The sequence below is a fragment of the Agelaius tricolor genome, unplaced genomic scaffold (genome assembly GCF_023055355.1).
Source record: "Agelaius tricolor isolate 1412-34295 unplaced genomic scaffold, bAgeTri1.0.p SCAF_1, whole genome shotgun sequence".
Classification (NCBI taxonomy): Eukaryota; Metazoa; Chordata; class Aves; order Passeriformes; family Icteridae; genus Agelaius; species Agelaius tricolor.
In genome coordinates, this window is record NW_027269261.1 from 110,399,319 (window position 1) to 110,524,889 (window position 125,571).

General features: G+C 42.2%; 7 protein-coding genes across 9 annotated transcripts; 2 read left to right on the forward strand and 5 right to left on the reverse strand.

Moving 5' to 3' along the window:
• Positions 1-561: 561 nt before the first annotated feature.
• On the reverse strand, positions 562-32,440 carry CDC5L (cell division cycle 5 like). The gene is made up of 16 exons (XM_071447289.1): positions 32,145-32,440; positions 29,098-29,201; positions 28,118-28,279; positions 27,164-27,291; positions 26,238-26,337; positions 25,936-26,154; positions 24,661-24,805; positions 24,349-24,537; positions 22,833-22,981; positions 21,030-21,192; positions 19,802-19,966; positions 18,118-18,198; positions 17,549-17,794; positions 14,590-14,787; positions 2,949-3,161; positions 562-1,203 (listed from the first exon to the last, which is right to left on the reverse strand). Exons 1-16 carry the CDS (start codon positions 32,187-32,189, stop codon positions 1,099-1,101), a joined length of 2,412 nt encoding a protein of 803 aa, XP_071303390.1. The 5' UTR covers positions 32,190-32,440; the 3' UTR covers positions 562-1,098.
• A 1,471-nt stretch (positions 32,441-33,911) lies between these two features.
• LOC139599716 (zinc finger protein 607-like) lies at positions 33,912-40,188 on the reverse strand. Its single transcript, XM_071447277.1, has 3 exons — positions 40,073-40,188; positions 39,232-39,834; positions 33,912-38,602 (listed from the first exon to the last, which is right to left on the reverse strand). The coding sequence occupies exons 1-3, from the start codon at positions 40,137-40,139 to the stop codon at positions 35,964-35,966; spliced, it is 3,309 nt and encodes a 1,102-aa protein (XP_071303378.1). The 5' UTR covers positions 40,140-40,188; the 3' UTR covers positions 33,912-35,963.
• Positions 40,189-59,178: 18,990 nt separating this feature from the next.
• Positions 59,179-65,567, forward strand: LOC139599754 (opsin-5-like). The gene is made up of 4 exons (XM_071447335.1): positions 59,179-59,251; positions 62,411-62,704; positions 63,302-63,633; positions 65,087-65,567. Exons 1-4 carry the CDS (start codon positions 59,179-59,181, stop codon positions 65,432-65,434), a joined length of 1,047 nt encoding a protein of 348 aa, XP_071303436.1. The 3' UTR covers positions 65,435-65,567.
• A 2,259-nt stretch (positions 65,568-67,826) lies between these two features.
• Positions 67,827-82,786, reverse strand: MMUT (methylmalonyl-CoA mutase). 2 transcript variants are annotated; one of them, XM_071447302.1, is made up of 13 exons: positions 82,687-82,786; positions 80,131-80,510; positions 78,852-79,219; positions 78,029-78,186; positions 77,643-77,814; positions 76,119-76,367; positions 75,714-75,825; positions 74,333-74,448; positions 73,686-73,801; positions 71,822-71,953; positions 70,121-70,268; positions 69,828-69,995; positions 67,827-68,239 (listed from the first exon to the last, which is right to left on the reverse strand). In XM_071447302.1, the coding sequence occupies exons 2-13, from the start codon at positions 80,483-80,485 to the stop codon at positions 68,111-68,113; spliced, it is 2,223 nt and encodes a 740-aa protein (XP_071303403.1). In that variant the 5' UTR covers positions 80,486-80,510; positions 82,687-82,786; the 3' UTR covers positions 67,827-68,110. The 2 variants fall into 2 exon arrangements, with proteins under 2 accessions (XP_071303403.1, XP_071303410.1); XM_071447309.1 differs by lacking the exon at positions 82,687-82,786 and adding an exon at positions 82,447-82,578.
• A 210-nt stretch (positions 82,787-82,996) lies between these two features.
• CENPQ (centromere protein Q) lies at positions 82,997-89,676 on the forward strand. Of its 2 annotated transcripts, XM_071447348.1 has the most exons (10): positions 82,997-83,096; positions 83,203-83,303; positions 83,826-83,981; positions 84,262-84,319; positions 84,452-84,566; positions 84,722-84,790; positions 85,355-85,484; positions 85,704-85,823; positions 86,113-86,190; positions 86,770-89,676. In XM_071447348.1, the coding sequence occupies exons 3-10, from the start codon at positions 83,829-83,831 to the stop codon at positions 86,896-86,898; spliced, it is 852 nt and encodes a 283-aa protein (XP_071303449.1). In that variant the 5' UTR covers positions 82,997-83,096; positions 83,203-83,303; positions 83,826-83,828; the 3' UTR covers positions 86,899-89,676. The 2 variants fall into 2 exon arrangements, with proteins under 2 accessions (XP_071303449.1, XP_071303453.1); XM_071447352.1 differs by lacking the exon at positions 82,997-83,096 and having other exon boundaries at positions 83,109-83,303; positions 84,265-84,319.
• Positions 89,134-98,078, reverse strand: LOC139599772 (cytochrome P450 2K6-like). Its single transcript, XM_071447365.1, has 9 exons — positions 97,515-98,078; positions 95,792-95,954; positions 94,492-94,641; positions 93,240-93,400; positions 92,417-92,590; positions 91,684-91,825; positions 90,838-91,022; positions 90,610-90,751; positions 89,134-89,321 (listed from the first exon to the last, which is right to left on the reverse strand). Exons 1-9 carry the CDS (start codon positions 97,770-97,772, stop codon positions 89,134-89,136), a joined length of 1,563 nt encoding a protein of 520 aa, XP_071303466.1. The 5' UTR covers positions 97,773-98,078.
• A 3,934-nt stretch (positions 98,079-102,012) lies between these two features.
• RHAG (Rh associated glycoprotein) lies at positions 102,013-115,785 on the reverse strand. Its single transcript, XM_071447322.1, has 10 exons — positions 115,583-115,785; positions 110,835-111,018; positions 108,940-109,090; positions 108,598-108,745; positions 107,664-107,821; positions 106,284-106,421; positions 105,938-106,059; positions 105,165-105,250; positions 104,240-104,313; positions 102,013-103,556 (listed from the first exon to the last, which is right to left on the reverse strand). Exons 1-10 carry the CDS (start codon positions 115,713-115,715, stop codon positions 103,479-103,481), a joined length of 1,272 nt encoding a protein of 423 aa, XP_071303423.1. The 5' UTR covers positions 115,716-115,785; the 3' UTR covers positions 102,013-103,478.
• Between the last annotated feature and the right edge of the window lie 9,786 nt (positions 115,786-125,571).

Genomic DNA, 125,571 nt, shown 5'->3' on the forward strand with positions numbered 1-125,571 from the left:
CCAGTAACATTTCCAAGGCCTAAGCAAAATGACACTGCAATCTGGTGAAATTCCAGACAGCAAAATCCCCATCTAAATTTCAAATCTATCCAAGCAAAATTGCACGATGCATGCACGATGCATGTTACTGGATGCATTTAATTGCTGAATTTTATGCTGTTAACAACAGTTTTGCCTTTTTCCCTGTGCCTTTCCACAAACTATAGCTCAAAAAACCCAAAGTGTAGGCACATTCCCACCTTTCCATAATTCTATCCTTACCCTTCAAGACAAAGCAATGAGACACTTAAATCCTGTTGGGATGTGGTGAAAGGAGGAGAAAACACAGACCTTCTTTCCTACCCCACACCATGGGCCACAAAGCAGTAGATGATTTATAAAAATTAATACTTAGAAAATTTAACAGTACATTTTCTACTGAAATCTATGTTTCCATTAGGTATTAGGCCATCTTTATAAAATTTATCCCTGCATGGGTCCAGGATGGGGAGATTATGCCAGTATGACCATTAGAGCACCTAGATAAAGCTGGGAGTGTTTATTCACAGGCACAGAGAAGAGTTGGGAACATGGTATTTATTATCTGGACATCAACTATCCTGAACAGGTAATTCCTATTACAAATCATTCATGGAAAATAAAGGCAGCAGCAGGGGGAAGGGAAGACCAGAAAAACAAAGGAGGGCTGGGGTAGGTGAAGATTCAATTTTAGTCAAAAGACAGACATTATTACTTCATTGTTTTTTAACATTCCAGATTTATTCAAAAGACATTATTCTGCATGTATCTTACAGGTCTTAAGACTGGTAAAACACTAGGAATAACGTGATAACCCTAGCAAATGAAGACATGGCTAAAATCATACCAGAGTGATTTTTCTTTTCTTTCAATAAAATTTTGGACATTTCAATCCCATTTTTAACACTGGCCAGAGCTATTCATACCTAGAGCATTTGGAATAGTCCATTGAAGGAACAAAACTTGACAAGATGGAAACAGCAGACTACACTTGATTTCTGCAACTGCTGGCAAAAGCTGCTGGAGAAGTATCTGCACACTTTAGAAATGTTGCATCAGTGACAGATGGAATTTTGCGCTTTAATACTTTGCTTGAAAAGTCTCTTTATCCAACATGAAGTCAGCAAATCTCTGCTGGAGTTCCTTTTCTCTCTCCTGCTGTCGCTGCACATCTTCCTTCAGACACTGTAAGGAAAACATCATCAAACAACCAGTCAGTCAGTCAGTTTTCCACCAGTCACACCCATGAAGATCTTTACCAAAGGCTGTATTTTAGTTCCTCCAGAGGAAGAGCTCAGAATTAAGACACAACATTGCTGAAATTACTTACTTTAAATATAAATGTAAAACAGAGCAGTGGATGTAAAGTATCAAGAATCACAGTTATCTTATTTCAAATGTCAGGTAGCTCACCCTGTTTTTGACAGCAGCTAAGATCAAATGCTTCAAAAGGAGCGACTTCAAATTGGAACCTTGCCATTTACTAAAAACAGGTGCTATTAGCAGCTATCAAGTGATTTAGTATGTTTTAACTGTTATCTTTCAGTAAATCAATTAATCACTTCTGAGTCTGTAGACACGTCTATCAGCATTATCTAAATCATCTTCACAAAATCAGTTTTAAGAACTGATGCATTTTATCTTTTTTTAGCAAGTAGTTGAGAATATCTAAGCCTCAATGGAAGCCTCTGTTCTGGAGGAAAACCACATTACAATAAAAATTGTGCTCAGGTGAACACTTATTCCTTGGAAAGAAAGGGTGCTGCTGGTTCAAACCTAGGACTGAGTCTTGATTAAAGGTTGTCTCATTAGCTGAATAAAAGGAGAATATCCTGGAGATCCTTAAACTAAGAAAAGTGGCTCCAAGGTAGTGATTTCAGGTATATACCAGCATTTAGTCTGCTGGCTTTTAAGGAAGAAGGAGATTCTAGATAAGTTTTACATTTACCTAAAGCTCTAAGAGTAATTAAAACTGAAACAAACCAAATCAAGAGAGAGATGAAACTTGTGCTGATACGCATTGCAAAAGACTAATAAAATAAACCACACAAGGAAATAAAAAAACCCTAAAGTTAAAGAACACACTACCAGATTAGTCCCAGCCTCTAATATGTGTATCACAGAATCTTTGATACTGAAGTAAAAGACAGATGAATCTGGTAACAGCCAAAAGTATGATTTTAAGAGAGCATTTAAAACTTGATACCAACTCAGGCTGTTAAGGTCACTGTTGGGGAAGATGAAACAGGAAAGCCTTATAAATATGATTGCCTGGCAAAAGATTTTGAGAATATGGAAACTATAAGCAAGATTCAAATGAAAGCAAGCTTTGAGATACCTTAGTTACTGAACAAGTGGAAAACAATGGTGTGGCTGGCTGAAGGTAATCCCCTTTTGCTGAAACAATACCCTCTGCTTGCAGACAGGTCCAGGAGTCAGAGCAGACCCTACTAGCTTGGCAGAAGGGGTCCAAAGAGTAGTTTTTAGGGTTTAAAATGTAACACAGTGTGGCAATGTAATGATTCTTATAGGCTGTATGTAAATACAAATAGGATTTGTATCTTGTACTAGATTGGTTAGTGAGAATTAGAATATTCAACACAGAAGAAGACTTATTGTATTGTAATGGGAACCTCACTCTCTTATACTTTATCCTCTCATCCTCTCTCTCTCTCATCCTCTTTACCACTCTCTTTACTTCTCTCAGGCCTGCTCTGAGCTGTGGCTGGCAGCTCCCAGCAGGGCCCTGCACCCAGGCCCTCTGCAATAACCCCAAGTCCCACCACCTGGCTTCAGGGATCTCTCGTCTCCGTCCGTCCCGACTCTCCTACCCCCCAACGCTCCTACAGGTCAAAGCTCATGCCTTGTAAAAACATCTTTACCACAAGGTGCCTGTGTGTGACCTCAGGTACTGGATTTTGGAATCTCACCTCCAGTCTCCGAGGGATGGCAGCATCCTCGTGTTTCTTCAGCTCCTCAAAGGTGCGCAGCTCCAGGTGGGCCTGCTCGATCTGGTCCCACAGATCGTTCAGCTGCTTGATGAGCCCCATTGCTCGAGACTGGTAACCACCAAGAAGGATCTTCAGCTTCTTCTCCATCTTGGCAGCCCTCTTGGCTTCAGTGGTCATGTGGCCTCTGTTGATCTGCCAGAAGGAACCCAAGAGTTGCTTTAGTTACCCAGAATTCAGAAGTCAAGAGGGGAAAAAATAAGTAAAAATGTATCTGTGGAATGGTGTTGAGTTGATAAAGTTCTTTGATTTCTATTAAAATACTCATATTGCACATTTTACAACTATCTAGACTTCTGGATTAAAATCTTTGTAATAGACATAATCCTGTAATAATAGACATAAAAAAAACTGTAATCCAGACAAAATCCATAAACAGACAAGTGGCACAAATTACAAAATTCTGTCACCTGGGACACAACACCAATAACTGAACAGCTCTGTGTTAATATGTTATAAATGTTGTATAAAACATTTAAAAATACCAAAGGTAACAGAAGTCTTTGTGTATTTTTCCACCTGGGATAAAATTATAAGGGCACTAAAAGAATGAAATAGCTATCAGAATTTTTAAAGGCATCAAAGAAATCTTTAACACTGAATCCCAATCACAAATGGCCTAAAGATGAAGATTAAATTATATTAAATATTTGGAAGAAATTGTTGCCTGTGAGGGTGGGGAGGCTCTGGCACAGGTTGCCCAGAGAAGCTGTGGCTGCCCCATCCCTGAAAGTGTTCAAGTTTATGGTGGACAGGGCTTGGAGCAACCTGGGATATGGAAGGTGTCCCTGCCATGGCAGGCACTGGAATGAGATGATCTTCACAGTGTCTTCCAGCCCAGGCCATTCTGTGATCCTCTGAAACCAAGGAAGAACAAAGGCCTCCACCACTGAGCACAGCTGTGGAGAGGTGTGACAGCTCACATCTCTCAAGAGGGGCATAAAGTTCCTTGTTGAGGCTTTTTTAATGATACCTCCTTAAAAAAAAATAACCCAACAAAACAAAATTTTTTTTAGAAAGGACTGCGTGAAGAATGCCAAGCTCAAGAAAAAACTGAACTTCTCATATTTTGATTTTTGCCACACTTAATGATATATTAGTGCACAACATGAAATATGATATGAAAGTTTCTCAAGTATTAAAATATAAAGGCTAATTCAGAACCACAGTGTCTGAGTCACCAATCCTTGCCTCATTTCTTTAAAAATCAAAGCTTTGCTGGTGAATGTTCTCATATACAAAGAAATTACCAATCATCAACCAAAATGCAGCACCTTTTCACTGCTACAATTACTCAATATCTCATTTATTACCAATGAAACAGAACTCCTTTGGGAAGGAACTACTGAAGAGGGATCTGCCCTTCACAGTGATAACTACAGTCAGCCATCACAGTCTCACACACCAAGCTACTGCAAAGTGCATTTCATCAGCCCTCCAACTGCACTGAAGTACCCTCTGTTACACAGCTGCAGGTTTCTGTAACGTGCCCTCCTGCTCCTTAACAATTTATTCACTCATTTAGAACAGTTTTAGCTGGTGGTGCAGAGATAAACAGAGTGAATGGTCAAGGGAGCAAACTGTTAATGGGTGAGTGAAAGAGAAATTTGACTTTCTGAGCTGTCTAGTTTGCTCCTGGGGAGAGCCATGCAGACTGCTACGCTTTTCAAACTCTGCTGGCAATGTAGACTTAAGCTATGCCCAAGGTGCTTTAAGCATACAGAAAGGCGCCTCTTTTTCAATATTTATATAAATCTAGAGAAAATTAAATAAATAGATTAGGGATTTGTGAGGATACTCTCTGATGGAAAAGTATGAAAGCTTTAAATGTCTTCATTGGTAAATAATATGCTATTACTGCAACAACAAATACAGCTGTGCGGTCAATGAACTATTTTCCAATTACTGTTTCTTGGATGAAAAATGTGTGCTGAGCAGCACTGACATTTAGAGATCATGGAATAGATGGATGCACAGGCAAACAGAATTTTGTTTGCAACAGAGGCCTAATGTAAGAAAGATCAACTGTCCATGTTGCTCCCAGCATTACAGACAATGTAGAGTATGGCTGGTATGAAATGAAACTCCCATCGCAATGTCGCTCTTCAGAGAAGACTAAAAAAGACCATTTAGAGAAGTTCCACCCTTCTGTCATCCTGAGTGAAGATCTCATTCTTTACTGTGAGGGTGGTGAGGCCCTGGCACAGGTTGCCCAGAGATGTGTCTGTCCCATCCCTGAAGGCCAGGCTGGATGGAGCTCTGGGCAACCTGGGCTGGTGGAAGATGTCCCTGCCCATGGCAGGGGGTTGGAAGGAGCTGAGCTTGAAGATCCCTTCAAGCCAAACTATTCTGGGATACCTTGATCTCTCAACAATCTGATTTTCTAACAAAATTTTAAACACTGAGTACCTGAGGGCATAAATAGAGTTATCAGCACTATCCCCACCATACAGAAAAGAGACTGGATCAGGGCACTGTGGTCACAAGCCCTGAATTATCCCCATGCTCCAAGTACCACCAGCAGTGGCAGTACTGGCCTGGTCTCACAATTTTACACTCTTCAGTTGGGATTCACTTTGCTTGGCTTTAGACATGAACATCTGGGTTTGTCACAGGAGATCTTTCTGTCATCAGGAGAGAAACTGGCAACTCCAGAGCATGGCTCATCTGATCCAGGGCCTTGGGACAAGATTAAACAGCTCAGTGAAGGGCTCTTCACTGATGGTGATGGGAGCACAAACTGTCTGTTCAGACCCTGTTATCCAAGACCAGGTAGATCAACCCCACCCCAAGTGTGTACTATCTGAAAGTGTTAGATATAACAAAGCATTTTAAAATTTAAAGCTTCTAACAAAGCCAGTTCAAGTCTAATACTTATTACAGTATCAGACCCCGATTATTTAAGCACTCTTGAAATTTTCAGAGAATTTGACTTAATATTTCTGAGTTGGTCTGGATATTGGACTCTTAACTACTAGAGCTCCTTAGGTTATATGTTCCTATATTGCTTTCCTACTCAGTTCTTTGTCCCATCTTGGATTATCATAGGCCTCACTGCTGTGAAAAGACAAAAACAAGAAAAAGAAAAGAAAAAAGCCTCCCAGGTTTCTAAAACCAGAAATAACAGCCCTTTCTTCCTTCTCTGCTTAGGGAGAAATGTGAACACTCACCACCTTTTCCCCTCCCTCCCAACTACAAAATTTTAGGACCTACTATGAGAAGGTCAAAAGGAGGTCTCAGCTTTTGTAACAAATATTATTTATTAAAAATTGCTGACTGCTGCATTAGTGCCAACAACTGCATATAATTTGAGTTCAAGCTTCATAAAATTTTAAGGCTCAGATACCAAGCTAAAAATTCCAAGCAGTTATGAAGAGGTGTGTTTAAACAGTAGTCTACATTATTTGCTTAAAGCAAAGAAATAGATTTGAGTAAAATCTGACAACCATTTCCCCCTGAACCTAACAGAAAGAGTAAAGATATTTGAAAGATTTCTCCACTTATTTATTTTGTACTGTTCCTTGGCCAGCTTTGGTTCTGCTGACTTTTATACCAGCAACAGCAAAATGAGAACAGCATGTACAGACACGGGGTAAGATGATATATGGTGTTAAGGCAAGTGTGAGAGCCTCATCCCATCCCAAATCTCCAATGTAAAAGCTTCCCTCATGACTCGTAAAGTGGTGTTCAGTTTTCAGTACTGCACTAGAGAACCAAGGAAGAGAAACCAAAACAAGCAGCAGACAAAAGAGCCAAAAGAGCAACAGACATAACCAGAGGCTTATAAAACATGATCTAGAAAAGAGAGACTGACTGGAAAACCAGGGTTTGTTTGATTTGTTTTTCCTCTGCTGAACAAAAAAAGAGAAAAAGAAGACACAACACCCTGCTTTAAATATCCCAAAGTTAATTGTGAAAAATTCATCTGTTCTTACTGCTACTGAGAAAGGAAGAGGGACTTAAATTTGGGAAGGAAATTTTAGATGTTAGTTGTAAGGTTTAACTAAGGACAAGAAAGGACAGAGGAGGACTCCTTATGAGAACAAACATCCACTGGGAAAGATTTAAGAAAAACTGACCCTGAGGAAGGAAGAGCTCAATTGCTTTAAAAACTTCATTTTCAGAATTCTCATCTCACCAGGTCTACTGAGGACACCCCTCCTCAGTTCCAAGGGTTTTTTGCTGTACTGACTGGTTTGTTTTCCTTCCCTTTAATGTGGAGCTTCTGGTAATCCCTGAACAGCATTAAGCTCTCTTGTCTTTTAATTGATCTTCCTAATCACGCTGGATGGATTAAACAAACATGGAAGAAAAACTGCTACATGTTCAGAGCAGAGGCACAGTCAAAGTAAACCAACCTGTTCCGTGACCTTGGAGAATCAACATCATCACAAAGCTGCCTCGCTTGTGCACAGAAATCCCCTGCCAGCTTCAGCCACGCCGGCTGAGCAGAGCACTCCTGGAACATACATAGGACTACTCTAAATGTTACTGCAACTTCCTTCCTCACCTCAGACCCACACATGGCCCTCCCAAACTCAGTTCTGCTGGCAGGAGATGGAGTGACTTAATTGGAATGGCAGGTTTGTGAGCTTGGCTCATGCTGGCTCAGCTGCAGTGTCTGCAGTGAGAGTGCTCAGCTCGACAGCAGCTTGTGCTCCAGGCCAGGCATTTCCAACCACTTCAGGGATAAGAACCCCACACTACAGAATCCTCTGGCCATGCTGGGGTCATCTGCCTTTACAAGCTTATGCTGCACCCAACAATAGTATACTTTAAAAATAAGTCATTAATTTCTCTACTTCAAAATGCTTTTTCAGTTCCAAGCTCTTGGACAAAATTCTCCATTTTTGGCTTGAAACACTGGTTTATCTGTCTAGAGTTTGACCAGGCAAAACTCTCTGTAGACCCCTGCCTGAGTTACCCCCAAGTTAGTAAAATATAAGTCAACTCTTGGAAACTGAGGCTTGGAGTTAGTATCAAACCAAAATTGCATGTCCAGTGTAGAACAATAAGGCCTCAATCTATTAACCATTAGCTAAGCTCATTGACCAAAACCACTTAATGGGCTTGACACAATTTCACATTTCTGCTGTGGCACTAAAGATCACAGAATCAGAGAATGGGTTGGGTTGGAAGGGACCTGAAAGATCAATTCATTCCAACCCTCCAGCCACGGGCAGGAACACCTTCCACTAGACCAGGCTGCTCCAAGCCCAAATCCAAGCCCAAGCTGGCCATGAACACCTCACCTCCAGTAAGGTGCTCTACTTAATGTACGAGGGAGAATGAGGATCATGAAGTAAAGGTGCTGATCAGGGTCAGAGCAGTCAAAGAGGGACTGAGCTTGTAGCTGGTAAGAAAAAAAAGAAATTCATTCTAATTGACTGGGATCACACTAAATTTTTTATGGATTCACTTAAAAAAATCTTCAATTTAAGGCACTGCTGGTAAGCAACTACAACTTCCCAACTGAAACTAGACCAGATGTTCAAAGCTTGCATAGCAATATAAAGCTGCCTTTTCCCAGTTTACTAGGGGAGCCCCAGATAAACTCCTATATTGTACTTTGTCACGTAGATCATGTACCATTATGACTTAGTGATATCTGCAGAACACTGTTCTCTCTACTCACAGCCAAATTTAATGACCCAAGAGCATGCTCCCCCTGAAGTATTGTTCCAGAAATTATAATGACTTGTCTTCAAACACCATGAGTCAGTGTGACTGTTGAGTAAAAACAATACAGGGTATATGAAAAGCAAGTGCTCCTACAGGGGCTCACAGCATCCAGCTAGAACTAGAATAATCTAGGAAAGTTACTGTGTAAGTCAGTAGTCTTTGCTGGTCTACAGCCATGACATGAAGGTTCACTTTGAAGATTTTTATTTGAAAACTGCTTGTAAGACCAGCAGTTTTATGAGTGATACCCACGTATGCTCCCTACAAAGAAAGGAGGTGGTACTGAGGTGGGTGTCAGTCTCTTCTCCCAGGTGACAAATGACAGGATGAGAGGAAATAGCTTCAAATTGCATCAGGGGTGGTTTACACTGGATATTGGGAAAAAATTTTATTATGGAAAGGGTTGCCAAGCATTGGAACAGGCTGAACAGGGGAGTGGTGAAGTCACCATCCCTGTAACTGATCAAAAAATGTGTGGATATGGCACTTGAGGACATGCTTTAGAGGTGAACAAGATGGTGGTATAAGGTTGATGACTGGACTTGGTGATCTTAGAGGTCTTCCAAATTTAATGATTCAAGGATCCTATCTCAATCACAGCAGAAACATGTCTAGAAGAGCATAGTTTATGACGAAAAATGAATTAATTTAGTTTTACTGAACTTTTTTGGAAACTCTCTACCACTCATTGGAAAGAAAAGCCTTGCATTAAGATCACAGACAGCAACACCCACCAGAGGCCAAGAGCTTTGATTAAACACAAGCAAACATGGGTCGCTGCAGTGTCTGGTGAGGTCACTGGGTAATTACCTTCAAACACCACTCCTGCACAACCAGAGTGCCTGCACTGGCCTCTTCTAGGGGCTGACAAGGTTGTGGAAGCTCAGGCAATAGAGGAGCTGCCAAAGAGCCTGGCTCCCTCTCAGTACAGCAGAAGCTCCATGGTGATCCTGCAGCACTCAGTTCTGGACAGTGAGGGTGTGCAAAGGCCTTTGCAATGAGAGCTTTGTCAATGCTGACCTTTACTCCTAAGCACACTAAGTTTGCAGATTCTGAGCAATCTGACAGTGAAGACCCCTGATGCCTCTCTGCTGTCATCCTCTGGTGCCAACTACATTCCCAACAGACCTTATTAAAAGAAGTGTATTCCACAAATGCAAGACATTAGCACAAAATAAAACATGTGACCATAAAAGCAATGCTACTCAGGATTTTCACCGTATTTTAGTTTTGTGAGTAATTTCTCTTGTTCCTAGTCCTATAAAATCTCTTATTTTCTATGAGTGCTTTTTGAGTACCAGCACACCTGAAAATGCAAAAGAAACTGCAAAGTTTAGCACATAAACTAGAGAGAAATTAAAAGACAATCTCCAATAAACTGAAGTGATACACCCTGCAGCAGAGTGTACCATGCATCCTATAAAACTCCACCTAAGCAAGCTGTTTTTAATCTGAATTAATTCAGGGGACTTGGGCTGCAATTAAAAGCAAACATCAGCACTTTGATAAATGATCACCTTGATGTATCTTGGATACTGCAAAGAATAGTTAATTTACTAGATTTTGCATATACAGTGTATCTTGAACTTTTCCCCTGTAGGCTTTCAATAGCATTTATAATTTAGTAGTCAACTGAAATGATAATGATAACTACAACGATTTTAATTAAAGTATTTGTATTCTGCAAGCCAACTTCATTAACTGTCTTCAAAGGAAAAGTAAAGATGGCAGGAGGTTTCTATGTTGTGAACTACAAAGGGAAGCAACTAGCTTGTTAAATAGATGCCTTTACTATCTCATTTCATCTTATAATTTTTCCCAGTTTAACATATGTTAGTAGGAACGCTTTTCTTTATAAATGTATTGTTTGGAAGAGGAGGGAGCAAAAGGTATTGAAGAGAACTGAAGCCATTACTCAACACAACTGCAAGCATCAGAAAACTTCAATTTCTGAAATCACTTGCTCTGCAGCATAGCCTAACCTTGGAAAAATACTCTGGATTTCTAAAGCTACTGGAAAGATCAGAAAAATCCACAAATCTAAGGTGTACCAGAGCCACATACACTGAGGTCACAGGGATTCACCTGCATAGACCTGAAACTCCCCATCTGTAATGCAAGAAAGTTCACATACTAATCTTCTAACACTCTTAACCTACATTAAGTAACACATTCAAGGAGTCCAAAACCCTCAAAACAGAGCAATGAAAAGTTTTACTAATATACAGCAGTACACTCCAACATCAGAACTACTGATGAGCTGTGCATTACTGATGATGCTTGGACAGGATACCCAGCCAAACAGAAGCTCTCCACAACGGCTCCACTTTGCTTCCTCAAGTCCATCAATAATGGCACAAATCTGTTTGTGATATCAGCATCCATTTGAGAAAGATAAATGTCATGTCAACATAGAATGCCACGACTAAACCACTCAGGCAGTGAGAACAGGACAATTAGAGGAAGATGAGTGTGTGTCCACACCATCAATCCAGCCAGGAATCTCTGAGTGACAAAGACAGACCCAGAAACAGCTTGGTTTTTCTGCACAGGATCTGCAGGGTGTCAGCAGCCCCATATGGAAGTATTAGACAGTGACTTCCCCATGTGCAGCTGTGCCAAATATCACTACACTCTCGTGGCTTTTTCCCTCTAAAAATCTTAGTGCACTAGAAATGGGAAGAAGCAGCCCCCAAAACTGACCAACATCAGTTGCTGCTGCTGGTGTACTCTGTTTCACAATTTCTACTCTTCTCACAAAGACAGCTAAGAGTATGAGCAAGTGTCTTGGGGTACCGAAAGCTGATCTAATATCCCTGTGTTTCATTAAGCTTGCCTGATACTTCCCATTAAAATATCTATTTCAACTGATACTGCTTTCAGACAATTTTAATTGGAAAAACATTAAAATGAAGGTGGGTTTTGTCATTGCTGAGAATGGGGTAGGAAAAAAAAAATCTGTGCTTTTTTATTGCATATTCATTTGTTCATTAAACTGCTACGCTTTTTATTTATTGTTTAAGAAATGATTCAGCAGGTGAGCTATGCTTAAAAAATCTTCCTTTTAGGAAGGGCCTTTTAGGGTCAAGTCACAGAGCTGCACTAAACTGCATTTTGCACACACTTGGGAGAGATTTTCAGGTCAAATTTAACTTTGCACAGAGTCCACCTGCACTCAACAACAGTGAGTTGTGAGAGGCAGCACAGTGCTCACTACACCTGCAGGCATGGGGCTCTGCTGGCCCCACTGGGGTGGAATTTTGGAACACAGGAAAATGAGAGAGCAGGATTGTGTGTGGAATTGCACTATGAGTCTCATCCAGCAGCACTCTGAGCTCCCAGGGGATGTAGCTACATTAGCCAGAGTCTCATGACTGCAGTGACTGATAACAGACACAGGATAGGTCAGGTTGGAAGGGACCACAGAGTGGCTCCCCTGGTCCCTCCTCCCTGCTCAAGCAGGGCCATCCCAGAGCACAGGGCACAGGATTGTGAACAGAACAGACAGTTCTGGAATATCCCCAGTGAGGGAGACTCCACAGCCTCTCTGGTCTCTGTTCAATGCTTGGTCACTGCACAGGAAAGAAGTTCTGCCTCCTGTCCAGGTGGAACTTGCTGGGATCAGTCCCTGCCCGCTCCTCTGGTGCCATTGCTGGGCCCTGGAGCAGAGCCTGGGCCCTGCTCTGAGCCTCCCTGCACACAGGGACACCCAGGGCTGAGGGCCCCTCTCAGCTGTGCCTCCTCTCCAGGCTGAACAGCCCCAGCCCCCTCAGCCTTTCCTCATCAGGGAGATGCTCCAGTCCCTCCATCATCTTTGCCACCCAGCACTGGAGCCACTCCAGGAGCTCCATGTCTCTCTTGTTCTCAGGAGCCCAGAACTGGACACAGCACCCCAGATGTGCCTCAGCAGGCAGGGCAGAGAGGCAGGATCACTTTTCTAAGCTTGATGGGACACAGCTAACAGGACTTTGTTATGTGTCTTTCACAGAGTCCCATGCAATGTTGGCAGAAAATAAAACCTTTCTTTTTTTTTCTTTTGGCAAGACCTCAGATTTGTATTTTGCTTCCTGGGTGACTGTCTTATGACTGCAGAGCAAAGACCATTTAGAACAAACATACATGAGCTTGATAAATGATAAACTTGACCTTACTTTGCTTCAGTATCCTTAATATGCATTCCCTCACCAACTACTCATTCAAATATTGGGAAGAGAAGGACAGAAATCAACAGCACAAGAAAGCCCACACAGAAGTAACCAATTTAGACTGCAGAAACAGTGCACAGGATAAAGGCACAGGGCCACACACCAAACAATTAAGAGAAAACAAAATATTCAAGAGCTACTCATTAAGCAAGTACCATCCACCCTGTGCAGTAAATGAGTCTGTGGAAAAACTAGGCTGCAATCATGAAATTAAAGACTGTCTCAAAAAGCATATGCACAGGCAAATTAAGGCTGTTCGTGCATTCCCTAACTTGGATTGTTTGACTTTGCAACTTTAATAATGCCCTTCTAACGTCGTTTTGGACCTAAGATATTTAAATTTCAAAAGGATTTGTACACAAATTAGGTGCAGCCCTCTGACTTCTGGCACGCTGCCTGCCAGGCCAGGCTGCTGCTGAGCTCCCTCACGGGTTTGGGAAAGCAGAGCAAGTGAGAGTCTGGCAGGCAGCGCTGGGCAGGGCAATGGTGCTCTCTGCTGGGTGAGCAGCAGCACGACAGGGGCTCTGGAGCTCATACTAAAGCCCTACTACCGGGATACACGCAGGTGAGCTGCTCCTGGCCCGGAGCTGGGCTAACAACTGCGGGAGCTGCACCTGGACAACGCCCTTGACTGACAGACTTCACAAAACACACAGTCACGTTGTATTTCATGTGTATCAATCAAGTGACAATTCAGCCTTTCTGGACTCTAGTTATTTCTGGGGTAGCAGCTGTTTGGGGAGGTTTACTTCTAGCAACAGTAGCTATGTTGATGTTAAATACAGAAAAATTTTGAAAAGTTTCCTTTCACCATGGGGAAAAAATAATCTGATTCCTGCATAATTTAGAGAGACTTTTAGGCTAAAGCAGTATTTTAGAAAACATTTATGACTTACTGCAAGTCAGAACAAACATGTTCTGTGGGAAGAAACTGTTTCAGACCAGCTTACTTGTTATTATGAACATTGTCTATTTTTGGTTTTTTGTATGGAGCGTTTGGGTGAAAATCTAGAGAGAGGAATGGGCAAAGGAAATCAGTGTCAAAGGCTCTGACAAAGAAAGTCAAACGGGATCACAAACATCCATTGTTCCCTTTTTTGGAAGGAATCTCTGGAACTGGAAAAAGATGCCAGCCTGGAAAGAATTCAAGACTATCTAACCTTCATGTATGTAATAGTCTGTCAAAACCCAAAATTAAGTTGGAAAGAGAACTTGAGAGGAACTTTGGCACAGAGATATTTTTTTAAGCATCATTCTCTGAGGTTTCTCCTCATCCTGGCCACAATCAAGTGCAAACTGAGGAAGATCTGATCCACTCACAGCAGAGATTAAGAAAACATCAAAAAATCCACATGTAATTAACAGACAGCAGAACCTGACCTTCTCTCCAGTAGAGAATGGAGTAGATGAGCTGTGCTACAGCCAACAATGCAGAGAGAAACTTTGTGTGGGAATACTCTGTGTGGGGATATTGTAAGGAGGAAGATGAGAGAAGGCGATTTAAGCACCTCAAGAACATCTACAAACTCCCTAGGAAAACTCCTCAACAACCAACCTTCTCAAATGAATCCTTTCAAAAGACCTGACTGAACTCCTACAAAGGAAAAAAAGAACAAAAAAACCACAAGGAAACTCAAAAAAAGGAGGTGCAAAAGGCAGAAAGAAGTGACACTGACCTCGAGTCTCTTCTCAAGTGACTCTATCCTGTCCTTTTTGCTGGCCAAGTTAGCCCTTGTGTAGCGGCTCTGTCCAGGCAGGTACAGCACTTGGCTGTAACATTCTTCCCACACCTGGTTATAAGCTTCACTTGACAGCTCTCCATGCCCCATTCCTTGCTTTACCACCTCCATCTCTTGTGCCAGTAGATCCTGTGCCTGTTGGAAAGGATGAGAGAAGTTGCAGTTACAATACACAGGATACAAGGAAATTTCTCTTCTTTTCAAACCTTCAGTGTGCAATTCACGGGGGCAGCTTTTCTTTTCATACTCAAAGCTCACCATCAGGTTAAGCTAACTATGAAATCGAACACAGATGCTGTGGATTACAAATGAAACCCAGGCTAGAAGGCTCCTCACAGCACAACTATCCCTCATTTTATATAATTTGGCCAAACCTGACATCACTCTGGCGTGGCTAATGAAAGCTGTGGCACAGTGAGATACTTCATCTTGCTGCACAAGAACAGAGATAAAAGCAGGGACCTTGAGGGGAGGGAGAACTGTACAGACAGAAGCAGCTGTCCTATGAAACAAAAATCACTTTTCATTTCCTTTTTCTTGCCCTTCTCCACACAACCTGGAAAGTCAAGTCTAAACATTCCCAGGGTGAGCTGTGTAAGTTCTGCTGCAGGAAACACAACTCTGACTGCAACTAACACTGTTCTGTGGCTGAAGAACTGGTGATATATGAGTACTCTGTTGCTTCCAGTTTAGTTTTCAAAGTTTACAATGAACTGAAAAGATTCTTGTTGGTCTCACAACTCTTAATATTTCTGACAAAGAGCCTGGCCCGCAAAACGAAACAGGCACACAAGTCCTTCTGATTTTATTAATAACTAAAAAATTAAAGCATCTTTGCCAGTCTAGACTTCATTGTTTATAAGAACATGTCCATCTCCTCTCTTTCAACAGCATTTACAGGTGCAGCACAAATTTCCCTATCAGCAGTAGCTATCTTACTGCAAGCAGATATGTTTTGCAACTGCACACTGACCAGGTAGAAATTCAGGTATCACCAGATTAGATGATTCCACAGATACTGGGGAAGAGAAAATTAATTATTTGTTCTTGATGGTCAAGACAGATAAAATAGGAGTAACACAACCACACCTGACAAAGCTCAATGTTATAAATTTCAATTAGCCAAGATTAGTACACTGTGAGGAACTACTTGAGGGTATTTACTTGTGGCACCAGAAGTGTTTCCCAGCTCCAAGAGCTCAGCACACCCTACCCAGCACCACTGCTAATCCTTGCTAATCCTTCCCAGAAGAGAACTGCACATCAGGAAAAGAAAGAGTATATTATGAAAGGGTTTTAGGATGAAGATGTTCTAAAAACAAATGAAGTAAAGCAAAATAAACAAGCCTCAGATGAGATCACAGAGATAGAAAAATTTTCTGGTTTGAACTGGATTTTAGACAAGAGGGAATATTGTGCTGAATGTTAGAGAGCAAGCAGGAGCAGGGATGCAAAAAAACTTCTGCCCATCAGTTAGGAGACAGAACTTCCAGGGACTTTGAAGAAAAGTTTCCAGACAAAAACTACTGGAGCGTGTAATAGTCTCTAAGGGAAGTGATAGCAAACCTGATTCCTGCTGCACTTCAAAACAACCAGAGAAAGCACTCAGAGAACATTCCTAAGGGAACAATCTGACACTGGCAGGGCAGTGAAATTCATGATCTAACTGTATTTTCCATCTTTAACGTCTCCTGGTAAGAGATTTTGAAGTATAATTTTTCATTTCACAGCAAATTGGAAGTACATACTGTTCAGTGTTTCTCCTTTCAGGCTCTACATTCATTGGTCAGATATGGTCAAGGACATGGATTTAAAATCTGCTTGTGTATCTTTAGAGTCATCTTAAAGGTATAAAAGGGATTTAGGTGCAGAGATGCAACAGGTATTGTCAGAGGACAAGTCTAAAGAGACAGACAACTTGGTGGCACGTGATTTTGCTCTTTTCATTCATTTTTATTCTTTTAGGCATTTGGTCAAAGGTTATTGGCACAGCTTCATAGGTGAAGCTCTTTGAAAGAGCTAAACCACAGAATTGCCTATCTGTCACTTGGCAGCAAAAAGCAACATCTGTAGCTGCTTAAATAAATGAACACCCTGAACTGGAACCCTGGTCCAGAGAGGCTGTTTAACTTGGGATTACAATGCAAAACAGGACACAGTGCCCAGGCCGCCCACTCACTGCAGCCAGCCAGGGCCCAGTCTGCCTGCTCAGCACTTCTGGACCAGGTATGGCTGCAAGATCAGCTGCCACAGCCCAGCAGGCTCTGCACCAGCACAGCTTGCCTGGATTGAGCTTGACAAGCATAATTAAGCAACTTGATTTGCTGCTCCAAGGTACAAGTTGAATACCATTGTCCTGTTCAGTCTGCACTGTTTTGAATAAAATGCTTTGTGATTCTGGATTAATAAAATTCAGAGGCAGCAGAAGATGGGTATTACACCTGGTTAATACCTCAATGATTTAACAGCAATTTACAGAAATGGCAAAGTAGAATATGGTACCTGTTGGGGTATTATTCCTCTTACCCTTATTTAAAATGATAAGCAACCACAACACATTCAAATTTGTATCTCATTGACAATGTCTATGGGCAAATACAGCATCCTCATCATTCTGCTGAAAGCCCAGATTAACATCAGCTCACAGAAAGCAGAATGTGCACTTAAATCATCCTTAATTATTAACTTATCCTTACTTAATGCTTGGTAGTGCTGGGTTAATGATCAAATCTGATTATCTGAGAGGTCTTTCCAACCCCAACAACTCCATGACTACAGCCCTTCATACAACCCTCTGGAGACCTCCCAACTCAATTCTGTGCAGGCTTTTTCCTCCAATATTACAGAACTATGCCCTAAAGAGACTTTAGGTCTCCTCAGGCCACACAATTCTCACCTTCTTGAGATCCTCTTTGGAGAACTTCTCATAAGGATTTTGTTCCAAGTAAGCCATGTGCTCAGCGTTGTTGCTTCCAAATCCTGGGCCTTTGCCTTTCTTACCAGTAAACTGTTCTCCAAATGGATGATGTAAAAGATCAAAATGAAGCATGGTAATCATCTCTTTCTTTATGAGTTCTTCACTTTTCTGCAAGTCTGTTAGGGGTGGTTCCACATTTAAGGGTCTCAGTATTGTTTCGTTGACCTGTCCAGGAATAAAAAAAGTTTGTAAATATAATATACACCAAAGATAATATTAAATTCATGTATCTCCACTCAAGTATAAATTTTATGTATCAGCTAAACCCCACAGCAGAGGTGCCAATACCCTTGTGACACATGCAGCAATCTCAACATCTGTGCAGATGAAATACCACATAGCAACTCTGTGGGGGAAGCCTCATGAAAATCAGCATAGTCAAAGATTTCACTCTCTCATGATTTCCTTTTACTGTATTTCCTCCTATAATGGTTAAAGCCTTTATTTTTAATTTTTGTCCCTTAACAGTGAATTTTGTTTCCACTTACTTCTGAGGGCCGTGGTAGATTCTTCTGCACAGCTTTGTGCATTCTCTTCAGCTCCTTGGCACGCTCTGCTTCTCGGAGAGCCTAAACAAACAAGCCAAGTGTTACTGCAGCCACTGTAACTCAATCAGATGCTGCCTAGGAATGTATGGGATATAAAAACTAATTGATTATTGAAGCAAAGATTCCTTCCAGTATATAGACCTCATGTTAGAAAGCCAGAGCTAAATAATGTGATGACAATGTAATTCACTGCCTCTAAAGTGAATGGGAAGAGCACAGCAGATTAACAGAAAAGAGATCTTCCAAAGTAATTTCCAGGCATCAAATTCTCCTTCAATCTCAACTGCAGCAAGATTTCGTTCTTTACACATTTCTCTATGTGTGACAGCTGCTCTAATTCTTCAGACATTAAATCCACCAGGAAAAGAAAGACTCTTAAATTAGCAGCCATGACTCTGTTTCTCATCTTCAATGACTTAAAGTACATATTTCACTAAACCAATACTTGTTAAAGTGGAAAAACATGAGATTTCTCTCTACAATACACTTTCAAGCAATAAATAACATGAAAAGCCAGTGTTGTCAGGAGCTTCAGGAACAAGGACCAACATCCTCCATGTTCTAATCCCAGCATGCAACAGCACATCTTCTCTTGAAGGCAGGATGCTCTTCTCTTGTATGATGGTACAACTCAGATTCTTTCCTCTATTCTACACACATACACTACTTGTATTTATTCAGACTTTTTATTAGGGTATGTGTGCACAAGACATACAAATACACGTATAAAACATGTTCCTCCCCAAATAGGACACATGAGGAATCAAATTCTGGGAAATGCTTATCCCAGTTAAAGATGAAAACATAGGATTTTTTAAAATATTTTGTTCACTTGTCAAGGCACAGCCATTTTCACAAAGTTCTCTGGACTCAAAAATCTCATTTATTTTTATGAAAAATGTGTATTTATATAAGGTATATAATAGAAAGAGATTTGCAAAACAAAATTTAGGCTTAGCAATAAATAGAAAAGGAACTGTTTTTAGAAAGATTTAAAGTGTCTCTGGTTACTAGCCAGTACAGCCAATTAACTGGCAGAATTTAGGCTTGTACTTTGTCCAGTCTTCCTTGATTCTAAACCAAAACACAACAACAAGGACCCATTCACAAATTGGCTGTCTGGGTAATCCTCTGGTAGTGGCCAAGGGTGCCAATTCCCTGCATGGCAGATTTTTATCTGTGTGCTACCAGCCTGCCCGAGTTTGTATACACCTGTCTAATCTTTCACAAACAGCAACTTTTAACCTTGAGAGAATAACCTGAAACTGAAAAAAAAGCACAGTTCTTATGTGCTTAAAATCAATCAAGTGCCATTGTAGAAAAAAGGTTTTAATGAAATATTTGTCTTCTGGGGGACAAACACAGCAGGCAGGACACAGGCACTCTGAGGGACTCCATGGTAGAAAACAATGTGATACATAACATTAAGAAATTAAGAAAATTATTTAGAGAGAAAACTGATTTGGCTTCTGAGTGTGTATACTCTGATAGCAGCAGAGAAAACAGGTAAATTTTACTTTGCTATCCTGTACCTCTCCATTGAACAGGTGTGAAATGATAGGAACCATACAAGGAACACATTTTATTTTACACAAAAAGCAGCATCCACATCTCACACACTGACCTGCTTGCGGGCTTCTATATCAGCAGCATCTTCTACAAAGGTTTCATCTACTTCATGTTCTTCAAGCTCCTTTTCTGCATTTTCAGGCAGAACAATCTCAAAGTCGTTCTTTGGAGCAGGGAGGGCCATGAGCCCCAGGCGCAGGTGCTCCCGAGACTCCCTCTCCTGTGGGAAGAGCAGGGAGATGTGATGTGATGCTTCTGGATTTATACCCTGAGTGCAGTGCAATTCCCTGAGTACAGCACAATCAGACTCCACTCATCTGCATTAACAGACAGAACAACACACTAATTATTCCATGACCACCTTAGTCTGCTGCAAAGCCAGAAAGCACCAGATCTGGAAACCAGGGAAGTCCACCAGGGATTTGAAGCCTCAGTTTCCCTTCTAGCAGTAAAAAGTCCTTTTACTATAAAAAGGCTAAGAGAGAACCAAAGCATAACTACATTAAATAAACCTTCTCCTTCAAGCTAAGAGGAATTCTGGAATTTTGAAGTTGAAGAGTTATTTTTGTGAGAACATGGCAAACACTTAGAGTGGATATCTTAGCTAGGCCAAAAAGAAAACTGCCAATAGCTCAGGTGGGAGACATTCAAAGCTACAGTCAAGGCTGCAGAATCAGCCACATAAAAGGAGTTCCCAAGGTGCTACCTATTAGGTATATGCCCTTTTATACCATGTCTGATTGGCAGGGCCCATCTGGCTGAATCTCCAAGAATGGAAACATCTGTTGCCAAAGGTAATGAAAGAGTCTGGATGGGACTCAGATTTCTGAACATCTCAAACCCCAGTGCTCCTAACAGCAAAAATTAAACTCCTTTAGCTCAGTGTTGTCAACACAGCAGACTGATGAAAAGGTCCTGTAGGTAAATCAGGAAGTCAAGATGATGAGGACTTTGAGGATTGTGTAGGATTGCAAGAAAAATTAATCTTTGCTCAAGATGCATTTCCTGCTCAGCTTCAAAGATAGAAATAGGATGGAAACTTAACTATGTCTTCTCCAAAAAACAGTTTTAGTGTGTTTACTGAGCACATTGAAAGCCATTCTAAGTGGCAAAACTTCTGTTCTTTTGAATAAAGACTGTATTTTATTATGTGATAAGGACAGACCCCTAGACAGGTGGAAGCAATAACATTTTATTATAAAATAAAATTATTTTCAGCAGATGAGAACTAAAACCCTGAAAATTGATAGAGCACAGATTTCCATTTCTTAAGTACTACTCACCATTTGTTTTGCATAGGATGGGTCACTGTAATCTGCCATTCCCTCTTCGGGGTTGATGTTCAGTTTATCCCGCAGGGGAGTTCTCCCAGGAGTTGTGCCAAGGGCAGGTTTGGGAGTCAGTCCTCCTCGAGGAGTTAAGCCCTCTGACCCCTGAGAGGGTGTTCTAGTGAAGTGCAATTAGTCATTAGTTTTTTACTAAAGAACTTACTTACAAAAGTCTGAATGTTGGAAGAAGTTACATAAACAGTCTATCCATTCAATTTAGAGTTTTTTCTTGGGAGGCAGTGAAAATGTAAAGTGTAATTACAAGAATACTAAGAAAAAATTATTTAAGCCTGTCAAGGTGCAACCAAGGTCCTATCAAGCTGAAATCTAGGCACATCATCATTTCAAGAGAAGCTTTAGGAACTCCACCAACACAAACTCCCACTGCTGCTTTTGAGAGAGGAGCTTGTCCAGTCACCAGGCATAATTCTGGGATGCAGTAACCAGGGTTGAATTGCAACCTCTGATTTCCCCACCACTTGGGCAAGTCATTTGCTCTGAAATCATCTGGCCCAACAGCTGTCCCATGCTGCAATTGAATGGATCATCCTAAAATACCTCTTTGCTTTCACTGACTGTTGAAGAATTACATTATAATAATTACTTCTAAGCATCTATGCTTAGACAACATGGATTAAGTCTTAGATTTTGTTGGTCCCAGTTGCTTCTCCTCTAGACTAGGAAGGAATATTGTTCTCTATCCCAATGATCTACTACATGAATGAGGGGCTACCTCATGGATTGATTAATTTTTCCCTCTGCTCAAGGATTGGATTTTCCCACTGACAGCATTTCTGCAAGCAAGCCAAGTTGACCCGCAGGTAACATATTTACACGTGCAAATCTGAACTTCAGAAGTTAAAAAACACCACAAAAAACCCCATACAACAAAATTAGAGCATCTCTACTTTTTAAAATATAAAATAACACAAATCAACAGGCAGATCACTCCAGGTCAAATTCTACGTTCATTTTGCACCACACTGACACCAACAGATCTTCAAAAAAAGCACTCACTGCTGGAACCGCTCTTTTTAATTAAAAGATCGGGGCTTTAGCACACAGCTTCTGAACAAAATAAAGCTGCTTTGGAAAAGCAGCTATAAAGGTCCTTTTTATTTCATTCTCCACTTTTCCTACTAACATGATACAAGTAAAATTAGAACCTAAGTGGAAAAATCTGACACACAAAATGTACCAATTGTAAAATGTTTTAGCTGTATGTTATTTGACATTTGTGGGATATATATTTGTTCACTGTAAGAGTTAAACCAGCAATTCTGTACTATTTAGATTGGCAATATAAGAAATATTTTATTTTGGATATATATGGCTTATAAAATATTTACTCCAGCTTTTCAAAAATTCAGTGTGGGTTTGGCTGAGGGACCTCCCACATCTTTGATTCCAAGGTAATACTTTGAAAAGGCCAGGATCCACATACAGAATTGACACTCCAGCTTACTATTTATACTCTGCATTAGCCCAGAATAATTTATACTGCTCCAGACCACAGAAGGCCACATTTTGGATCAAAACTCCAGTGAGCTGTATGAACACAGATGAAGAGGACATGGCTGAGTTTTCTAAAGACACAGAGAAGGAGCAACTTGTACAACAAGGGCTTGAAATGAAAAGTGAGTTTCTTTTGAAAGTCTAATCATGACAGTATTTTACACATCAAAATCTGCTCTGTTCACCCATTTCGAAACAGACACATGCCCACCCAGGCACCCATCACAAAAGGAGTCTGTTTACCTGAAAGGTGTGGAAAGCACAGTATTTGGAGTCTGAACAACCTGTTTCTGTGGTGTTACCCCTGAAAAGTCACTTTCATGCAAGGGAGTATTAAGACCTCCTTTCAGGGGAGTATCCACATTTGTGAGAGCCATCAGATTCTGGGCCTCCTGTGTAACAGACAACACAAGCAGTGCTTCACCAAGACATTGACAGTAACATTTGACAGATTCAATTGCACAACAGCTACTGCAGCAGAACAGCAGAAGAGTTATTTGAATATCAGTTTGTGGAAAATGTTTAAAATTTCTTAGCTTTAACACCCATACACTGGTATTTATAAACCCTACAGTTCCACTGAGAGGCATTTGAACATCATTTCCAGTAAAATATGTTATAAACTGGAGTTGCAAAACTGAGCGTGTTACTCATTGTTTCAGCTTCCTTCAGTTTGCCAGACTCCGTAAATCTCCGAGATCTGTTAGTGACTGAACACTCAAGTAATCCTAAGAATCCTGATTTTAAAAGGGAAGAGCACACTTGAACTCTGAAACCTGAATTCAATCAACTTTATCCAAACTGCACTTCAAAGACAATGTTCCAGAAGAGATGGTCACTATTTAGATTGTTGGTCCATGACTCAGCTGAGGCTTTTATGAACAGCTCCCTTCTTTATTTCATTTTTCCTTATTACAGTGAAAAATTAAGTCTTCCTAAAAATGAGCTAATTATACGACTGCAAATAGCAAATATATTCCCAGAAGACCACTAATCCACCTATGCATATGCATAATACTGTGGCATTTATAATAAACTCCATTTGAAGGTGGGCCTGACCATTCCTGCAAACATTGCACAGACTTAGGTTATGATCTGCAGAGCCAGGAACTTTCTTTTTTGTCCTATCATGGAACTGCTGAAATACAACTCATTGTCAACTCAGAGGGTTTTTGCTTTGGAGTGGGATTTTTGGGGTCTTGTTTTGTACTACACACTAGCTGCACTGATTTAATTTATCCATTTCCACATACTCAACAATATGTTATTCAACATAACCAGTTTTTTGAAAAATCCAGGCAATCAGAGGTTGCAAAGGCAGGTTTTGGTTCACCTAAGTTTTAAGCCAATAAAGTGCTATGAAAATATTCTTGCATTGTTGCAGTTAATTACTACTTGCTATTTCAAATAAAAGTTGGACAACATACAATACACTGTTTTAAGGAGATGAACTCATACATTTTCAGCACTGAGAGACATACAAGAAAGGGAAAATTATGCAAGACTCCAGGAGAATGGTTAAAAGCTTCACACAATATATGACTAAAAGAAAAAGAATCAGAATGTTTTGAAGCACAGTGACACTTGATTAAATACAAGCAGGTCTGCTTTATGCTGTTTAGTGTGTCCTGAAGATTGGGATTGCTTCAAATCCCAACATTGCACATAATCTAAGGAGTGTTTCTCTGGCACTTACACCTTCTACTCAGTTGACTCCTGCTCCAAAACTTAAAACCCATCCTGTACACTTATACTCTACCTGCAGGATCCTGTCCTGGGCTGCTGGAGTTTTGGGAGTCCTCAGAGCTATGCTGTTGTTGGTTACATTATACTCAGAGAGAAGAGTGCTGGAAGCTGAGTTTGTGATTCCAGATTCCTCAGCAGTCTGCCGTGCAATCTCACTTGCTTGGCCAACTTTTACAACTTCTTCAAGTTCTGTATCAGATATCTTTGAAGGAGAAAATCCCAAGGCACAGTAAGATACAACGTAACTATGCGATCCATTCGACAAAGCAGAAAGAACTGTTTGGTATTGGCCTTATAAGTTGTTTATCATCAGTAAAAACCTCACCTGAGGAGCTGGAAGCACCAGTTTACTCCTTTTCTTGGTGAACTCTGACACTCCACTGGTCTGCAGAATAGCTGAGGGCAAGTCTGACTCTTTTTTCCGTTTCATGTGCTGCTTGTCCTTTTTGCGCTCTCTTCCCTCCCTCTCACTGTTATTATGGAAAACAGGATCATTTCAGAACACACAGAGCAGCTACAGAGCAAAGCAAACAAGCCAAGAGCAAAAAGGCTGTACCCTTTTCAAACACTGGATATGCTGAAATAAAACACTGCAGAAAAAGTGGAGCACCTTGTAGGTGATTGGATGTGATCTGCAGATCTTGAAGCAGAACATACTACAGGGCAGTGTAATGCTTTTAAATCATGGAATTAGCCAACATATTTAGCTTTAGGCCGAAAAACTACAATAAACAGGGTCACTGGATCAGTAAAAAAAATGTCAGGTCAAGAATTTAGATAGTAAAAATAAGAGCCTCTTTTTCTCCAGCAGCTGCTAAGGTAAGGTGAATATTTTCTGTTGTGGATAGTGGGAACCAATTTCTCTTCAGTCTTTAATACAAATGGCATTTCCTTCAAACAGCAATGGAGGCAGTCAGTGAAATCATAACCTTCAGTCTGAAGCTCCTGCCTGACCCTCTGAACAAAGAGCCATGAAGAAAAATCAGTTAGTAACACCACGTGAGTTAATAAACCAAATTGTACTTGGCACTGAACTCAGTAAAATGCAGTTTTGGCAGTAATGGGAAATGCAACTGTACAATTAAACTATGTACCCAAGAGTGGCATTTAACTTGTCAACTACACTTTTGGGGATTTTTGGGGGGGGATGGGGAGAAATTAAGCATTTAAAGATACCAACTTAAGAACAACTCCATTAGAAGTGATACTACAAATCTACTCCTATAAGCAATCATTATAAAGTTATTATTTAAAGGACACTAAATACACAAGCAAATAAACTGCTAAAAAATACAATCTCAAAAAAAAAAACATTTCAACTTAAAGAGCAAGTATATGTGTGAGAAACATTATTCTGATAAAAGGTGAACTAGAGGAAAGAAAAGAGGTGATCACAGACAACAGGTGAACTAGACCTTCTGCAAAGACAAACCACAAAAAGCTGAAAAGGCAGAGGCCAGCTGCACTTTTATCTGTCCCATGGAAAATACATTTCCCACCCACATTATGTTTCCAGGACTTAACACACAGACATATGGGTTGCTTTTTTTTCAGATACGCTGTTCCCTCCTGTTCACTTCTTATTCCAACACACACTTACGATCTTAATTCTCCATCCAGGTCTTGCTGACGCAGTCTCCTGAAATCTGCATCCAGGGACTGATAATTTTCTTCTGATGTATCATAAAAACCAGGGGCAGGCTTCTTTTCAAATGGAATTTCTGCATTGTAATCCACACCTCTCTTCTTTTTTCTTTTCTTCTGGATCTCAATTCCAGCAGCGCGAAGTTCTCGTCTTTTCTGGAGAGCAGCAAGACGTCTAAAGAAACAGTAACACCACATGATTTCAAGTGTAGAGTAAAGAAAAGAAGTCCCAGGATATGAAACCAAATGCAAGTTTACCGAGCTTCTTCCAGCTGCTTCTCCCTGGCTTTCCTCTTGGCCTTCTTTCCCTGTGTATTTGCCAGACGTGCTCGAGCCTCAGACAGCATTTCAAGCTCATCTACAATAGCACAAATAAATACAGCAGTGAATCTGCACTTAAAAGATGAGAGTCAGGAAAAAGGTGACATTAAAATCAGAAAACCGTCTTTAAAAGCTCAATCAATCAATCAATCAATCAATCACAGGCATTCTGTGTCATCACTAATCTCCAAGTTATTCCAATGTATTTACTGAATCACTGGCCAGGTGAAAAGAAGATTTTTAGAAAAAAAGCTTCATGTTGAAAATCGTATCAATAAGTATCAACACCAAATCAAAATATTTAAATAAAGAGGCCCACTGACCACATTAATGAAAGTAAAACTTCATTTACATCTTTATCTGAGAGTATTTTCTTGAGAACTTGTTAATTGCATTTACTTCCAGAGCCAAGAGTGCTGTTTTTGTGAACCTGTGACTGTTCGAAAACACCAACAGTCCATTCATGGAATTTTAACCATGAGCACTTTTCAGTTTATAACATTGCTTTGTGCAAGGGAAAAAAAAAGGAAGTCAGGCAGTCCTGTGCTTCAGCATGGGTTCATCTGAGAGGTGTGAGCTGATGGAAAATGATGAAGATACAGAATGCAAATGAGCAGAGCAGTTGTCAAAGTAAAGAACAGCCAATCATGGTAACAGATAAGGAGGCAAAAAACGCATCAAGAAAAGAAAAACTGGAAAAGTATAACTGACTGGCCAGATACAGAAATAAGACAAAATTCACAAGTAAATTAATGACCAGGTGGTGGTGGAAAAAAAAGAAACCAAGGTACAATGGCTGCGTAAACAGAAAAATCAAACAGATCAGATTTCTGTCAAAAATGGTAAACACACTCCTAACTCACCTTCATCCATGTCAATGGGATCTGGCCTGGCAGGTTTGGTTTCTGGATTTGGATCGATTTCTCCAGGTTTCAGTTTCCGAGGATCATCAGCAGTTTCTTCCTCATTGTCTCTCTGAGCAGCTTTGTCCCTTAAAAACATATTGTAGGTGTTTGTTTTCCAGCTCTTTGTTTTCCCCCAGACTCATAATAACCACCCCTTAAATGTCTCCAAAGACTGATGATAAAGCAGTACCCTTGTGCTCTGTACTATACAGTAAATCTGTTCTACAATTCACAAATGTGGTACAGTTCCATAATCTTAAACAAGACAAGAGAAAGAAACCAACACAGTATTACATTACAACAATAAAATATTATATAAAATACAACACTAATACAACTAGTAAAGAAATCACCTCAGGTAATCTTTAATAATAAAAACAAGAATTCCAGCAGTGTGACAAAATTAAAAAATCAAGTTTTATATGATGTTTTTTCTACTCAACCAATTACACTAGAATTAAGAATGCTCACAAGGGAAAACATCACATTGTTTCTCTTCTCGTGGCTAAAAGAAACCCCTTGTAGGAGAGATGGTATCTGCACATTCAGCCATTTCAACATGTTTTATGTCTCTTTTCTTTCTCACATACCCACTCCTGCTGATCAGCCAGTCAAAAAATGCCCAAACAGCCTAATAAAAGCATAAATCTAGGCAATCCCTTAGCCAGAATGACCAGGAACAAGAAGAGATACACCTATCTCTATCCAAGCTGCTCTCCAGGTTCCAGGAGCTTCTTTCAAGCTAGACACAAGTGACTGAAAACAATGTTTAAAGATTTGCTTACAGAAGGACTCAGTCAACTTGAAACCACCCTAATTTACCAAAGGAGAAAGGAATGACACACTGCTACAACTCCACAGATTTTTTGGGTATTCTTGGCTAGACTTTCCTCTAGGCAAGCAGAAACTCACAGCAGAAATTCATAGTGTTCCAAGCACTGGGCAGCAGTTCTCCCAATGATGGGGGCAATGGTTCTCCACTGGGTTGGCATCAGCTTGGCCAGGTGCAACAGCTTCTCCTCCTCCTCCCGAGACCACTCTGTCTTTTTGATGCTCGGGTCCAGCCATTCGTACCTGTAGTAAGGGAAAAATTAAGGATGACAGATCCAAGTTATTCCTTGATTTGTCTTCAAGAGGGTTTTCATGACATATGTATTTGAGCTTCAAAATGTATTATTTATCCAGTACTTTTCATACAGATACTGCCTCTTCTTCCTTTTCCCATCTCTATTCTGGCAAAGTAAAGAGTCACAGAATTAATCCTGAAAATAAAAGTTGCTACTATCAAAGATAGAGAAATGGTAGAATTGTTTGGTCTGGAGCCTTCAACAATTATCTTACTAATCCCCAACTGTGCTAGTATTGTTATCTCTATGATAAGTATTCTATTAAATATGTGTAGTTCAGTACTTGAAAAAAGCAAGTCTGATTCTCAAATACATTTATGCTGCATCAGTATTTGCATCAGTACAAAGCTCCTATTTTTCAAAAAATACTAAATTTCACAGTGCAATTTCTTAATGTTTATTCTCAAGCCAAACTCCCATTACATGAAATCAGAAAATTATATGTAAGAGAGATTAGTATCTTACAATTTTACTTCCTTGGCAATATCCACTGATTAAAACATGTTTAAATAAAGGGAAAAACTAAGGTTCATAATTTAAACTGATCCTGCATTTGCTAACACTGCAGTCATTGGCAAACAGAAAATCTGGCTATTTTTTTTCAACTACTTTCAAGCAACAAAAATTTGAAGTTTCCATGATAAAATCAAACAGTGTTAAAACTGCTGTTGGTCTGTGGACACAAGTTAGTCTGTGGTAACATTTTTTCCTACATTTCCACTAATTATGAAGGTCATATTCCCAGGCACAGCACCTCTCACTCACCATCTGGCTTTGCACTGCTTTGCTGATTTCCTGTGCAATAATGAGGCAATTCGAGACCACTGGTTCTTGCCATATTTCATAACAGCTGCTTTCAGAATTTCATCCTTGAAAAAACCATAAATAAATACTCTTATGGACTGCAAAACAGAAAGTCTGAGCTCAGACAAAGGAGAACACGGTAAATTTCATGGGCTGTCCCAGAGGAAACAGCATAACACACCATAACACTGTTACTTCTGTTCCATTTTATTCTCAAGAAAAATGAGGATTTGTATTTCAAAGGTCAATGAAATCCATAAAGATTAAATGAAATAGACACATGATTATTGTTCCAAACTTCATATAGCCAACAGAATTTCCCAAATGATTATTTTCAATGCTCTCTAATGCATTAGTGTTTAAAGGCTCTGTACATCTTCCCTCAAGGACAGCAACTGAGGTAAGGAAGTGTTTGTCTGGTAATGACATCACAACTGGGAAAAAAGTAGAACTGGCAGATATTCCTGGCTGCCTTGTTTTAAATAATACCATGAAATTATCTATTTTTCACATTTTAATACAACTGGAATAAAAATGTAATACATTCAGCTTGGGAGCCAGGTTGTTCACCTACAATGAAGTGTGCACTGAGTTTGATCAAAAGCCAGAATTGCAATCAATTGTCTGTCAATCCATCCATCAATCCCTCTATCCCTTTCTTCTCTCCCTTTCTTAATAGATGGGTTCATTATTTCTGGTTTATTCAGAAAAAGTGGTATTTTAAATGCATTAAAACTATTCTTACAGCCCTGCCAACCACAGATGTCCCGTCTCCTGTACCCAGTGAGAGTTCAGTGAGTCTGACACTGACACCTCCCAGGGAACAATAGCTTTAACTGTGAGTTTATTGATCTGGCTTGAGCTGCTACAGGCAGCAATTCATGTGATTACTGTTCTGAAAATAAACAATAAATCCTCCCCTGTGTGGTTTTTTTTTTAACTTACTTGGTGCTCTATGGCACACAGGAGCTGTACCAGTGACATGAACAGGTTTTTTTGCCTGTAATGGGTCATTTTATGAATGACTTGGTATCACCTGATTCCTCTTTCTCTGTCTTGAATGCTGTATGTGTAATCAAAATGTTAAAAACAAAAAGAAAATCCAACACCTCTTTTATCTCTGGTACACAAAGCCTGGTGAACTAGGGATCTACTTGCCCACTGGAACAGGCTCCTCAGGCCAGTGGCCACAGCCCTGAGCCTGCCAGAGTTCAAGCAGCATTTGGACAACGCTCTCAGTCACAGCGTGAGGTTTTTGGGGTGTTCTGTGCAGGAGCTGGACTTGATGGACCTCGTGGGTCCCTTCCCACCCAGGATATTCTGTGATTCCATTTAATGCACTGCTCTTTCTCTTCAGCTGTCACCAAAATTTTTCAAGTATGGAAGACCCTAAGAATGGGGTGAAGACAATGTGAGTTTTCCTGTCCTCTGCTGACCCCAAATTTAGCTGCCTCCTGGCACACCACTGATACAGCACAAGTGCTTAAAAACACACACAGCACATTTTATCTTCTATTACTTTTTCCTCACTGTTTCCTGGAACCATGTACGTGCCTGGTGTTCACAGTATGCAGTGACAGAGTTCTGTATTGTACAGTGCCAGGTACGTCCTCTTGCTTTAAACATGCAGCTAATAAAACTGACATCCTTGATTTCTCATGTTATTTACTTCTTTTTCATGACCACCTGTGGTTCTAAAAGCTTGTGATAGAATTGGAGGGGGGTTATTCTTTTTTGGAACAGTAATTTCTGTGTACAGGATTCTTGAGGCTGCAGATGAAGAGCCCACACACATTGACAAGAAACACACTGAAGTTGCACCACGGGTTTAGATTAGTTATTAGGATTTTTTCTTTCCATGGAAAGGGTGCTAAAGCATTGGAACAGGCTGCTCAGGGTGGTACTAGAGTCACCATTCCTGGAAGTGATAAAAAACCAATGGATGTGGCACTTAAGGACAGGTTAAATGGTGAACATGGTGGTGCTGCTGGGTTGATGGCTGGACACTTGGTGATCCTTAGGTCTTTGCCAATCCTAAAAATTGTATGACTTTGCCTTTGTCATTTCCACATTTGGAAATATCTTTAAGGGCAAGAGACTCCTGCTGCCTCATTCCCCTAGAGCATAAGAAACCTGCCTATGCAGTACAGGTCACACTCTAGCCTGTGAGAGGGACATCTCCAAGCACAGCACAGCCCATGCTTCCACTCCAGGGGCAGTGGGAACAATTCCTCTGGGGTAGAAGGACACAACACACACATGGCTGAGCTTCCCAACCTGCAGCCCAAGGGATAAAACACCAATGTGACCTTGTGACCTTTGCCTACTGGAAGGAGGAAGACACAGGTTATTGGGGAATGTACCCAACACAGAGCCAAGGAGTTAGAGAATCAGTTAGGTTGGAAAAGACCTCTCAGATCACTGAGTTTAATCTACATCTGATCACCACCATGTCAATGAGGCCATGGCACTCAGTGCCACATCCAGGCTTTCCTTAAACACCTTCAGGGACAGCGACATCATCACCTCCCTGGGCAGCCCATTCCAACATCCTTAATCATCCTTCCCTGCGAACAAATTCTTCCTAACGTCCGACCTAAACCTCTCCTGGTACACTCTGAGGCCATGTCCTCTTGTCCTGTCACTTGTTGCCTGGGTACAGAGCCCGACCCTCACCTGGCTCCACCCTCCTGTCAGGGAATTGTGGAGAGCCAGAGAATCCCCCCAGGCTGAGCCCCTCCATCTCCCTCAGCTGTTCCTCATCGGACCTGTGCTCCAGACCCTTCCCTGCCCTCGCTCCTGTGGTTCCCAACCCCTCCGATGTCCCGGCACAGCGGCTCCGGCAGCCCCGACCCTGCCCCGGGATACCCCAACCCCGGAGCCCCCGCGCAGGCGCACACGGCACCCGCCCCCTTCCCGCGCCTGCGCACCAGTGAGGGCTCCCCCACCCCCCCCACACCTGCCCGGCCCTGAGGGGGGGACGAGGGCTCGAACCCGCCGAGTCTTACCTCGGTGTTCCGCCATACGCCGCCTTTAATCATAATCCGCGGCATCTTGGCGGCGAAGGGAGGGGGGGACGAACCCCTGGAGCGAGAGAATGGAGAGGGGGCGGGAGCGCCACTGGTGTCAGCGGGGCCGGCCGAGACGGCGCACGGTCGCCCTCAGCTGCGGCGGATGCCGGGGGCGAGGGAAGCGGGGCCGGCTGCTCTGCCAGAAAAGCGGGAAGCGGGTCCGGCGGCTTTTCCAAGGGAAGTGAGGCCGCTGCTCCTCCAGGGAAGCGGGTCCGGCCGCTTCGCGCATGCGCAGCCGCCCCGCGTGTCCTGAGGCGGCGCTCCGCGCTAGCGCCCCCTGCCGGCCGGAGGAGCGCACGGCGGAGGGGCCCGGGCGGCGCCGAAAGGAGGAACTGTGGGCGTTCATTAAACTCTTCAAATTCCCCCAGGGGACGCTAAAGGGACGGCGGAAAGAAATCACATCTCCCCAGTTTTTTGTTAATTTCAGGAAAAAGCGTCATGCGTTTATGTGTGGAATAAATTCCTGGCTGTGAGGGTGGCGAGGCCCTAACACAGGCTGCCCAGAGAAGCTGTGGCTGCCCCATCGCTGGTGGTGTCCAAGGCCAGGCTGGATGGGGCTTGGAGCAGCCTGGGATGGTGGAAGGTTTCCCTGCCCATGGCACGGGGTGGAACGAGATAATCTTTAAGGTGCAAATGTAAAACTATTCTATGGTTCTACAAGAGAGCAACATTGATAGTGTTGCTCTCTTGTAGAACCACAGAAAAGTGCATTTGCATATTAACACACACACACCAAAGGGGTGTATATAAGCTACATACTTGAATTTGGGGAATTTTCATAGGCAGGTACTCATGTCACTCTCAAGAGGTGAAAGACTGAGTCTCAAGGAGTGGGGATCTCAGCTCAGGACCTGTCACTGTCCCTCAGCTGTGGTCCCCCAGGGATATCCAACCTGGGAGCTCTGTGGCTCAGAGAGGCTCCACTCAGAGGGAGGTGCTGGCCTCAGCTCGCTGCAGTCTGGAGAGCTCACACGCAGGTCTAAAATACCCCTGCTTAGAGAGTCACAACAGACTTGGCTTTGCTCATAGCAATTTTCCACCCTGGCTGTAATTCAGGTTGATAACTTTCTCTGCAAGTTCAAAACCAAAAATGTTGTTCCTCCTGGGTGGTTATTTGGGTAAGAAAAATAAGTTCCCAAAGGCTCTTAAAACCCAGGGAGCTCCTTAGCCAGCCAAGTTCCTGGGCACAGACAGTGTTTCAGATCAGCTCAAGAGGAGCTCAGCTCAACTTGTCAAGGCTAATGAGCATTTCTGAGACCACAGTGTGGCCCAAACAGGAGGATGCAGCACCACATCATACAGGTCTCACTCACTATTGTTCATTTACAAGTTTAACTTGTATTCATTTAATTAGCAGATGCACAGCATGTGAAATGACAGCCTTTTGCTCAATTTGTCTTGTTACATTTCCTTGTTTTGTCCAAATTCAGGATATGTTCATGGAGAAAATTATGAAACCTTTTTGGTTTAAATAGGAAACTTCATAGTATGATTTAGGAAAGGCTTTGATTTTTGTTTAAACTGCAGGAATTAAAAAAATTACACTTCTAGCTACCAAAAAAAATAATTCCAACAGCAGCCCATGTCTTATTTGAAACTGAATATGCCTCAACCATTAAATTTCACTGACTTAGCAGACTGGATTACCTTTGAAACCCCAAAAATCCAGTGCAGTGCATAAGGAACAGAAAGCAACATCAGGAGTCATCGAACTGCTTATTTTTATTAGAGGCAGTGGCTAGGAATAATTATTTTTATAAAATCAAGCTCTAACTGAAAGTACCTTCTTGTTCTTACTTAAAACTTGAAAAAACTCACATTTACAAACTCTTTCAGAAATTTACTGCAGTTAATTTATCCCCCTAAACCAGGTTGTTTTCATCATTGGTGTACACCATGCTTTTAAACAACAGTGCTCTATCAGATTTAGCCTTTCTAGTCTCACCTAATAGAGAGGCTTACAATTCCTTCAGTATTTTTGTTTTCTCTTTGTACCTGTTCTTTTCAAATCAATGATCAGAGTTGTAACATAACACAGGTAAAAACGTCTCCAAGCTTAAGTAACCATTAATATTTCCCAGAAATGCTTTTCTTTCTTCATACAGGATAACATTCTTCTTTCTCACAACTGGATTAGGTGGCTCCAAGGTCTAAATCACCATGGTTCAGGCCCAGATATTGTCTGACTTTACTGAAGCTGCAAAGAACTGGATCACTTGAATGTCTTTGCTGATCTGGCCTTAAATGCTCATCTGTCCTTGAGTTTCAACCCATTATTGGAGAATTGTCCTCCAAATCACAAATGGCTGCAGGGGTCTGGAAGACAAGCCCCTGCTCAGGAAGGGCCACCCAGAGCTGGTTTTCCAGGATTATATCCAGATGGCTTTTAAATATCTGAAAAGAAGGGAACTCCACTACCTTTCTGGGCAGCCCTTCCCAACCTGTCTCCTATGTTACTCTACAAGACATCCGTATTTCTACAGAAAGACACATCCAGAAGCAGAAAAAAAAGCACTGAGTTCCGAATTTACATTCTCTAAATTAAACCACAGGTTTGTTGTGCTGCTCCGTGGACTGAGCTGTAGCATTGGGACAGTTTGCACCAGGCCTTTGCTGTTGTCTTTCCTCACACAAGGGGATAACACACTGTTATTCAAACCACTTACCACACTCAAAGAGTTCCTAGCACTGCATAACTCCAAAACAAACAAAGATTTGTCTAGATTTGAATATAAATTGGAAGCAGCATCCATCTGGGTTCACCATACCCTGCACCAACTGCTGCATAGTACAATGGTTCTTACACACGATATTTTAGACTAAGAGTAAAGTTCTTAAACTAATTTTAATTTCAGATACTGTGAAGGTCTTCAATGTAACTAAACAGCATTCACAATTATTAGCAACTGCTCGTATTAACAGAAGTCATTTGGAAAGTGTTTCATCTATTTTAACAAACAACACAGTAACTACCAACCTGAGAAAAGGTAAGGCATTTTGTACTAGATTAACATTAGACATTCACATAAAATTGAAGAGTTAAAGATTCCCAGTATCATAAAATAGATGTTTCTGGACATTACCATTTCTGTTGGACTACTCAAAAAATTATCAAAACTACAGACAAGGTAACAGCTTAATAAACATCTTATATATACAGACACATGTCAAACATTTCAGTATCACAATTACCCAGTGATGACATGCATATTTTGTTTCTGTAATTTGGTGAGATATTATTTTCTTCCCTCTTACAAGTATTGCAAAAGCACCTGGGAGTAAAGGAGGCAACTTTCAGCAGATGGGAGGTAGCATTTAGCCTCCTGATGCACTGATAATTTTATATGAAAAGTTATTACTACAAAATATAACATGCCCTTCCTTCCCTCCTGTTTCACATTATTTCAGTTAGAAAAGAGATTTTTTTTTCTTACTAAATTTTTACAAGAAAGTAAGTGGTGCAGAATAACTGCTTAAACACAGATGAACACTGGCCAAAATAACTGACCTCTACTGAAGCAGTTACTCAGGGATGAAAAAGTGTCTCCGAGATCTTCAGCACAGCCTGTGCTAGAATTGATGTTCCCAGAAACACCTGCAGCAAACCAGTACCCCAAGTGTCACTCTCTTGACCAAAATGCTACATGCATCCATTACCAACCATTGTTCTGGGCACAGCAAAGGAACATAAAGCCATGAAAAACTCGGGACATGCAAACCTCTCCAAAACCAAGCAGCAGCTTCCAATTCTCAACCTCACATTCCAACGTCGTGCCGCTGCTTATGCTTCTCCAGCAGTTTTTTGGTGGGCAGCACCACATTACACTTTGCACACCTGTACTTCTTTTTGTGTGTTTTAATGTGCTTTTGGAAAGCTTGCTTATCCACCGTGGAGTACCTGCACCTCCTGCAGTGCAGCTTGAGGTGAGTCAGCCAGTGGCGCTTGAGGTGGCTGGAGGTGCGGAAAGCCAGGGAGCACTGCCCGCACTGGAACGGCTTCTCCCCCGTGTGGATCCTCAGGTGCAGCTTCAGGTTCCCGTTGTGGGCTGTGCAATAGCCACACTCCTCACACCTGTATGTCTTGACAGGCAGCTCCTTGTGCTCGTAGAAGCAGCCAGGAGAGGAGGTTCCCTCCCCGGTGTGCGAAGCCAGGTGCTGCTTCAAGGACAGCCATTTGTTGGTCGAGTAGTCACAGCTCGTGCACTTGAAATGCCCCACGTTCAAATGTGTGAGTCTGTGCCTCTTCAGGTGACTGGAAGTACGGAACTTCTTCTGACAAACGGGGCAGCTGTAGGGCTTCTCACCTGTGTGAGTTCTGATGTGCAGCTCCAGGTTGCTTAAAATGCCAGTAGCATAGCTGCACTCTGAACACTGATATAATAGTGGCTGACTTTGTGCTTGCACATCATTTGCTGTGCCCCTCTGAACACCTTCCTGAACTCCCCAAACTTCTGAAACAAGCAAGGAGCTGTTTGAGCCTTTGCAGGAATCCAAATCCCTTTCTGGGTATGTGCCTCTCTGGACTTCACGATGCAATTCAAGTTTCTCTAAACACCTCTCTGCAAAGAGGCAACTTCCAAACTCCTCTCCATTTTTCACATGAAGAAGGCTGTGTTTCTGCAAATGGTTTGATGTTTTAAATGTCTCATTGCACTCTTTACACACGAATGGTCTTTCATCCGTATGTATCTTTAGGTGCAGCCTGAAGTTGTTAGGAACAGCAGTAGCATAACTGCAGTGCTGGCATCTGTATGTTTGGAATGTATTTAAATTAGAAGGATGTCTATCCTCCAAGTTTTCCACAAAGTTATGAAATGAAGCATTATCTTGCACTTGTGAATGAGAGGTCTCTGACTTGAAGAAAGGCTCCTCTTTGTAAGTGATGGTGTCCATTTGGTAAGAGGTCCGAGGAACTTCTGATCTGTTTCCAGCAACAGCCAAGCTGTTGCTTCCTTGGCTGTTTTCAAGGAATTTCTTTCTAGGGCATATTTTCTTATTGTCCCACACATCACCTTCTTGCTCAAACTCCACTTCTGAAGCCAGGATTCCCCTACCCAAACAATCATTTTCTCTACCAAAAAGAGAGTGAGAAACATGTCCCGGAGAATCACCATCAGCTTTGCCTTTTGTGCTTGCACAGTATTTATTGCTCTGACTCCTGTAACCATCAGCCTTTAACTGTTCATGAAATTTCTTGTGAAAGCTGAGATGTCCCTTGGTGTAGAACACCAGGTTACATTCATCACATGTGTAATTCTTTGGAAGATTTTCAGTTCTCTTTCTCCCACTCAGGCAGTTGGGTGGCTGTGCTTGGCACGTTTCTGTCTCTGCATGTGTCCTCCTGTGTCTCTCCAACCCTGAGGTGCTGGTGAATGCTACCTGGCAGAGCTCACAGCAATATGGTTTATCCCCTGTGTGGACATGGCTGTGCCTCACCATGCTTGCAAAATACAATGAAAAGAAGGTGCAGAACCTGCACTGGTAGAGCTTATAGCCAGCATGCCAGTACATGTGATTTAACAGGTAGGACAAGCTGCTGCAGGAGTAGTCACACTGAGGGCACTGGTAAGGTGGTCTCTCCTTGTGTCCCTTCATGTGATGTATAAAACTCCTAGGACTGGATGAAACAAAGAAACAAATTCTGCAGGAAAAGCTAACTGGCACATCCAGAGGTGTAAAGTCCCTTTCAATCTTAATGAAAAATTTCTTGTATTTACTTTCTTTTTTCTTGGTCTCAGATTTTCCTTCAGATCCTTTCTGCCTCCCTTTCCTCGCACTTATTCTATTTTTTCTTGCCTTTTGCAATCTAGCAATCTTCTTATGAAATTTAAGGTGATTCTTAAGATTGAAGGAAAAGAAAAAAGTTTTTTTACAAAAGCAGCATTTATGTATTTTCTTATCTTTATGAGCTGAATAAATATGTTTCTTCAGGTGTGCACTGCATTTAAACACAGAACTACAAAACCTGCACTTGGAACTCGATCTTTCATTCTCCTTTGCAAAACAAGATGTTTTAGGAAGAGGTGTGATGGTCACACCATCATTCAGCCATGTTAAACCTTCTTGCTGGCTCTGGAACTCTTCTGGGCTTGCATGAGAAGAAACAACTTTTTGTTGCTGCTGGTATCTTTTCTTAGGGAATGGTGTTAACATCTTGTAAATATGCTCTCCAGTAGTATTTGATTCAGCAGAAGTATTCATGTCAGGTTTCCCTACATCTTCTACATGTTCCTTAAAAGTAGAACATTCATTAAGAAATGGATCAGGACAATTGTAGGTAAATTTCTCTTCTTCTTTCAAGCCATGTTCCAAAGGAGAACTCAGAGTTTCATCTTCAAATTTGCTTATTTCCCTGTAATCAATTTCATCATCTCCATTCTTTGAGGAATCAGAATCTGCAAGGAGATATAAAAAGTTACATTTCATACAATCACAAATATTCATTATTAATTCATAGTAATAATTCCAAATTGCCTAATGATTTGCTTGCTCTTCATTACTTCGCTTCCTTAGTTCCTCTCTCCAATTTTTTCCCTAATGCCTCTCTTCAAGCTCCCCTCTGCCCCCAACATTGAAATGTTGCTCCTAGTTAGAAGCCACTTTCTCTCCTCCTATTTTCACTCAAGACTCTGAATTTCACAAGACAACACCGCATCCAGAACACCTTCATGGCAGAATTCCTATCCAAGTACTAACACCAAACTTTTCTAATGCTCCATTCTCACAAATACCAGGCTTTTTCTGCATTTTTATTTTGAGAACATTTCCCTGATGAAAGGACACCCTTGTTCTCATTGGAGAAGAATGACAAAATTTTGTAGTTTCACTGCCTTTCACAGGAGTCTGTGAAAGAACTGAGCATACTCCAGGCAATATTCTCCTTCTGTTGCTTTTATGAATCTAATTCAAAATACTTACTCTAAAAGAAATTGATTTCATAGCTTTTCTATACATTTATTTATTTCAAAAACTTGAGGTTTCCCATATTTCTTAAACTCTTGCAATAATCTCATTAATATATTACCTTCCATTTTAACAATTATCTCAAATTCCTTGTGGAGTTCTGCTTGTGTCTGTGGACTGCCGTCAAAAAGAACACTTGCAATACTGACAGGTTCTTCTTCATGTTTGAGTGCCACTTCCAATGTCTGCAAAGTGTCAGCTCTGTCACTGTCAGCAGAGGAGAGGAGAGGAGGAATCCCCCGAAAGCCATCATTATCAGCACAATCTTCTCCATCACTGCATTTCACTATCTCTGGAAGCTCTGTTTTACAAGATGATGTAGGTAACATGAAATCTGGACCATATCTATCCGTGTCTGCATCATGGACATCACTTAAAGATAATTTCGATGTGTTACACACACTCTCAGCAAGCCATTTCTCTTCGGAGTACTTAATACAATTTTCTTCATTTGAAACAGTCTTGTTTGCATCCCAATTGCCTACACTGCTGCTGTCATTTGAAGGCTCCACTTCATTTCTTAGGCAAATATTGTTGTTTAATTTAAACTCCTGCTTCACTTCGGGAATGGACGTTTCCTGGTCATTATCATCATCCTGGAGAAAATCCTCATCGCTCAGCACCAAGACAGTGATTGGGAGCACAATCTCAAACACCTCGGGCTCTGCGAGGAGAAGTGGACATAAATATCGCAATTCTCCCCCAAAAAACACAAAAACCCCGAAACACCTGACGGCACCGCGTCCACCATCATCCCCACGCATGCCCAGTGCGCATGCGCACGGCCCGGCGGGCCCGCCAATTCCCCCCAGCTCCCACCGTCCCCACTCTCCGCGGTCCCTCGGGCACCGCCGCTCCCCCGGGAGCCGCGCTGGGTCCCTGCCCAGGCCAGCAGCACCTACCGCTGTCGGCGGCCGGCGGCGGGATCCGCTCCGCGCCCGCCTGCGCCACTCCCAGCTCCGTCGGCATCTCCGGGCCGCTGCGCCGCGGGACTCGAACCAGCGGCCGGGCGCGCCTGCGCAGGGGGCGGGGGCGGCGCCGCCGCCGCCTCCCGGCTTTGGGGGAAGGAGGGGGCGCGGCCTCAGGAATGTGTGGCCTGGGACTCGAGACTTTGAAATGCGCCTTAAAATTCAGTTTTCAGCGTGCTCATAAGTGGTTTTAAAACTCCATTTAATCACCCACCTGGGCTAGGGAGACCCCCAGCCCTGGGCAGAATTATTCGGATGCTCTGCGAAACCTATTCCCGGTTTAAGCAATTTTGATCGGTTGTTACTTCTTTTCCTGTAAAATTAGATCTCAGCTAGTACCAATCATACTCTTAAGATTGGAATTGTACCAACAATAAGGCACTCTCTTGCTGAGTACAGAAAGAATCACAAAATAATTGCAGGCAGGAGTCACAAAATTCATGCAAATATAAAAGAGCACCTTTGGTTTCATCCAGTTCTCCTTGGCTGTTCGGGCTGAAAGTGGAAAATATATGAACTTGTGTGCAGACATATTTACATTATAGAGATGTAGGTCTTTATATACATCTATAAATTTATATACATGCAGGGTGTCCCTGCCCATGACAGGGTGGTTGGAATGGTCTATGAGATCCTGTCCAACAAAAACCATTCTGTAATTTTGTGGCTTGGGGCTGGAAGGGAGATCTGGAGATCATCCAGTCCAAACCCCCTGGCAAGGCAGGGTCACCTGGAGCAGCTGACACAGGAATGTGTCCAGATGGGTTTGGAATGTCCCCAGAGAAGAACAATGCACAAAATCCCCGGGCAGCCCTCTCCATGCTCTGTCACCCTCAACGTAAATAAGTTCTTCCTTGTGTCTAGGTGGAATTTGTGTTCAATTTTACAGTCACTTCTCCTTGTCCTATTGCTGGGCACCACTGTAAAGGGCCTGGCACCATCCTCCTGGCACCTGTTTTGGAGATACTTGCACAAATTGTTGAGATCCCCTCTCCATCTTCTCTTCACCAGACTAACCAGGCCCAGTTCCTGCAGTCTGTCCTCATGAGAGATGCTCCAGAGGCTTCATCATCTCTGTGGCCTCTCCAGTAGTTCCTTGTCCTGCCATCCCAGGGTTCCCCCCAGCTCCCTGTTCCTGACATTATTTTATCCCCTCCCCCAGCTGTGATCCCACATTCTGCACTGCTAGAGGATTCCCAGTTTCCATTTTCCAGGCTCAGCACTCAGTAGTGTCTCCAGAAGAGGGTGGAATGTTTAGCCACTCCCAATGAGAGGAATTTTCCCTATTCCCTGTCTTCTTCCCCCAGTAAAAATCATGGAACCAATTATCTGCCTTAATTTCAGAGCCTTGCACTTCTTGTATACGGAGCTGCACCATTTGTAGGAACATTTGTTCAGTTTGTGAAATTTAGGTGGCATCTTTTTAATTTCAAGTAGAACTGATGAAGGCTCAAGGGAGGAGCATTTCCAAAATCCTCCTACCTGGGAGTATTGAATTAGGAACAGGTGAGAGGAATATTGGATTCTGTGTTTCAGCTCTGAGGGAGTTTGGGAATCTCTACAGAGTGAGAAGACTTGTTGGTGCTCCAAGGTGAGTGAAACAGATGCTGGGGTGAGCAGCATGTCTTGTGTAGATTTTGCTGCCTGAGCAAGCAACATGTAAAAAAACCAAAATAAAAGTCTCCTTCTGGCAGAACTTTCTGAGTCTCCCCCACAAGATGGCTCTGCAGCCACGGCTCTGCAAGGAAAGAACCTGGAAATACTGGCTATTTCTCTTTTTTTTCTCTCTCTAACATTAAAATAATCTCCTTTGAAAGATATCTGCCTCACTAGAAAACCTGCAAAATTCTGTGAAAACTTTACAAATATGTCAATCCAAGCCTTTTTCTTCAAAAGTGGCTCTTTCTACTCTTTTTCTTAAAGCAACAGACTATTTGTTTTGCAAATTCAGCTTGCAATGGAGTGATCTGAACCTACTGGCAACTGTGCTTATGCCCACATTCCTGCATGAAAAAGTTGTGGAAAGTATCTTGTAAGGAATAGGAGGGGGGGAAATGGCTTTAAGATGAAAGAGGGTGCATTTAGAATGGGTATTAGGAAAAAAAAAACCTCTTCCCTCTAATAGTGGTGAGGCCCTGGCAGAGGTTTCCCAGAGAAGCTGTGGCTGCCCCATCCCTGGAAGTGTTTCAGACCAGGCTGGACAGGACTTGGAGTAACCTGGTCTAGTGGAAAGTGTCCCTGCCCATGGCAGGGGCTTGGAATGAGATGATACTTAAGGTTTCTTCCAACCCAAACCATTCTGTGATTATGTGGAATATTAGATACTATGAGAAATTGAAGGAATCCCAATAAATTGTGATTATTTGAAGTGTGGATTTTTGACATTTTTATGGCCAGAATGGAGGCACAGAGTTACCTCAACTAACATAAGATATTGACCTAAAAAGTGTAACTTGAGAGTGTAGTCACTGCAAGTGGTTTTTATCCTCTTGCATTTAATCCTGTAGGTTGGAAGGGCCTGTGCCAGTAATTTTGTAAGGTCTTACATCAGTGTCCTTCACTTTACAAGCCTGGGCACATAAGAAAAAGTCAAGCTGGAAATATTGAACATAAAGCCTGAAAGTTGAGGGATAAAAGATAATGTCACTTTTAGACCAGAGAGAGTCAGAGAATTGTTCCTGGGAAACTTATGTTGTGTAGGTGCATAATGTAAGTGCATTTGGTCTGGCAATAAGAGAAGTGGTAGCTGAATACAAATCCAGCTGGAAAAGCATAGAGAAGGCTCTGGATAAGTTGCAAATGAAGTTATTGATCAATATCAGCTCCTATACAGAGGGAAATATCTCCAGAAGGATTGCTCAGCCCAGTTTCAGCTGGGAGCTTTTTAACAGCCCGGATGCTGCAGTAACAAATCAAGGCTTAGTAACTAAATGGATTCTTTTACTGTAAAACCTGCTGGTTTGTTTTTCTCTTTCTCACACTGCCATTGACTCTTTTATTTTTTTTGTCCCTTTTTGAAAACAGCTCCACTGAAGTCTGCTCCAGAGGGAAGAGAAGAAAACACATCAGTGAGGACAAAGAGCTGAGCAGCACTTAGGCACAGAGCCTTCTCACACCAAATGCCCACAGAGAGAGGCAGCTGAGGATTGAGAGTCACACAAAATCCCAGCACGCTCTTCTTTCCAATCCCTTCTGCCCCAAGCAGATCTCCTTATCACTAAGTTTACCTTGAACTTGTGGAAACTGCAAGACTAGGAACAAAATTCAGTCTTATGGTTAGGGCACAGGAGCCAGGAAGTTTGATTTCCATTCCTGTTTTTTCTTCAGATTTGTGAAAATCCCTACTGTTTGCAGAGTGTTTCAAGCTCTTCACTTTGCTATAAGAGAACAGAGCAGAGCTCTTATATGTTTTCAGCTCTCAGTGTTAGAAACAGGGTTTGGTTTATTGCCATACACAGCATTTCCCTTAATCTGGAGACAAATATATCTAAGGTAAAACTCAGGAAAACCTGGGAATACAGAGCCTTTTCTCTGGCAAATTGAGCAGGGTCCATTCTACTGATTTTGCTCTTTTTCTCTTCATAGAATGGTGGAATTGTTTAAGATGGAAGTACCTTTTAAATGACTACAACTCCACTGCCATGGACAGGGACACTTTCCACTAGACCAGGTTCCAAGTCCCTTCCATCCTGACTTTGAACACTTCCAGGGATGGGGAAGTTCTCTTGTGCCTTTCTGATGTGAAAGGCAGAGAACTTCTGAATCAAAAATTACTGTTTTTTATGAGGCCACACTGGTCTGAACAAAGTTAGCCCAAAACTGAGTTATGGAGTTTGTTGCCATTTAAGAGAGAAACAAATGTGGCAAAGGAAATTTTGGCTTGAAAGTTCCAGCATAGCAAAATCTTAACAGAGGGTGTTAGTGCCTCTGCCTTCTATAATAATTTGAAAACTGAACATTAAAATACTGACAGTAACAGAGAGTAATGATCCATTGCTTGTCAAAAATAACATGTAGGAAAAGGTCAGCTCTTTGGGAAAGCAAGTGCCTCTGTATTGACAAGGTTAATCATAAAAATAAGTTATTGCTGCCAAATTGCCAGTTGCTGGGTAACCCACAGGTGAAGGGAAGGGTGTTTGCTTAGTGGCAGGAATTTAATGATTCACCATCTGGGTGAAGTTTTCTTCAGTGGAGTGTGTAAGGTTTTTATTCAGACAATGCAGTTTCAGTTTGCCTGCTCCATTTGACTGTCTCTAGACTCCATTGATAATATTGGCTGCAAGTTTAATTCAGTTGTCTGAATGTGAATAACAATAAAAGGTCTCTTTTTGGTTTTTCTGTATCCCTAATGGACTTAACTTAAAATAACACATCCACACCAGATAAGATAAAATAGCACCATTAGTTTGTGGAAAAGGTGCTTCCTAGGCACAAGGTTTAAGACCAATCTGAAAACATAATAATTTTTTTTTAATTTTTTTTTTTTAGAGCAAGGCAAAGGTGCCTCAGTCAAAACAGAGAATGTTCTATTTACTTTTAACTGGATGTTAATTGATTGTTTAGCTGTTTTTTCACATGGTTTTTGCATTAAATTCTTCCCTCTGATGATGGTGAGGCCCTGGCACAGGCTGCCCAGAGAAGCTGTGGCTGCCCCATCCCTGGAAGTGTTCAAGGCCAGGTCGGACAGGGCTTGGAGCAACCTGGGATAGTGGAAGGTTTCCCTGTCCATGGCAGGGGCTGAAACAAGATGAGCTTTCACGTCCCTTCAACCCAAACCATTTATGACTCTATGATTTTGTGTGGCTTTTCTGCAGGTTGGAGGCCTTTTGGTGTGATCTGGTCATGCCCTATTGCGAATTCTTTTTACCCTCCCAAACTGGGTGATTAGGGGCACTTTCCCCTAGCCAGGTGACTCTGACTTGGATCCAGGCAAACAAAATTTCCAGGTACAGATTAGGAGTTAGCATGGGCCAGGGCTAATTTCCCAGAACAGAAATAAACAGAAGGAATGAGCAGAGAAGATTAGTGCCTGTACAAAATCAGATGAGGAACTCTGGCACTCATGATGCCATCTAAAAAGATGTTTGCTATAACATGCAAGTAACTTTTTGTGTGTTTCAAAAGATTTCTTAAAAAATCCCCCAAAACCTGAACTATATGGTGATCAGATGTAGTTTATGGAATTATAGTCAGTGTGGTTACTTGTCTGCAGCTGGGAGGAGTCTTTCAGCTAAAAGCAAAATAGATTAATGATCTTTCAACTGATTTTCAATTTTGTTTTGTATTCTGCAGCTGCTTCTAAATCCCAGCAAAAATCAACAATATTATTCATGCTGACAAGATTGAAAATAATGAAAAATTATGGAAAAGGAGAAGCCAAAGCTTTTTGTGTTTGCAACCTTTTCCTCAGCTAAACATGTCACGTCCCTCCTAGCTTATTTTTGTATTTTCCTTCCAGCTTAGATTATTCCATCCTAAAATATTTTAGGTACTTTTGCACTTTTAGCAAGAGCAAAACAATGTTTTTTGTCCCTGTAGTTTTGCCTTGCATAAGTGGCAGTTACACAGCACATTGGAAGTGATTGAGACATTCACCAAGTGGTATGGATTTCTCATTAAAGTAGGATCATTACCAGGGTGACTGAGCAGTCTAAAGGCATTATATTTATATTTTTCCTGGTGAGGATGGTGAGGCCGTGGCACAGGTTGCCCAGAGAAGTTGTGGCTGCCCCATCCCTGGAAGTGTTCCAGGCCAGATTGGACAGTGCTTGGAGCAGCCTGGGATGGTGGCAGGTGTTCCTACCTTCAGGAATCTCATTCCTTGTCTGAATTCATTCCTTATCTGTATTTCTTTATGGAATATTTAAAAAACAGAAATCCAGATCTTGCCCAAACAGGTCTGCATTCCTTGATAGAGGCTATGAATCCATACATCTCATATATGTCTGTTAAGTTCACAAAGTGCTCTGAGATTTCAAAATACAGCTATTATGGAAATAACCATTGTTATTCTTGTTTTTAATAGCTGCTGACAGTCAGAAATATTTTGAGGTAAGTAGTGCCAAGTTAGAAGCTGTGATTCTGAATAGAGTTTTTCAAATACTCAAGGGGTCTGTTATGTTTGAGGTAATTTGTCTGGACTGTCATCCCAGAAACATCTGGTGGAAGGGGATCAGACTGGCACAACAAAGACTGGCAGTGGTACTCACATGTCCTCTTGTGGAGCCACTTTATGGGTTTGGTTGTGCTAAAGATTTTGAACACTTTGCAGGGCATTACTGAATTTTCTTGTGCTGTCTGAAACTCAGCATTTCCATTTCATGGCAAATGTCAAAGTTTCAAAGTATGTTTTTATTCTCAGTGTGAACGTACCCACAAGTATAAAACCTTTCCTGCCCATTTAGAAAAATGTTGTTTTAAATACTAAATATATAGAGAGAAACTTCACTTTAAAATTAAATTACTAGTTCAAAGCTTATTTTGTTTTGTTTCTAATCTTAGGAGGAGGTGTTGGTGCATGTCTGAAGAAGAACAACAGAGCTGGGGCAGGGTCTGGAGCACAGGTCTGAGGAGGAGCAGCTGAGGGAGCTGGGAAAGGAGCTCAGCCTGGGGAAGAGGAGGCTCTGGGGGGACCTTCCCACTTTCTCCAACTCCCTGACAGGAGCAGCCAGGTGGAAGTTGGGCTCTGCTCCCAAGGAACAAGTGATAGGATAAGAGGAAACAGCCTCAAGTTGCACTAGGGGAAGTTTAGATTGGATATTAGGGAAACATCTTCATTAAATGAGTTATCAGTTATTGGAATGGACTGCCCAGGCCAGTGGTAGAGTCACCATCCCTGGAGGAATTTAAAAAAACATGTAGCTGTGGCACATGGGGACATGGTTTAGTGACAGGCTGGGCAGTGCTGGGTTAATGATTGCATTCAATGATCTTAGAGGTTTTTTCTACCCTAAACAATTCTGTAATTCAATGATTCTCTCCTGACACAACAGTTCTAGAGGCTTAGGACATGGCCTAGCTCATCACACTGTATCCTGTCAGGATAAGAACCAGGTAAGGATGCTATTGCTGGGCAACCACGTGGGCAGTTTCTAGTAGATGAGAATCATCAGCAATTACCTTATTTTAGGTGGCTTTTCTTGTGTCATGACTACATTGGAGCTTGAAGGCCAAATTCCTGATTTGGAGAGGATTTTCTACAGCCAAAAATGTGTTGTTCAAGTCAGTCTTAAATTAAATACCTCTACTTAGACAACTGATTTCTTGTCTCCATTGCCTATATTGAGTCATTCTCCACTAAGCATAATGGGAGTCTGGACTGTTGTAGCCATGTCCATAACCACAGCCATGGCCATTTAGGTTTGAAGTTGGTGCTGAATTTCCCCCTGTTCTGTTCACCAGTGGGATGAGAGCTTTCTGAGAACTCCTTAGTAGCAATAACTTGAAGCCTCTTGTCCACTTATTGTTATTATATTTATAATATGCATAATACCATTTTGGGCCTGTGATCCAGAACATGTAACCAGAGCAGGGTACATCAAAGTCTGTCTTGTCACTGGAATATTTTTTAGTTGGTAATATAAAATCCTACTGAGGCAAAGCTCTGTAGTTCATGAAAGGCAACTCAAAACCTACTGGGTTCATCTGAACCTGTCTCCATTAGGATCTTGTGTTGACTTTGCTGTTGGATTTAGCAATCAGCTATAAAAGACAACATTTTCAAAGCCAGTCTAATGAAGATACTTGGAGTGATATTCTTCCAACCACATGTTTGAATCTGAGAAAATTACTTCAGGCTTTATTCCCTTTATTGTTGATGGGAAGAAGCAGGAATTTAGATGTGAGTCATCTGACCTATTTTAGATGTCCATTTTGGAGTGATGAATTGCAGATGAAATGCTGATTTCTCCTTATTGAGTACTAGAGGGCCAGAGGGGGATTATCTGAGATGCAGGTGACTGATGGGATTGGAGAACTCATCCCCTCCTGACTACAGGGTACAACGTTTGGCCTTATCAGCAATGGCTTTATCACCCAGCAAAGGCCATGGCTGATATGGGATCTCTCCCAGGACAAGTCTGCATGGAGATGAGACCAGCCACTGGAACTGGAGCTCCATTTGCACTTGAGAATGATTCACTGAGGTCAAAGGGAATCTTTCCACTGGCTTCAATGGGCTTTGCAAACCCCAGAGTTTCAGCATACAATTATTTAGCAGCTGGGTGCCACAATTTAGGATAACATCATTCTCCTGGGTTTTATTGTCAATGTTTTGTCAAAGGTCAGCACTCACAGCAGAGCTGGCAGACCAAAGTTAGCTACAGACCAATACAGCAGTTCACCTGGTCATAAAAGCCGTGCATGTGCTACTCCTAACAGAATTTTCCTTCCCTTGGTACCTGAGTCTCCTCTGCTTTGGTTTATCTAGTCCATAGTCTTCATCATCATAGAAATCCATACTTAATCCCTTTGTCCATCTCCTCCAAGGCTGCCAGTGGTCTGTGGTTTACAAAGAGCAGCCTCCCCATCCAATCCCCACTCCCTGACATGTAATCTCTGTCCTTTCAGCCTTTGACCACCTTGAGGCTGCATCTCAGTAGCAAATCTGGTAGATTAAACAAATCATTTCTGATAAAGAGGGAGCTGAAAGTACCTTTGTAAGAATTCAAGATAGACAAAAAAAAAAATTGGGGTAAAAGCTGGATGTTCTTCCTTTCTGTCAGGCAGGCAGAGATGTTGCTCATTTGAAGGAAAACTATTAAGAGAAAATTCAGTATTGAGTTGTATAACTGAAGCTTGAAACTTCATTAATTAAATAACTTGATTAATTAAATAACTTGAAAATCTATTATAGTTTTTGGGGTAAGTGAAGACTTCGGAGAGAAAACAGAAGAGTTTAAGTATTTGTCTTATTTTTGTGGCATTGTGGGTGCTTTTGCAATACTTATACTTTTACTCACCCCACTGCCCCAACATCCTTTTCAGCATCTGGGAAAAATTATTCTTTTAGAGTCCACAGAGTGCTTCAGAGGACACATTATTGCCTTACCAGAAAAGCCTTACAGGTACCTACAATTTTCTGCACCAAATGAGGGGAAAACTCATGTTCACTGTGTTGGCCAGGTCAGTGTGATGTGACTTTCACAGTCAAACCCAGATCATCCAAATGCTAATAACATCATTGTCCTGGTTATGTTTCTACAGGAAGGAACTGGTAATTAAAAAACCTTTGGGAAAATAATGTTAAAGTTGGACAGCTAAAATACTTTGTTTTGTTTTAAATAGCAAGTAGGCTTTATGACCACTGCATGCTCTGAGGAATTTCAGTTTTGGCATTAATGGGAACAAGGGGAATGTAACACAGTTGAAAGCCTTAACTCAAGATTTGAGACCATATGTTTCAGTTCATCCTTTGTTACAGGTTTCTTGTGTTTCTTAGAATGTCTGTCAGGGCAGGATTAAAATCAAGCAAATTTAGCCACCTCAAATTGGGTGCTTTATTTAAGACACCTCTCTTGGCTCTCAGTAATCCCAGAATGGTTTGGGTTGGATGGGACCATAAATATCATCTTGTGGCACCCCCTACCCTGGGCAGGGACACCTTCCAATATCCCAGGCTGCTCCAACCTGGCCTTGGACACTTCCAGGGATCCAGGGGCAGCCACAGCTTTTCTGGGAAACTGTTCCAGGGCCTCACCACCTTCACAGTGAAAAATATGGTATTATTATTATTATTATTATTATTATTATTATTATTATTATTATTATTATTGTTACTGTTATTGCTGTTATTGCTGTTATTGCTATTATTAAATTTAATGTCATTAGACACTTCCAAATAACAACTGATCTCGTCCAGAGAAGGTATTGGTATTTCTCCACCAAGAGTGTCTTTCACTTCAGTGATCTTTCACTATTGACTCCAGGGGAAATCTGGATGACCAGTTTCAACCAGATCTGAAACTTTTACATGGTTTTATTTAGCTGAAATACATTCTCTGGTGAAGTTAGGGCTATAAAATCTATTTAAGTACATGTGACAGATTTTAATATAATTAGTTACAAGCCAATAAATGTTTGCTTCAAATGTTCAGGTTATAAAAACCATTTCAACATCTGTGACAGGAAAATATTTTAAAATATTCAGTTACAGGCAAAAGTAGATTGGTATTACTCTGTGAACTCCATGCATTAACATGGTCACAAGTCAATATGACACCAATGATGAGTGAAAAAAGGGTCATAATTATGGTTCTTTATTTACCTCATGGTTATTGTGCCTGTTGTATTTATGCTCTCAGAGTGTTTCTAAATAACCATAATGAATAGAGATAGCCTAGAATTTCCCCTTCTGAATGAATACAGAGTTTCTCTCCTGATGAGGATACAGAGTCTACAAACAAACAAGCAAACAAACAAACAATGTTTGCAATGCAGACTGAATAGAAAATTCAGTTTCACTTCCAGAGAAGCCCAAGTGAGCCATGGGGACCTTTTTTCCCCACATCCTGATCCAGGTTCAGAAAGGCCCCAGCACCAAACCTCGTGAAATTCAATGAGGCCAAATGCAAGGTGCTGCACCTGGGTCAGGAAACCCCTGGTATCAACCCAGAGAATGGATTGAGAGCAGCCCTGCCAAGGAGGACCTGGGGGTGGTGCTCCATGAAAAGTTAGGCAGGACACAGCAATGGCTGGTCACTTCTTGCACTTGCAGCCCAAAAAGCCAACTGTGACCTGGGCTGCATCAAAACCAGCCTGGGCAGTGGGTCAGGGGAGGGGATTCTCTCTCTCTCTCTGCTTTGCTCTTGTGATATTTCACCTGGAGTGCTGCATCCAGCTCTGGGGGCACCAACACACAAAAGACAGGCACATGTTGGAGCTGGTCCATAGGAGAACACAAAGATGCTCCAAGGGCTGGAGCCCCTCTGCTCTGGAGCCAGGCTGGAGAGCTGGGGGTGTTCACCTGGGGAAGAGAAGGCTCTGGAAGATCTCTGAGCCCCTTCCAGTGCCTAAAGGGGGCTTCCAAGAAAGCCAGAAAGGGATTTTTTTACAAGGGTATTTAGTGACAGGTCAGGGGACAATGGCTTCAAACTGACAGAGTTTATATTTGGGTTAAATATGAGGAAGAAATTCTTCCCTGTGAGGCCCTGGCACAGGCTGCCCAGAGAAGCTGTGGCTGCTCCATCCCTGGAAGTGTCCAATGCCAGGCTGGACAGGGCTTGGAGCAACCTGGGATAGTGGAAGGTGTTCCTGTCCATAGCAGAGGCTGAAATGAGATGAGCTTCAAGGTTCCATCCAACTCAAACCATTCTGTTCCCATGAATGTGTGACAGTGATTTAGAGGATATCAAAAAGAAAGCTTTTATTTGCATCCATAGTTCATTTCTGGGGCATTAAATCACAGAAAGATTTAATCCCTGGCCAAAAAGCAGTGACAGGAAGACTGTGGCAAGGCAAAGATCTGAACCCAGAATGCCCCAGGGCCCTCACCACAAGCCTTTTTTTTCTGAGGGTACGTTCATCTCCATTTTTTCAGTGTAATTGAGTGCAGGAAGTATTCACAGTCGCTGTTGCTGTTTTTAAGCACGTTCTGTTAGAGAATAATCTGAACCAGCCTCTTAGAAACAAGAAAATACTTTTCTGATGTACAGAAGATAACATGAGCAGCAAAGGAATTGATGTCTTCCCTACCTGAGATGAAGGAGGCTGCAGTGATGCTTTTCTGAGGCTCTTTCTTGTCTTAGGAGTTTTTCACTGTAGAATGGCCCTGGGAAGGCAAGCAGAGGGATAACTCAATAGTAGCAAAACAAACTGAGCACTGTGTAAACATGGGGGAAAGAGCTGGAAGTTTTTCTCTGTGAATGCAGGGAATATCTACTAAATATGTAACTTACTCCCAGTTCTGTTTCCTGTCAAGTATCAAGAGCAATGAGAAGAGGACCTGGCTGCAAGTCAATAACACTTGTGGGATTAATTTTTTGCAAGTTTAATGATCTCTTATATCCTTGCAAAGGGCATTTCACACAACTGCAAAGGAGTGAAGTGCAAAGAAGTAAAACATAAAGCACTTTACAAGGTGTGGAAAATGCTCTCTGAAAGCAGTGTGTTGCTGCAGTTCAGTTAACCATGAAAACTCAAGCAATTAAAATGCTAGTGACTAAGAAATAATAATTTTGAGAAAGTAGTTTTTCTTCTTTCCCTCACAGTCCTACTCTGTGCCATATTTGCAGCCATCTTGAGCTGACAGTTTTGTACAGGGGGAATTAATCTCTACTTGGCCCAAAGTGTCAAAAGACCTCAGAAAGAAAGTCAGGACAGAACAGCTGTGACTTCTCTCACTCATATGATTATAATCTGAAGGCTGGAAAAGGAACCTGAACATGATTTGATGAAGAAAATGGCAGAGGGTCTTGACATGAGACTTCTGGTACTCTCCCTGCTGCTGGGGATCCTTAAATTCCAAGCAATGTCTTTCACTGAAAATTAAAATCCAGGGAAGTTGCCTCAGCAGTAGATTGCTGTGATAGTTGTCAGTCAGGCAGCTCTGCTCAATGCTGTCCTCAGCAGGGTCATTGTCAAAGAGCTGGTGATGCCACCACTGTTTATTGCAGAGCAGAAGCTTTGTCTTCCCCATTCTACCTAATAAGAGATTTGATATCATCAAGCCTCTGTTGTGCCCTTGTTTCCCAATCTTTTTTCTTTCTCCATTAAATTCTGTATTCCAGATTGAACAAGGAAACCTGCTCTTTCCCATCCAAGAGAAGCATCTTCATGAATTTCTACTCTTATCTGCCTCTATTTTTTTTTACAGGATTTGGTCTCAGCTATTTTTCTTTTCTCTAAATAATAAGTTGTAATCCTGGCATTTTTGAATTCCCAGCATGGGTCTATTTAGAAATTAGTAAGAGTAATTCTAATATGAAAGAAAATTGGCCTTTTTAAACTATTGTTGTGTCACAATGGTGCTGAGAGGCACAAACCAACAACGGCACTGCTTTGTTACCAGGCACTGGGCAGAAATAGCTGGAGATCAATCAGACCTTGGGAAATGTACAATTGCAGAGGGTCAGTCAGAGGCAGCAAGAGGAAGGAAGTGACTTGAGGAGTGTCACACAGAAGGCAGCAGCAGAGCCAGGGCAGTGACACTGAGTTCATCTGTAGTGCCATAGGATTGCACCCTTGAACATCCCCACTGTCTGTGTGGGATACACAGCCATGCCTGCTCTGGGATCACATCCCTGGGCTGCTCTATGCCTGCCTTGGCAGAGAAACTGGAACAGGGAATAGAGCTGGGTGCACCCAAACAGTGTTCAGAGAGCCCATGGTATCAACACAACTGGGTTACACTATTTGGGTAAAGATTATCAGTATATAATCAGCTCTGTCCCCAAAGGTTGTATAAATACCCTGATCTCATCTTCCACTCTGGTAACCTCTGACTACCTTTAAATAAATGTAAAACTTTTCCTTCAAAACAAATCCCCTTTCTCCTCTTCAGTGAAGCAAGGTACAGCAACACCAGCTGCAATCAGGGAACTCTTTTAGAGGCAGCACTGGGAGGATTTCAGTGTCCTCATGTCAGTGTCCAGGAGAGCCCTGCAGTGTTTGCTGTCCCATGTGACCCTGCATCCCAAACATCCCACCACAGCCTGCTTTGTCCTGTCTCCATTCTGCCAGATCCTAGTCCTGCTATCCAGGTTAAGGAACAAAGAGAAGCACCAGTTTCACCTGTGCTGCTGGAGTGGTTCTAAGCATGGTTCTGGATTTCCTAGCAAAAAGGAGAGGGTTGAGTTTTGTTATTCAAAAGAGGAAGGGGTGAGCCCAAATCAGTGCTAGGTTAAATGAAAAAAATGTGAAGGAGCAGAGCTGGGATTAGTCCTGAAGCTGGGCAGACTCTGCAGAGCTGGCCTTGCTGCTCCTAGTGCTGCTGGAAGAATCTGGGCAGGTTTGGTCCCAACCCCACACACTGTGGTCCCTTGTCTCCCAGCTGTGTTTGCTGTTTTGCTGCTTCCAGAACACTTCTGATCTTAGGATCACAGACAATCACATCCTTGTTGCTATCATGCTACAGTAACACAAAACTGGAGAATCTTAAATGATCCAATCTGTTGAATCTGGCTTTTTAGAGGGTAGAGTGTGCTCCATTCTACAAATTGTGGGGGTTTTCCCCATTGTTTGAATGACACAAAGGAATCATGAATAAATGGAGTGCAGGACCAAAATGCAAAGGAAAAGTCAGTGGAGCTTGCTACCAAAACCTACATGTCAATAAATGGTTGGAAAAAAACTGTAAGAAAGTGTCCCTGTGTGATTACTTGTCCAATATCCAGCATAACAGAGCATGGTTTTGTCTTTGAGCCCTTTAAAATGGAGAGTTATTGCTGTTCATACCAGTGTTAAACTGAGGTCTGGGAACATGGTCATCATATTAAATATGAGCAGCTTGGCAATGTCAAATTCCATACCATCACCATTTTATTCTTCTCTTTTCTTGACACAATAGTAGCTTTCATTTTATTTTAGCACCTATGGTGCCATTTCCTTTCCACTCTTAATGTATTAGTGTCTGTCTTCTCACACCCCTGAAACAGCTGTAGTATTCTTCATACTTTAATGTTGAATTAACCTCCAATCTCTCCTTTCTCACCTCCTGCTGTGTTTCTGCTTTGCCTTGTTTACTCAGATTAGAACCTTTCATTGCAAATTTGAGATGCTGGGGAGGAAAAAAAATTGTCCCTGAGAGGGAAGCCTATTGCCTGGTTTGTCACGTCAGGGACATCTTTACTCCATGTGTGAATTTCCTCACTGCATACCTGGTATTTTTTTCACCAGTGCAGTGTGAATATCATGGTTCAACAAATAATGACTTTGTTTAATAAATGTGAGCTTCTGGCTTCAGTTCCACAACCTTTTCCCAGCTCCATTGCTCTTCCCTGGACACACTCCAGCCCCTCAATGCCTTTTTTGTCCCAAAGGGGCCCAAAATTGAGCACAGCAATTGAGGTGTGGCCTCAGCAGTGCCCGGCACAGGGGACAGTCCCTGCCCTGGCCCTGCTGCCACACCATGGCTGGTACAACCCAGGTGCCTTTTGCCTTCTTGCCCACCTGGGCACACCTGGCTCATGCTCAGCTGCTGTCCCCAGTGCCCCCAGGTCCTTTTCCAGCTTTCCAGACACTCTTTCCCCAGCCTGCAGCACTGCAGGTGTTGCTGTGACCCAAGTTACTCACTTGGACTGGGTTTACCAACACCCAAGTTTTATGTATTAAACTGGTTGTAGTGAAAGAGCAAAATGTATCGATCAAAGGGGATTCTTCAGTTCCTGCCAAGGGAAGTTAGGGAGTTTAGTGTCCCTACACTTAATTTAGACTTTGTAAATAACCCCTCAGGCAATAACATGCAAGTCACTGCAGGCAACCAGAAGAAAACAATTTAAAAATTACTATGCTTGAGGTTGCAAATACCAGCTTAAACAAGATTTAGTTGTTGAAAACATACAACTTCATCAGGAGACTGACAATTCCACTTAAATGCTGGTTCTGATTTTCATAAATAGAGGTGAAAGCTAGAGAAGCTCAGCTGAAGGTCTCAGCTCAAAGATGAGCTTCAGAATTAAAACTGCAAAAATAAATGAATGTTATAAAGGAAGAAAGTTGTAGGAATTCCTGGAGAATGCAATGAAGTTGTCTCCTCCAAGGAGTTTGGAAAAGGTGGCATTTTTTAATCAAAAAGCCTGAGCTGTGCATCATGGCAGATGTGTTTTGCAGCAAGGAGAGGGCACTCAGAAGGGCCTGTCCCCACAAACTGTTTGCACACTCTCTGCTCACTCGAGATCTCAGAGTCTTTACAAAGAGAAGATCTGGACCCAGCAGCCAGAGATAAACAGGAATAACAAAGTCATGTCCTCCTCTAAATGATACATGACTATTTTTGATAGACATTTCTGATAAGGACCCAGATTCATAGCCCTCCCCAAATATCAGGAAATATCAGTGATTTTGGTATATGGTACCAAACACAACCCAGTATTCATGTCCCAAACAGCTCCACACATTGAGACATTTTATCTCTCAAAATGAACCCTACATAGTGGCAAACTGATAATTCAGAGCAATTCCCTTGTTCCTACAGATTCAGAATACTTTTTATGTTTTTCCCTGTGGAAAGTAAAAATAAACACATAGGGAATTCTCACTTGGAAGCATCAAGTAATTCCTCAACTCATACCCTGTTTTATACCAGCAATGGGAACTATTTTAATATGTATGTCCATATTTATATCAAGGATATATAATAGTTTCATGATGAGTTCATTTTTTGCTTGAAGTTTCACATAACCTTTCAGAAATGAGTAGGTATCAACTTCATCCTTCATCTGCCTCATTTCATGACTGCTTTATTAAATCGAAAGTAAGCTTCACAAAACAATTCTAAAATATGATCCCCCCCAAATCTGGGCTGTCAAGATGTATAACCTTAGGCTGTTGTGAACAGATCATATGGCTCGATCTGATGTGCAGGAAGATGGTGATGAGCACAACTTGCTATTGTTAAAGTACACATGAATAATGCACTGGGTTTGGGACCCGTCAGCTCTTCTGGTTTTAATCATTCATTTTCTTTTCTTCCATTTCGTAACTGGGCTGTTGATGTAATCCCACCCCATGTGAATGCTAAGCTGAGGGTTTCACAATAAATGAAATGCCATCTAAACCAGCGTGAAAGAGCCACACAGTGTAATCTAAGGTGCCCACAAGAGCTGGCAGAGGACTGGGCTCCTGATGTAGCCAGTGGAGCCTCCAGTAATTAAATAATAATTAGCAATTAAATTATCAGCAGAATGTTTTAATCTTGCCCTTGGTCTCCTTGCTTGCCTGAAGAAAGGCAGTGTTTTATTTCAGTAGAGAGAAGATGGACCATGCAACAAGTGGGGAAGCAGGAGATCTGGCTGGGACTGGCTGACATCAGGCTCCTTGAACTGAGCCCTCTGCCATGGCTTCACCAAGAAAAACCAAAAAGAAACATTAGGTGAGATGACTGCATAGTACAGGCCAGGAATTTTATCAAGAAAGGGTTTTATCAGGATTAAAAGCTCTATTTGAGAACTTTAAAACAGTCAATCCTCATCCAGTGGCTTCACCTTGACAATCTAAATGTTGACACTCAAGATAAGAGCAAAACCCATGGGCAACATCTGTGCCAGGGAACAAAACATTTTGTTTTCAAAGCTGATGATGTTACTGCTTGTGGGGAACAATCCTGGGCTCGTTTTATCCAATTTGAGCCTGGGAAGGACAGGACAGTGCCTGGACAGTGCCAGCTGGCCCAGCCCAAATCAGTGCCAGGAGCTGTTCTGTGAATTTAGCAAGGTGAGCAGTCAGATTCCAGCCTCTTTGTGGTGATCTGGCATTGTTTAATTTACCAATACAATGGGTTTGTGTGCTGGATGAAGTGACAGAATGTGGCAATTTTCTGCTTTCTGCCACAGGATTTGTGTCTTTTGCTACACTAGCAGACATTTCTGCTTGTTGTGGTTCTGCCCAGGTGCTATGGAATCACCTCCAGGTCCTGGCCATGCCCCTCCTGGCCACTGTAAAATTAACCCTGTCCTGGTCAGAACCAGGACACTCCCTCAAAATGCTATCAAATGGTAACCTCTCTTCCTTGCACAGACTGCACTGAATTGACCAAGCTGCTTGAAACTCTCCATACTGGGCATGTTTTTGAGACATCACCTCTTCCTTTTCTTATTCTGTTCTGATAGAAGAAGAACTTCCTCCTATGATTAACACTATATATCCTGCTTTCCTGTGTTAAATGGAGTCTTGCTTGTACACCCATGGTTCGAGAGCATTGCAACAACCACCCACATTCTTACAGCTGAATCTCCTCTGCTGAGGATGTTCAGTGAAGGACACCTGCCCTGAGCAGCTCATGATTTCATGAGCAGCTGCTGGATTTCATGAGTTGGATGCTGTCTTTGTTCCTGAACTGTGTGAGACTTAGAGCAAAAAGGCACTGGAACAACTCTTGTGGAGTCTCCATGCTTGGAGATCTACAAAACCCTGCTGAAATGAAAGGCTTTTAAAGTTTCCCAGATTCCTAAGTTTAGGCTGTTACTGCTATACTTGAGCACCTAAATTCCACCTAAATCACACCTGAGATGCCTCCATGCTCTTGTGAATTTTAAAATCCCTTATCACAAAATCACAGAATGGTTTGGGCTGGAAGGGACCTTAAAGACCATCTTGTTCCAGCCCCCTGCCATGGGCAGAGATGCCACCCACTAAACCAGGCTGCTCATTATGGTGATCTTAGGCTCAGATATTATAAGGAGAAGGAAAACACAAAGGTGAGGTGTGGCTGCTGGCCAAGTCAGAACTCTGGAGTGTCACAGAGTGGCCTCAGAGGTTGCTTCTCTTCTGGTACACTACACTGGACAGAGCATCCTCTAGTTCTGCACTGGAGCAGCTCACACAGTCCTGTCTCCAGCAGACTTTGAGTCTGCTGAGCCCCTGCAGCAAACACCTTTCCTCTAACACTTCCACTCAGAGACTCCTGCCCCAACCTCCTGTCTCCCACACTCAGCCATAAAGCTGGAAAACAAAACTCCCAACCTTCCTTCCCTTGCCTGCCCCCTCAGCCTGGCTTTATTTCCCAGGGCTGCTGGTGGTTGAAGAACAATTGGTTTTTGCTCATCTGAGGGGATTTGCATTGTGAATCTTCTCGACAAGCCAAGGAGCAAAAGGGTGGGAGAGGAGGGGTGGGAGGAGAGAAGCTCTGCCAGCCAGGCAGGCGGGATCGCGCTGGCAGCAGCTCTGCCTGGCTCTCACTCTGCCTCCCGGGGGAAAACCCTTCCTCTCACTCCAGGCTTCTGCCCTCCACTCCACAGGCAGCACAAGGAGGCAGCAGAAGGGTCCCTGCACTGCCAGCACCCAGCACCAGCCCTGACCTGCAGCAGGCAAACCATGAGGACGAGCACTTTGCTCCTGCAGCGCCTTCACCTTTGATTGAGAACCTTCAGGCATCTCCCCAAGGGACCATGGAGGAGCAGTACATTTCCAAACTCCACCCAGTAGTGGATTATGGAGCTGGGGTCTTTCTTCTCATCATAGGTGAGTTCACAGCCTGCTGGTTTGCTTGGAGCCAGGGAACAGGATACAGGGATTCCCTGTCTGTGCTGTGGTCAGGCAGCAGAACCTGGAGGGAAATGGCAGCAAGTATTCCCCACAGCTTCCCCTGCTTAGTGCCCTGGAGTTGGTTGGCAGCCAGGATTATTCTCCACTCTTGGATTTGGAATCTTGTTTTGGTGCTGAAGAATGGCCAGCACAAATTTGCCTCTGTGGCATCACCAGGATTTGAAATAAGTTTTCTGTCACTTTCTGTGGCATCTGAGCCCTGAGAACTGAGCCAGGGCAGCTCCATCCGTGGGACTGGTCAGGGGGAAGCAGCTGTGGGCTGGCCCTGGGTGGGAGAGGTGTCATTCTGCTCTGTCTGGGCAGGATGCACTGCTACAGAACAGCAAAGGGTTTCCAAACAGCAGTTCTGGGGTTTGCAGCAGCCTGTTTGCCCTGCTGCAGGCAGATTGAAAATTAAATAAAAGTGGGGATAGCTACCAGCCCATTGCTTAAGTGTGTTCTTCCTTGTCTGCTTCTTGCATGTTCACAGGCATTTGTTTTCTACCCTCGTGGATTTGGAGAGGAGTGGAACTTGTTTAGGCATACTTTCCACCTGATTTTTTCCTAAGAGTCCTTCCTTCAACTCTCTTACAAACTCAGTTTGACATAAGAAAGACAAACCTATATTTTCATGTGCTTTAATACTGAGGCTCTGGGCAGAAGAGCTGGACTTTAGCACTTCTTATTTCCTCTTGTTCTGCCCAGCAGAGCACAACTCAGGGTGAGAAAATCCCTGTTTACAAAAAATGAAGGGCTTTTTCAAGTCAGGATGCCAGCTCCCATCTCTCAGAAATGCAGATACATAGATGCACTTAAGGCACAATGGGAAGGGGCAGCAAAAAAGGGCTGGGGGCTGGAGCTCCCCATGTTTGTGTCCCACCATGCTGCAGTCTCACACCTCTCCTAAAGGACTCTGAGGCACTGAAACTCCAGGTATAGCTTCCAGCAGGGATCCAGAGCCCTGTGTGGCAGCCAGGTTCACTGCATCCTGCGGGGACTCTCAGAAATAAAGCAGTGAGCTGAACTGAATCAGGTGCTGTATTTATCCATAGCTTTGCCACTCACTGGGGCTGCAGGTTTGTGCCCTGAAATGATGTTTTTTATTAGGAACAAGGCCTGGGCATGGGTGGCAGCCTTCACCACCAGCTGTTTGGTCACTGTCCCACAGTTATGGTTCTGTCCTGTGCCAGCCAGGCTGTGGGATGGAGGGGAAGAGCTTCTGTCAAGGGGAAGGAGGGACTGGGAGTCACCTCTGATGACAAAGCTGCTTCCTGCATCTTGTGTAAGGGCTGGGCTCTTACCAAAGAAAGTGAATTGGGTTCATTTTTCCTCCTGAAGCCTGAGGATGTTCTGTTTTGGGACCTTCACTGTGAGAAACAGAATGAGGGGCTGGAGCATGTCCAGGGAAGGGAATGGAGCTGGGGAAGGGTCTGGAGCACCAGGAGGGGCTGAGAGAGCTGGGGAAGGGGCTCAGCCTGGAGAAAAGGAGCTCAGGGGGGTCCTTGTGGCTCTGCAAAACTCCTGACAGGAGGGGACAGCCAGGGGGGTCGGGCTCTGCTCCCAGATAAGAAGTAACAGGACAAGAAGAAATTGCCTCAAGTTGCACCAGGGCAAGTTTAGATTGGATTTTAGGAAACATTTCTTCATGGAAAGGACTGTGAAGCATTGGAACAGGTTGCCCAGGGCAGTGGTGGAATCACCATCCCTGGGAGGATTTAAAAGCTGAGTGGATGTGGCATTTGGGGACGTGCTTTAGAGGTGGCCTGGTCAGTGCTGGGGAGTGGTTGGACCCAATGATTTTAGAGGTGTTTTCCAGTCCAAAGGATTCAATGATTCCATGGTTCCATGTCCCAGCCTGTGGAGAGAGCTCTGCCCACTGAGCCCCAGGCTGCTCTGCCAGCCAAGGGCATCATCCCATGTGTGCAGACACAGAGACCTGAGAGCTCAGGGAGCCCTTCAAGGGCATCCAGAGGTGGCAAATGAAGATGTGGGGTCAGAAAGGGAATGAAGGAGTGACAGAGGGTCTCAGATTGGTGTCCCCATTTCAGTTTAGCCTTCCTCTTGACACCTCCGAGGATTTTGTACTTATGCCAATAGATTTATTCCACTTTATTGCATGGGCCTCTATTAACTCTTCTGTGGGCACTTTAAGTGGTACCTGTGGGCAAATGCAGCCTTCCTGCATTCACAACCACAAGGGAACAGGACAGAACCTTTTCCTGTCTCCCTCTTCCACATCTGACTTTAGAGGACTCCTTCTCAGGAAAACCTTTCATCAAAATATTGCTCCAGCACCATGTTCACTAGAAAGAAGAGAGAAAATGAGTTGTTTGGTGCGTGTACTTCTGGAACTGCTGTCACCAGCACTTTGAAGCCCTGTGGCACAGCTGAATAATGTATGTCTGACAGCTCCTTTTGCAAAGCAAGCTCTGGGTCTGTTGCAGCCTCTGGCTAAACAACTCCCATGGTCCCACTGCTCTCAGAGCCACCAGAACAGTCATGCTAATTCTCAGGGACCAGCAAGGGCTCTGAGCTGCCCAGGCAGCACATGGCCACCACCCAGGCAGCTCAGAGCCCAGTGTTGGGGCTCCAGTTGGAGGTGGCTGGAGCACCTTCACTCTGGAGACAGACTGGGAGAGCTGGGGGTTCTCTCTGGAAAAGGCTACAGGGAGACCTCATTTTGGCCTTCCAGCACTTAAAGGGAACTTATAAAAAAGACAGAAAGTGACTTTTCACATGGGCAGGCAGTGACAGGACATTCCAAACCATGCCATGGGCAGGGACACCTCCCACTATCCCAGATTGCTCCAAGCCCTGTCCTACCCCGCCTTGGACACTTCCAGAGATGGAGAAGTCACAGCTTCTCTGTGTACCCTGTGCCAGGGCCTCCCCATCCTCACAGGGAAGAACATCTAATATCTTATTTAAACCTGCTCTCTTTCAGTTTAAATCCATTCCTTATCACTACATAATCTTATAAGAAGTCCCTCCTCAGCTCTGTTGTAGCCCCTCTCAGGCACTTCACATACTTCCAGTGGATTTCCCGGGTGTGTTAACTGTGTGATATTCCTGTCTGTGTTGGTCCTTCCCTTTCAGCCATCCTGACCATCCTTGGGAATTCAGCCGTCCTTGCCACGGCTGTGAGACGCTCGTCCCTGCTGAAGCCACCAGAGCTGCTCACAGTGAACCTGGCGGTGGCAGACACTGGCATGGCCCTCAGCATGTACCCCCTGGCCATTGCATCTGCCTGGAACCATGCCTGGCTGGGGGGAGACACCTCCTGTGTCTACTATGCCCTGATGGGTTTCCTCTTTGGGGTCTGCAGCATGATGACCCTGTGTGCCATGGCCGTGATTCGATTCCTCGTCACCAACTCATCCAAATCCAACAGTGAGTAAATCACCGATATTGTCACCTGGTGCTGCTGTGTTTGGGCTGGGCTGCTCTGGGAGGTGCTTTGTGGAATGCGGCGTGGGTTATCAGGTCAGTAACAGCAGAATAAACCTCAGCTTTTAGTGCAGTGTCAAATCCTGGTGTTCCCAGCAGGACCTGATTAAATTCTGTATGAAACAGTGAGGTTTTTCACTTCTCAGTTTTTCCAAGTGAAGCTACCTGAAAATGGAGAGCACAAATGTTTTCCTTGACAAAACCGCCTTCCCTTCCTATTTGTATCCAAGCAGATACACTGGAACTTAAAGGAAGGAATATTCTTCTGGCTTTCCTGGGCTGGGACCACTGCACATTCAAGGTGAAATTGATCTGGTAAAGCTCCCTGCCTTTTTAAGCTCCAGATGAGCACTGAGGGCTGTGTTCAGGTCTCATCCAATCCTCTGACAATGCTTCTCTAGAAGCCCCAAGGTTAGGGACCTGCAGCAGCAGCCCAGGTGTGTCTGGCGCCACCATCCTTCTGTCTAAGGAGAAGTTATGGCAAACCCCCTTGTGGCTGGCATGGGATCCATTCATGCTTGCTCTTCCTCTTTCTTGCAGGTAGCAAAATCACCAAGAGCACTGTCTGCATCCTGATTGCTTTTATCTGGCTCTACTCCTTGCTCTGGGCCATCCTGCCCTTGGTGGGCTGGGGCTACTACGGCCCTGAGCCCTTTGGCATCTCCTGTACCATAGCCTGGAGCAAATTCCACAACTCCTCCAATGGTTTCTCCTTCATCCTGAGCATGTTCCTCCTGTGCACGGTGCTGCCTGCACTGACCATCGTTGCCTGTTACCTGGGGATTGCCTGGAAGGTTCATAAAGCATACCAAGAGATCCAGAATATTGACAGGATCCCCAACGCAGCCAAACTGGAGAAAAAGCTGACCCTGGTGAGTTATCCCTGTGATGGGAAGAGTGTGCAGTAATCAGGAGCTGGCAGAGAGCTGGCTCTGCTCATGCACAGCTCACAGAATCATGGGATTACAGACACCTATACAGAAATTCTGTGTGGAAACAGGATTTTAATAGATTAATATAAAGTATTAACATGTATTTTTTTTTCCAAATATGGACTTCAGTTGTGCATTTCTTGTGGAAAAGAAGAATTGATCCAAGCTTTCTAGAGGCCAGTCATAGAATCACTGAATTATTAAGGTTGGAAAAGGTCTCTAAGATCATCAGGTCCAACCATTAATTCAGCACTGACAAGTCCACCACTAAACCATGCCCCTAAGTACCATAGCAACACATTTTTTTTTAATATTGCTAATTACAGTCACTCCACCACTGCACTGGGCAGTCTGTCCCAATGACTGACAACCCCTCCCATGAAGAAATGCTTCCTAATATCCAATCTAAACACCCCCTGGTGCAACCTGAGGGCATTTCCTCTTGTCCTTTCAATTTTTACCTGGGAGCACAGCCTGATCCCCACCTGGCTCTAGCATCCAGGGAGTTGTAGGGAGTGATAAGGTCCTCCTGAGTCTCCTTTCCTCCAGGCTGAGCTCCCCCAGTGTAGGAGCATCGGGGGTAGGACAGTCGGGATGGATGGAGATGAGAGATCTCTGAAGCCAGGTGGTGGAACTGGGGTTTATTGCAAAGGGCCTGGGTGCAGGGCCCGGCTGGGAGCTGCCAGCCACAGCTCAGAGCAGGCCTGAGAGAAGAGAGGGGTAAAGAGGATGAGAGGGTAAGAGCAAAAAAGGGTAAGAGAGCCAAAGGGTAAGAGAGCGAGGTTCTCGTTACAATACGTCTTCTTCTGTGCTGAATATTCTAATTCTCACTAAGCAATCTAGTAAAATATACAAATCCTATAGCATTTACATACAGCCTATAAGAATCATTACATTACCATACTGTGTTACATTTTAAACCCTAAAAACTCCTCTTTGGACCCTTCTGCCAAGCTAATAGGGTCTGCTCTGACCCTTGGGCCTGTCTGCAAGCAGAGGGAATTTTTTCATCAAAAGGGGATTACCTTCAGCCAGCCACACCATTGTTTTCCAGTTGTTCAGTAACTAAGGTATCTCAAAGCTTGCTTTCATTTCAATCTCACTTATAGTTTCTATATTCTCAAAATCCTTTGCCAGGAATCATATTTATAAGGCTTTCCTGTTACATCTTCCCCAACATCCCAGCTGGTCCTCATCAGACCTGTGCTCCAGGCCCTTTCCCAGCTCAGTTCCCTTCTCTGGACACGCTCCAGCCCCTCCAGGTGTCTCTTGTCACGAGGGCCCAGCAAGCACAGCTGTCGGTGTTGCAGTTCAGGTGTGTCCCACACACACCTCGTGTGCCAGGGCATCCAGCCCTGTCTGTCCAGCTGCAAACAGCTCTGTTCCCTTGCAGATGGCTGTGCTCATCTCAGTGGGATTCCTGAGCTCCTGGACTCCCTATGCAGCCACCAGTTTCTGGTCCATCTTTAACTCCAGCGACTCCCTGCAGCCCGTGGTGACGCTGCTGCCCTGCCTGTTTGCCAAGTCCTCCACGGCCTACAACCCTTTCATCTACTACATCTTCAGCAAGACCTTCCGCTGCGAGGTGAGGAAGCTGCAGTGCTGCTGTGCCTGGAAGGTTCCCTACTTCAGCTCTGACAACTCCATGGAGAACCCCGTGTCCACCATGTGGAGCGGGAGGGACAACGTCCGTCTGTCTGCGGCGCCGAGGGTGCAGAACCTGGGAGCTGCAGCTCCCTGAAGAGCGGCCGTGGGGTCAGCCTGGCCTCACTCCCAGGGATGCAGCAAATGAGGTTGTCACTGCCTATCTCATGTCAATACAGAGGTTTAAGTATATATTTTTAATCTCAAATATTGTCTGTAAGCCTCACGGAAAAAAAAAAAAAAATTAAAAATCTATTTTTTCCCCAAGAAATTCCATTTTAGGGGAAATAGATTTATGTACCAAACATAAAATCATGTAAATTAAACTTATTTTCAGGTAAAAAGAGAATTATTATTTTTGTTGATTTTTTTTTCCTATACTTTTGATTTTATTTAATGCAGTCTATCTGCCAACTGTTGGCCTACCAGTAAAACAGCCATCAGAGAAAACCATAGGTTGCACACAGTGTTACCAAATAAACACAGCTGAGTGTGTAGTTTTCCAGCTATTCTGACTGAAAACCATATGGGGAGCAAGAAATGTTCACTTCCAGGAAAAGGTGAGAATGTGGCTGCTCCCAAAATGATACAGAGATCTGGGGTTCCTTGCTCTCCCAGAGGTGCAGCTCCAACTCCTCCAAGCACAAGTCCAAGGAGCTGAGCAGCCTTGGCTGGATGAGATTTGGTGGGAAAGTGGCAGTCAGTGAAGGATGCCCTGTGTGTCCCAAATGGCACAGGGGAAGGGAAGGGAAGGGAAGGGAAGGGAAGGGAAGGGAAGGGAAGGGAAGGGAAGGGAAGGGAAGGGAAGGGAAGGGAAGGGAAGGGAAGGGAAGGGAAGGGAAGGGAAGGGAAGGGAAGCTCTCAGCAGTTGGAACTGTGTTCTTCAGCTGTTGCTGGCTGAGGTACAACAGCTCTTCTGCCACAGAAGCTGTTGGAGCACTTAAGGATCGGAATTGTTAAGGTTGGAAAAGACCTCCTAAATCATGTGCAACCACCAACCCATCACCACCGTGTTCACCACTAAGCCATGTCCTCCAGTGCCACATCCATGTATTTTGGGAACTCTTTCAGGGATGGTGGGTCCATCACTTCCCTGGGCAGCCTGTTGCAGTGCTTCACCACCCTTTCTCTGCAGCTGTTCTCTGTAGAGGATGACACAAGGCATTCCCCAGGTGACCTCCCTAGCAGGGACACCCTGCAGATGCAGTCCTGGCTCTCATGGCTTCCATGGGAGCTCCTGAGATCCCAAATTCCCCCCTTGCTAGAGCACTGACATGACTGCAACTGAGAATATTTGCTGATTCAGTACAACCATAACACCTGGTCTGGTTGGTGGTTGTTTTAACTTTTGAGGAGGTAATTTATGATCACATTACAATTCCATGGTTATTTCCTACCCAGGCCTGGACTGTGCTGTCTTTTCAGGATGCAAGCACTGAGTTCAGGAGCGAGTCTGGGCACCTCATGTTTGCAATCACCAGTGCAACCACCTCAATACAAACCAAAATTTAATCTAAAAACTCCCAACAGATCAGACCTCTCACATATTAGGAGTTTTCTCACCACTCTTAGGAGGTTTATAATGCAGACACTCAACCTGAGCCAGCCACCTTTGCCTTCTTTCTTTCCATTGAGGACAAATGGAGCTCCCTACGGAGCTAACTATAAAGTCAGATAATACCACTAGAACTCTGATTTGTATTAAAATAAGTTCAATTTCAGTGCCTTACACTGAAAAACTTCTAGGCAGTGTTTGGATATTGAGGCATAGGAATAACTTACAGATTTTTTATAGAAAATTTCTGTTAATGGTCAATTTTCCATCTATAAAATTAAATGTGACTCACTTCAGAACAAAGATCAATTATTTGAGAGAGGTCATTATTCCACAAGTTAGAGCACAAGGATAACACTGCAAAGGCTTGGATTCCACCCCATTATTTTGCCAGTAATATTGTGCAACCTAAACTTTGTCTTGGGTTCTTCTCTCATCCACATAACAGATACAGTTTTGCTGCTCATGAATGTAAAACACAAGTTGTTTGATGAACAACTTCATAAAATCACAGAAACACAGAATCAGAGAGTGGTTTGGGTTGGAAGGGACCTGAAAGATCATCTTGTTCCAACTGCCTTCCACAATCCCAGGTTGCTGCAAGCCCCATCCAACCTGGCCTTGAACACTTCCAGGGATGGGGCAGCTATAATGTAACACTCTTAACAAAACTATAGGTAGATAAACCATCATTTTTGAATTTCATGGCTGAGTAAGATACAAATGGTGTAGATGGCAGTAGCCTGTATAGGAGCAGCTGTGCACTGTGCTCTGTTCCCATCACTGCCCTCCCCTGAGAAGCCACCATTTCTCAAACCAAAGTGCTGCTGGGTTCAATCCCATCTCTGCTGAATCAGTGATCCTGCCTGAAGACTTCTAGATCCACTATAACTGCCAAAAAAACTCAAAACATGTTTTCTGCATGCAAAAGAGATCAGGCAAAAGCTGTTATTTTATTTATCAGTATATCTGGAAAAAAAACCCCAAACACACTTATTTGAATTCCCTTCACTTCCTGAAATCATAGTTCTAGAGATAAATTTTCTTGTGGGTACCTATATAAATAATCCTCAAATAGAACAAGCAGAGAGTTTAGAACTTTCTTAGAAAGCACAAAACACGAGGCCAGGGGGCAGTGGGAGCAGAGGTTTGTGGTTGGCCATCCCTTGCTGACAATCAGGTGGTCAGTGTAAGGCTGCTGAGTTGTGACTTTCAGAGTCACATGGATTGCTGCCTCTTCTCCAGGCACTTCTCAATGTCATCCAACACCTGCACTGCTGCTTTTGGAATACGAGTGCCCGGACCAAACACATTGGAAACACCAGCTTCGTACAGGAAGTCATAATCCTGTTGGAAAAGAGATTTAAGATTATAGTTAATAGTGAACAGAAAATGGGTAATTAATTTATAACTGGTGCATGCTCTGTCCTCTATGCTGGGCCTGAGAAAGCAACAAGTCCCAGAGAGAGGCAGCACAGCTTCAAGGAAATGGGTGGAAGTTAGAAGGTAGAAAAAAAATACTAAAAAATATCAATAGGAAAGGGTTTGTATATTCATTTAGAATCAGACTAATGGCAATCCTTGGAAAGTATTCAAAAGTCAACTCTATATGAGTCTGAACAACACAACCTAAATTTGATCTAACTTTGAAAATATTACTTTAAACAAGGGCTTGGAGCAGATGACTGCCAGTGGTCTCTTGCAATCTAGAGTTAATCGAATTTTATGACTGTCCTGAAATTTCAAAAGGACTTGGGAAGCAGTTCTGTATTCTCTCTTTCTTCTACATAGGATATATTACACCTTTACCAACCATAGAATAGTAGCATCCCATTGAGAGATACTGGACAGACAGTATCTCACATTTTTCTCCTAGAAAAATACTGTGAGTTTTGTTTGTTCAGTTTATAATTCAGTCATTCCCAAATAGTTACTTGATTGCCTAGAAAAGGGAGAGGTGTGGAAAAAGGGAATAACAGGAGTTTTATGTGCAAAATCAGCTTGGATCACTATAGACAGAGAATGGCTGTAAGGTGATGGAGACAGGCAAATTGTGCATGAGCTAAGGAAAACTTAAAGATGAAAGCAAAGATCTGACTGCCAGGGAATTCAACAAACTGCTCAACAGTTTAGGAGAAAGCAGAAGGAATGAAAGGCAACACCTGCCTGATGATGGGGAAGGTGAGGAGAGGCTGAAAAGTGAGTGAGATGTGCAGTCTAGGGGTGATGGGACCTGCCAGGGGCTTTAGTCACTGGCTGTGGCTATTCCCAACCATTGCTGGAAGTGAAAAAGTCTCTTAAGACAGAATCCAGACTGGTGGCCAGCAAGGACTGCTGATGTGAAACAACAGAGCTTAAAGAACATCTCCCTGAAGCTCATCTTTTCACAACACAGCTCCATATTCCATCCCACAAACACTCTAAGTTACACCAGGGCATGGTGTACAGAAAATCAGATCAGGGGATCCCACCTTACAGAGCTGTGCTGGTCCTGCTGACTGTCCAGAGGAGCCTTCAGTGCTCTGACATTAGAGAACACAGGAAACAGCACACCAGCTCAGACAGAGATAAATCAATCTCTTAGCTTGATGGAAATGTGTGGAGACCCTGGGGGGGCATTCCCTGGTCTAGGGAGCCACAAGAAGCTTCCCTCAAAAAGCTGTTAGACCCCATTGGCTCCTTCCCCTGTTCCTATGTCTGTTCCCATGTCCCTGAGCCACTCCCCCCCATTCCCTGATTGGCCCTCAGCTTTGCACTGCCCCGAGACCAGGGCCAGCCCCTAGGGCCCGGTAGAGAGAAAGTGCGGGTGCAGAGAGGGTGCTGGGACCGGATCGTCTCGCCTCGGCTGAATAAAACATCTGTGGACATTGTGCAAAGGTCCTTTTTGCTTCCTCACCCTGGGCTATGCCAGCAGCAATTCGGATGCTGCCCATACCTGGGGGGGGATGACTCCTCCACACATGACCAGGATGTCGGGCCGGCCCAGGGCATTGAGCTCCTTGATGAGTTCAGGCACCAGGGTTTTGTGCCCCGCGGCGAGCGTGCTCACCCCGACGCAGTGCACGTCTGCATCCACGGCCTGCTGCGCCACCTCCCGCGGGGTCTGTGTGCGACAGCGGTGGGGCAGGGCATGGGACACAGCCACGGGGGCTGAGCACGCCCCCGGGGAGAAGGGATGCAAAGGCAATGAATGAATGAATGAATGCTCTGGGTGCTGCTCAGCCCTACCTGGAAGAGGGGCCCTATGTCCACGTCGAAGCCGATGTCAGCGAACCCGGTAGCGATGACTTTGGCCCCTCTGTCGTGGCCATCCTGGCCCATCTTGGCAACGAGGATACGAGGCCTGCGGCCCTCACGGTCCATGAACTTGTCCACTCTGGTGGGAAACACACAATCTGTCAGGGCAAATCACTGAGAATCCTTGGAAGTATTTCCACACATAAAAAAAACCCATTTGCTGCAAGCGTAGCATAATTTAATAAAATAAAAAGATCTTTTAAGTCATGGTTTGGCTGTGCAGTCTGCACACTATGGTAATATTCATGTTCTGTTATTATTAACTCACTTCTTGTACTTAGCAGCCTCAAAAATAAAATATTCTTTATTTAAAAAAATCTTCCCCTATTCTTTTGCTTTCTAACAGGTAAAATACTCAATTCTCTGAGGGTTTAACAAGATGAATTACAACTCACCAAAACACATTTTTTAGTTTTTAAGAATAATTATGACCTATTATTTCAAAAGTACTTGCACAGAGATGGGTCCTGTATATCACATTGTGCATTATAATTCTACTGGGTAAAAATCTGTCCATGGAAGGATTATTTTATTTCCTATTCTGTGCATTCATTCCAATGCCTCTCTTTTTTGGATACTGGCAGTTCATATTTCTGTTGTATTGATGCTGCTCTGTAATCAGAGCCTCACCTGTCATTGTACTGCTCATTATTCAAGTACCATCAGCATCTGTCTGTGGTTACAGGCTGATCTTGAAAGTCTTTTCCAACCTAAATGATTCCATGATTCTATGTAAGAAAGGGAGCTACATCTTGATTTTCAAGGGGTTAGTTCAGTTCTCTTTCACATAAAAGCATAATTAAAAATAGTTAAATTTAAATAGTTAAAATAAAAGAACAATGGTGACATTTCCTAGCACAACTAATTTCAAGTCAGTCTAATCATCACCACTGCAAAGCCATCAGTAATTCCCTTTCAGGAGAGCCAGAGCTCTAAAATGGGTAAACCCCAACACAGCAGGGACTGATTTGTGCTGCATCATCTCCCACAGCAGCAATTCAGGCTCTGTACCCCTGAGGGCAGCAGTAAAGGCAGAAGCTGAGAAAAGACCCAAAAGGCAACTGTTTTCACACATACCAACATCTAGGGATGCCTTCTCCATCGGGGTATGAGTAATACCCAAAGACTGGAGGCTGTATGTGGATATCCAGACAGATTTTAGCAACAATTTTAGCAACAGTAAGAGTGAAATTGCAGGAACAATTTATGGGTAGATCAAAACAAGGTTTTGTAGTATGAACTGCTGGAATTATTTTAAAGATGACTATTACACAGCCTTTAAAAGAAGCAACACAATGTACAGGGATTTCAGGCAATGTTTCTCAGCTCCTTAATCCTGTGGCTGCATAGACTATTTGAACAAAACTCTCAAATCATAACTTCACCTCAGTGAATGTTGTTTGCAAGCAAATACAATTTCAAAATTAATTAAATTTTGACTTTGTCTTATTGTACTTAGTCCTTGTCATTCTACTTTCCTGCTTATGAGAGTGCTTTTGCAGGTCCAGGGATTCCCCAGGGATGTCACCCAGGTCTGGGAAATGTTTTTTTATGGCACAGTCAGTAGCACATGAAGCTCCTGGGTTAAATGTGAGGCTATTACGTGTTTGGCTACCTGGGAAGAGTTCTCACCTCTTGATGGCATGAAGGATTTCATCACTCTCCCCAAACTCCTGGCGATAAGCCCCGCTCACCATGCGGTCGCTGGCTTTGTGCTCCCCGAACACCTTCTTCATGGCATCTGTTATCTCCCCCACAGTGCACCTGAGACAGACAAAAACCATTCCTCTTATCAGCAGGTGGAAATGAAAACAGGACACAGACACTGCTGCACTGGCCCAGCCATTTGCCTTGCTGCTGGACAAATTTACTTACATTGGTTTCCCTTTCAGTGCTGCCACTCTGAAAATCCAGCTCACCCTACTGCCACCCACTGACAGAACATGCACAGGCATTTTTAAGAAAATACTTTATTGCTCATGTGAGAATTGATTTACAATTGGCAAGGCAATGGGGAATGGCAAGATGATTCAGAAAATTAAATCAGATTTTCTGGATGGAGATTTTTTTGGGGGGGCGGGGCTCAGCCTGAAAGATCCTGCTTTGGGATTCATGCCAAAATACAAAATATAAATCAAGAGGGGACAAAAAAGGGAAGAACACACAGAAGAGATGAAACTTAACATTTTAACATCTATTTACCTTTCCCTTGATGCTTTTATTTTAGTGTTTATTCTTCTCTACTCCTGACACAGCTCCTTTACTGACTAGATGCAGAAGAATCTGGGAAATTTATTTATGTGTAAGTTACAAGTTTTGTTTGCTGCTTGTGAAGGGGGAATGTATTAAGTTTGAAACCTTTTCCCATGTTGCCCCCAACAGGAAGGCTCCCTGTACATGTTCCCAGAGCTCACAATCCTCCTTCAAACTCTGTATCAGATGCCACAACAGTTTCTTTCTGGGGTCACATCCCATATATAATTTTGGGGCAGAATTAGGTTCTCTTTGGAACTTACAAAGTGAATCTCCAGTCTATTAATGTTTTTACAATTAACAAAAATGAGGTCACCAAGGAGAGAAACTAGGAGTTAACTGGTTAATTTTGCTACAGAAGATATGAATCCCTTGTAAATCCCACACTGCCCTCCTGTGACCTCCCCAGTTCAAAGACAGATGTAGACATACTGTTGGAGATTCCTGACAGGCTGTGGTTAAATAAATTTAAAATAAAGTTATTAGGTATTCCAGGAATGGGAATGAAGGAATTGGAGACATGACAGTAAAACAGAGCAGCACCCCAATAAGGAGGGAATTTGGTTTGCTCATATTTGGGCCATTTAGTTAATTAAGGAACAGATGCATAGGATCTATTCTAGAGACTGATGCTGACCTTGAAGCAGGAAAGAAAACAGCCTCAAAAGCACTTTGGCTGAAAAAAGGAACTGTTCCACTGGACACTAAGGATGACTCACTGCTCAAATACATTTCTTACAACTTTGCCTGACTAAGCAAACTGATTTCTCCTTCAGCCAAAAAATGTTTTCACACCAATCTGTGGTGCAAGGAGAGAGGAAGCAACAGAGCATGATAAGACTGTGAATATCCATTTTCACATCTCAGACACTTCTTAAACTCCTTCACCCATGAAACAGCTGAGTGACAGAGAAACTCAATTATGTCCTGGAACTGGTAAGAATATGACTTGTAAACAGCAGAATGTGTACAAACAGCCTCATTTCATATCAGATTCTTTATATCAGTAGTGTTCCTTGTGAGAAATCAAAGCATTGATTATTATATTACAACTCCTTAAGGAGTTGTAATATAATAACAGCGTGTCTTATAATTTGAAACTGCAGCCATTATTTACTTCCACCTCTAAAGAAAAACCCCAAAACTCCAATCTTGCTGACCCTATGCCCAAGAAAAGTCAAAAGGTGAAAATGAACCATCAAATTTTAAATAAGAACGGGCTGTCCAACCCCACCCCCAGTACCTGGCACGTGCTGCTTCCACTGCCAGAGCAAGTAAGTTGCCTTCCCCAGTGGCAGCACATTGTGTGAGAGCAGCCAGGGACTGCTGGGCTGCTGCTTGGTCTCTGCTGGCTTTCACCTAAGGTGCAGGAGAGAGACATTCAGTTCAAAGAAACCACAAAGTGAAATGGGAAGTCAAGTGTGGAAGACTAATTTCAAATATTTTATTCTGGATGTGGAATTGTCAATATCCACTTCCTATTTCAATGATATTAGAAGTCAAAAGGCAGCTCAGACCTCAAAATGTGTACAAGTCCATAACATAACCCTAAACCAATTTTATCTATGTTTTCACTGATTATGAAAGGGATGTTGATTTCTGGTTCTGTAACCCTCAGCAGCACTTGACAAGAAGCCCCTAACAGTGAGTGATTAAGCAATGCCACAGGCTTTTAGAGCAAAACATTGCATAGATGGCTTCTATCACATTTTCAGAACACGTAAAGCTTTCAATTTTTAAAGGTTGGACATACAGATATATATCCCAGTTTCTCCACTAAAGACCAGAGTGGACTCTCAGAAACTGGAAGGTAAACTTCTGGCAAGCTGCCTTTACTCAGTCTCTGTCTGGAATTACAGTAAGATTCATTTCCAAGAAGGTTGTTCTCACCTTGTTGATTTTCTCAATCTGCTTGGCACGGACTACAGAGTTATCAATGGCCAGAACTTCCACTGCCTCCTCTTTCTCTAGCTGGTGCTTGTTCACTCCAACAATAACTTCAGACCCTATTTCCAGTGGAAACACCAGAAACTCAGAACACATTTGCAAACTACTGTGAAAAGACACAATGTTAGCAGGACAAGAAGATTTTGAGCATTATTATGCATTGCTTTGCTTATATAACCACATACATTTCAAATATGTAAAATCTGCTCTTATAGAATGGATTTAAGTCTGTATTTTCCAGATTTTATGATAAAAGACTACATGCATGAACATTCAACTCAGTGAATACTGCAGCAGAAAAAAAATGAAATAGAACAATATTTATCTTGCAAACTGATTTAGTAATGAGTCCCTAAAATAGATTAGCTATTTTTCTCTTTTTAAGCTGACATAAGTGTGTCTGACAGAACTAAGCAGAAGTGCTGGTCTCCTGCTCTGCATTTACTTTTCTGATTTAACAGATAAGAAAGTGAAGTTCCTACCTAAAACTACTCCATGTGCATAAAAGTTAATTTATCATGTTGGAAAATTATATTTTAGGTTTGAATCATTATGGACTTATCAGATATTTTTATTTGTAGTGCCTGATAACATTAATACACTCTTTGAAGCAACATGAAGTAATTTACCTTATGAGAGAAAACATAGAACTTTACTGATTATTCTTTATTGGTCTTAATTAAGATCTGCTTCAAATTTATCCTCCATACAAAGAAGTCCATGTAAGTCCTTTCGTGTTTGAGTTATCCCTAGTTTCTGTTCCTGGATTACTACTGGAATGCAGATTACAAAAAAGTGGAATAGAGTTTTAAGCAGACATGTATAAATATCTCCACAAATACTGACTCTATAAGTATATACACATATGTACAGCAAACAAGGAGCTGTATCATCCTCTGCTATGATTTGACCATTCAGGAAAAATGGGCAGCTCTCCAGAAAACCCAGGAATTTGGCCAGCTACGGTGAGTATCGCCATCTGGTGGCATTTCTGCTTTTAAACTCAGGAATCACAGCTTAAAGCTCCTATAAGAAATCAAGCCACTCACTACTGAAGGCTCCAAACACACTTTTAAAATGGTGTTTCTACTGCTTTGCCTAATCTAATCTTGAACATGTCAAGCAAGACTGGTACTGTATTTTGTACACCCTGTCTCTTTCCAGAGCTTTCACTGACATAAAACCATCACCATTCATTCTAGCACTCATAATCTGCTACTCCTAAACTGAGAAATAAAAAACCACAATGAACATGTGAGTAAAAAACCTTTATACTGAAGTATTCTATTGGCAGTTTGCCCTTCTTTCATCCCCCTGCTCTTACCAGAGTCAATCCTGGCTTGTCTCCGGGCTGCACACTCTTCAATACGAAGTTTGGGGATCCCCTCAGCAACAGCTTTGGCCATTCCACCCATTTCTTCTATCTCCTCAATAAGCTGAGACATGAAGAGGATTGAGATACTGAGTAGGAGCAAGGTTTAAAAATTGAGCTTTGTACTTGTGCTACCACTCACATTTTCATTATACTTTTTTTATACAGTTTTGTGCTCTAAACTGTATTTTGCAAAGTTTATTTACAAAGACATCACTGAAGTGTAAAATAATTCCTTGATTAGAAGTTACCAATTTATCAAACAAAGAAGAGAACATTAGAAGTCTTTCCCTTAGAAAGACATTTCTCAAAACTCCTATCCCTACAGTTTTCCCAGAGAAGGTTTTGCAAACTGACCTTTAAAGCAGCTTCATAGACTTCGTTGGTGAGGCACTCCATGAGGTAAGATCCCCCCCAGGGATCTGCCACTTTGGGAATCCCTGATTCCTCCTGGATTATGATCTGTGTGTTGCGGGCAATGCGAGCACTCTTCACTGTGGGCAGCCCCAGGGCTTCATCGTAGGAGTTGGTGTGCAGAGACTGCGTCCCCCCGAACACCGCGGCCATGGCTTCGATGGTGGTGCGGATGACATTGTTGAAGGGATCCTGCAAGGAAAAGGGGACCTCTGAAGCTCAGCGGTTCTGCCGTGGGGCTGAGGCAGGTTAGTCATTATTGCAAAGAAACAAATACAAAATTCCCCACTGAAATGCTATAATCAGAACAAAAGCTGAAAAAAACCCAAATCAAACTGATTTATCACTTGTCGATATCCTAACAAAGAGATTAATCCATAAAGAAAGCCAAAATGATCACTGTGCCAGTAAACTGCTCACAGTAACAAATCAAAATCCAGAATTCTTGAAGCAGTGAACAGTGCATGTGTCAGACAAATTACTAGTCAAGATGTGTTTTGGAATTAAATGTGCTTAAATATTTTCATTCATGACAGCATCACATGTGATTTGGATAGGTGAGAATGTAAAACATAATTTATGGGTAGATACCTATCTAAAGGCATGTTAAATATATATGCCCTCTGAAACCTACAAGGACAAAATACTGCACACTGAAAAGCTATACTAAGATAAACCACTTTGTTTAGGCAAAGAGTTATGATCTAGCCAGAAATATATTTACAGTGGACACTGCAAGACAATTGAATATAGTTTTGGTAAGAATAACATTTTTGCACCCCCACAATACTTTTAATTGGAGGACCCACAAAAGTCACTGTTCAGAAAATTCCATTGTTTTAGTTTTACTGTGTTGTTGTAATGTAAGTAAACATTACATTTACTTAAAAAAAAACAAACAACCCAACAAAAAAACCAAGGCAAGGAAGTCAATACTTAAAATCACAACCTAAAAATAACTCCTATTACATGACTTTGATTGAGCAGCAGGCCTTGGGATCAGAGCTAGGACCCAGCTCTGACCTCACCTGGGAAACTGTGTGCACTCCAATGATTGATCTCCTTGCTGCAAGGTAAATCAGCAGGAGGAGCAGAGAGTGCACCCAGTTTCAAAGGATCAGATGAGCTGTAACCATTACTTCTCTCTTCAGCACTGAGTGTCAGTGGTGTGAAAGACTCCCTTGGCTGCTGAAATGAATTCTCAAGCCAGTGATGCTGAGAAAAAAAAGTTCCTCTACTTGCTGACTGAACTGCATTTTGGAAGGATAACTCACCAGACAAATCATAAGAGAGCTTCATCCTCTGAGTCCTGAACTGACATAAAGGTGTATCCCGTGCCAGTGTGTGCATTTGTCAGAGTGAGAGGACAGTGCTGCACCTTTGTGAGTAACACCAGCAGCCCCCTTTAACACACACACCATAAGAACACCTTTAAGTAAGGAGGTTGATGAGAGTCCAATTTCTAACCTGCTCAGTGAGTGACCAGCCCGAAGTCTGACAATGAGCTCTCAGCAGAAGAGATTTGGAATTCTTGGGCTTAAACATTTTCTCAATCAAGTGAGCCCACAGCCGCCTCCCAGCTCTCATCTTTGCTATTTCCATATAGAAGTTCATGCCAATTCCCCAGAAGAAAGAGAGCCTGTAATAGGAGAACATGAATAGAATATAACATTGAATCATTCAGGTAACTCTGGATCGGTAATGGAGAAGCCTGACAGCAAGGTCTCTGATTAATGTCAGATGATGGGAATGTTCCTCCTTGCTTATATGTGTAAAGATACTCAATTTGATATTAAACTCTATAGAGGTTTTACCAAAAGTGAGTTTTATACTATCAAATTTCTTGAGCTCACCTAGGTGCAAATTCATCAATAGTGAGGCCAGCTTTAAGGCCAGTTCTGCAGTACTCCAAGCCATCTGCTATGGTATAAGCTAATTCCAGGATGGCATCAGCTCCTGCCTCTTGCATGTGGTACCCACTGATGGAAATGGAATTAAATTTTGGCATATACTGAAAAAAAAAAAAGAGATACAACAGGATATAACAGCAGAAGAGAGGATCAAATACTTGTTCTATCACATTAACACAGAATCACAGAATGGTTTGAGCTAGAAGGGAGTTAAAGGTCATCTGGTTCCAACACCCCCTGCCATGGGCAGGGACATTTTCCACTATCCCAGATTGCTCCAAGCCCCTCCAACCTGGCCTTGGACACTTCAGGGATGGGGCAGCCACAGCTTCTCCGGGCAACCTGTGCCAAGGTCTCCCCACCCTCAACAGGGAAGAAAGTTGTCACTATTGGTGTAAAAGTTTACTCTCAATCTATTTTATAAACTTCCCTTAGGTACATGATACAATGAGGTTTTCCTGGAGCCTTCCCCAGGCTGAACACCCCCAGCTTTCTCAGCCTGTCTCCAGCCCATTCTCTGACTTCCTTGTTGACTGCAAATACAACCCATCTCTACGAAGATGTGTTTGAGTCGTGGTGCTTGAAATTTGAAGTTTGACTCAAACTTCAAATTTATATTTTAAATTATGTTGGATCTCAACTTTTACTGGGCCTTTCCACAACCATATTACTCTTCTCTATGACATGTCTTCCAATCTTTTCTTTGTTCTCCAAAGTGACTCATAAACACTTAATAATAGAAGTTATACATTTAAACAATGAATACCTTTGAGGTGTACTGGAAGATGTCAGCAATGATCCTCATGGATGGCTCTGGAGGGAAAATGTAGGTATTTCTGACCATGAACTCCTTCAGGATGTCATTCTGGATTGTCCCTGTCAGCTTGGCCTGAGGCACTCCCTGCTCTTCCCCAGTCACAATGAATGTAGCCAGCACAGGAATGACTGCCCCATTCATTGTCATGGAAACTGACATTTTCTCCAAAGGAATTCCATCGAAAAGGATTTTGGTGTCTTCCACTGTGTCGATGGCAACTCCAGCCATTCCAACGTCTCCTCGAACTCGGGGATTGTCTGAATCATAACCACGGTGGGTGGCTAAATCAAAAGCAACTGATAACCCCTGCTGGCCAGCTACATGAAAAAGAAAAGAAAAAACCCAAAAAACAACAAAGAAGGATAGTTAGAGGTGTTGAACAGACTTGTATTAGTATGGGATTTAAATTTATTAACTCTATTTTACCTGATTCAGGCTTGACTGGCAAACTAAATTTTGATGTTAAACATTGTTCCCTCCCCAAATCCGTTCAAGGTTTAGTAGTTTAAATGAAGAAGTTTTTAACTGGGAGAAAAAAGTCAAAAGGGTAATCCTTACTGTACTTTAAAAACTGCTGAATAACAGCTCACCCACAAGTCATAAATGCACCTAGATAGGCAGTATAAGAGCTTATACACATAACTCAGCTTGGCTTAGCTGGGAGCAGAAGTGTCATAAACTCTGTCACGTTACCTTCTCTTTATCACAAACTAAACACCACAGACTGTTCCCTGGCTCTACTGACACATGTTGTTATTTGCAAAGCTGCAGTAATAGAAAATTATTCATATAAAGCAGGGAACAGGACAGCCAGAGCTCTTGTTGCTGCAACCTGAAAGCAGAACCCAAAACTCTGCTGTCCCCAGGTATTCCCCTCTCTGACCAGTGACTGGGCTGTGCTACCAGCTAACCCAGATTACCACTTCTGCTTCAGCTCCATGATCTCAGCTGCTTGAACTCTGGGATGGATGCAAATTATGTCTATGTGTTACGGTGCAATAACCAAAACCAGCATTTAACACGTGTATTCTCCACAGCAAAATGAAACAAAGGCACCTCCACAAACAATTCAATTTCCCAGTAATAAAGAAAGACAGTGCCACTGGGAAGACCTTATCAGAAATCCAAACTCACAGTGCAGAATAATCACATTTGCCATGTAACTGACTGAATTCATGTCCCCCATTGCTTCACAAGGCAGTGTTGTTTCCCAGATCAGCTGCCCCACCTTTGATGTTGTCCTTGTAGAACTTGTTGCTCTCCTCCACTGTACTGAACCCAGCGTACTGGCGGATGGTCCAGGGCCTGTATGTGTACATGGTGGGGTAGGGCCCTCGAGTGAAGGGCTTCATCCCCGGCAGCTCCTCAGGGAAGTCCTCCGTGTCCCTTTTGGAGTATAAAGGCTTGATGTCGATCCCCTCTGGGGTGTGCCAAATTAAATCCTTTGGGTTCTTGCCTTTCAGCTGCTTCTGAGCCAGGGCAGCCCACTCGGGGTGCAGGGGCTGCCTGTGCAGGGCACGCCGGGCCAGGAGCGAGCAGCGGTGCGGCCGCAGCCGCAGGACGGCATCCCCGGCCCTCAGCATGGCTCTGCTCACGGGGTGGGACAAGCTGGACAAAACAAAAATGTGCACTTTGCATTATCATATGCATCTAACAGCAGATGTGAGGATGGAGAGGTCATGCAGTTTGCTAAATCCCAAACAATCCCTCAGGAGAAAAGTGAAATGTGTCATTCACGCACTGATGTGACAGACAGCCCTTCCTCTTGCCTTTCAACCAGGAAGAGAAAAATCCTACATTCAAGAAAAATCCTACATTTTTCTCTAACCAAGGAAAACATTTCCTCAATGTATCTACATTCACATCTGAGATGTGTAACTTATTTCAGTTGCTCAGCATCACCGTCATTAATCAGTCACTGAAAAGCCAGAGTGAGGCATGAAGATGGCATGGCCAGCTGCCCTCTCACCTTCACATCTCTCTCATCTAGGAATTCCTTCATGTCAAAGAGTGATGCTTTTCCAGAGATGGGGCAGCTCAGCTTCTCTGAGCAACCTGTGCCAGTGCCTCACTACCCTCACAGAATTTCTTCCCAGTATCCAACATCAAAGAGGAACTCTGCAGGAAGTGAGCTGTCAGAAAATTGCTGATATAATCATACACTTTGGAAAAGATAACTTGGGCTGGATGGAAACTAGAGATAGGTAGAAAAAGAAAGGAGAAAAAAAATGCGGTATGTGAGAACACAGGGACAATACAAGCTGCAGAGCTTGTCCCACTGTGCATGAGACTGATGGGGGGCAACAATGTGAACAATTCCCTGTGAGGGTGGTGAGGCCCTGGCACAGGTTGCCCAGAGAAGCTGTGGCTGCCCAATCCCTGGAAGTGTCCAAGGCCAGGCTGGATGGAGCTTGGAGTAACCTGGGATAGTGGAAGATGTCCCTGCCCATGGCAGGGGTTGTTATGAGATGATTTTTCAGGTCCGTTCCAACTCAAACCAGTCTGTGAGTGCAGTAACTTCTAAAAGCTGTAAACACCTTTGCTTCTGCTCTCCATACCCTATCCTTGCACTTACAAAAACAAAACGTTTACAGCTTAGCTCCAAGGGTCAGTCACTTCCTCACTCTCTCATCTCTTTCACAACTCCCAAGAAATACAAACTTCCCTGACACCTTTATGAGAAATCCTTTACAAGATACAGGAAAGCACCTGTACCACTGCAGCAACACCCTCCAAACATTTGCTTCAATATATATGCTAAGTGTGGTATGCCTATAACTGAGGGGCACAGAGGAGCTCCTGAGGAGCACTCATGCCCAGTGGGGATGTGATGCTGCAGCCAGGACAGAAGGCAATCTGGGCTCACACCCCTGCATGGGTCACAGGATGGGTCAGGTTGGAAGGAACCACAGTGGCTCATCTGGTCCCTCCTCCCTGCTCAAGCAGGGTCATCCCAGAGCACAGGGCACAGGATTGTGTCCAGACAGTTCTGGAATATCCCCAGTGAGGGAGACTCCACAGCCTCTCTGGTCTCTGTTCAATGCTTGGTCACTGCACAGGAAAGAAGTTCTGCCTCCTGTCCAGGTGGAACTTGCTGGGATCAGTCCCTGCCCGTTCCTCTGGTGCCATTGCTGGGCCCTGGAGCAGAGCCTGGGCCCTGCTCTGAGCCTCCCTGCACACAGGGACACCCAGGGCTGAGGGCCCCTCTCAGCTGTGCCTCCTCTCCAGGCTGAACAGCCCCAGCTCCCTCAGCCTTTCCTCCTCAGGGAGATGCTCCAGTCCCTCCATCATCTTTGCCACCCAGCACTGGAGCCACTCCAGGAGCTCCATGTCTCTCTTGTCCTGAACTGGACACAGCACCCCAGATGTGCCTCAGCTGTGCTGAGCAGAAGGGCAGAATCCCCTTCCTGCTGGCAGTGCTCTTCCTAACGCACGCCGGGATTATTCCTTTCCCTGAGCCGGACGCTGCATTTACCCGCGTTCAGTTTCGGACAATTCCTCTCTGCCCATCTCCCATCCCCGCCCTGTCAGCCCCTCTCCACACCTCTCTCTCCTCAGCACCCACAGCCGGACACGAACGCTCCGCTCTCCGTGCCGGGACAGCGCCCGCCGCTCCCGCCCGCCCCCAACACGCCCCTCGGGCGGCCAATGGGGACGGAGGGCGGGGCCGGGAGCTGGGACAGGGAAAAAGGACAAGGACAGTGGCAGGGCTGGGGGCTGCGGACATGGACGGGGCCATGGAAAGGGATCGGGATCAGGATCAGCGATGGGATCCCCCCGTTACCTGCCACCGGCCCCTCCGTCAGCGCGCGGCCCCCGCGCACGCGCGGTGGGCGGGAGCGGCCTTGCGCGTGCGCCGCGGGAAGCGCGGGTTTGTTTGGTAACGTCCCGGCCGGCTGAGGCGGGGCCGGCGGCAGCGCTAAGGAGGGAGAAGCAGCGCCAGGAAGGTGAGGCTCGGGGCGACATGAGCCCGCAGGAGAGGAAGGGTTTTGTGGAGTGTCGTCCATGATGCTATCCGGCAGCACCGGGGAGCGGGCATTTGGGGATGTGAGGGCGTATTGATGAGGACTACAACTCCCAGAATGCACCGCGATGGAAGAGAGGGTCCTAGGCGGCGGTGGGGAGCGATCCATGCTGGGAGTTGTAGTCCATACCTTATTTGCGGTCCGCTGCGAAAGCTGTCCCACAACATGGGTAGTTATGGAGGAGGGGACATGCAGGACTTATTTGCTTGTTTTAGGGCTTATTTAGCCGATGTGGAGTTTGTTTACCTGGCATACGGTTTATTTACCTGTTTTAGGCCTCACTAGCCCTGCCGGGCCTTATTTGTCTGCTGTCAATTTCGACACTTGCCTGGCGAGAAGTGACAAGACCTGAGTGAGGAAAGAGTGGCCTGAGGGGGTGAGTGAAAAGCTGAATAAATTTGAGTCGTGATGCTTGAGAGACGAGAAGGGTGGTGGCGTTTGTGGCTACTCCCTTCCGTGCGACAGCTTTTCCTTCTGTTTCTATGGTAAGAAAAGAAATTGTAGATTTAAACTGGATCAGAGGCCACTGTGCTTATGTGCTAAGGTAAAAAGTTCTGCTAATTGAATGACTGCGCTGAAAATTAGAAAAATGAATCACAGAATGGTTTGGGTTGGAAGAGACCTTAAAGATCTATTTCCAGCTCCCTGCCATGGGCAGAGGCATTTTCAAATGGGGATGCCTTTTTAGTGCTTCTGCATTTGGGTAAATTTACAGGATTTGGGCTCTAGCTTAGCAAATATTCAAACATTTCATCTCATTTAGGCTTATTTGGGGCTTATTGGGTTGAGCTCAATTCCCCTTTTTTTTGTTTTTTTAAAGTATGGTTTGCTCTGTATGGGTTATAATTGCTGGCTTTTAATTATGTCTTTGTTTCCTCCTGTTCCCACTGGTTTACAGATAATGAAACCCCGCCACACACCTTCCAATAAAATGGGGAAGCCAGCTGGTGGGAGATCAGCAAAAAATCCTTCTAAATCACAAAATCAACAAGGGCCTTCTAGCAAAAAAAAGGGAGCAGATGAACAAGGAAGAAAACAAGGTCAAAAAAGAGAGGTATTCATTTTATTGGAAGGGGAAGGGGAACGAGGTGTTTTTTCCCATTTTTTAAATTGGAATTTATAGAGAATAATTCATTGACTAAGAATAGTCCTCTCGAGGAAATGCCCAGTGTGAAGAGCTCTTTTGAGCAGCCTTCAATAAAGCTTTTTGGGCTTTTTTGTGCTCAAAGACTTTTGTCAGACACTGGCATAGTGAGTTCACAGGAATAGATGAATGATTGCACAGCAGAGGATGCCTCAAAATTGCCACATTTGCTGTAAATTTTTCCCTTCAGCAGGTCGCTCAGACAGGCAAAAGGGGAGTTAAGGAACTGAAAGACTCTTCCCCTGCAGGTAGGGTCCTGTTCTTTGCTGTTAAATTTGAACTATTTTACACCTTTGACTCCAGTCTGACTGAATTGAGTCACAAAGCTCTCTGTTCAGGTTTGACAAGTCATATTTCCTATTTTTCCTTTGTGATAACAGGAGAAAATGGTTCTTCAAAAAAGGTGAAGCTGTCCAGTGCTACAATAAGATCTTGGCAGCCTCTCTCAGAGAACAGTAGGCTGTTCCTGGAAAATATAGTGGAATCAGTAGTACTGTAAGTACCAAATACTCTGGTGGTTCTTCTTTATTTCCTCAAGGAACAAAGTAAAAATCATAGTATTACTTGAACTGGAAGCCAGTGTGGTTTTTGACGTGTTCTCTGTGCTTGCACACTTTGTGATGGAAATTCTGCCTGTATTTTCTTTTCAGATCTGTTTTGTCCCAACAGAGAGAGGGAAAAGATGATGTTCAGAAGCACCTCAATGTACTAAAAAACAGGTAAGAAATTATAAATTAAAAGGAAAGAGGGAGAGAAAAGATTTCTTCTACCCTGTTGTTTTGTACCATACTTTGAGGGTGAACTAAAGCTCTCCTCTGACATATATATATCTAGATATATGGAGAAAGATGTGTATCATGTTTCATACAAGCATTTCCAGTTTACTAAAATGATCATCATTTGGAAGCAGTTAAAAATCCTTCTCTTAGAACTTAATTTGAAAAGCAGAAGGGTCAGAACTGGGAAAATATTAGGAAAATATTAATTAATGCTAGTTTATAGTGAGGAGTATAGAGGCCAGTGGAATATAAACCACACAAGGCCAATGCAATAGAAAGCATGAGAATGTTGGGATTTCTTGTTCCTGGTTCTTTCCTTGGACACCTACTCCACATGATTTTGGAAAGTAATTCAAGGCAGTTTTTCTTTCCCTCTGCAGTCATTTACTTCACTGGCAGCATTTAAGTTTAAAACTATAGTGAGATTAGTTTTTCCCCAGAATTTTCTTTTTGCTTTGCAAAGAACTCCAAACAAGTCATACTTTCATTTTTCTGTAATTAAAGGGTGCTGAGAAGTTTCAAGACTTTAAATGTGCCTCCAGGGAAGCTGGCCAACCTGAAGAATATCCTGGGCCTTCAAATGGCAGAGAAACAAATGCTTGAGACAAATGAGGAGTCTTTGGTACAACTGCAGGTATGAAAAACAAGGAAGGGAAGAAATTACCTTACCACACTGCTGATCATGCCTGTGCTGTTGTGGAGGAGTGTCCAGTGTTCATCATTGTCAGCCACCTTTGCTGCAAAGCTCTGTTTCTTTTTGGATGTTTTTTTCGGTGACTCAGTGTGTTCTGTGGGAAAGATTCACCATTTCTAAAGTAAATTTTCTTCTGGTTTTGTCTTGTCTTCGTTTTAGGAAGAAATAAATGAAGCAGAGAGATCGGCAGAGCGCATTGAGGAAAATATACAGCAGCTGAAGTACAAAATCCAGGTGCTCAAAAACCAGTTAGAGGGAGATGAAAAAGATGCCAGGAAGGTATAAAATAATAAATAAATAAATATATAAAATAATTACTTGTGTACTCCTATAATCTAGAGGAATGGGCTGACTTCCAGAGCTTTTTCAAACAAGCTGTTTCTCAGGTAGTGCCATTTAAGGAAGGCCTCGTGCTTTTGGGAATGGATCTTCATAATCTTTCCAACTTCAGTTGCAGAATTAAGTTTGGTTTCAGAAGTTGGACAATGACAGACAGGTTAATTTCCTACTTGTGTTCCTGATATTTGGGGGTTTGGATTGTTTCTTCATTCTCTTCTTCTTTTTCTAGGTATTCCAGGAAAATGGCAGTGGAGCACTCCAGCTTCCAGAACTCCCCAAGTGCAGTTTGCAGGCACCCACTTTGCAGGTGAGTGTGGAATATATATTTGTCTTTTCAGAGACACTTTGGTTATGAGGAGGAAGGCAAGAGAATGTGCTTTTGTCCCTTAACCTCTGCCACAGGGGGCAATTCTGAAAATTCAGAAAATTTGAATAGATTTTCATTTTCTGTGTTATATTTTTGTGATTTTTTTTTTTCATTGAGAACTACATACTTCTGATTTAAAACCAGGACAAAACTTTAAAACCCCTCCTCATCCCTGGAAGTGTTCAAGGCCAGGTTAGATGGGCCTCTGAGCAGCCTGGGATAGTGGAACCTTGTGGGAGGCAGAGGCTTGAACAAAGTGGTCTTTAAGGTCCCTTCCAACCCAAACAATTCTGTGATCTTGTGATTTAAAACATCACCTGTCTTTTCCTAGAAACCCTCTGGCCCTAGGGAACTTGTAATTTCTGAAATATATCTATAATTGCTGGAGGGAAGACTCATTCTGTGACTTTGAATCCTTTTTTGTTTAAGCTGTAGCTGGCCTGCATGAAGATGAAATTCCTGTTGTACTTGATAAAAGCTGTTTTTTTATTTGTTGTCTATGATTCTTTCCTTCTTTAGGAGGAAATTTTGAAGGTAAAGAATCAGAAGGAACTTTTAAAGGATATGAATGCTATTCAGCAGTCAGCTGACTTGAAGAACTTGTTAACCCTTGTTGAAAAGACCTATGAGAAGGTGGATTTGCTTTGAAAAGCCAAAATATGTGGAGTCTCCATGCTGAGTTTGGATGGAATCTGCATTCTTCCTAATGGCCTTCCTGTTGTGACTGCTGCATTTCTGTTAAAACATTTTCTATTAACATTGGTATATATAAATGTGTAGATACATTTTGGGACTCAAGTGATTTAAGTCATCTGTCACGGTTTTTTGGGGTTTTTTTGACCTATGATGACTTCTAATGATATATCCTGTCATAGGGAAAAGGAGGGAAATGGATCCTGGGTTATTTGGGTGTTTTTACAGAATAAGGGAACTATTCCATCCTATTTGCACTTCTTTATCTGTGAATCACTGAAGGCTGTATCTTCTACCAAAGTAGTTTTTATTTGGGAGTTTAAACCTGAAACAGGTAGTAAAAATAAGCTTATCTAATACTCACTTGTAAATCCCCTGTTCAACTTTCTTACTATTTTTTAACAAAAAACCTCCATTGAAAAAATGTAATAATTTTTATCAAATGTACAAAATTGCTTTTACATTTTTGTCACTTAATACAAAAACCAACATCAAACAGCCTGAAATACTTTTTCAGGTAAATTACCTGCTGAAAGATAGCAGTGCTCTTTACACTGACTTGCTTCAAAACTCTTGTTCTTCTGTTTGTAAGCTGCTGCTACTCTTAATGAGACAAAAGCTAATTATCTCTCTTTTATGAGGGCTTGAAAGCCTCTCTGGAGTTATAATCATGGAACATCTCAAGTTGGAATGAGCCTGTAAGGATCTCTGAGTCCAGCTCTCTACTCCTCACAGGACTATCTAAACCATGTAGGATCAGGAAAACCAGACCAAGTACTTGCTTTATACTGAATCACAGGAAAAGGAATATAATTATTTAGAAGTATTTCTCAAATTTGTTATCACTTGGCAAGGGAAGCAGTTACTGATATAACCATTACCCCAAAATAATTTAATCCTGAGCATGGGTTAAGGATTTTCCTGCATGCCAGGAAGAGGTTAAGTAAAGATATACTCCTTTGCTTTCATTAAGGTGATTTACTGTGTGGGTTCTGAACTTCCTGCACCACATAGAGACCTTTGCCTTTGTGAAAGTTTTTTATTTTTAAAAGAAAGTGTAGAGAAGGGCAGTGAGTAGGAGTCAGATTCAGCTTCCACGCAAGGAGGTTGAAATAGTAACTGAAGAATGAGCTGCTGCATTACAGTGCTGGATAGACACAGAGGCAAGTCACAATTACTTTCATTTAATTTTTTTCCCCGACACTGGGTGATTTATGATAGGCTGGCTGTGAGTGTTGTTACTTTGGGGTTGTCATGCACACATAAACAGGGTAACATGAACCAGGGAACATAAATCCAGACATTTAGGAGGTGGTCTCAGCTCGACTTGACAGTGGATGCCCTTGGACAGAGTTGCAGAATGATCAGATGGTTGGTTTTGATGAGATTTGAGGCCTCTTCCAGAAGGTTCACTGTTGATCTGTGTGTGTGGAGCTGTGACCACAGCTGTGTGATTTGACCTGGGAGCGCCTGAAACTTCAATTTCACAAACCTTGGCTTTAAGTAGGGAAGACATTTTCCTCTGTGCGTGTATGCTTTATGTACTGAGTCTATCCATTTAAGGAATACTCAGGGAAAATCTTAAAGAATTTCTGAATTCAGGTCAGCTTGGCTTAAGGTTTTTCCTCAGAAGTGACCTACAAGTACAGAACTATGATTTCTTTGCATATGGAAATGGAGTAGGGAGAAGAGCCAAGGGAAGAAGCTGCACTGAGGCACTGGGGGACATCAGGATATCCAGTCCAGCTTCAAACCCAGCTGACTGCCAAAATCAAACAGCACTTCTGTTCTGACAGCCTCAAACTCTGAACATCCTGCATTTATCTCCTTGTACAACCTAAGCACAGCTTCATAGTCCATATGTCTTTGGGAAAAACCTGCACCTGGGAGCACTTTTTGAGATATGCTCTCAACAAACAGTGAACATGGCAGCAAGAATAGGAAAGCTGAAGGCCTGTATTATTTAGCTAAGATTAGGTGATCTAAGAGATTAATCCATGAACCATCAGTTACTTCACACTTCTGGTCCATTTCTGCCCTCCCAAAAAGTAAAAAATAAAAGAATACTACTTTGGTTTAGAAGTACTAGAAACCTTAATTGAAATATGGATTGTTTTGGTAAAAGAATTAGGAAGACAGAGGCCATGGAAAAATGATTTAAACATTTTAAAATCACAATGGATTAGAGCTCTAGGAACGTGCTACAGCACACATTTTATAGGGTTTGGGGATGACATTAAATGAAACGGCAGGGCTGAGGTCCAGGTCTGAGTTGGAAACTCCAGGTGGAGGGAGGAAGTTGAACCTCTGCAGGAGACTGGTGAAGAAGAGGAAGAGCTCCATTTTGGCAAGAGTCTCCCCAGCACAGATCCTCCGCCCTGGAACAAAGGCAAAAGGACCACAAGAGAATCAGTGAGCTGCTTCTTCAGTATTGGAAGAAAAAAAACCCTTTTATCAGCTCTTAACCTGAAAAAGGTCAGTGGAAATCCAGAACATTTGCATGTTATATCCTAGGTATGAATAAGGACCACAGATTTTAAAACTCTTGGGTACAAGTTAACAGAGAAAGAGGAATTTTGATCTTCAGAAGTATCATACCAAAGCCAGCTGCTGATAGTTTTTTATTTTCCTTTGTCTAAATGCTTACATTTGGAGAGAAATGTATGGAAATGTAGTCTGAATTCCTTAACTCCAGTTTTCAATAAAATCTGAATTTTTACTTCCTTTTCACAATTTTCTTCTACTTGGCTGAATTTTTGGATCCCAAACCAAATGGTTTAGTCTAGACTTTAGGTCTGTTAGTCAACTCATAGGCACTTTTTTATACTAAAATTTGTCAGCAAATTCCTTGAAGATTCACAAATGCTGGCCAGTGGGAATGAGAAGCAAGGTGGAGGAGATATTCTATGAATATGCAAAAGTGCTGTAAATGTAAGTTCTGTCAAATCCAGTAGCTAGTAAGCTGCCTTATTCATAGCATGATGATTCAAGGCCAGAACTAAGAAAAACCTGATCTAAAATATGATGTTAACACCCTTCTGTGACAGAAAATGGAGAGCTATTGCATGGCTGTGATATGAAATAAACTCTCCAGGGAATGCCCAGACCTGACATTCCCTGGATGTGCTTTCAGCTGGGACAGCTAAGCTTAAGTGTGGTAAAGAAGACCTGAGAAGTGGAAGTGTCAGAAGTTCTTCTAAAAAGAAAGAAAAAAAAAATTACGGTGTACTGGATGGTGAGTATGACAAGAAAAAAATCTTATTCAAAGATCATACAGAGTTGAAAAAATAGGGTTGATAAAAAAATGGAGAATGTTGTGGATATGACAGATAAATTAGCCAGAGACTGATGTATGGGAACTTTAAAAGAGCAATTACAGAGCCTGCAAAGCAGGAGAAATGCCAGAGAAGGAGCAGGCTTGGAATCTCCCATGTTTTGGCAAATGGTGCAGGTGTGTAAATTCAGGTGAATGTCACACTCTGGGGAAGCCCCTTCTTTCCTTTGATTTTACACAGAATTTGGGTTTTTTTTTGTTGTCACACTATATGAAAACTTAACCCAGTTGACATTTTTTGTGACTTTTTAAAAGGAACATGGAAAAATGAAGCAGGAATGCACAGAAGCATCTTCGCTGTGTGTTCTGTGTAAATATAAAAGAGAAAGCACCTGCTGAGAAAGGCATGAAAGCATCTCTCTTCACAAATTTCCCATTGGCATCAAGGAAGTGCTCAGGGTAGAACATGTCTGGTTTCTCCCACTGCGACTCGTCTTTCAGGACTGAGGTCAGTAAAGGGATGATGTAGGTTCCCTGCAAAAAAAGGCCAGAGGAATGAATTCCTGGACAAATTCAGAAAGAAGAAATGTTAAAAAAACCAATCCTGTAGGATCCCTCACCTTGGGGATGAAGTAGCCTTGGAGGGTGACATCTGCAGCAGTCTCATGAGGCAAATCCAGTGGCAGGATATTGGCAAACCTCTGAATTTCATGGATGACAGCATCTGTGTATGGCATCTGAGCTCGGTGCTCGATCCGCGGGGGGTTGGACCCTATAACTTGCTCTATCTCATCTTGGACCTTTTCTGAAGAAAGAATCAACTCTAAGATGCAAGGACTCATTCACCCCTGAGACACAGTGTGCTTTACTCATGTAAAGTGTGATAGATCTGGAGTACAAGCCATAAATTCTCCAAAAACCTTTTTTTCCTTTCAGAAATAATGGGAGGTGAACAGGACTACAGTGTTTGATTGATTCTTTATCAACAAGAAACCTTAAGACTTTTTTTCTTCTATCTCTTCAATCTAAAGATCCATGTTCTGCCTGAGGGTTGTCTCAAAAACCCCATTTGACTCCAAACAACCCTGTACCATCAGCTGGAATGGAGATGCCAGGCAAAGGCACTTCCATGAATCTTCTCAGGCCCCTAAAGCCTCAGTACAGTTCATTTAGCATCTGCGCAGACCTTTAGTTTATTGACAGTTTCTGAGGGAAACCTGGAATAGAATCATTGACCAACACAGGACTGCTCTTTACTCACTAATTAATGAGATTTCCCCAAGCAGAGGGCCTGGCCTGTATGAACTCTGCCCCACTGGGTCTGAACCAGAGGGCACAGAGACAGTGATTGGCTGGAAATCTCAGCTTTTTGTAACTCGGCCTATTAACAAATGTGTTGGTCCTCCAGGTTCCTGTTTGGTCACTAATTCCCTGAGTGTAACAGCATCTATCATTAAACCACTTACTCTGGATTTCAGGGTACTTTAGCATCAGCAGAAAGCCCCAGTTTAGTGTGGTGGAAATGGTCTCAACACCAGCAGTAAACAAATTGCTCACCAAGCTTAGCAAGTTGCCATTATGGAAATACCCATTGGTAGTGGATTTCTCCTGAAAAAAGTCATTGAGATAAAAGGATGAAAACTCAAAGCTTTCCACGTGAAAATGCAATTTATGTAGATAAATATTTGCTAAGATATAAATCCTATATTTTAAAAAAGTGTGAAAGGCAAGGAAGAGCTTTGGGCTTGTGCCTGGAGGAGAGTGCTGACCTATCTTTGTATTACTGGGACCATCTGCAAAGGGAGCTGCCTTCCCCATGGGGAAGGTGACCCAACCATATCAGAGACCCCAAATAAGTCCCACTAAAGCCCAGGCAGTGATTCCATTCTGTTATGTTTTATGTTTTCAAAAGAGCCAGAAGAACTGGGACAACAGAGAGAGCAGATAAAAAGAAGCAGCCTTGGTAAATATATTTATACAGTCTGAAGAAAATAAATAAGGATAAATGTTCACTGATTAAAAGAGGTTGGAATTTCAACAGCGTGAAGTATCTGTTCAACTTTACCACTTTGTCATATGTATTTTCTCAAAGACAGCTTCCCTAAAGAAATTCAGCTGTAATTGTAAGGACTAAAAGAAAATTCCAAATGTCTTCATAGAATCATAAGAGATGGAATCAACAAGAAAATACTCAGTTACCTCCTGCTGTTTAACCAGGAAGGCATCAATAAAACTTCTTTGGTCATTTTTGTCCAGGTTTTTGAGGTTCTCGACAAAAGTAACTCGTACAAAATCATGGAATTCATCTCTGTTTCGAAGGAGAGCCTTGTTAGCCCTTAGGAGGAATCCAAGGTATGGGAAGATATTGTACATCTACGAGAGTGGAAGTTGTTAGAGAGAGTTTATCAGCCAGAGCTCTGAAAACACTACAGAAACAAAGTAACAACATTTGGCCTTCCTTGCAGATACAAAGTCAAAAACTTAAGATTAATATTTTGTTTTTAGGAATGTGAAAAACTGAGTGGATGACTTGTGGTAGAAAATTCATCAAGGACCACCAAATAGAGGTAAAAATCTTTTAAAATTACTATTTTTCAGGAGTAGTGTAGGTGTCAGGCTCAGACAGCTTCAAGCTGCCACCAGGCAGATGGAAATGTTGGCCAGCAACTTTTTTTATTGTTTTGGCCTGCTCTTCCCCTAACATTTTTTTTTTCTTTTTCAAAACCTAGATAAGCATAAATCAATCCAGAGTATGGCAGCATTGCATGCAAGTATCCAAAGGTATTTTTCACTGGCTAGCACTCTTCAAACTCTATCTTAAATATTTTTTTGAGAGACTGGGGGCTTGAATGTTGACTTCATGATTCCCAAACTGTCTCTCAAGGGTTTTTTGTCCAAGAAACTGCTTTGTAAACCAATTATCTCTCAAAGTCTCAGATTTTCCTGTTTAATAGAAGAAACTGATCCCCAGTATTGCTATTGGTGTGCAGTGGAACAGCAACATAAACATGTGAATCATTACCGTGACCAAAGGTTTCCCAGCAAGCCTCATGTTTTCATTGGTCATATTTACAAGTCTCACAAATCTGGGGTCTTTGTAGTCAAATCGTTTTCCAAGCAATATTGACACAATTATATTAGCAACTGCTGCATTAATTATTTTGCTGGCATCAATGGGATTTCCTAGACAAGAAACAAGAGAATTTGTTACATTGTAATAAAGAGATGTAATTTGTAAATGCAAATTTATTATTCAATATTGTTATTTATTTGTTATGATTGATTGCTATCATTGATTATCATCCAGTGTCAGAATACCATAGCAGGACGCAAAAATGCCAGAGGAGCCAAATTCATCAAACTGATGTACAATTCATAAAAAGGTCTGAACCTGAGAATGCTCAAAAAGCCTTTGCAAAACCTTAGAGGTAGTGAGGCCCTGGCACAGGCTGCCCAGAGAAGCTGTGGCTGCCCCACTCCTGGAGCTGTTCCAGGCCAGGCTGGACAGGGCTGGGACCAGCCTGCGTAGGGGAAGGTGTCTCTGCCCATGGAAGGGGCTGGAGCTGGATGAGCTTTAAGGTCCCTTTGAACCCAAACCATTCTGTGACTCTGTGATTCCATGGGTTTGCAGAATGAACAGCCCACCTGTCGGAACCCAGGAAATTCCTCTGGCTGCCCTGGAGGACTTGAGCCCCTGCCCAGGGGGCTCAGAGACCTTGGCACAGAGCCCATGACCCCTGTGCCTTTGAACTTGACCCATGGAAAAACAATTACCAACCTTTATGTGAAGAATTACAAGTCAAGAGAATTTAAGTAGAATAATAGTTAGTTTGTCACAGGGTGAAAAATAGATTTTTGGGGTTTTTAGAATGGGGGTTCAGAAGGCAAGATGGAGGAATCTGGGCGTGTCCAGTCTTTTCCTTCTTCTTCTTGGCCTCCATCTTCTGCTGTGATGTTGGCACTTCTAGATTGGTTTAAGGTAGAAACTCACTGTCTAACATAGGCGATAGGTATGGGGAAGTTATGGTAAATAATGCACACGTAGATTTTAGTATAAAATGATAACACCACCCCGAGGGCAGCCAGTGTGCCTCAACCCGGCCTGCCAGACAGACCTCGGCAGGCCAGAGAAAGATTGTTATAGATAAGAAATAATAAACAACCTTGAGAACGAGAACAAATCCTGACTTCTTCAACAGCTGGGCTGGGAAAAAGAGACTTGTACATTGATCTCAGAGTCACTGTGAGCAGCAGAGGTTCTGAGAGCCACCCACCTTCCTGGGAGGCGATGGACTCTGCCAGGTGCCCATACTCCTCCACGATCCGATCCTCAATGGCCTTTTTGCCCATCCCAAAGTCTCGCAAGGCTGTGAGGGCAAACCTTCTCATCACCTTCCAGTTTTCACCATGGGCAAAAACAACCCCTGAGACCAAAAGAACATTTCAATGGGGCACAGGATTTTAAATAATTTTGTAAGCATAGAATGGAGCTGTTTTGTAGCAGTCACTTCTAAAACAAGTTAAACTGCATCCAGATGAGGAAAACCACGTATCTGTGCCTTAAGTATTCTTTATCCTCAACAGCAGGTTCATTACACAAGCAAAGGATAAATATTTAAGGTTTATTTGATCAATCTTAAGAAGAATATATATCCTCAAAGACACTTGTCATTGAAAGAAAGCGGACATTGCAAGCTCAAGTTCAAACTGCTGGTCACCATAGTTTGGAAGTGGAATTGAACTAAGATCTCTGATGACTGCAAGAAAAAATTAAGCAGGAAAATACATCTTAAAAGTTATGTTATGTCTTAAAATCTCCACCATCAATTTTTTTTCACTGTATTTTTTCTTCACACATTTTTTTTTTCATTTAACTGATGACCTCAGCTATGTTTTTTTTCCTAAATAAAAAAAAAAACCCAAAAAAACAGTGAAAGGTAAACTTCTATGCAATAATATGATCAAAAGATGCAGCTGTTAAAATGTTCACAGAATTATTACTGAATTTTTCCAAGGATCCTTGGAGACATAAATATGAAATTCTTATGCTAAATTAGAATGAAGTGTGGGTGTGAAATTCTTATTTTGAAACCCAGCTCATTAGAGAGTATTTTCCTTTTTAAAATAAATTCACAGTTTTCTATGTGCTACAGGCTATCTATTGTCACATTCTGAATTTAAAAGCACCATTTACCACTTAAATGATGAGCAACAGTAAAATATTAGTTTCAGAAGAGTTGTTCTATGATAAACCCAAAACCCCACAAGTTCAGAGCCGTATCATGAGAGCTAGAAATGCTTCTCTGGCAAGGATGCCCTGTTCTAGAAGGATCCTGGAAGTGTGTCACTATCCATTTTCTGTTGCTGTAGTTATGTTTAGAGTTATGGTTGTTTTGTTGCCACTGTCAGTAGTTTCAAAGTTGAATAAGCGTGCTAAAGTCAATGAAATTGCTCCCTATTTCCAATGCTTTTTGTGATCTCTGATCCAAAGTGTTGTTCCAGCTCCTGCTTTGTCTATAGGGGAAAAAAAAAAAGAGTAGGTCAAGCTGATAAGGAAGAATAAGACCAACTTACCATTTCCTTTAGTCAAATCTTCAAAGATTGGGATTTTAGGTCTCTCTGCAAATGCATCTGCTTGGTTTACAAGAGCTTCCTTCACTGTCTCATAGCCAGAAATCACTACAACTTTCCTGTGCCCCATCTGAACACTGAAGACTGGGCCATAAATTTTGGACAGCTGTCAAGAAAAGAGAACAATGATTTACAACTTCTAAAGCCTACAGAGAAAAATTCATTACCTGTTCCAGTGCTGCTTGTTTTCCAGTCCTGCCTCTGGGTTACTCGCATGGTGGATATTTTCCTGACTACAGGGAAAGGCACTTGATTTAAATGATGGGAAAGTGCCAGACATTGTGGTGGATAATGACTAAATGGAATAGTTGGGAGAAGAGTTCTATTGTGCTAAACTGAACAGGAGTATCAACAGCTGAAACCCCAAGTCAGCAAAGGATGCACTGAGTGTTCTGTCTGCTCTCAGAAACCCTTGTAAATTCAATTTTTGACTCATTTTTTCACACTTAGCTCCACGCTACTGTGTTTCTTTTGTGCACCGGCTACACCTGAACAACCTGTTCAAATGTTTGGTACCATTATTTTATTAAAAATAAATCCGTTTGTTTCTGGCCCAGGATTTAGCATTAGATATATTCAAACTTCTTATACATGATTACATGCACCATGAATCTGACTCAGAGACAATGTGGTAGTTTTTTAGCTGGTACAGGTAGATTTATTTTTATGTAACTCAGTGTTCCTGATTCTTCTGACTGCTGGAGAGGGGTTTCCTGACTGCACTCATTTTCTAGTTGGTTTGCAGAGAGAAACAGAAGGCATCTATCTAGCATCAAGATGCAAAATGTCCAGCAAGTGGTAAGCAAGTACAGCCAGCTGAAACAACAGGAGCAGACCCATATCTGAGTTGTGCTCAAGTCAGATAACCAGCATCCAGCATCAGAAAGGAATCACTGAATTACAGCAGATACATGTTGGTTCTGCTGGCCTGAACTTGCTTTTGTCAACACAATTGGGCTGTGTAGGAGAGCTACAGTGATATTCCAGATATTGCATCTAAGCAGTCTTTTGATTTGTGGGTACAACATCCATACAGGTTTGTTGGTGCAAATATTCCTTTCAAAATCATCAGCAGGGAAGATGTGTAATTTTAATGTCTAAGCAGAAAAAACTCTAAGAAAGGAGCAGGTTCATAGAACTCTTCTCACTCAAAGTCAGCAAAGCCCTGCAATAAACTAGGTAAAGAAAGCACTAGAAGAAAACTGAAAGATTTATTATTTTGGCAAAGGTTGGCCCTGAATATTAAGAGCATATAGTTATATCTTCAGCTTTTGGGGAAGATAAGAGGAAAGGGAGATGAGAACGTTGATAAATCAGTGAGGCCAAGATGCTGCAGTCACAGATCAAGGTACATCAATCAGCTGAAGGCAGAGAGGGTTACACCACATATCCAAATAATTCCTGTTGTCTTTTTCTCAAAATTACCACCAAAATAAGGTGGATACTTGCTATTAATGTGAAAGTTGTGGAAGGCTGAAACCTGGATAAAATATTACAGTAAAGAAACCATGCTACGTTCAACATTTTCTGCTCAAATAACCATCTCTGGGTCCCTGGCTAAAGGCTCATGCATGGATGCAATACATTGGATGCAACAGGAGAAACTCTCTGACATCTTGGCCTATGGGGCTTGATTGATAGGACCAACAGAAAAGAAAATGAGTACCTGTAGATAAGTCCTGTAGGGTCTCTTCAAGTCAAACAAAAGAAGGTTTCCAATTATAGGTAATGGTCTTGGACCTGGAGGAAAGTTCTGTCTTCGGTCATTGTTCCAGAAACCTGCTGTTTTCAGAATGGAGAGAAAAGCCAGGATCAACACTAAAACAGTGGAAGTGCTGCTGTTCCAGAAACCTGCTGTTTTCAAAATGGAGAGAAAAGCCAGGATGAACGCAAAACCAATGGAAGTGCTGCTGTTCCAGCCCATCTCTACTCAGCTGAGTATTTGCCACAGAAAAGACAAAATGTGGACTCTGGATCTCTGTCCTCCTGAGATTGTGCTTGAGAGGCTCTTGTGTTAGTCCATAAACCTCTTTTGTATGTTTTAATCGTGGCTGGTGACCTGTTCTCTTCCCATGTGCTTCCTAATGAATCCTCAGAAGGGTACAGGGGCATATATATGTTTGCTAACCAATGTAACTGGGTGAGTATGGGTCACTGGGCAAGTGTGAAAGTCCAAGAACAGGGATAACTTCAGGTCATCAACCTGACATTTGCTATAAAAGCCATAAATTCTGCACGCTGTCCAGGTTACTGATTAATCATGTTTTTGCCCTTAGCACAGATATCCTCGATACCCCTGAGGAATCAAAATTCCACTGCCCAGGAGTGTAGTGCAAAGAGATTAATTTTTTTTCAAGTGTGTGATGTATGAATGTGAGACACAAGCTGAGAGCAGATGTATCTGTTTTTGCAGAGTTAAGACAGTACATGTATGCTTAGTGTATGAATGTGAGACTCACAAGCTGATTCATCCCTAATGAACCTGTTTTTGCAGAGTTAAGACAGTACTCACACACTTAGTGTGAGAATCTCTGTTCAGTTCCTCACACATAACCCAGTTGCAGGCCTCTAATAAACCCATCAGCCTGACAGTCTGTTATTTTTCTCAAGGTTTGAGGAAATAGGACACCTTTCCTGATTTCAGATTGTGTAATTGCTTTCTTCCATGCTTCCCAGGCCTTTTCACAGAACTGTTTATGGGTGGCATAACTTTGATTCCATTGAATTCATTGGGAATTTGAAATCACAGAACCACAGAATTACCGAGGTTGGAGAGGACTCTGGAATTTGTCTCGTTCAATCCCCCTTTCAAGCTGGGTCATCAAGAACCACTTGCCTCAGCCTATGTCCAGACAGGTTTTGAACATCTCCAAGGTCCTAAAAAAATTATATGACCCTAAGGAGGGAGACTCCACATCTTCTGGGCAACCTGTGCCAGTGCTTAGTCACTCTCACAATATGAAAATGTTTCCTGATGTTCAGAGGGAACCGCCTGTGTTTCAGTGTGTGTCCATGGCCTCTGGTCCTGGCACTGGGCACACACTGAGGAGAGTCTGGCTCTGATTTATTTGATCCTCCCCCCAGGTGTTTATACTGATAAGATCCTGCTGAGCCTTCTCTCCTCTAGGCTGAACTCCCACCTCTCTGTGTTTCCTCATGTGAGAGATGTTGCAATCACTCCAGCACCTTTGTGGCCCTTTGCTGGACTCTCTCCAGTCTGTCCATATCTCCTTGGTACTGGGAATCCCAGAACTGGACACAGCACTGGGAAAAGACATCTTCTGTTGGCTGAGGAAAGGGGGCTGAGGTACAGCTAACTCGGGTGTCTCAGAGAGTGAACAGCAGAGGAGGACGTGTTGAAAGAGCAAGCCAAGGGCAAGACTGGACAGAAAAGTTGAGTCACAGCCCACAGAACAATGTTTGGAAGAGTTTTCTGGCAGAAATCTTGAACGTAAGTTGCATGTGGCCTTGAGGCCAGAACCTGAAAGTTGTGTGAGGTGAAGTGCCTCAAGGCTGAGCCCCTTGTCCTCCTCTCCCAAAAGTGTCAGGGTCCCTGCAGAGACATGGCCAGAGGCAGAGGAGAGGAGGGAATGGGGGCATTCCCCAGGGAATGGGGCAGCAGAGACCTAGAGGAAAAGAGCCCTGGCACATGGCTGGGAGCCTGGGAGAGGGGCTTGAGCAAGGCTGGGAGAGGGGCTTGAGCAAGGCTGGGAGAGGGGCTTGAGCAAGGATGGGAGAGGGGCTTGAGCAAGGCTGGGAGAGGGGCTTGAGCAAGGATGGGAGAGGGGCTTGAGCAAGGATGAGACAGGAGCTTGAGCAAACCTGGGAGAGGGGCTTGAGCAAGGATGGGAGAGGGGCTTGAGCAAGGATGAGACAGGAGCTTGAGCAAACCTGGGAGAGGGGCTTGAGCAAGGATGGGAGAGGGGCTTGAGCAAGGCTGCTCTTGGCCTGGCTCACCCTGAGCCTGTTGCTGACCCCAGGGCTCCAGAGGAGACATCAGGACATTTCACCTACCTGGAAGATATCCTGGAAAAAGTCCATGGTCAGCGTTCAGCTGTGCTCCAGTTTGCCTGATTCTACTTGACTTTTCCAGAGTGGGTAAAAAGGCACTGAAAATGTCCAGTTTTCCACATATATCTGGAGTTTAACTAATAGCAAGGAAATGAGAGGAATCTGAAAGGTAAACAGTTTGCAGGAGGCTTAGAAGAACAGGGAGAGCTCTCCTTTGGCAAGAGGAGACATATTTTGTTATATATATTTTGAGAAATAATATATAGAGAATATTATATTTGAGATAATATATTTGAGAATATATTTTGGGAAAAGGTTGATCCCAGTAAGAGAGAAAGAAGACACCCCCAAGAAATGTTAAATAAATACAGTTGGTCATCTGATCATTCAATTAACCCATTTATTCAGCAGCAGATTTGAGCACAAATGTTAAAAGGAATTTTGTAAGCAAATATTCAGCCAATGGCTTTCAAATACATTTTCTTTTCATTAAGGAAATACTGCTCTGATAGAGGTAGGAATGGAGAACTATACAGCAGCCTTCAAAGCTATGGTCACCCACTGGTATTCTGAAAAGGGTTGACAAGTAAGCCTGACCTTTAGTTAGTTTAAAGTGAGTTTGACCTTTAGTTAGTTTAAAGAAGATATCATTGAAGTTTTACTCATTAAAAAAAAAAAAAAAAAATCAAAAACAACAAAAAAACCCACCACCCCACAACACTTTATTTAAGCTCTCTTAATGTAAAAAAAGTCAAAGTAAGAACAAAGGTATGACAGGAAGAGTGTTGAATGGTTGTTGGAAGGGATAAAACATTGCCAGTCTTTTATGAGAAAGAAAAGAAATGCTGATGATCATGTGCCTCAAATTTAGGGTAGTTGTACTTTAACTTTTGTTGACTTTTCAGTTCCATCCTTTAAGCTCATCCTTCACTCCATGTCTTGTTTAACTCTTACTTTCCTTTCCTGCCAGTGTAAGGCTTCCTCGTGGAAGAAAAAAAGGGTTTTAGTAAAATAATTTCAGCTTTTGTCTTTTAAGCATCCAGTCATGTATTGCACAGAAGTTGCAACTAATTATTAATGAAGCTCTGCTGATTCAAGGTATTCAAAGCTTTGATTAATTGAGAAATAACCAATGAAAGAAAATGCCCTAAGCCAGAGAACCAAATGCTACTGGCATTTGCAATGTGGATGTGAGCAATTAGGGTAAAAAACCTTTGGAGAAACAAGTAATATACTTCAAGGGCACAGTCACATGGAAAAAAAAAAAAAGCATTTAAAGCTCTGGTTAAACAGAGGGATTCATCTCCTTACTCTGTTTTTTTGAAAGACCCTAAGGGACTGATTTCTCTGGGAGAGGAATCTTCTGAAAAAGAAGTTTGGGGACAATGAATACTGAGAGGATGAGGGTATGGATTACTATGGAAAGATTATAAGGAGAACTGGAGAACAAAAATGTATAGTTCATTTTTTTCCTTTTGGATTTTAAAAGAACCCCTAAATGCATTATGGAGGGCATCAATCACCAGGGAAGGATTAAGTTGGATATTAGGAAAAAATTATTCACTGGAAGAGTGGTTAAACACTGGAACAGGCTCCCCAGGGAAGCAGGGGACTCACCATCCCTGGAAGTGTTCTAGAAGTGAGTAGACATGGCATTCTCAATGTGGTTTACTGGCCTTGATGAGAATCCATCCAAGGTTGGACTTGATGACCTTGGAAGTATCTTCCAACCTTAAGGATTCTATAATTCAAATTATTAATTTACTGCCAGTGGGTGATGCTTCCTCACTCAGGTATTCCTGTGTGGTCAGCACTCAAAACTAGTGAAATTACCTCACCTGCTTTAAGGTGAATGAAAGACCCTCTGAACTCCCAAGCAGGAATTTGAGGGGTGAAATTCATGTATTGAAGATGAGATTTTTACAGGCTGATCAGAGATGGAATATTTTTCAAGTACTTCAATACTTCATAAAGTATGCACAAAATACTTCTAAAATTTTTACAAATGCAATATTTACATTGTTAAATGCTTCTCCAATTTTTACAAAAATGAATGTGTGACAGCTTTGAGAGGATAAAGTTCATCTTACAGCCAACAAGGTAGAAAAGAGTCAGTCATTGCACATCTGCAAAAGAGCTTATCTGGACTAAAGTGTGATACAACAAATGTATTTTTATTAATGGATAGAAATCTGACATATGTAGCAGTATACAGCAGGTATAACATATGGGACAGCCCTACCTAGTATCTTTCTAAAGATTTTCAAGGAAAAATACATGAGCAGAAATGAAAATGTATGTGCCATTTTATCTGAGAGGAATTTTTCCCTTAAGTCTGATAAGTAAGACTTGAAATAAGATCCTAGTATTAAAAAAAAGGTTGAAAGTTCACCCTCTTTGGCCTGTTATTCAGACATCAGCAGTAGCTTCCCATGAATGATGGATTGAGGCACTGTGTTCCTTCTGCTTGAGTTCCACTTCCCATCCATTGTCTCTCAATGGATTATCCCATGCACCAAGGCACCTCATGGAGTTCCTTCAGACACCTCAGTTTTTGTCTCTGAACTGAGCAGCTGCTGTCACCACTTCTCTGATGAAGTTAATTTCCCTTAATTTAGCTTCAGTTTTCTTCTTTTCGCTTTCACTTCTTTTAGGAGAAAGTGACTTCAGAGTCAGTGACTCGCCCCATGGAAGCTCTCTGCCGAGTCTTCTGCAGGTTGAACATAATTTCTTTCCAATCAGTTCCAAACAACTCATGTTTTTCTGGAGCTGGCATTAGTTCAGGTTATATTTCTTGACATTAACACTGCTACAATCCACTTATTACTGTTGAATGGAATAAAACCTATTATGCAATCACTTGGTTTTCATAGCTCCTACTCAGTTCCCTTATTATGTCCTTGAAACTAACTAAATCTATGACAATAAATAAATAGATCTATGACAATAATGAATTTTTTACAATTTCACTTTCTTTTCCCTTTCAATAATCATATTAACAATGAATCTTGATACTCATATTGCCTTATCAATCACTGTATTCTGTGCTTTGACATAAGAATTATTTCAACATTTTGCTTCCCGTCATAATCAAGCTTCAAAATACAGCATGCTTTCTCCTCCATCAGAGAACAGGACAACACACTTTCTCAAAAATGTAAGCTGGGATACTCTGGTGAAAGTTTGTTCGAGTCCATATAAAAATATCAATTAATTTCCTCTTGATTACCCCTATAGAGTTGAAGGATGTAACTCAGAAGTCTCACAATTAAATATATTGTCCTGTAATAATCTTGAAAACCAAAGTTTATTTAAACAGCTATATTGTTGTCAGCGACAACAAAAGATAAAATATAGATAATTTTAGAGAGCAATTTGTGGTGCCTTTTTCTGATGAACAAATATATTTGAAGGACCTAATTTATTCACCTGAGCTTGGTATAATGACTAAGTAATCTAAAATCAAACTTGTTTTCTTTTACAAAAATATACATATCTTCAGCCTTTCCTTGAAAATCTGGTGTGGCTGGGACAATACTTGGATGTTGTTTCATTGTTTCTTAGCATTAGAAACAGAAAAGAGCATCATTAGGACAAATACTGCAGATTAATTATTTTTCTACATGGCAGCTTCAAATCTGCTGTGCTCATCACGGTGGCTGGAGTGAATTTCAGGCACTGTCTCCTCCTCTGGAACCTGCCATGAAAAACAAAGAAGAGCTCAGTTAAGGATATATAGATTTGCTTTTGTCATAAAAGAAGAATAAATTGTGCCAAAAATGTAATTCTATTTGTATATAATATATGTCTGTTTATTAACATTGACACAGCCTGACATGAGCCATCAATTCTGGATACTGAGGGATGAACTCAGGGTTTTTCTTCATAGAAAAAGGTGTTTAATTTATTGAAAAAAGTGAATAAAATTTCCTTTAACTTCACATTTTATTTACAAGGAATGTATATTATATATTCTTCCCTTGCCTTTTTGGGTTTGTCCTGGCATAAAATGATAAAGTTCAGATTGCCTAAATTAAGAATATGTCATCAGTCTCTGATAAGGAAGAGGATACCTGATACAGTGAGCACATAAGAGAGAGATAAAGGTCTCCACTGTGATATCAATTTGTTGTCTCTATTTCTGCTTTTTGTTCAAGGTGAGTCCAATACAAAAGGCATGATTACCTAAGAAGGCCAAAAAATTATCCTGAAGGTTTGCCTGGCCTTGATAAATTCACAGCCTGAGGTAGAGCAGGATTTTTGAATTTTGAAGAGGCAGCCTTTCTGACTCGTGTGTGCAAACCACAAAGCCCAGGAGAGCGAGGCTGCAGCGACTGTACATCCTCCAATATAATGAAAATAAAAGGAGTTGTGTCTTACCTCCCAATAAGCAGAGTCATCAAAGCAGTTTTGGTCAGATACTTGTCCCAAGAAGGGGATCTTTAGAATAGCACCTGCAGGAAAACCAGCATCAGAGGTTTAAAAAATGAAGAAAATGACCAAAGAATGTCCATCAGATGTGCCCTAGACATCCAGGTAAGTTTCCTGACTGATTTCCTCATCTACAGAAATGCTCAACCATCCTGGGGACATCAGGTCAATTATTCTGAGAGGTGATGCAGATTTCTTCATACAAACATAAAGAAGAGCATAAATAACAGCTTGCTTTTAATTGACCAGATTACAGACCAAAATGTTCTGTTTCAGCATGATTTTCTGTTTGTTTATTCACAAACACATGGAAACGTGTGACACCTCATTGAGTAGGTCTTGATCTCAGACTAGTTTCTGCTCAGAATTTGAAGTGTCTGCATCTGGAGAAGAATTCCTTCCAGAACAACACCTTTTTATTCTTATAAATATAAAACCCAGTATCTTCGGACCATGTATTCAGTGAGATATATAGAATCACAGAATCATAGAAACATTTAGGTTGTGAAAAACCTCCAAGATTATCAGGTCCAACCCTAGACCAAACACCATCTTTGTCAACCAGACCAGAGCCCTGAGTGCCACATCCCGTCACTCCTTGGACACCTTCAGGGATGGGGACTCCACCACATCCCAGAGAAGCCCCTTCCAATGCGTGACCACCCTTTCAGTGAAGAAATTCTTCCTGACAAACCTGAACTTCATTTGAAGATGAAAACATTGGAGAGCTGTTTTTCCATATTTGAGTTTCTGGCATTGGGACCCATTATTTCAATTTTGTATTAGTCACACAAAATTGTTGATACATTAAGTTCTCCATGGAGAAACCTCTAAATTCACATATATTTTTAGTCACTATAAGCATCACACTGACCTGTGAGTGCTCCTCCCACAATTGCAATTGCAAGTGTACTTCCCAGGGCAGCAGCCTGCATGGCAGGAGTAAGCGTGTGACCATTCCTGAAAAGGGTAGAAAACCAAACCATTGCCCATCAAAAAATTGCTACACTTTGAGACTGATGATCAGTCATACAACTTGTACTTGCTGCATGCTGGACAAGGTGACTGATAGGAAAATATCCTGGAATCTTTATGGTTGGAAAAGATCTCCAAGAACATTGAGTCCCACAAATCCTGCCATTGCTGTACACAAGACAGAAGTCATGACTTTAACTTTCTTTTGGGCTACAGTTGAAAACAAGTTCTTTGAGAAGGTTATTAATGTCCTGTAAGCCATTAGAGAATACTCCCTGTTGTCAAAACAACCAGCATTTCCTCTTTTTGGAGTCTTATGAGCTAGTGGAAAAAAGCCATTTTGCCTTGATTTTTTTTAAATCTTACAAATACCAACAGTGCAATTGTAGAGTCATATTAAAGGTTTTTCTATGTTTGAATGGTTCAGTGTGCTGTTTCTTTTTGATTATTTAATTTATTTATTTTTATTTGAGCTTTTAGTCTGTAACAAGCTTGGCATTTAAACAGTGTGTTAAAGGCAGGAGATCAAGAAGAACCCAAATTAAATGAGAATACAATGCCTGACATCAAATCAATGATGCATTTCTGAAAAAAAATCATAATCCAAATAAGGTAGCAAATAATAGACCTTCAAAAATCAAAAAACTTTTCTCTCTTCTCTCTATAACTCACCTAGTTTCTGTTTTTATCGCAGTCACTACGATGCCAGCAATACCCCCCAGAATTCCAGGTAGACCATGTAAGTTATGAACTCCACAAGTGTCTTGAATTCTCAACTTGGATGCCATCACAGGCTGAAATGAGGGGAAATAGGAAGTTTATAGTGAGTTTATGGTTTTCCATGATCTCTAGATGGTATGCAAAAGAAAGAGCAGAAGTACGAGAATCAAATCATTAATAAAAGTCACCATTACCTGGATTCACTGTATCTATCCTCCCTTTGTAGCAAACCAAGGGAGCTCCAGGAAAGCCAAAGAGAAATAAAAAATGGGAGCAGAGCTGGGTCCCCAATACTTACAGTCAGGAACTGGAACCCAAGGACAGAGACAATTCCAGCAATGACCCCAATGAACATGGCAGAAAAAGGGTGGATTTCCAGGTCAGCACAGGTACCCACTGCCACACCTCCTGCCAGGGTGGCATTTTGAATGAGAACCTGCAGAGGGGACACAGAGCAAGGCAGAGGTGACACAGGAGGAGCAGTGGCTTGCTTTAGGGCTGAGTGCCTCTGAAGGCTCCCTTGCACGTGCTGGGCTCAGACAAATAAATAACTGCAGCTGCTGGAAAGGAGTGGATGAACACTGAGCTGGATTTTAGGGCAAGGGGACAGAAGCTGATTTGGTTTTGTCTGTTGTGGCATGTCACGGACATATTTTATGAAAAATCCTTTTGCTAGGATTTTTCTCCTGAGAAGCTGAGAGGCCTCAGAAACAAAATGTAAACAATAATTTTCTGCTGCTGTGGAATGCCACAGGTGGATCTTTGATTGGTCTCATGTGGTTGTTTTTAATTAATGGCCAATCACAGTCCAGCTGTCTCGGACTGCCTGGTGAGTCACAAGATTTTATTATCATTCCATTCCTTTCCTTGATAGCCTCCTGATGAAATCCTTCCTTCTATTCTTTTAGCATCGTTTTAATATATCATTTTCTTTTAATATAATATATATCATAAAATAATAAATCAGCCTTCTGAAACATGGAGTCAAGATTCTCATCTCTTCTCTTGTCCTGGGACCCCTGCAAACACCACCACAGTGGAGATGCACTGAGATTGCCAGGGAATGGCTCATTTGCTTGAGAGACATATTTTAGCTGTTGTAATAAGGAAACTCAAGTAGGAACTTTGGAATAAGATTCAAAAATCCACCTGAACACTGGACTAATGTCTCTATGGTCCAGCAGGTTCTGTGAACGAGAGAGAATCACCACAGAATCATTAAGGCTGGAAGAGACCTTTGAAATTAATAAATCCAACTATCAAACCAGTACAACCAACATGTTCCCAGTCCACTACACTGCTTTCCAACCCTTTCTGTGAAGAAATTTCTCCTAATATCCAGTCTAAATCTGCCCTGATGCAACTTGAGGCTCACGCTGTCATTTGGTATTTGAAGAAGAGACCAAGCCCCACCTGGTTGAACATTTCCTCCTCAGGGAGTTGTAGAGAGTGAGAAGATCCTTCCTGAGCCTCCTTTTCTCTTAAGCTCCCCCAGCTCTCTCAGCCACTTCTCATCAGACTTTAAAGGTTTTACAAGTAAAATATCTCTAATTGTGACCATAGTATGGGGAAAGGCTCCAGATAGCCTGGACAGATAGATGGACACTGGGAATCTGCCTACTCATCCTTCTTGGAGAGGGTTGGCTCGATTTAAGAGGGGTTATGATGTGATTCTTACCATACTGAATTTGCCTCTTTTATCCACCAAGCTGGAGAGGGCGAATGTTACGATGGTACAGGCAGCCAAGGAGTAGTAAGTGTTGATAATGGCTGTAACCTGGGCTTCTGCAATGGCAGAGTTAAAACTGGGCCAAAAAAGCCAAAGGAACAGGGTACCTGCATGAGTAGAAGTCAAAACAAAGCAAAAGCTGTTTAGTCACAAGGGCAAGTACATCAGAGCTACAAAGAAATGAGGATGACGATTAATGAGAAACATGGAATAGCCAAAATTCTGGAAGAAATAATAGAATATGCAGAAGCTTTTCTGACACTGGCTGCTGGGATATTGACACATGGTCTCTTGTCAAGTCTTACTGGAAGGCTTTAATGACCCCTTGTAATGCCCAGTTTTGGTGAGCACTGTCAGAGCTCACCACCACTGTGAAACCCCGGCCAGAGCAGGAGGCAGGGGCAACACAATTCACATGCAAATCCTTTATCATCTATCAATACAACTGAAAGTTTTAGCTGGTGACGTGGTCTATGAACAGTTCTCATGGACAGATAGATATATGGTTTCTGATATTCATTACCACGACAGGCACAACTCAATCCTTTTAATTATGGAGAATTTCTTTGGAAGTACTGCTGAAAAGTACAAGATTTAACAGAAAGGAAGTCACCACTAATGCACAGTGAAAACACATATTTTATTTGATCTTTCCATCCTTGGAAGCAAGGAAAAACTGTAAAAATATGTGTGCCACTGAAAATATGGTGCATGCATGAGAGTAAAAGGAAAAATTTGTAAAAGTAAAGTTTGAGTAAAAGTAAAATTTGCCTCCAGAAGTGTACTTAGGAAAAATAATGTAGCATAATAATAGGTAATCAGAAAAAAATAGGGATGGGAGAGGGATGAACAGCTGATCAGCTTTTGATATTACTTCACTTACCAATCATGGCAAACATGTCTGAGTGATAGGTGGATTCATCATTATCATGTTTGTTTGTCAGACCAGGACGGTACAAGACGAAAGCTGCAGCCAAACCAAAATAAGCTCCAAAAGCATGGATAGTCATCGAAGCTCCAACATCTGTGGCCTGAAACAGGGACCAAAAATAATGCCAGAGACTTTATACAGCATAAAGACAAGGGTCTGATGAACAAGAAGTCTGGAGGACTTAATGGTTTAATTCTGTGGTAGAAATAAGAGCCTAGCATAAGAAAATTGGAAGTATAAAAAAGTGAAAGCATTTGTTATAAAGAGAAAACAATGATTGCTAAATAGCTGTACCTTGAATACTTTGGTAACTAGATGTTCATTGCATGCAAACATTGTGATCTCCAGAAGAGTCAGGATCAGCATCTGAATGGGACTTGTTTTCCCCAGGAGTGCTCCAAATGAAATCAAAGCAGTTGCTGTACTGAAGTCTGCATTTATCATGCTGAAGTTAAGAAAAAGAAAACAAAAACCCAAAACACAAAAATAAAAGAAAATAAGTTTAAAAGCTGTTTAATACCTAACACGCCACTAAAATTATATCATTAAAATTATAGAGCTTTAACTCTTCAGATACAAAATTATCAAGTTCATCTTCATGGATAAAAATGAAATCAAACCTTTCCAAATGGATTTGTAAGGGTCTTACCAGCTAGTGAAGGGTAAGTGTAGAAGGTTTCTTCCTGCATACACCATGTGCTTAGCTGGTTGGAATTATGATGCAAAGGCAGAAGAGAAGTGTATGGGGATGTGCAGGGATGTCATGGAATCACAGAGTCATTTAGGTTGGAAAAGGTCTCTGGGACCATTGAGTCCAATCACAGAATCATTTAGATTGGAAAAGGTCTCTAAGACCATTTTACCCCGCACTGCCAAGTCCACCACTAAACCATGTCCCTCAGTGCCACATCTGCAGGTTTTTAAAAACACTTCCAGGGCTGATGACTCCACAGCTTCCCTGGGCAGCCTGTTCCAATGCCTGACCACCCTTTCTGTGAAGAGATTTTTCCTAATATCCAACCAAACCTCGCTTGGTGTGATTTCTTCTTGTCACTTCAGGCTATTTCTTCTTGTCCTGTCACTCATTTGTGCAGAGGGAGCAGAGCCTGACTTCCCCCTGGCTGTCCCCTCCTGTCAGGGAGTTGTGCAGAGCCAGAAGGTCCCCCATGAGCCTCCTTTTCTCCAGGATGAGCCCCTTTCCAGCTCTCTTGGCTGCTCCTCATCAGACCTGTGCTCCAGACTCTTCTCCAGCTCCTTTGCCCTCTGGACATGTTCCAGCCTCTCAATTTCCAGCCCTGACTGCCACCTAGGCTTCAAAGATGACAGTGAGGTCTTTCTTCAGATGGTTTATATAATCCTGGAAGCCTTGCACACCTGTCTGTCTCTGTGCATCATCTTTGCATAAGCTGTCAGGCAGGACCAGTGTTAATGTGTTTTGGGGATTGGCAAAGGTAAATTAAACCAGAAATTGATCAAAAACTTAGAGCACAGAGAGGCACTAACCTGTGGGTCCCTCTAGAGATGCCTGCCTGTAAGCATTAGGAAGCTACTTGTATCATTCCTTCTTTCCCCTCAGTAATGTTCTGATGCTGTTAATTTCAAAAGTGTTTACAAGTTGTCTCAGAAAACAGAACTGAAGATGTGGAAAACACTCTGAGACCTTGGTAGAGGCAGGACAGGTGAAGAGGAGGGGCATTAAATGTGCTTAGAGACGTTGCCCATGAGGTCTCTAATTCTGTGATTGGTGTTCAGACCCTGCTGGAATATGATGCTCATGGACATCCTTCCTTGAGAAGTAAGAGCAAACCTTGTGAGTGCACAGACTTGCTGCTCCAGCCTTTCTTCTGTGACCCCATGTGTCATGGAAAGACAGATCCTTCCATGCCTGCTGGGTGCAGGATGTGCTGTGCTACTGCTGGAAATCTTCCACAGCTTCAGAGATTCAGAGCAATCTCTCTACAGGACCCACACCTCCCACACACAAGGTAACACCTCAAATTTCTTCACAGACTTTGGCCCAGTGCACCAGGAGTGGCCCCCGCAGAGGTGAAGGGCAGAAGGATGTGGAGAGGTGCCCAGTAAGGCTTAATGAAATTCAGGTTAAGTCTGACCCCATAGATGTTGTGGTTTATGGCTTCTCCTGATATCTTTAGGCATAGAAATATCAGTTTTTGTGAATTCACACATACCTTTCGACGTTAACAGAAATTTTCCCTCTTTCCATATGCCAAAATCCTTGCATCAGGATTCCCCACTGGAGACCGAAGGCGGCAATGAGCATGTTGAAACCAACACTGCTGAATCCATATTTCTTCAGAAAGGTCATCAGGAAACCAAATCCAACAAATATCATCACATGGACATCCTGAAAGTCTGAAGGGAAAACACATCTATGTAGAGACTGTGAAGAGTGACTGAGAAGGGTGAGAATCTGGGGACAAAGGCAGCTTGAGTAGACAAGAGTTCCAAACTCCAGTCATGCTTGTGATCCATTCTTCCCACTTCATCACCAGTCTGCCAGCTGAAAATGGAATGTCTGGAAAATGCCACACCTAATTATTGATTATATTGATTCCTATATCATTATGGAAAGCCACTGGATCTCTATACTTGCAAATTTACTTGTGTCTGTCACTGTCATCTCTTTGTGAAGCTGCCTGGAACATCATCACAGATTCATGTCTTTACAGGAGAGTTTTGTTCCCCTTCCAATCAAGGTGGTCAGAGCCAGTGTGTTCTGACTAACTCCAAAATTGTACATGGGATTTGTTTGGGTGAGTGCTAGGTGTCCCAGTGCCAAGGAATCCTTGGAATCCCTAAAAATTACTGTCAGAGACATTGATCTTTTTACATGGATAAAAGAAAAGTTAATTTTAAGACTAAGTTTAAATTTAAAAATTAATATAGGTAATCAACACACCATTAGTCTTCCTTCAAATATTTGGTTGTTTTTTGAAATATGAGTTTTTTAAAAATATGGTTAGTTATTTTTCTACTTTATAAAGTTATTACTTAAATTTTGTTCTTTATGCTTTTAGAACAAACTGAGTCTATCACCACAACATGGATACTTTATATTTTAAAATATTTTTTTACTTTAAGGCCTTATGTGATTTAATTGACTCTAAACCAGACAGGTTTGAGTCCAATTACAAGACTTTTTTTTTTTAATTGCAACTTTTTTCTATTGCAACTTTTTGTCTGATTTCACTGTTAGTAAGAACCTCCAGTGTAGAGATACTGTTTTTAAAAATTTGTATTTAATTGCTCTTGCATGCCAATAAGCATGAGAAACATGAGCTGGTTAGTGTAACTTTTGGCTTGAAGTTGCAATTCCCATTACTTGAAGTATTCCTCATTTTTGCATTTCCAAGTTTGGCCAAAAGAGGGCCCAGAAGTATAAGAATTTAGTGGGGATTCCTAATAAACTCCTTTATATTTGCAGTGTCATATTCCAGCCCTGCCCTAGCACTGAAATAGCAGTAAGAGCCTTTACTTTGCATTTAAGAAACAGCATTGTTGGTTGGCTTGGGATTAGGTGATAAACTTTCAGGTCCTTTCCAACCCAGGCCATTCTGTGATTCTATAAAAATGCAGGTGGTTCACAAACCTCTCCAGCCCTTTTGCTTCCTCTTCAGGCTGGAAGCATTTTAAAGCTGTCTGGACTTATTCACATAAATGGTTTAAAATCCTGGTTAAAACTAGGTTAATTCATGAGTGTTGAGAACAAATTCCTTCTAGTTTAGCCTGTACCTTGAACTTTAACTGTCTTTTATGTATGATTTTAAAGAGTATGTCTGGCGTGACTTTAAATTATGAAGAAAACAGATGATTTGAACTGAACTGTTTCAGTAACTAGTTATGTTTGACAATATCTGGCACTTCTGGGAGAGAGGAAAATAAAGATTGGGAAAAACACTCCAGCAGATCCTGGAACAAAGCCCCTGCACAGAATTCTGCAAGGCTGGCCAAGAGCAGCACATTACCTCCCCTGCAAGGTGGTCAGTCTCAACACAAAGATGCTTGTGACATACTCTAGAGCTGATCTGGCTTGGCCTAGAGTTGTAAACCATAGAACCCTGAACAAGAGGGATGCATAAGTTTTCCTAAGCCAGGAGTCATGGATGCTCACAGGACAATGCAAATAGGATGCCAACATGAAAGAAATCCTCTTGCAGTGCTCTAAGAACCATCACACCCCTTTGTTCTCCCATTCCAGTGGCACAAAACACCTGAAATTGTCCATCCAGTCTGCCATGCCAGTTTTTGTACCCGCCAGAAACAGATAAAGTGCAAAGCTGTGCTTTGGGAATGATCTCAGCTTAGCCCTCCTTACCTGAGTGCAAAGCTATGCTGATCCTCCACTATTATTTTTAGTTTTCTTCTGTCCAAAACCACTGAAACAGCTTGAATTCATGCTGCTGAGGTTTCTAAGGCATACAAAGTCAGGCCTTGCACTGTAGTCCTGAGAATATAAATTACCACCTGTACAAAAGAACTAAATCTCTGAGATACAGATGGGATAACATCCTAAGGCATAGCATGGGAAGCAGTTTGAACCCATCATTTAGGGACTCAGGGGAAGTCCTGGCTCAAGATACTTCCTAATACACCTATACAACCATAGCATTAAATTTCTGCCAAGTCCTCAGGGAAACTGTATTTCTGTTTGCACTTTATACAGGTAAATTTGAGAGTAAGAGGTCCTAGAAGTGAAAATATAGGTATTGTGAAAATCTACTTTTTTTCCCAGTCTTTATTGGAGATGATGTCTGTGAGGCCAATATCTAAAAATTCAATATGGCATCAGTGATGTTTGCTTGGTTTATGTATCTACTGGTAATCTGAACAACCTGGCCAAAAGAAATATATGTTCTTCTCTCCTAAAACACTGTTCCCACCTTAGAGTAGTCTCTTATCCATGCTATTCCTAAAGCCAGGAGGTCAAGGGGCCAGTTTTCAGGAGCCCAAACCATTCCAGAAGGCTGCTCACAGGTCAATGGTGTGGGCAGCCAAGGGACAAGCATGCAGGAATAACACAGTCATACACTGTCTGTGCAGGGAGATGTGGGAGACAGCAGGAAATTCCTCCCACACTTTTTAGACACTGATATTAATGAAGAAATAAGCATAGGTGATCTCTAACTGGGTAGGTTACGTTTGAAGATCTGTATTGTAGTGTTAGTACCATTACCTGTGCTGTCAAACTATTCTTGTGGGTTTTGGCATAACTTTTACCTAGGCCAAAAATCACCTCCTGGGTGACAGTGGACCAAGAGTAATTCCCAATACACTGTCTACACTTAATTTAGGAACTTGGATAGTTCAATACAATTGGGATAGTTTAATATGACTCCAGCTAAGAAAGATTCATTTGTTCAGCATGGAGAAGAGAAGGCTCTGGGGAGACCTTAAAGTACTTTCTAGTACTTAAAGGGGGTTATGAAAAAGTGTGAGAGTGGCTTCTTAAATGGGCAGGTAAAGATGGGACAAGAGGAAACAGTTTTAAATTAAAAAAGGAGAGAATTACATTGTGTATTAGGAAGAAATTCTTCCCTGGGAGGGTGGGGAGGCCCTGGTAGAGAGTTCCCAGTGAAGCTGTGGCTGTCCCATCCCTGGAAGTGTCCAAGGCCAAGTTGGATGGGGCTTGGAGCAACCTGGGATAGTGGAAAGTGTCCCTACCTGTGGCAGAGGGTTGGAATGAAGAGATTTTTAAGATCCCTTCCAACCCAAACTTTCCTTTGGCCCTATGAACATCATTGACATGGCCAAACTCTCACGGAGAGTGGGCTCTGGCACAGCCCAAGGTGCCATAGCTCAGGGATACTGCCACACCTCAGTGGAGGTAAACTAAGTGTGAGCAATGAGCCCCTGATGTCCATCAGCAGCCTTGCATCTGGAGCTGAATAATGCCCTCATTTGCTGTTCTCTGACCCAGGCAAAGCTCTCTGTGAGAATACACAACACACGATTACTCCAACCTGATTTCACATGCCCCTGTAACAGCCACTGAAAGGACAGTTAGGATGAGAGAAAAAGAGGGTTCAAAATTACAAAATTACATTCAAAATTACACAGGTGCTACCTGCAGGCAGGGAGTTCTGCACTCTATGGTCCTCATCAAGCACATTGCAATTGGGGCTGCAAGTCATTGAGGCCTCAGAGACATAAAACTGAACAACAAACCTTTAATACCACCAGGAAAACACTGTTTGCAGCTCTCTTTGCTTTCTAATAATTCACAATAGTCTTATCTTTGCATGAGAGAAGTGAGCAACTTTCTCAGGCCAGGAGCTTTTTCTGATCTTCACCAAGTATTTGCAGAGCAACAAATCAACAGAAACATTCTCAGGCTAAACCATTGCTCCCTAATGGAGCCACTGCTTTGGAAAATGGCAGGGGCTTATCCACCTTGTCACCAAAACTATGGCCCTTTTTGGAGTCCAGGTTTCACAAACATTTTATAGCAGTTATGCATATGCAGCTCAATTTCCATTTCTCATAAGACACCTTTTCCAAACCTGGATGGTTGCAATGAAACATTCTATTAATTTTAATTATTTAATACATTAATAATGATAGAAGGTCTGGCAAGAAACACTTCCATCTGTCTCTGGAAAATGCTGGACTCTTTCAAAGCAATACACAGTTCTCCAAGTCTTAACCTGCTGTGCAAACACCAGAACTATTTCTCAGGTTCTTCTCTCCCAGAAAAGTAAACTTCTCAGCAGTGAGGTGCTTGCAGAATATTGTATCTGCTCAATTTGGATTTGTCTTTGAAGCCTGTTGCTTTCACACCTCAGAAAAATGTGCTTGCCCCAAAACACAACTTTCTTTTCCAGCTTTGTCAGTAGGTCTCATAAGTTATTCAGAAACCTTGCTAAGGATCAGTTTAAAGAAATTTCAGCTTCTATAGATCTTAGACAGAAATACTTACGTGGGTATAACATGCTAGAAGGATCTGAGTCATAATCCACAAATATCCCATACAAAATGATGACAATCACTTCCAGAAGAAGCGCCAGGATCGAGAACTTGAACTTCATGTTGGTGTCAAAGTCTGGAGGCATTGCTGGAGAGCAGGTGGCTGTGAGAGCTTGATAATGAGTGTTTGCCTTCAGAGGAGCTGGCTAATTCCGTGGATCTGGGTGATATAGTAAAAAAAAAAAGAAACAGAGACGTGAGCACACCGTCCCACCCACTATGGGAGGGAAAAAGTGCGGGTCAATATAGTGATTTCGATTTCCCAGGGTGCTTCTGTGTCTGAAATGCTGGCTTGTATGTGGGTTTTTTCCAGTTTGTAATACAAACCAGCTCATTCAGCCACAGACATACTTCTCACTGCCTATATGCATTTTAAAAAGGAAATAGCCTTTAAGAAAATCTCACAGAGCCTGGTTTGCTGCACACAGTAAGGAGCAGTGACTTTCAAGTGTGTTGCATGTAGTCAATAATATTTTCAAGTTGTAGCTCTTTTTCCAAAAAGTAAATAATTTTGCATTGCAAATAAAACATGGAAAATCAACTCTCTTCATATAGGCTGTGATAAGCAAAGAGAATTTCTTTCAACAATGAGTACTTCATTGCACTTATTTTGCAGTGAAGTACTCATTCTCAGAGCACAAGTTCTCATTGTAAAGTTTAATTTAAAAAGGAAATTATTGTACTTATTTAAATGTAAAAAGGACATTCATAGCTCTTAAAAAGGAAAGCTGCAATTACTGAATAGAGGAATTTGAAGAGAGCAACTCCGTTTTTCATTTTAATGATTGCTTTTTTTTAACATTCCCCTTAGCTAAGACAATGGAAATAGGTCAGAGACCAAATCTATTATATGGTTTAAAAAGCTTAGTTTGTAAACTTTCTCACAAATGGAGGAGAAAATAGTTTACTGTTGAATGATCTTTTGCTCTTGAGAGTCTAATTGCTTCTCTAATATAGAGTTAGACCATTATCCAAATGAAGTTCAAAGTTCTCACAGCTTTTTCTCCTTGAAAATGAGTCTTTGCATTTGGAAGGGAAACCAAAATATTTAGCAAGAAAACTCTTGTCTATCACATAATCAAGGCTGCAAGTGGCAAAGCTAAAATAAGCACATATGTGTTTTTTCCTTCATAGCAACTGTATTTCATCAGAGCAGCTCAAAGAGAGGAAACAGAGCTTTGTTAAAAAGTGATCATTCATCCTTGTTGCATCACAGGATAGGACACACAGCCAGCTTTGATTGTGAGGACCTGTGAGCTCCTACACTTGCTCAGAAGATGATTAAAAATGGACAAACTCATGAGCAAAGTTGATTGATTTTTTTTTTACTCATAGCTGAGCCACAAATATCCCATATATTCATTGCATAGAGGTTTTCCTAGTGAAGATCTCACATGACATATATGCAATCCTTATTGCACACTGAGATGTTTTAGTGGTGCAGAAAAGTTTCCTTGCTGAAATCTTATCAGGAGAAGCGCCTTTTAATAGTGTTTAGATTTTAAAATGGGTCAAGTCCATTCAATCAGGACTTTTTCTGAGGTTATTATTTTATGTCTTTATGTCTCAGGCAGGTATGTACACACACAGAGGCACACAATCTGTATTGGAAGAGTGTTTATCCATGTCTTTTTCCTTTTTCCTTGGTCAGGAAGAATAACTTAGCTATTTTCCCAGTGAGGTCCAGCAGCCACAGTATCCCTAGACACGTACAGGTGATTTACACACAAAGAGGGATACTGAAGAAATTATTTTCCAGTATTTAGGCACTCTAATATTTGTTCTTCTAAATAAATGAAACATTTCTCTCTCACCACTAACAAGGCTGAATCTGTCACAAATTATCTTCAGGTATTGCCAGCTTTAAGCTAAAAGGGCTGACAACACAAACTTCCAGAAAGAAGATGCTTTATCCAAGGTTTGAAGCTGGACTATTTTCCTCACTGGACCTTTTGGGGAAACCCAGTTTGGCCTGAATTACTGTCTCAGTTTTTGCTTGCTGAGAATTGTGAATATCCATACCCTGGTTACACACACACCCAGTCACAGCATCTGTGGAGAGCACAGAATGTCTGTCCTGTTAAATCATGAAAACAAGATCTGGATCTTTCAGCCCTACATCACAGTGGAGACTTTGTACACAGGAGGTCTGTGTACATTTGGGTCTGATGTATTTCCCAGCAGAATCAACTGCCATGTCATTCCCATTTTTCTCCTGAGGTCATTCCCATTTTTTTCCTGATTGCCTTGTTTCTGACACAGCCTTTCCAGGTGATGGGGAACAGCCACTTCCAACATCTCCTTTCAAATGCCTTTGTGTGTCCATCCATCTGCTGCATAGGGCAATCAAAATACATACAACTTGAACTGTTCCTCTTTAGGAAATTCCCTTATGTCTCCTTATTTGATTTATCCCAATCCTGGTGGCTATTAATGCAAAGGAGTGAGGGTGTTTGACAAATATTGTTGCACACCTTTATCTACTAAATAACTTTACATATTTGTCATTTAAATAGCTGTTGGATTTTTTTTTAATGAAGCTTTCCATCTAAATATGGTGTTGGTGACATATCACAAACTTTATGTAAATAAATGTGAACAGTTATGGCAGAGCTTTGAGCTTCTGAAATGATAAAAGTAAGAAATAAAGGGGTTCCTTGGGCATTATCTGACTTAAAGAATGAGAAAGAATGTTCATTTAATAATCTTCCTACAGAATGCCCTCAAGCATCAGGAGTGGCATTCAGCTGACCAGACACACTCTGCATTTCTGTGCCTGATCGAACCTGCAGTGTTTTCCTTTTAAATCATGGACTCATGGATCATTGAAGTTGGAAAAGACCTCTAAGACTGTGAAGTCCTACCCTTAACCCAGCACTGGCAGGTTCACCACTGGACCAGCACCACCAACTATACTCCCTCAGCACCATATCTGCAAGTGTTTTCTATTTATTTTCCAGAAGAAATAGAAACTTCCAAGAGCAATTGCTTTCATGGTAAAGGAAGTTCCCTTAAATATATGGCTTAAGAGGCCAGGTGAATGAAAGTGCCCTTTTTGGTCATGTTTGTTGGCTGACACAGTTTAAATTAGGGCCAGGATGTCTCCTAGAAGAGGCTGATATTATTTAAGACTCTGAGCTCAGTTCACTGAAGTCTGAGCTACAAGGATTCCTCAGTCAATGTGGATTTACAAAGCATGACTTGGGTGCACATTAATCTTCAGTTTTCTTCCTTGGTGTGTGCTCTTCTTGTAGCCGCAGCTGTGGAGACCAGGGAGGTGGAATAAGGTGCATATTGCCTCCACACTGGGACAGAAATATTTCTTAGATCTCCTGAACTTTGAGCTAAATTTTCTTGAGAACATTGACATTTATCCCATTTCTGCAGTGTTGCAGAAGAAACATTTGTTTCATTAAACATTAGCTTCAATTCTTCGAGTCAGCAACCCTTGTCTCTCCTCAAGTTGAAAGCTCGTCCATGAAAATGCAGTTTGTCCATGCAGTCCTTAAATAGCCTCCTTCACATTAAAGACAGAAGCAATATTCAGTGGATTTTCAGACTCCTTAGATAGCAACAATAAGAATCACAGAATGGGTCAGGTTGGAAGGGGCCACAGTGGCTCCCTCTGGTCCCTGCTCCCTGCTCCAGCAGGGTCATCCCAGAGCACAGGGCACAGGATTGTGTCCAGTCATTTCTGGAATATCCCCTGTGAGGGAGACTCCACAGCCTCTCTGGGTTCTATTCAATGCTTGGTCACTGCACAGGAAGGAGTTCTGCCTCCTGTTCGTGTGGAACTTTCTGTGCATCAGTTTCTGCCCATTGCCTCTCTGTCTTGACTGGATCCATATCACCCCCACCAGTCTCTCAGCTGATTTCTTGTAAATGTGGGTTGATATTGCAGTGTCTCTTTCTAAAATAAATGTGGGGTTTTTTTCCATTTGAAATCTCACAGACTTTGTTCTCTAAGACCTTACTTGATTACTAGACCATATTTTTAATCTTTCCAGAACATAAAGAACATCAATAGAAGGTAATACTAGAAGGAATGATATTTTTTTCTTTCCTCTAAATAAAATAGGCCAGATAATTACATCCAGTTAGAAAAAAATGATATCTTTTTCTTTCCCCTAAATAGAATAGGCCAAATAATTACATCCAGTTAGGCTGTGTTCAGCTAAAGCATGACTTGTTGAAGAGGAGCATGTTTCACTTAAAAACTTCACTCTTTCATTTCTGCTTTTATTGCATGAGTGTTGCAAAACAGGGGTTAGATGCTGAAACAGAAACTTTTGGTGGAGGTGTATCCCAAAGCAAGAAAGCTGTTTACTGGAGATAACAGGGTTCTGCTCCCTTCTACAAGGGCCAGCCTCTCTGAACTGCTCTTGTGATAAAAAGGAACCTCAGCTAAGATGGATGCTTTGCAGAACACCCAGGAGCTCTACCTATTATTTTATGAAAGCAAGAAGAAATAATAAGATGTCTGTGTTTCAGTCTCAGATGGTGTCAGTGGTGAATCATGTATTTTTATTGACTTTTCTTATGTTAATGAGTTTCTCTCGCTCCCCATCAGTCCTCTGTGCTTACTTGTTAAAGGACATTTGATGTGGCTGTTGCTGCCCATGTGAAATCACTCACAGAGTCTGCTCTAAAGGCAAGCAGGTATTAAGGTTCTGAAAAAGCACAAGGAGATGACTTCAGACATGGCAGGCAATCATCTCAGTTGTCTTTCCTTACAGAAGGAATGTCTGCCTCCAGGTTTCAAAATCCACTCCACAGCTGTGAGTACACCTGGATTTGTGTTCACTCTTTGCATCACATCAGAAGAGCACTAGGAAAGGACACTTGTAAAGAAGGTTGTCACCCTTGTGCCAGAAATGACACAAATTCATTTGAAGGCTGGTTTGCAGGAGAAGAATGTTTAATACAAAAAATCCTCTTTTTTAGAGATTCAACACATTCTACTTGATTGGCTAACAAAAACATCTTTCTCACAAACAGTCCTTGAGAAGAGCAGAAAAACAGAGTAGGAAAACACCACCTGCAGGTTGTTTATACAAACAAGCTATCATCGTTTTTCTACAACTCCCTAAAAGGTCTCACAAGTCCTCTGTGAGAAAATGAAACCTGCTTTCTCTTTTTCTGAGCTGCTGCATCCACAGAAGGTGAAGAGAACTGCAGTGAGTCTTGTATATTAGGAAGAAATTCTTCCTTCTGAGGATAGTGAGGCCCTGCCACAGGTTGCCCAGAGAAGTTGTGGCTGCCACATCCCTGGAAGTGTCCAAGGCCAGGCTGGACAGGGCTTGGAGCAACCTGGGACAGTGGAAGGTGTCCCTGCCCATGGGAAGGTATTGGAAATGGATGTTATCTTAGGTCCCTCCCAATCCACACCATTCTGTGATTCTATGATTCCGTAAGTCTTTTGTTCCTCAGGGACCTTTCATGATGCATTCCTTACTTAAATCAGCAGGCACAAGCACAGGTCAATCTGAGCAATCCCAGAAAACCTCCTGCTAAGTGTGGCTCTTCCATCATTTGTACAACCACCAGCCTCTGGAGGCTGAGCTGGGATGTTCTCAGTGGTACAGCATCAGGGTGTGGTTTAGTGGTACCATGAAATAGTTGATCCACAAAAAAATCTGTCAAGCCAGAGAGAGACAGTAAACACAAAATTTCTATGACTCAGTGAGTGCTGTAAACTCTGAGCCACAGCACAAGTTGAACCCCAACATAAACTGTGCCTTTTGTCCATGTGTTTACACTGACCCACCAATTCTAATAATTTTGACCTTGGCACCAGTTGCAAATGTGGGTAGAACAATTAGTACATAACAAATTCCTATAAGAAACTCCCATATTGTTTGTTTTTCCTGTGTACAACTAACATCTCCTCCAGCTGGCTGAGGAGGTTAGGCAAGTGGGGACTTCTTTGTTTGCAGCTTGAATGCTGACCTGATGGAAGACATGATTTGTCACCTTAATAATTAATTTACATGCCTGTTTTTTAATTGCCAGGAAGTAGGTGCTAAATCACTGAATATCCCAAAGTAGTCCTCTGCTATTGAGCTGACAAGGTGAATTTATTATTTCCTCACAACGGGCCAAGGACAAATTCAATGAACAACTACAACTTAACTTACTATCTAAAATACAACACCCCTTCCGGGACAAGCCAACACAGGAGGTACTACGATGAATTGGGAGCAAATAAATATGAGTATGGAGGGAAAAATTACCTCAGTGGAAAAATCCAGTCTCTGAAATGTTCATACCAAGCTGTGAGAGGCACAGGTTTTTGTGCTATAGCTCATTAGATGCTACATTCTCCTTAGAAAACTCTCATTTACCTCTAAAACATGCAGAGAGTGTTAAATAACTCATATAAAGCTGGATAAAAATCTTTATACTGGTTTGCACAACTGATCTGTCTAGATCTGCAATGACTCTAGTGCAAGGCTACTGGAATAACCTGAGATCCAAAGATTTAGGCTTGGTTTATGACACATTATGGTTAATATTATGTCAAAATGGTCTGGATTGGTTTTCTGTTTCCAATGAACCCATCCTTATATTTATTGATTACAGAAAAGATGATCCAAGGCTTATCCAGGAGGCTTGTCAAAAAGCAAGACTAGAGACAGATTGAGCCAAAATGGTGCTCCTGGGCCATGGGCAGGTGGTGGGAGAGGCTTCAAGGAGGCTAAAACCTCCTCAGTGCTCGTTATTAAATACTAGACTTGGACGATTGTTGATATTTCTGGCTATTTTACCTGCCCAGCAAATTTCCACATCTTTGGGTGGTTTCTCCCTTATCACAAGGTTTGTCTCCCTGCCTTCACATTCTACATCTCATTTTCATTTCACCTTTCCCCTCCAGGTTCTTTACAAATTTCTTTTCCTTTGCCATTTTTCTCCTTTCCCATTTATAAACTGAGTTCCTCATGAACACTGAGCCACTGTTATCTGTGGAAGAAGCATGATTACTGCTTCCAACACCTAATTTATTATGACTGACATTTTCTACCTCTTCAATCACCCAGCATTTGTCTCTTCAGCAGCATGGAATTTTTAGGTCATTGAGGACTTTTCCTGTAATTGTAGGTAGGTTACCACATAGTACCTTCAAGAAATATTTTGCTTTCTATTTGTAAAATTTTTATGTCCTTCTTCATTCAAGTGGAAGGCTGCTGTTGACCTTTCCAGTTTCAATGCTTAGAAATTGACTTCACTAAATTTGACTTCACTACAATTCTTAATGAATTATATATACACACACACACACATATATCTATATATATATTGTTTTTGTGTAGAAAATAAAGAAAAAAAATGCAAGATGTTGAGAAATATCTCCTGCCATAAGAAATAGTGGCACCTGCACAGGAGCCACTCCTAGAAAGAAACCATCAACTTAAAGAGTCTCTTTTAGGAGGTATTTTCTGGTGTGTTGTTGGGCAAGCGTGGAAAATCACCTCCATCATCTGACTGGAGTTGCACAGCCATATTTACAGAAGAGGTGAATACATTCTTGGGTTGAATTTACAGAAATTCTGTAATTTCTGTGCTTCAGAAACAGTAGTGCTCAGAAAATGTCCCTGACTTCTCAGTGTGTCAGTCCTTTGCAAAAATCACAAGGGTTACAGTTCCATTTTTACCAAAATAAGCCTCTTATGACCCTTCAGCAATCACTTTGTGGGAAACTTATCATATGTGCTTGCATAAAGAATGCTGTCACTAAATAAAAAATAACACATTTAATATAAGATAACACTTCCTTTTTTATCTTTAGTGTAGTTTTCTGGAATTTGTTTACATTGGAAAAAGACGTTTTAAAGAAGGTAGGTGAATGGTTTTGAATTCCCTAAAAAACCCTGATGGCTTAAAGTCAGTGCTTGAAATAAAAAATCTTCTGGTTCATTCAACAAAATAAATAAAAGCCATAATTGGACTTTAGTGTGGCACACAGGGCTGTTGTCTTTCAGCACTTCATGGAGCAGTGGGAAAAGAGAAGAAAATAGAGGAGCGTTAATGATCAAATGAAAAATATAATTTGATTTCAAATGGTCATTTCTGTGGAGAAAAACCCAAGCATCTGATGATAATGATTTTTAAAAGTAATTTCCAGTTACATGTGTCGATCTTGGGCTCTCCATCAGTGACTGAATGAATATTTAACATGGCCCTTTTCCATGCCAGCTTGCTACCTCAAATTTTCCTAAAATTTGCCTTTCTTCCAGCGTTGTCATTGATGCTGGTGCCAGAGTATCTGTCAGTCCTGGGGAGCAGTCTGAGGCTGGCATTTCACAGAGCCCAGGGCAGAGGGCTGAGCCCAGTGACCAGCCCATGAACCTCAGACGTCACCGGTGGGTCAGGAGGGAGTGCCACATCCTCACTTCTATCTCCCACTGCCCCCTGTCCCCTTTGCCTTGTGGTTAAACTGAGATATAATTATGCTGGAGGTGTGGCTATCAAATGTGATATTATAATTTACAGGGCCTAGTGCTTTGTGGGCTCTTTCTCAACGTTCACTAATTAATCTTCCTTGCCCTGGCTGCGTGGGTTTATCTCTGCCTTGCAGTCGGTGAGGCTGAAGCTCACAGGTCAAATATCTTGCTTAGAGTTAAAAGTCTTGCTCACAGCCAAGAGTGGAGACAGGAGCTGTCAAGAAAGTTCTTAATCACAGAGCTCATCTCCTGTTTTTCACAGTTTAGCCATGGCCTTTACATTTAGAGGAATTCCATTTTTGGCAGCTTGGCCTGGATTGACGGGAGCAGCCCAGGGGTGGGGAACATCCTCTCCTGTCCCTGCTCTGATGGACCTTGTTTGCTTGGCCTTGCTCAAACATCTTGCCATGAATTTATTTTATGGGAATAAATTGGATATTCTGACAATACAGGTTTCTGATGTCATGTGCCTTCTTTTTAGTATGAGGTTTTGAGGGAGTAGCCTCAAGTTGTGCCAGGGAAGGTTTAGATAGGGTATTAGGGATAATTTCTTCATGGGAGGGGCTGTCAAACATTGGAATGGGCTGTCCTGGGAAGTGGTGAAGTCACCCGCCCAGGAGGTGTTTAAAAGGCATATGGAAGTGGCACTGGAGGTCATGGTTTAATTGTGAAGGTCTTTTCCAACCTTAATGATTCTGTAATTTCATGTTAACCTGTTGGTAAGATTTGTCAAGAATAAGACTGAGGCTAGTTTTGGGGAAGATTTGTTCTAAAATAGCAATAGATGGGGAAAAACAGGGAAGATACTGGCCCATGGCACTCAGCAAGACATTGGGATACTGAGAGTGATGACCTTCCCTTTAGCCCAGAGGCCAAATTTGGCCATGGAGCTGCTGCAGTTGGTGCACTTTAAATATCAAAAATATTCTTTCTTCAGAAACTGTCAGACTGCTAAGTTACTTCATAACCTTTGTTCAAAATTGTGTTTAAGGCCCTTGTCATGTCAGCTAACAGCTGAAGAGCTCTTACACCCCTCTCCACAGATAAGGCCTAGACTTGTTCTCTAGTACTTGCTCTTATCATCTCTCAGCACATGTGCTTCTTGTGAACCAGAATAGAAATTGTAAGAAATTCCTGCTGATATTTGCTTCTTGCCTGGACTAACACCTAAAAGGTAGCACAATTCAGCACAAGCCAAAAAGCACATCCTAGTGTCAAAAATGAAGCCACTGTCAAGACATCAGTGTGAAAAATAACTTTGTGACAGTACAGGCAAGTAACAGAGAGAAAAGTCATTTGACATGCTGGATCCCAGCAAATATCATATTGCTTTTACCCCATCTGAGTGTGATGAACCCACATTCAGCAGCATCTCAGCTTTCACAGGGACATGAAGTGAAGTATCCCAAGCACTCCTTGATGCCAGCTTTGAGAAACAGGAGCACCCAGGCAGCATTTCCAGCATTTCATCTCACCTCCTATTTGTTCTGTTCCACATTAG

Excerpts from the sequence above, each read along its gene's own strand:
- CDC5L (XM_071447289.1), bottom strand. The coding sequence starts at position 32,189 with ATGCCGCGGATTATGATTAAAGGCGGCGTATGGCGGAACACCGAG. Across the intron at positions 29,202-32,144 it reads GCGTATGGCGGAACACCGAG|GATGAAATTCTGAAAGCAGC; the intron begins GTAAGACTCGGC and ends GGTTTTTTCAAG. Across the intron at positions 24,806-25,935 it reads CTGGATGGAGAATTAAGATC|TGAGAGGGAGGGAAGAGAGC; the intron begins GTAAGTGTGTGT and ends CCATAATAACAG.
- LOC139599716 (XM_071447277.1), bottom strand. The coding sequence starts at position 40,139 with ATGCCGACGGAGCTGGGAGTGGCGCAGGCGGGCGCGGAGCGGATCCCG. Across the intron at positions 39,835-40,072 it reads GCCGCCGGCCGCCGACAGCG|AGCCCGAGGTGTTTGAGATT; the intron begins GTAGGTGCTGCT and ends TTCTCCTCGCAG. Across the intron at positions 38,603-39,231 it reads GATAATTGTTAAAATGGAAG|ATTCTGATTCCTCAAAGAAT; the intron begins GTAATATATTAA and ends ATCTCCTTGCAG.
- LOC139599754 (XM_071447335.1), top strand. The coding sequence starts at position 59,179 with ATGGAGGAGCAGTACATTTCCAAACTCCACCCAGTAGTGGATTATGGA. Across the intron at positions 59,252-62,410 it reads GGTCTTTCTTCTCATCATAG|CCATCCTGACCATCCTTGGG; the intron begins GTGAGTTCACAG and ends CTTCCCTTTCAG. Across the intron at positions 62,705-63,301 it reads CAACTCATCCAAATCCAACA|GTAGCAAAATCACCAAGAGC; the intron begins GTGAGTAAATCA and ends TCTTTCTTGCAG.
- MMUT (XM_071447302.1), bottom strand. The coding sequence starts at position 80,485 with ATGCTGAGGGCCGGGGATGCCGTCCTGCGGCTGCGGCCGCACCGCTGC. Across the intron at positions 78,187-78,851 it reads TCTTCCAGTACACCTCAAAG|TATATGCCAAAATTTAATTC; the intron begins GTATTCATTGTT and ends TTTTTTTTTCAG. Across the intron at positions 75,826-76,118 it reads TCTATGAAGCTGCTTTAAAG|CTTATTGAGGAGATAGAAGA; the intron begins GTCAGTTTGCAA and ends TTCATGTCTCAG.
- CENPQ (XM_071447348.1), top strand. The coding sequence starts at position 83,829 with ATGAAACCCCGCCACACACCTTCCAATAAAATGGGGAAGCCAGCTGGT. Across the intron at positions 84,791-85,354 it reads CTCAATGTACTAAAAAACAG|GGTGCTGAGAAGTTTCAAGA; the intron begins GTAAGAAATTAT and ends CTGTAATTAAAG. Across the intron at positions 85,824-86,112 it reads ATGAAAAAGATGCCAGGAAG|GTATTCCAGGAAAATGGCAG; the intron begins GTATAAAATAAT and ends TTCTTTTTCTAG.
- LOC139599772 (XM_071447365.1), bottom strand. The coding sequence starts at position 97,772 with ATGGGCTGGAACAGCAGCACTTCCATTGGTTTTGCGTTCATCCTGGCT. Across the intron at positions 94,642-95,791 it reads AGATTTGACTAAAGGAAATG|GGGTTGTTTTTGCCCATGGT; the intron begins GTAAGTTGGTCT and ends TTTTGGTCTCAG. Across the intron at positions 92,591-93,239 it reads CTGGGAAACCTTTGGTCACG|ATGTACAATATCTTCCCATA; the intron begins GTAATGATTCAC and ends CCACTCTCGTAG.
- RHAG (XM_071447322.1), bottom strand. The coding sequence starts at position 115,715 with ATGCCTCCAGACTTTGACACCAACATGAAGTTCAAGTTCTCGATCCTG. Across the intron at positions 111,019-115,582 it reads TTCTAGCATGTTATACCCAC|ACTTTCAGGATGTCCATGTG; the intron begins GTAAGTATTTCT and ends TTTTCCCTTCAG. Across the intron at positions 106,060-106,283 it reads TTGGGTTCCAGTTCCTGACT|CCTGTGATGGCATCCAAGTT; the intron begins GTAAGTATTGGG and ends CCCTCATTTCAG.